Here is a 144,179-nt window from a genome sequence, read left to right as displayed (position 1 = left end):
CACCACCCCTGCCATCGCCACGTCGATCACAGCGGCAGACAAGACCTCCGGAGAGACTCCAATACACGAACTTTTAAATACACTTCACCCCGCCAGACTCATTTTTAAACAAGGGGTGAATGTGGTAAACCACTGTTATACCTGCCTGTATGTGTATGTGTATTCCACTAGGTACAGGTCTGGACATGCCTCAGCTGACTCCTCCCACTATTCCAGGTATATAAGTGACTACCTCCCAGTCCCTTAGTATTCTGGGCGGGTCGACCACTCGAGACAAGACCTTCATTCTTTAGTTAATAAAAGCCTGGTTGTTACTCGCTTAACCTCAGTCTTTTGAGTAATTGATGGTGCATCAGAGTGTTCATTTGTAGCAACTGGGGCAGAGCGGCAGACATTGGCAAAGTGATTTTGTTTTCCACAATTGCGACAGGCTTGGCCGCGCGCGGGGCAATTCTGCGCTCTGGTAGCATGTGAACGAGATCCGCAGTTTCCACACTGTTGCCACGGTAGCGCGCGTTGCTGCCGTCGCGCGAGCATTACCGTGTCAGAGCTGTCGGGGCCGAGGACGCTGTCACTGGGTGTGTGTGCTAGTTTCGCTGCACATTTGGCTGCAGACTCCACTTGAAAGGCCATGTTGACTGCCTGTGACAACGACAGATCGTCGGACTCGAGTAACAATAATTTTAATAAGATAAGACAGGATCTGGCAAAAGTGGACTGGGAGCAGCTACTTATAGGAAAATCCACATCAAAACAGTGGGAGGCTTTCAGAAGGGAAATAGAGAGAGTACAACACCAACATGTTCCTGTAAAGGTCAAGGGTGGGACCAACAAGCAAAGGGAACCTTGGATGACAAAGGATATACAAAAATGCATTAGGAAAAAAAGGGGGGCTTTTGGCAGTTACAAAAGACAAAAGACGGTGGAAGCCCCAGAGGAGTATAAGAGGTGCAGGGGCATGCTTAAAAAGGAAATTAGGAGGGCGAGGAGGGGCCATGAAATAACACTGGCGAGCAAAATAAAGGAAAATCCTAAGATGTTTTATAAGTATATTAAGGGCAAGAGGATAACCAGGGAAAGGGTAGGGCCCATTAGGGACCAAAGTGGCAAGCTGTGTGTAGAGCCAGATGAAGTAGGTGGGGTTTTAAATGAATTTTTTGCCTCAGTGTTCACTATGGAGAAAGACGATGCAGACATAGAAGTCGGGCAAGGGGACTGTGACATACTTGAACATATTAGCATCGAGAGGGAGGAGGTACTAGCGGTTTTAGCAGGCCAAAAAGTGGATAAATCCCCAGGCCCGGATGAGATGTATCCCAGGCTGTTGTGTGAGGCAAAGGAGGAGATTGCAGGGGCTCTGACACAAATTTTCAGAACCTCTCTGGCCACAGGGGATGTACCAGAGGACTGGAGAACAGCTAACGTAGTACCATTATTCAAGAAGGGTAGCAGGGATAAACCAGGGAATTACAGGCCAGTGAGCCTAACATCTGTGGTAGGGAAATTATTGGAAAAAATTCTGAGGGACAAAATTAGTCTCCACTTGGAGAGGCAAGGATTAATCGGGGATAGTCAGCATGGCTTTGTCAAGGGTAAATCATGTCTGACCAATCTGATTGAATTTTTCGAGGGGGTGACTAGGTGTGTGGATGAGGGAAATGCTGTGGATGTGGTTTACATGGACTTCAGTAAAGCTTTTGACAAGGTCCCGCATAGGAGACTGGTCAAGAAGGTAAGAGCCCATGGGATCCAGGGTGCCTTGGCGCGTTGGATCCTAAACTGGCTGAGTGGCAGGAGGCAGAGGGTGATGGTCGAAGGTTGCTTTTGTGACTGGAAGCCTGTGTCCAGTGGGGTACCTCAGGGATCGGTGCTGGGTCCCTTGCTGTTTGTGATCTACATTAATGATTTGGATGAGAATGTAAAGGGTATGATCAGTAAGTTTGCGGATGACACGAAAATTGGTGGGGTGGTAAATTGCGAGGAGGAAAGCCTCAGGCTACAGGACGATATTAACGGGTTGGTCAGATGGGCGGAAAAGTGGCAAACGGAATTTAACCCGGAAAAGTGCGAGGTGATGCATTTTGGACGGACAAATAAGGCAAGGGAATACACAATGAGTGGTAGGACCCTAGGAAGTACAGAGGGTCAGAGGGACCTTGGTGTACATGTACATAGATCCCTGAAGGCAGCAGAACAGGTAGATAAGGTGGTTAAAAAGGCTTATGGGATACTTGCCTTCATTAGCAGAGGCATAGAATATAAGAGCAGGGAGGTTATGATGGAGCTGTACAAAACGCCGGTGAGGCCACAGCTGGAGTACTGTGTGCAGTTCTGGTCGCCTCACTATAGGAAGGATGTGATTGCTTTGGAGAGGGTGCAGAGAAGATTCACCAGGATGTTACCTGGGATGGAGCGCCTCAGCTATGAAGAAAGACTCAACAGGCTGGGGTTGTTTTCCTTGGAGCAAAGGAGGCTGAGGGGGGACCTGATTGAGGTGTACAAAATGATGAGGGGCATAGATAGGGTAGATAAAGAGGAACTTTTCCCCTTAGTAGGGGGGTCAATAACAAGGGGGCACAGATTCAGGGTAAGGGGCAGGAGATTTAGGGGGGATTTGAGGAGGAACTTTTTCACCCAGAGGGTGGTTGGAAGCTGGAACTCACTGCCTGAAAGGGTGGCAGAGGCAGGAACCCTCACAACATTCAAGAAGCATTTGGATGAGCACTTGAAATGCCATTGCATACAAGGCTATGGACCAAATGCTGGAAAATGGGATTAGACTGGACAGGGAGGGATGGGCGGCGCAGACACGATGGGCCGAAGGGCCTCTTTCTGTGCTGTAAAACTCTATGACTCTATGACTATGACTCATGTTGTTTGTGTGCTCTATTAGTTGATCACGCACCATCTCATCTTGTAATGCACCGAACTTGCACGAGCTAGCTAACCCCCTTAAATTAGCCACGTATTGATGCACCGACTCGCCGAGGAGTTGGTGACGCTGTCTAAAAATGAATCGCCACAGGAGGGCACTTTGTGGGGCAGAGAAGTGTGTGCTTAACAGAGCCACAGCCTCATCATATGTTTGGATTGAGTCTGCTGTGCATAATGTCCCAAGAACACGCTGGCCCTCCGCTCCCAAGCAATGGGGTAACAGTGCCTTTTTCCGAGCCGTACTCACAGTTTCTAGTCCAAGAGCAATGAGATAGGTTTCAAAGGACTGTAACCAGCGAACCCATCACCAATGCCAGACATAACAGACGCACTTTTCAAGTGTAGTCACTGTTGTAATGTAGGAAGCACAGAAGCCACAAACCGCAATGTGATAATGACCTGATATCTGTTTTTAATGCTGTTGGTTGAGAGACAAATATTGTCCAAGGCACCACAAAGAACTCCCCTGCTCTTCCTCGAATAATGCCATGGGATCTTTTATGTCCACCTGAAAGGGCAGACGGGGCCTCGGTTTAACGTCTCATCTGAAAGACAGCATCTCAGGCTGTGCAGAACTCCCTCAGTACTGCACTGGAGTGTCAGCCTAGATCTTGTGCTCAAGTCTCTGGAGTGGGACTTTGAACCCACAACCTTCTGCTTCATGGGTGAGAGTGCTACCAACTGAGCCATGGCCGATACCTGTTCCTGGTCTATCCTGTTCCCTGTGCACTGGTTTCCCACTCTCATGTTGTTGGGTCTACACTTGTTCAAGTAGATCTGAGTTCAGTGACACCATGGGGCTGATTTTGGTTTAGAGCACAGATTGGGCAGGCAGTGCTTGAGGTCTTTGCTCTGCCTGCCCGATGATTTTGGTGGTTGGGCCTCACTTCAATAGAATAGGTGAACTACCGACGCTAATATTGCTGCTTATAAGAGACTCGCCGTTTGGGAGGGGGGAAATCCAACAGGACAGAAACAAATCATTGGCCTACAGCAATATCTTGAACAGGAGAGCTGGATGCATTGGGGGTGAAATGGAGCAGCAGATTTCAGTGGCAGGGACATTTGATGAGCACACAATCCTCAGCAAGGAGATGAATTTATGGGAGCCTTTAAGGCTCAAAACTCTCAAGAGACTGAAGAAAAGACCTGCTTCCAGCTTTCCCCGACTACACCTAAGGATCCCTTTAAATAGCGCTTTAAATGGCTCCCCCCCCCCGAACCTGTACCGCCCATGGTTTATGAGCGGGTTCAGGAAATAGCAATAAGAGTGCTAACGGACATGAAATGGTGCTGGCAGTCCTGACAGCGTCAATTATATAGGATCAGGCAAAGGCCAGTCAGCCCCCTCGAGTCTGTCCCACCATTCAATAGGGCTGTGGCTGACCTTTGCCCTAACTCCTATTTACCTGCTCCATATCCCTTGATACCCTTACCTAACAAACGTCTGTCGATCTCAGTCTTGAAATTTTCAATTGTCCCCCAGCATCCACAGCCTTTTGGGAAAGCGATTTCCACGATTCCTTCTTTAAAAAAGTGCATTCCTGATTTCACTCCTGAATGGCCCAGCACTAATTTTGAGATTATGGCCCCTGGTTCTGGTTTCCCCACCAGAGGAAATAGTTTCCCTGTATCTACCCCATTGAATCCTTTTATCATTTCAAACACTTTGATCAGATCACCCCTCAAGCTTCTAAACTCAAGGGAATACAAGCCAAGCTTATGCAACCTGTTGGTCCCAATTTGAATATTTTAATTAGGCCCCCAACTAATGCTGGCCGTCTAAACTAATGTCCGCCTAAAAATCGGATTGGGCGAACCTTCAGCTGTAAGTCAGCGGATTTGTTTTTTCCACATTTTCTTCCCGCTACTGCCCCGTTTACAGACATAAATAGGCTGGCAGTGAGACAAAAACCATCCCATATATATGACTGTAGTGAAGTTTATACTTGGCCCCGGGTTCTCCTTAATGGTTGTTCCTTTATATTAGTGCTGTGCTTCTGAGCAATGATGCATCCTTTGCTTTGATTTCTAATCCTTTTGATAGTTTTATCTGTTTTTTAGCTGCCAGTATTGACTGGTTTCTGGTACTAACACTTGCCCAGTTAAAAAACTACTTCTTAACTGTATCAAGCTTCTGTTCTGTTTTCCTACATTACAACAGTGACTACACTTCAAAAGTACTTCATTGATCGAGAGGGAGTGATTGGGAGAGGGAGAGATCAGGAGAGGGAGCGATCAGGAGAGGGTGTGTTCGGGAGAGGGAGTGATCGGGAGAGGGAGTGATCGGGAGAGGGAGTGATCAGGAGAGGGAAGGGCAGTGATTGGGAAAGAGAGTGATCGGGAGAGGGAGCGATCAGGAGAGGGAAGGGGTGTGATCGGGAGAGGGAGCGATCGGGAGAGGGAAAGAGGTGCGATCGAGAGATGGAGTGATCAGGAGAGGGAGCGATTGGGAGAGGGAGGGAGGTGACTGGGAGAGAGAGTGGTCGGGAGAGGGAGTGATCGGAAGAGGGAGAGGGAGTGATTGGGAGAGGGGAGGGAGTGATCGGGAGAGGGAGTGATCGGGAGAGGGAGGGGGGTGACTGGGAGAGGGAGTGATCAGGAGAGTGAGTGGTTGGGAGAGGGAGTGATCAGGAGAGGGAAGGGGGTGACCCGGGAGAGGGAGTGATCGGGAGAGGGAGAGGGAGTGATCGGGAGAGGGAGAGGGAGTGATTGGGAGAGGGATTGATCGGAAGAGGGAGGGGGATGACTGGGAGAGGGAGTGATCAGGATAGGGAGAAGGAGTGATCAGGAGAGAGTGATCGGGAGAGAGTGATCGGGAGAGAGCGTGATCGGGAGAGGGAGTGATTAGGATAGGGAGGGGGGGTGATTGGTGTAGTGTATGTACTTTGCAGAAGGAACTATATTCTGCAGCCCCTGTATACTGCAGTACCAGTAGTGACCACCCCTGTATATAAGCCTGTGTAGTAACTTTGCATAGTAGTTCCAGTTTTGTCTCCACTCAGTAAACACCTGTTATAACCTACTCCTGCAGTCCGTGTCTCAATTACACACGGACATAATAATCGGGAGAGAGAGTGATCGGGAGAGGGAGAAGGAGTGAGCGGGAGAGAGTGATCGGGAGAGAGTGATCGGGAGAGAGCGTGATCGGGAGAGGGAGTGATTAGGATTGGGATGGGGGGTGATCGGGAGAGAGAGTGATCGGGAGAGGGAGAGGGAGTGATCGGGAGAGAGAGTGATCGGGAGAGAGTGTGAGTGGGAGAGGAAAGGGGGTGACCCGGGAGAGTGAGTGATTGGGAGAGGGAAGGGGGTGACCCGGGAGAGGGAGTGATTGGGAGAGGGAAGCAGGTGATCAGGTGAGGGAGGGAGTGGCGACTGGGGGAGGGATCGAGGGAGTGACCGGGGGAACGGTGTGGGGAAAGGCGAATGGTGACTGGCAGCGTTCCATGGTGTTCACGTGGAGCTGGGTTGATCACTCCAGCTCCCCCGGCTCCACATTCAGATAAGTATTTTTTTTAAACTTACTTTTCTTGTGGCGGCTTGCAGCGGTCCCTTTAAGGAACCCTGTTATGCCGTATTTAGGCCTCGTATTCCTGAATGCGTAAAAATATGGGGGGTGGGGCATTGTTTACAGTGAAAGTACTCTGCTCTCCTCAGTAACATCCTCTCTTTAAGGGTACTCAATATTCTCTGCAATCAGTAGCAGTGTTTGCATAAGTGGCGATTACAGGAGCTCAAACCAAGTGCACAGGAAGCTGCATCAACTTGGGGGCAGTAGGGAGTGACTCACGTGTTGGTTACCATTTTGTTGATGCAGATCTAAATGATGGGAAGTGACACTTACAGCAATGCCTGGTAGCTGCACTCGAATGCCAGAGAGAGTTGGCAGAGAGCCAATAGCTGGGGGAAAGGGGCAACACATCAGCTGCTTTGTCTACAAAATTCAAGCTTCCAGCTACACCTTCGGCTCAAAGCGCAGTGAGATGAAGCCCTCTGCTCATAGTGAGGCTGGGAGGGCCACTATGGGTGCTCCCTGCCCCAGATGTGCAGCATTGCTTTCTCACGGTCCATATGTCTCGGATGGACAGTTTTCTGGCAAGCTAGGAGATCAGTACACTCCCACCTGTCAACCCATGCCTTGTGAAAGATAAACTCTTACTATAAGTCTGTATTTAACTTCATGTGTGGGAGGAGTGAACATCTCTCAAAATGCTCGCTTGTCAAAATGAAATACTGATTTGACATTAGCGCACAAGGTTTCGGTGGAGATTAGTGACGACCTTCCCTATCAGCTTTCCTAGGATCAGCCATGCTGATTTTGCGAAGTACATTGGTGCGACGGAGTTCCTAATAAGATGCATCTTCTCAATTAACGAGAGTTGCATTCGGACTTCACTTTACCATGTCCCGTCTAACCACATCCTTTAATTGTCTCAAACTCAAACTCGACAAACTCCATGAATTATACAGGGGTTCTGATGTATTCACCCATTCTGTTAGCCTGCGCCATGATTTTATCCCTTGCTAATCTTCTCAGCCGATTTTCTCCTCCCCTGCTGAAGGCATTGACCCATCGCAAGGTAATTCCAGATGAGTAAGCTCATTCGGCCCATCTTAATTCATCTATCCAGAAGCACCCTGCAGTTCCCCCATTACAGCATCCTAAATGCATCCAGGAATTCTCACCTCACCAATCTGCCCAGAAGTCCATTCCAAGTGTTAATCACTCGCCACATGAAGAAGAACCTCCTTTTATCAGGCCTTATACTAATTTCAACCTGTGTCCCTTTGTCCTACTCTCACAATTTAATTTAAATATTCCAGGTTTACCTTTTCCTTATCATTTGTTATCTTATACACCTCTGTAATATCAACCCTCAGTTGTCTCCTTTCCAGGCTGAAAAGCCCAAGTCTCTCCAGTCCTTCTTCATAACTCAGACCCCTGACACGAGGGAACCTTGTGGTTCTTCTCTGTACGGCCTCCAGCACTTGAATGTTTCTCTTGTGTCTTGGCGATCAAAGCTAGACACAATACTCAAGGTGCGGTCTGATCAGAGTACTGTACAGTTTGATCCAACTTTCTCTGACGTTCATTCAACGGTTTTAGCCGTACAGTTTAATATTCTATTGGTTTTATTGATTACTGCTCTGCATTGGTTGCACATGTTTACCATCAAGTCTACTAAGACTCCTAGGTGTCTTTCCACTTCATCATTAGCTATTTCAACACCATTCATAGAGTAGCTTGGATATAGTTTGACCTCTCACTCCAGTACCTCACCCAGATTGGCATTCTTCATGTTTAAGCCTAGAGGGTGAGGTTTGTCAGGTTTTTCGACCAACCAAGGGATCACAGACAAGCCAGAAGCCAGTCCTCACCTGACATTCACATGCACGTTGAGTCAAAATCCTGGACTTCCCTACCTAACCCCAGTGTGGGAGCACCATTAGCAAAAGCACTGCAGCTCTTGTTGTTTCATATGACGGGAAAAGCTTATAATGGGCTGTTTAGTTTGGCTATCCATTTCATGGCCTCCTGAGGTGCCAAGTGGAGAAATGAGGTGCCTCCTGCAACAGCTCTTAGTGGGCAAGTTGATGTGATGTGTTCCATGATCTGAAACTCATGGCCTCAGTCGCACCTCTGGTCGTCCCTCACCCTCCACTTGTGGAGCAGGTGGCCGCATCGTCCATACCCTGTGCAGATTGGGTTGAGCACTGCCCACTGTCTCCGAGGGAGGGCAAAGCCAGGAACCTCTGCTGTTGGGTCAGTGATGAGGTGTTGGTTCTTTTAGTTGCATGCGTCCCACGATTCCATCCATCTCGATAGTGGGTCAATACCAGCTGCATAAATATTGGCTGCAGTTTCCCAGGATGGCCGACGGAATTTTAAGCGCTTTCGTGGTGGTTTTTTCAAGTCTTCGTGAATGGGAAGGTCGATGTTGTTAATGATTTTTTTTCCATCTCATGGAGCACAGTGGCGCCACGGCAAATGAAAGGCGGGGCAATGTGGGACAGCACTGGGAGCCAGTCAGTTGGAGTGTTGGAGTGGACTTGAGCCTCCCTGACACCATCCTCATGGCAGTGTTTAGCTGCACGTCCATGATCTTTGTGTGGCGGCTGCAGGACCATGAGGCAGAGTAGACAAGGGCCATTGTTGTGGTGCGAAGTGTTCTGGCTCTGCTCCCCCATGACGTTCCAGCGAGTTTCTGGACTAGGTTCACCCTGGTTTTTACTTTTTGGCTGGTGTTGATGAGATGAGGCCGGTAGGTACGCGTCCTGTCCAGGTTGGCGCCCAGGTATTTTGGGTGCGGTTCATGGGTAAGTCGCCTTCCACAGATTGAAACATTGAGTTCTTTCCCGATGACATTGCTGTTCAGATGGAACAGCGACACAACTGTTTTCTCTGGATTGGGGTGGAGACGCCAGGTCCGAAAGTAGCATTCCAGTAGGTCCAAGTCACTTGTTAGCATCCTACTTGCTTCCTCTAGCGTTGATGCCTGCATTAGCAGTGCTATGTCATTGGCATATGCAAACTTCCGGGATTTGGTGCAGGGCATGTCCGCTATATAGATGTTGAAAAAGGCTGGTGTGAGTACCGACACCTATGGCAGACCATTGTTGAACATCCGTGTTCAGCTGGTCTTGTTACTAACGGAATTTATGGTTGCTCATTAGGGTGTTGCTAAGCCTGAGGGTCTTGCGGAATTGGATGATTATTGAAAGCTTCAGTAGCAGCACTGTAGTGGTTCATGGAGAAGGACCAGCACCACCGTCTCAAGGCAACTGGGGGTGAGGGAAGAGAGTGAGGGAGAGAGTGAGAGTGAGTGAGAGAGTGAGGGAGAGAGTGAGGGAGAGAGTGAGAGTGAGTAGGAGAAAGAGAGTAGACCAAGAACTGAGAAAGATCATGACGATGCTGAACAGCCTGATAGAAAGCCGGAGAAATTATTAATATTGTTATTTATCATTATCATTATTGTTATCTTATCAGTATTATTACTACTATTAGATAGATATATGTGCATGCCTCATGAAATTTATACTAAATCATCATTTAGCATTATAGAAAATAGTGTTTCCACACTCATCCCACAAAATAGGTCCATTTTATTTCGTTTTATTGAACTATATAAATGCGTTCTTTCCACATAAGCTGCTGGAATATCCAGGGCCTCCGCTCCTCAACTTTTGGGATGAAGAGTACAGACCCTGAATTCCTAAAAGCTATAAAAGACATTGATATAATTGTGTTAACAGAAACATGGTGCCAAAAGGACATGCCGACCCACTGTCCCCCAATGTACCATGAAATTATTGTGCCTTCAGTAAAGAACATTAAGACACGCAAGGGCAGAACCTCCGGGGGAATCCTGGTGTGGTATAAAGGAGAACTGAACAAACACATCTCACCGATAAAACAGGGAAAATCACACGTATGGCTAAAATTAGATAAAAATATAGGAATAGAAAAAAACGATGTTTACTTATGTGCGATCTACATACCTCCAATAGAATCGCCATATTTTGAAGAGGAGATATTTGACACTCTCCACATGGAAATCAGCCATTTCCAGGCCCAAGGAAAGGTGCTACTATGTGGGGACCTAAATGCAAGGACAGGATGTGAACCTGACTTCATAGACCCACAGGGCAACAACCATGTGTTTGGCCAGACCCCTCTATATGTCACACCAGCCATCGCAAACCGAAACAACCTCGATTGTGAAATAAATAAAAGCGGTAGGGAGGTAGTGCAACTCTGCCGAGCCTTAGGCCTGTACATAGTTAACGGTAGGTTCAGAGGGGACTCCTTAGGGAGACTCACATATTCCTCAACTCTTGGGTCTAGTGTGGTGGATTATACAATCACTGACCTGGACCCCTGCGATATCAACGCATTCACTGTCAGGCAGCAATCCCCCCTCTCAGACCATAACCAAATAAATGTGTACCTTAAACTTTCTGCCCAAACTACAGACACAAAAAAGGAACCCAGTAAGCTACATAAAATAAACCAGACATACAGATGGGCCCCAGACAGTGGAGATAAATTCATCACAGCACTAAATTCACCTGATCTCACAAGTAAAATTTCAAAATTTAAAGAAAATCTATATGAGATCACCAGAGATGGGGTAAACATGGCCATAGAGGATATAAATATGATCTTTCATGAGGCAGCTGTAAAAGCCGACCTCGTGAAACAGAAGAGGAAGAGTCACAAAAGACAAAATAAAAATAAGAAATGGTTTGACCACGAATGCAAAAATGCCAGAAAAGACCTGAGAAAAATATCAAACCAAAAGCATCGCCAACCAAACAATCCGGACCTACGTACTAGATACAATGAAACCCTCAAAAGATATAAACACACCATTAGGAACAAAACACAAAACTATACCCACAAAATACTAGAAGAAATTGAAAACTCCACCAACCCAAAACAATTCTGGGAAATGTGGAATAACCTGAGTACAACACAATTGCAAGCATTACCAATCCAAGATGGCGACATCTGGAGAACACATTTTGAAAACCTCTACAAAGACATCCCAATAAACGAAACAAACCCAAGTCAACATCAGGTCACAGAAAACCTCCACACATTAGAAGCAACAATCAAAGACAACCAAAACCCTCTAGACTCCCCAATCACATGGAAAGAAATGGCCACAAAAACAAAATCTCTCCACCTAAAGAAAGCCTGTGGCCCAGACAACATCAAAAATGAAATGCTCAAGTTCAGCAATATGGAGATGCAGGGTGCGGTACTCAAATTATTCAACATCATATTACGTTCAGGCTGTTTTCCCGATATCTGGTGCCAAGGACTAATCTCCCCCATATATAAAAGCGGAAACAAATCAGACCCAAATAACTACCGCGGCATCTGTGTCAACAGTTGTCTAGGGAAGTTATTCTGCAGTATTCTAAATAGTAGATTACTTGATTTTCTTAACAAACATAATATCCTCAGAAAAAACCAAATAGGCTTTCTTCCAAAACACCGCACCGCCGACCATATCTATACCCTTCACACCCTCATTGAAAAACATATACACCAAACAAAAAATGGGAAAATATTCGCCTGTTTCATCGACTTCAAGAAAGCCTTTGACTCTATATGGCACGAAGGGCTCTATTATAAACTTCTTCAATGTGGAATAGGGGGCAAAGTCTATGACCTTATTAAATCAATGTATCTGAAAAACAAATGCGGGGTCAAAATTGGAGACAAACGCACCGATTTCTTCACCCAGAGAAGAGGCGTCCGGCAGGGCTGCAATTTGAGCCCGACCCTGTTCAACATATACATAAATGAATTAGCAGACATGCTGGAGCAAAGCGAGTCACCAGGTCTCCGTCTCCTAGATGGAGAAGTGAAATCCCTGTTCTATGCGGACGACCTGGTTCTGCTGTCTCCCACAGAACAGGGATTACAGCAACAACTAGACCTACTCGACAAATACTGCCAAAATTGGGCTCTAACAGTAAATCTAAAGAAAACCAACATCATGATTTTTCAAAAAAGGCCCAGATGTCAGGAAAACAAATACCAGTTTACCCTCAGTGATACCACTATAGGACACACTATGAGCTACACCTACCTTGGTCTAACTATTACAGCATCAGGGAGCTTCAGCATAGCAGTGAATGCACTAAAAGAAAAAGCCCGAAGAGCCCTATATGCAATAAAAAGAAAATTCTACAACACCCAAATCCCAATCAAAATCTGGCTCAAAATATTTGACAGCATAATCCTGCCCATTGCACTGTACGGTAGTGAAGTATGGGGCCCGCTAAATCACCAAAGCTACACTAAATGGGAAAAACATACAATAGAAGCCCTACATGCAGAATTCTGCCGAAGCATCCTTCGCACCCAAAGGAAAACGCCAACAAATGCATGCAGAGCCGAACTAGGCAGATACCCACTGATAATAAACATCCAAAAACGAGCACTAAACTTCCTAAATCACCTCAAATCTAGCTCCCCAGACACCCTTCATTTCAAAGCCTTTCAGACCCAAGAGCTAAACCCAGAAAAGAGTCCCCTGAGTCAGCTGCTACGGAAACTAAGTACTCAGCCGGACCCTGACCAGCCCCAGACCAACACAGCCGCCCAAACACCAATCCGAGTGAACCAAATCATTAAAAAATGCAAAGAAACCTACCTGGAACATTGGAACAAAATAACCGAAAGCCAAAGCAGATTAGAATGTTACCGGGCCCTAAAAAGAGAATATAAACTGGCAGACTACCTCACGACCATCAGAGACACAAAACAGAGACAGACCCTCACCAGGTACAGACTAAGCGACCACCAACTGGAAATTGAAAAAGGCAGATACAAGAAATCCTGGCAGCCTAGAGAGAATAGAATATGCGATCAATGTCTGGCTGGCGAGGTTGAAACAGAAATGCATTTCCTCCTAAAATGCGAAAAATTCAACACATCAAGAAACATATTATTCAACAAGCTAAGCCAAACAACCCCAGATTTCAAGGAATTGGATGATCTGTCAAAATTGAGATTAGTCCTAGGAGAAGGAGACAGACCATACCTTGGGGCCAAATATGTAACAACATGTCACAACCTGAGGACTGTTTAAAATTAATATTGAACGTACCAAATGAAGTACAAAGACTGTTTAAAATTAATATTGTTTAAAAGTAATATTGTATGGACCCAACAAATGTCAAATCGATTGACACCTACAGAATGTTGGAAAACTGTACCTTTTTGCTATGTAAGCTTTGGCAATATGGTTCTCTGTAAACTTTCATGCCAATAAAGCATTTTAATTGGAATTGGAATTGGAATTGGAGTGAGAGAGTGAGGGAGAGAGTGAGAGAGAGAGAGATAAAGAGTGAGTGAGGAAGAGAGATAGAGATAGAGAGAGAGTGAGTGGGAGAAGGAGAGTGAGAGAGAGAGTGTGAGAAAGAGAGTGAGAGAGTGTGAGAGTGAGAGAGTGAGTGAGAGAGAGTGAGAAAGAGAGATAGAGATAGAGAGTGGGAGAAAGAGAGTGAGAGAGTGTGTGGGAGAGAGAGTGAGAGAGAGAGTGAGAGTGAGTGAGAGAGTGAGAGACTGAGTGAGAGAGTGTGAGAGTGAGAGAGAGAGAAAGAGAGAGAGAGTGAAAGAGAGTGAGAGAGATAGAGAGAGAGTGGGAGAAAGCAAGTGAGAGAGTGTGAGAGAGAGAGTGAGAGAGTGAGAGTGAGTGAGAGAGAGTGAGAGTGAGTGAGAGAGAGTGAGAGTGAGAGAGAAAAAGAATGAGTGAGAGAGTGAGTGAGTGAGAGAGAGAGAGTGTGAGAGTGAGCGATTGAGCGAGTGATAGATGATAGATAGAGATAATGAAAAAGGAGAGATAGAAAGATAAAGAGAAAGATAGTGAGATAGAAAGTAAGATAGATAGAAAGAGATAGCGAGAGTGGGAGAGATAGAGAGAGAGAGAGAAGAAAGCAGTTGGACCTGTTTGTACCAGCTACCAGTACATTTAATCCACTCATAATTACTTTTTGTAACCCATTAGCTGAGAGAACAGGAGCTGCTGCTGTAATCTGGGACTGCCACCACACAATGGTGAGAGCTGCGCTGCAATGCAGGATCAGAGAAAGACACAAGTTACGTTAAAGACTCGTTTTATTTTTATTTGTTACAGGCCTAGAAATTCATTATAGCCACTTTTGGGGCGGTAAAGTCGGGCGGCCGCTAAAGTTTGCGCCGGCGCAAATTCGAGGCCACTTCTCCGATATTCATTAGCTTCGCCCTAAAAGTTTGCTCGAGCGCTAAAACTGGCGATGCACGCCTCTCTTTAGGCGCTAAGCCAGAGGTGCTGAGCGAGAGCGCCGAGGCCGGGCGCAGCGCAAGTGCGGCCATTTCTTGATTGACAGCAGACACCCTGGCGCCGGCCAGCTCTTAAGGGGGAAGGGTCGACTTGGTCTGCTGCCACGCCCTGGATAGTGGAGCCCTGCAGCTAGGCCTGAACACTGCTGCTGGACCCAAATAGCGCCTGAAACCATGGAGAAGGCCCGTGAACGAGCGCAGCGCTTCTCAGAGCTTGATCTGAGGGTGCTGGTTGGTGCTGTGGAGAAGAGACGCCATATTTTGTTTCCGGACAATGGCAGGAAGCCGCTGGCCCGCGTCTACCGGAGAGCCTGGAGGCATGTCGCCACCAAGGTGTCATCCAACAGCGAGGTCCCCAGGAGCGGTGTCCAATGCCGCAAAAAGCTAAATGACCTCGCCAGGATTGTCAGGGTGAGTACCCTTTCCAGTGTCCTCCTCATCCTTGCATGTGCACCTCACATTATGGGCAAAGGGACCTGAAAGCCCTAATGGCCAGCCCTCATGCAGCAGCTATGGGACGCTCATGAACATCAATTGCACATTGTGCACTTAACACACTGGCCAGGCTATTCGACCATGGGAGGCAGTGCACACAAGATCAGGGCTACACACTGTACTTAGAGGCCGTCCTTTCTCTTGCATGCCAAGCTGGCCAATAATAAGAGGAGCCGGACTGCGACCGGGGGAGGCGGACCCCAGATCCAGCCGCTCACCGAGCTGCAACATCGCGTGGAGCGCATCATGGGTGGCCGGGTGATTGGCCCCGTTGCATCTGGAGATGCCGACCCTGTTCTGGGCACCAATGGTAGGGACATCACCTTTTGGACCTCTCTCGTCCCACTTGCGCATCAGATCTACATCCTTTGCCACTGTCCGACCAATGCGCTGAATGCCACCACTCATGCATCCCTCGCTGACGCCCTCTCCTCACTCTAAAGCTACTCTTGTGCCTTCCTGCTTTCAGATGGTGAGGAGGAGGTCCCTGAAGTTGCCAGTGACAGCCCCTCAGAAGAGGAGGAGGAGGAGGAGCAAGAGGAAGGCGGCCCATCAGGGGAACCCTCAGCCGCGGCAACCCATGCCAATGTAGGGGACACGTCTTCCCTGGAGGGGAGCGTGGGGGAAGTGTCAGAGGGGAGGGTAGCTCCTGGGACCAGCGGCCTGCAGAAACGCGGGAGGGGGGTGGAAGCTCAGCGGCCTTCTCCCCAGAGGGGGGAAGGGTCGGAGGGGAGTCCAATTGCTGGGCCCAGCGGCGTCCAGCAATGCAGGAAGGGTTGGCCAGCTCGGCGGCCTTCTCCCCAGAGGGAGAGTCCGGCCTCCAGTCCGGAGACGGCCAACGCCGAGGAGATGCGCTGCCTCGAGGACTTGTCCGCGGACTCGGAGCGCCGGCACACAGAGCTCATGGGGGTAGTGGCACGGTTGCCTGAGGCCATCGAGTCCCTGTCTCGGAGTGTGACCGAGTTCGGGGCCTCACAGGCCACCAGTCGGGCGGAATTCGGGGCAGCTCAGGCAGCGAGTGGCCAGGTGATCAGTGGTGCCATGCAGTCACTGGGTGCTCTGATGCGGTCACTGAACAGGTCAACACGGGCACTCACTGCTGCCACACTCGCTGTGTCAGCCAGGCATCGCCAGGGCACCCGGCGCGCTGCAGCAGCACAGCGGTCTGTCCCTCGGCAGATTGGTGCGCATGCTGCAGTGCTGGCCCGGGCGAGTGCCAGTGTCTCAGGCGACCAGCGAGCGCCTGCCATCCGCCAGCTTGCCCCCATTCCTCCAGCCGCCACTGCCACTCCCCCAGTGGAGCTGCCAGGAGCTGCTGCAGCGAATGATGCTGGCCAACCACAGCTGCAGCATTCACCAGCCGGCCCCTCGACGGCCAGACCTCGTCTAGCCCGACCCCCAAGGGCATCTGCCGTCACGACATGTGCCCCTCAGGAGCCTGCCCCCAGCCTTGCAGCATCCAATGGCCTCACTTTGAGGAGGAGCAGCAGGGCGTGCAGGGGCCGCCAAAGTTTGCAGAAGGCATCGCCCTCGCGGGCCACTAAGTAGAGGGTGTGTCCAAATGTTGTGTTTTCTGGAATGTGTGTTTTGTGAAGGCCGAGGATGAAGGCCATTTTTGTTTACATCTTTTGTTAATGCTCCCCAGGTTGTGGGAGTGAGTCATGTGTGTGAGTGTTTTTTGGGGGTTTCGTCTGTTTTTGGTTTTCATGTGGGAAGGGCCCTGAGTTTGTACAACAAACCATTTTATTTATTCACATTGTCCATGTTTGATCTTTGAAGTGTTTGTTGCCTTAACCGGCTGACGGCTTGCGGAACGGCTGCAATCATGTTCTTTCATTGGCACAAGCCATTCCCTGACAGGGGGCCTAGAAGTGACGGTCAATAAGCCGCCGACGGGCGGCCCTTGGACCTTCTGCCTCCCTCCTGGGCTGGTACTCCTCGTCCTCCTCCTCCTCCTGCTCCTCCTCCTGAGGTGGTGGTCCAACGTGAGGTGGCAGTGCCTGAGTCCTGCGGATAGCCAGGTTGTGCAGCATGCAGCAAACGACGACGAATTGGGAGACTCGCTCCTGCGAATACTGGAGGGCTCCCGCGGAGCGATCCAGACAGCGGAACCGTTGCTTGAGGACGCCGATTGTTTGTTCTATGATGTTTCTAGTCGCTTGATGGCTCTCGTTGTATGCCTCTTCAGCAGGGGTCATGGGTGCGCGGAGCGGGGTCATGAGCTCGGTACACAAAGGATAGCCTTTGTCCCCGATAAGCCATCCTCTTGGGTGAGGCTGTGCCTGGAACATGTCAGCCACAGTTGTCTGTCGCAGGATAAAGGCATCGTGGCTGCTGCCTGGAAAGCAGGCATTGACAGCTAGGATGCGCTGCCTGTGGTCACACATCAGCTGTACGTTGAGGGAATGGTAGCCCTTCCGGTTGCGGTAATCCTCGGCATGCTCCAGAGGTGCCCGCAAAGCCACATGCGTGCAGTCAATGGCGCCCTGCACCATGGGGAAGTCCACTATTCTTGCAAATCCCACTGCACGCTGCTGCTGCTTGTCCAGGGTCATGGAGAAGGAGATGAATTGACGTCTCCTTCTGAAAAGGGCATTGGTCACCTGGCGGATGCAGCAATGCACGGCGAACTGGGAGATGTTAGCGATGTCCCCAGCAGCGGATTGGAAGGAGCCGGTGGCATAGAAGTTGAGAGCCACCGTCACCTTCACTGCCACCGACAGAGACGTCCTGCGCATCAGCTGTGGACGCAGATCTCTGTGCAGCAGCTGGCAGATGTCTGCAACCACCTCCCTTCTGAATCGCAGCCTCCTAACACACTGCGCGGCAGACATGGTCAGATAGGAGGACTGCTGGCGGTATACCCTGGGTGGGTAAGGCCTCACTTGGCGACGCCTGTTGCCCCCTCTGCGTCTAGCCAGGGCTGCCACTCTCTCACGGCATCTGTAAGCCCTTCCGGCATAAGGCTGAAACTCAGCGTTGGCACCCAATGCAGCCCCCATTACATGCTGGCAAACACTGAGATCTCAATGAAGGCAAAGATAATTGCTAAGCTCTGGCCTGAGCCAAAAATACCTGTCCTAGTGTTGGGCCAAAGCAGTAAGCTCTCCTCCTTGGTCGCTCTCCAAAAAACCGTTGCACAAGAGTGAATGCTGCAAAATGGCTGGCCTTTATTGTGCAGGGAAAGTGCCCTTTAATTTGCGCTCCCCACGGCCCGCCTCGGCTGTGTACCGTTCCACTTCACAGTCGTTAGGGCCGCCCGGCGCACAATGGGGCGGCGCGAGTGAAGTTCCGGTTCCGGGCGCACAAAGGGCGTTGCACGACGAAATGACGTCATGATCTGCGCGCGCAGCGGGGCGCGCGCTAAGACTTTGCGCCGGCGCTAAATGTCTACTGAAGTTGGGGCGAGGCGCAGATCACGCTGCGCCCGGGCACTAAGCGCCTAGCGCTCGAGATCTACTCCTCCTAAGGCGCTAACGGCTGGAGCGCCCAACTGAATTTCTAGGCCACAATTTGCACCAACATTAAAAATGAATTAAACTCTGTGGAAATTATAACAATGCATTAAATGTAGTAGTAGCATGTAAGTAATAGACCAGAACATGTAATTGTTAGATCATTTGAATATTCATGTAGCTACACATAGTGTGGTAAAAGTGTCGCTGATTCTGGCCATTGGTTCCTGCGTTTTGAGGGGCTGTTCCCTGATTTTTCAAATTGCAGATTGAGAGGAGTGCTTGGAGGAAGTTGCACCCAAACGTCAAGGAATCCACAAAGGGAACCCAGAATAAGATCAGTACCTTGACTACAGAATAGACTGCAGAATATTTCACTTGCCTGGCTCTGTGATTTAGAGGAGTCCGCACCTACAACCTAGGGAGCTCACACCTTTACAAAGAAAAGCCTGTGCTCCGACATGGACAGGGTGGGTAATCTGGGCTGGAGGAGTTTTTACACTGACCTGAGGGAGATTTTACTCTGACCTGAGAGAAACTTTACTCTGACCTGAGGGAGACTTTACTCTGACCTGAGGGAGACTTTACTCTGACCTGAGGGAGACTTTACTCTGACTTGAGGGAGACATTACTCTGACCTGAGGGAGACTTTAATCTGACCTGAGGGAGACTTTACTCTGACCTGAGAGAGATTTTACTCTGACCTGAGGGAGACTTTAGTCTGACCTGAGAGAGGCATTACTCTGGCCTGAGAGACTTTACTCTGACCTGAGAGAGATTTTACTCTGACCTGAGGGAGACTTTACTCTGACCTGAGGGAGACTTTACTCTGAACTGAGAGAGACTTTACTCTGAACTGAGAGAGATTTTACTCTGACCTGAGGGAGACTTTACTCTGACCTGAGAGAGACTTTACTCTGACCTGAGAGAGATTTTACTCTGACCTGAGGGAGACTTTACTCTGACCTGAGAGAGACTTTACTCTGACCTGAGAGAGATTTTACTCAGACCTGAGGGAGACTTTACTCTGACCTGAGAGAGATTTTACTCTGACCTGAGAGAGATTTTACTCTGACCTGAGGGAGACTTTACTCTGACCTGAGAGACTTTACTCTGACCTGAGGGAGACTTCACTCTGACCTGAGAGAGACTTTACTCTGACCTGAGGGAGACTTTACTCTGACCTGAGAGAGACTTCACCCTGACCTGAGAGAGACTTTACTCTGACCTCAGGGAGACATTACTCTGACCTGAGGGAGACTTTACTCTCACCTGGAAACTTTACTCTGACCTGAGGGAGACTTTACTCTTACCTGAGAGAGACTTAACTCTGACCTGCAAGAGTCTTTACTCTGACCTGAGGGAGACTTTACTCTGACCTGCAAGAGTCTTTACTCTGACCTGAGGGAGACTTTATTCTGACCTGAGGGAGACTTTACTCTGACCGGAGAGAGACTTTATTCTGACCTGAGAGAGACTTTACTCTGACCTGAGAGGCTTTACTCTGACCTAAGGGAGACTTTACTCTGACCTGAGGGAAACTTTACTCTGACCGAAGGGAAACTTTACTCTGACCTGAGAGACTTTACTCTAGACTGAGGGAAGCTTTACTCTGTCCTGAGGGAGACTTATTCTGACCTAGGGGAGACTTTACTCTGACCCGAGTGACTTTACTCTGACCTGAGAGAGACTTTACTCTGAGCTGAGAGACTTTACACTGACGTGAGGGAGACTTTACTCAGACCTGAGAGTGACTTTACCCTGACCTGAGAGAAACTTTACTCTGACGCGAGTGACTTTACTCTGATCTGAGATACTTTACTCTGACCTGAGGGAAGCTTTACTCTGACCTGAGGGAGACTTTACTCTGACCTGAGGGAGACTTTACTCTGACCTGAGGGAGACTTTACTCTGTCCTGAGGGAGACTTTACTCTGACCTGACAGAGAATTTACTCTGACCTGAGGGAGACTTTACTCTGACCAGAGGGAAACTTTACTCTGACCTGAGGGAAGCTTTACTCTGACCTGAGAGACTTTACTCTGACCTGAGGGAGACTTTACTCTGACCTGAGGGAGACTTTACTCTGACCTGACAGAGAATTTACTCTGACCTGAGGGAGACTTTACTCTGACCAGAGGGAAACTTTACTCTGACCTGAGAGAGACTTTACTCTGAACTGAGAGAGATTTTACTCTGACCTGAGGGAGACTTTACTCTGACCTGAGAGAGACTTTACTCTGACCTGAGAGAGATTTTACTCTGACCTGAGGGAGACTTTACTCTGACCTGAGAGAGACTTTACTCTGACCTGAGAGAGATTTTACTCAGACCTGAGGGAGACTTTACTCTGACCTGAGAGAGATTTTACTCTGACCTGAGAGAGATTTTACTCTGACCTGAGGGAGACTTTACTCTGACCTGAGAGACTTTACTCTGACCTGAGGGAGACTTCACTCTGACCTGAGAGAGACTTTACTCTGACCTGAGGGAGACTTTACTCTGACCTGAGAGAGAGTTCACCCTGACCTGAGAGAGACTTTACTCTGACCTCAGGGAGACATTACTCTGACCTGAGGGAGACTTTACTCTCACCTGGAAACTTTACTCTGACCTGAGGGAGACTTTACTCTTACCTGAGAGAGACTTAACTCTGACCTGCAAGAGTCTTTACTCTGACCTGAGGGAGACTTTACTCTGACCTGCAAGAGTCTTTACTCTGACCTGAGGGAGACTTTATTCTGACCTGAGGGAGACTTTACTCTGACCGGAGAGAGACTTTATTCTGACCTGAGAGAGACTTTACTCTGACCTGAGAGGATTTACTCTGACCTAAGGGAGACTTTACTCTGACCTGAGGGAAACTTTACTCTGACCGAAGGGAAACTTTACTCTGACCTGAGAGACTTTACTCTAGACTGAGGGAAGCTTTACTCTGTCCTGAGGGAGACTTATTCTGACCTAGGGGAGACTTTACTCTGACCCGAGTGACTTTACTCTGACCTGAGAGAGACTTTACTCTGAGCTGAGAGACTTTACACTGACGTGAGGGAGACTTTACTCAGACCTGAGAGTGACTTTACCCTGACCTGAGAGAAACTTTACTCTGACGCGAGTGACTTTACTCTGATCTGAGAGACTTTACTCTGACCTGAGGGAAGCTTTACTCTGACCTGAGGGAGACTTTACTCTGACCTGAGGGAGACTTTACTCTGACCTGAGGGAGACTTTACTCTGACCTGAGGGAGACTTTACTCTGACCAGAGGGAAACTTTACTCTGACCTGAGGGAAGCTTTACTCTGACCTGAGAGACTTTACTCTGACCTGAGGGAGACTTTACTCTGACCTGAGGGAGACTTTACTCTGACCTGACAGAGAATTTACTCTGACCTGAGGGAGACTTTACTCTGACCAGAGGGAAGCTTTACTCTGACCTGAGGGAAGCTTTACTCTGACCTGAGAGACTTTACTCTGACCTGAGTGAGACTTTACTCTGACCTGAGGGAGACTTTACTCTGACCTGAGGGAGACTTTCCTCTGACCTGAGGGAGACTTTACTCTGACCTGAGGGAAACTTTACTGTGACCTGAGGGAGACTTTACTCTGACCTGACAGAGACTTTACTCTGACCTGCAAGAGACTTTACTCTGACCTGAGGGAGACTTTACTCTGACCTGAGAGAGACTTTACTCTGACCTGAGAGAGACTTTATCTGACCTGAGAGGCTTTACTCTGATCTGAGGGAGACTTTACTCTGACCTGAGGGAAACTTTACTCTGACCTGAGGGAGACATTACTCTGACCTGAGAGAGACTTTACTCTGACCTGAGAGACACTTTACTCTGACCTGAGGGGGACTTTACTCTGACCTGAGGGAGACTTTACTCTGACCTGAGGAAGACTTTACTCTGACCTGAGGGAGACTTTACTCTCACCTGAGGGAACTTTCACTCTGACCTGAGGGAGACTTTACTCTGACCTGAGAGAGAATTTACTCTGACCTGAGAGAGACTTTACTCTGACCTGAGAGGCTTTACTCTCACCTGAGAGAAACTTTACTCTGACCTGAGAGACACTTTACTCTGACCTGAGGGGGAAGTTACTCTGACCTGAGGGAGACTTTACACTGACCTAAGGAAGACTTTACTCTGACCTGAGAGACACTTTACTCTGACCTGAGGGGGACTTTAGTCTGACCTGAGGGAGACTTTACTCTGACCTGAGGGAGACTTTACTCTGACCTGAGAGAAACATTACTCTGACGCGAGTGACTTCACTCTGACCTGAGAGACTTTACTCTGACCTGAGGGAAACTTTACTCTGACCTGAGGGAAACTTTACTCTGACCTGAGGGAGACTTTACTCTGAACTGAGAGAGACTTTACTCTGACCTAAGAGATACTTTACTCTGACCTGAGGGAGACTTTAATCTGACCTGAGAGAGACTTTACTCTGACCTGCGGGACACTTTACTCCGACCAGAGGGAAACTTTACTCTGACCTGAGAGCCTTTACTCTGACCTGAGAGAGACTTTACTCTGACCTGAGGGAGGCTTTACTCTGACCAGAGGGAAACTTCACTCTCACATGAGGGAAGCTTTACTCTGACCTGAGAGACTTTACTCTGACCTGAGTGAGACTTTACTCTCACCTGAGGGAGACATTACTCTGACCTGAGCGAGACTTTACTCTGACCTGCGGGCGACCTTACTCTGACCTGAGAGAGACTTTACTGTGACCTGAGGGAGACTTTACCCTGACCTGAGGGAGACTTTACTCTGACCTGAGGGAGACTTTACTCTGACCTGAGAGAGACTTTACTCTGACCTGCAAGAGACTTTACTCTAGCCTGAGACAAACTTTACTCTGACGTGAGAGACTTTACTCTGACCTGCGAGAGACTTTACTCTGACCTGAGGGAGACTTTACTCTGACCTGAGAGAGACTTAACTCTGACCTGAGAGAGACGTTATCTGACCTGAGAGGCTTTAATCTGAAGTGAGGGAGACTTTACTCTGACCTGAGGGAGACTTTACTCTGACCTGAGAGAGACTTTACTCTGAGCTGAGAGAGACTTTACTCTGACCTGAGAGGCTTTACACTGACCTGAGAGAAACTTTACTCTGACCTGAGAGACACTTTACTCTGACCTGAGGGGGACTTTACTCTGACCTGAGGAAGACCTTACTCTGACCTGAGAGAGACATTACTTTGACCTGAGGGAGACTTTACTCTGATCTGAGGGAGACTTTACTCTGAGCTGAGAGAGACTTTAATCTGACGTGAGAGAGACTTTACTCTGACCTGAGGGGGACTTTACTCTGACCTGAGGGAAACTTTATTCTGAGCTGAGAGAAACTTTACTCTGACCTGAGAGAGACTTTACTCTGACCTGAGGGAGACTTTACTCTGAGCTGAGAGAAAATTTACTCTGACCTGAGAGAGACTTTACTCTGACCTGAGGGAGACTTTAATCTGATCAGAGGGAGACTTTGCTCTGAGCTGAGATAAACTTTACTCTGACCTGAGGGAGACTTTACTCTGACCTGAGAGGCTTTACTCTGACCTGAGAGAGACTTTACTCTGACCTGAAGGAGGCTTTACTCTGACCTGAGGGAGACTTTACGCTGATCTGAGGGAGACTTTACTCTGACCTGAGAGATACTTTACTCTGACCTGAGGGAGACTTTACTCTGAGCTGAGAGAAAATTTACTCTGACTGAGGGAAACATTACTCTGACCTGAGGGAAACTTTACTCTGACCTGAGGGAGACTTTACTCTGACCTGAGGGAGACTTTATTCTGACTTGGGGAGACTTTACTCTGACCCGAGTGACTTTACTCTGACCTAGGAGAGACTTTATTCTGACTTGGGGTGACTTTACTCTGACCCGAGTGACTTTAATCTGACCTGAGAGAGACTTTACTCTGACCTGAAAGAGACTTTACACTAACGTGAGGGAGACTTTACTCTGACTTGAGAGTGACTTTACTCTGACCTGAGAGAAACTTTACTCTGACCTGATAGAGACTTTACTCTGACCTGAGGGAAACTTTACTCTGACCTGAGAGAGACTTTACTCTGAAGCGGGTGACTTTACTCTGACCTGAGATACTTTACTCTGACCTGAGTGAAAATTTACTCTGACCTGAGGGAAACATTACTCTGACCTGAGGGAGACTTTACTCTGAACTGAGGGAGACTTTACTCTAACCTAAGAGAGACTTTACTCTGACCTGAGGGAGACTTTACTCTGACCTGTGGGAAACTTTACACTGACCTAAGGGAGACTTTACTCTGACCTGAGGGAGACTTCACTCTGACCTGAGAGAGAATTTACTCTGACCTGAGGGAGACTTTACTCTGACCAGAGGGAAACTTTACTCTGACCTGAGGGAATCTTTACTTTGACCTGAGAGACATTACTCTGACCTGAGAGAGACTTTACTCTGACCTGAGAGAGAATTTACTCTGACCTGAGGGAGACTTTACGCTGACCTGAGGGAAACTTTACTCTGACCTGAGGGAAACTTTACACTGACCTGAGAGACATTACTCTGACCTGAGAGAGACTTTACTCTCACCTGGAAACTTTACTCTGACCTGAGGGAGACTTTACTCTGACCTGAGAGAGACTTTACTCTGACCTGCAAGAGACTTTACTCTGACCTGCAAGAGACTTTACTCTAGCCTGAGACAAACTTTGCTCTGACGTGAGAGACTTTACTCTGACCTGAGAAAGACTTTACTCTGACCTGCGAGAGACTTTACTCTGACCTGAGGGAGACTTTACTCTGACCTGAGAGAGACTTAACTCTGACCTGAGAGAGACTTTATCTGACCTGAGAGGCTTTAATCTGAACTGAGGGAGACTTTACTCTGACCTGAGGGAGACTTTACTCTGACCTGAGAGAGACTTTACTCTGACCTGAGAGAAACTTTACTCTGACCTGAGAGACACTTTACTCTGAACTGAGAGTGACTTTACACTGACCTGAGGAAGACCTTAATCTGACCTGAGAGAGACTTTACTTTGACCTGAGGGAGACTTTACTCTGATCTGAGGGAGGCTTTACTCTGAGCTGAGAGAGACTTTACTCTGACCTGAGAGAGACTTCACTCTGACCTGAGGGAGACTTTACTCTAACCTGAGGGAAACTTTACTCTGAGCTGAGAGAAACTTTACTCTGACCTGAGAGAAACTTTACTCTGACCTGAGAGACACTTTACTCTGAACTGAGGGGGACTTTACACTGACCTGAGGAAGACCTTACTCTGACCTGAGAGAGACTTTACTTTCACCTGAGGGAGACTTTACTCTGATCTGAGGGAGGCTCTACTCTGAGCTGAGGAAGACTTTACTCTGACGTGAGAGAGACTTTACTCTGACCTGAGGGGGACTTTACTCTGACCTGAGGGAAACTTTACTCTGAGCTGAGAGAAACTTTACTCTGACCTGAGAGAGACTTCACTCTGACCTGAGGGAGACTTTACTCTTAGCTGAGAGAAACTTTACTCTGACCTGAGAGAGACTTTACTCTGACCTGAGGGTGACTTTACTCTGATCAGAGGGAGACTTTGCTCTGAGCTGAGAGAAACTTTACTCTGACCTGAGGGAGACTTTACTCTGACCTGAGAGGCTTTACTCTGACCTGAGAGAGACTTTACTCTGACCTGAGGGAGACTTTACTCTGACCTGAGGGAGACTTTACTCTGACCTGAGGGAGACTATACTCTGATCTGAGGGAGACTTTACTCTGACCTGAGAGAGACTTTACTCTGACCTGAGGGAGACTTTACTCTGAGCTGAGAGAAAATTTACTCTGACTGAGGGAAACATTCATCTGACCTGAGGGAAACTTTACTCTGAAATGAGGAAGACTTTACTCTGACCTGAGGGAGACTTTATTCTGACTTGGGGAGACTTTACTCTGACCCGATGACTTTACTCTGACCTGAGAGAGACTTTATTCTGACTTGGGGAGACTTTACTCTGACCCGAGTGACTTTAATCTGACTTGAGAGAGACTTTACTCTGAGCTGAGAGACTTTACTCTGACCTGAGGGAAAATTTACTCTGACCTGAGGGAGACTTTACTCTGACCTGAGGGAAACATTACTCTGACCTGTGGGAGACTTTACTCTGAACTGAGGGAGACTTTACTCTAACCGAAGAGAGACTTTACTCTGACCTGAGGGAGACTTCACTCTGACCTGCAGGAAACTTTACTCTGACCTAAGGGAGACTTTACTCTGACCTGAGGGAGACTTTACTCTGACCTGAGAGAGACTTTACTCTGACCTGAGGGAGACTTTACTCTGACCTAAGAGAGACTTTACTCTGACCTGAGGGAGACTTTACTCTGACCTGTGGGAAACTTTACTCTGACATAAGGGAGACTTTACTCTGACCTGAGGGAGTCTTTACTCTGACCTAAGGGAGACTTTACTCTGACCTAAGGGAAACTTTACTCTGAACTGAGGGAGACTTTACACTGACCTGAGAGAGAGTTTACTCTGACCTGAGGGAAACTTTACTCTGAACTGAGGGAGACTTTACTCTGACCTAAGGGAGACTTTACTCTGACCTAAGGGAAACTTTACTCTGAACTGAGGGAAACTTTACTCTGACCTGAGGGAGATTTTACTCTGTCCTGAGAGAGACTTTTATTCTGACCTGAGAGAAACTTTACTCTGACCTGAGGGAAACTTTACTCTGACCTGAGAGACTTTACACTGATGTGTGGGAGACTTTATTCTGACCTGAGAGAGACTTTACTCTGACCTGAGGGAGACTTTACTCTGACCTGAGGGAGACTATACTCTGACCTGAGGGAGACTTTATTCTGACTTGGGGAGACTTTACTCTGACCCGAGTGACTTTACTCTGACCTGAGAGAGACTTTATTCTGACTTGGGGAGACTTTACTCTGACCCGAGTGACTTTAATCTGACCTGAGAGAGACTTTACTCTGAGATGAGAGACTTTACTCTGACCTGAGGGAAACATTACTCTGACCTGAGGGAGACTTTACTCTGAACTGAGGGATACTTACTCTAACCTAAGAGAGACTTTACTCTGACCTGAGGGGACTTTACTCTGACCTGCGGGAAACTTTACTCTGACCTAAGGGAGACTTTAATCTGACCTGAGGGAGACCTTACTCTGACCTGAGAGAGACTTTACTCTGACCTGAGGGAGACTTTACTCTGACCTAAGAGAGACTTTACTCTGACCTGAGGGAGACTTTACTCTGACCTGTGGGAAACTTTACTCTGACTTAAGGGAGACTTTACTCTGACCTGAGGGCGTCTTTAATCTGACCTAAGGGAGACTTTACTCTGACCTGCAGGAAACTTTACTCTGAACTGAGGGAGACTTTACACTGACCTGAGAGACAGTTTACTCTGACCTGAGGGAAACTTTACTCTGAACTGAGGGAGACTTTACTCTGACCTAAGGGAGACTTACTCTGACCTAAGGGAAACTTTACTCTGAACTGAGGGAAACTTTACTCTGACCTGAGGGAGATTTTACTCTGACCTGAGAGAGACTTTATTCTGACCTGAGAGGGACTTTAGTCTGACCTGAGGGAAACTTTACTCTGACCTGAGAGACTTTACACTGAGGTGTGGGAGACTTTATTCTGACCTGAGAGTGAATTTACTCTGACCTGAGAGAGTCTTTACTCTGACGCGAGTGACTTTACTCTGACCTGAGAGAGACTTTACTCTGACCTGAGGGAGACTTTACTCTGACCTGAGAGACTTTACACTGAGGTGTGGGAGACTTTATTCTGACCTGAGAGTGAATTTACTCTGACCTGAGAGAGTCTTTACTCTGACGCGAGTGACTTTACTCTGATCTGAGGGAGACTATACTCTGACCTGAGAGAGACTTTACTCTGACCTGAGGGAGACTTTACTCTGAGCTGAGAGAAAATGTACTCTGACTGAGGGAAACCTTACTCTGACCTGAGGGAAACTTTACTCTGACCTGAGGGAGACTTTAATCTGACCTGAGGGAGACTTTATTCTGACATGGGGACACTTTACTCTGACCCGAGTGACTTTGCTCTGACCTGAGAGAGACTTTATTCTGACTTGGGGAGACTTTACTCTGACCCGAGTGACTTTAATCTGACCTGAGAGAGACTTTACTCTGAGCTGAGAGACTTTACTCTGACCTGAAAGAGACTTTACTCTGACCTGAGGGAAACTTTGCTCTGACCTGAGAGACTTTACACTGACGTGAGGGAGACTTTACTTTGACTTGAGAGTGACTTTACTCTGACCTGAGAGAAACTTTACTCTGACCTGACAGAGATTTACTCTGACCTGATAGACTTTTCTCTGACCTGAGGGAAACTTTACTCTGACCTGAGAGAGACTTTACTCTGAAGCGAGTGACTTTACTCTGACCTGAGATACTTTACTCTGACCTGAGGGAAAATTTACTCTGACCTGAGGGAGACTTTACTCTGACCTGAGGGAAACATTACTCTGACCTGAGGGACACTTTACTCTGACCTGAGAGAGACTTTACTCTGACCTGAGGTTGACTTTACTCTGACCTGAGAGACACTTTACTCTGACCTGAGGGGGACTTTACTCTGACCTGAGGGAGACATTACTCTGACCTGAGAGAGACTTTACTCTGACCTGAGAGACACTTTACTCTGACCTGAGGGGGACTTTACTCTGACCTGAGGGAGACTTTACTCTGACCTGAGGAAGACTTTACTCTGACCTGAGGGAGACTTTACTCTCACCTGAGGGAACTTTCACTCTGACCTGAGGGAGACTTTACTCTGACCTGAGAGAGAATTTACTCTGACCTGAGAGAGACTTTACTCTGACCTGAGAGGCTTTACTCTCACCTGAGAGAAACTTTACTCTGACCTGAGAGACACTTTACTCTGACCTGAGGGGGAAGTTACTCTGACCTGAGGGAGACTTTACACTGACCTAAGGAAGACTTTACTCTGACCTGAGAGACACTTTACTCTGACCTGAGGGGGACTTTAGTCTGACCTGAGGGAGACTTTACTCTGACCTGAGGGAGACTTTACTCTGACCTGAGAGAAACATTACTCTGACGCGAGTGACTTCACTCTGACCTGAGAGACTTTACTCTGACCTGAGGGAAACTTTACTCTGACCTGAGGGAAACTTTACTCTGACCTGAGGGAGACTTTACTCTGAACTGAGAGAGACTTTACTCTGACCTAAGAGATACTTTACTCTGACCTGAGGGAGACTTTAATCTGACCTGAGAGAGACTTTACTCTGACCTGCGGGACACTTTACTCCGACCAGAGGGAAAATTTACTCTGACCTGAGAGCCTTTACTCTGACCTGAGAGAGACTTTACTCTGACCTGAGGGAGGCTTTACTCTGACCAGAGGGAAACTTCACTCTCACATGAGGGAAGCTTTACTCTGACCTGAGAGACTTTACTCTGACCTGAGTGAGACTTTACTCTCACCTGAGGGAGACATTACTCTGACCTGAGCGAGACTTTACTCTGACCTGCGGGCGACCTTACTCTGACCTGAGAGAGACTTTACTGTGACCTGAGGGAGACTTTACCCTGACCTGAGGGAGACTTTACTCTGACCTGAGGGAGACTTTACTCTGACCTGAGAGAGACTTTACTCTGACCTGCAAGAGACTTTACTCTAGCCTGAGACAAACTTTACTCTGACGTGAGAGACTTTACTCTGACCTGCGAAAGACTTTACTCTGACCTGAGGGAGACTTTACTCTGACCTGAGAGAGACTTAACTCTGACCTGAGAGAGACGTTATCTGACCTGAGAGGCTTTAATCTGAAGTGAGGGAGACTTTACTCTGACCTGAGGGAGACTTTACTCTGACCTGAGAGAGACTTTACTCTGAGCTGAGAGAGACTTTACTCTGACCTGAGGGGGACTTTACTCTGACCTGAGAGAGACTTTACTCTGACCTGAGAGGCTTTACACTGACCTGAGAGAAACTTTACTCTGACCTGAGAGACACTTTACTCTGACCTGAGGGGGACTTTACTCTGACCTGAGGAAGACCTTACTCTGACCTGAGAGAGACATTACTTTGACCTGAGGGAGACTTTACTCTGATCTGAGGGAGACTTTACTCTGAGCTGAGAGAGACTTTAATCTGACGTGAGAGAGACTTTACTCTGACCTGAGGGGGACTTTACTCTGACCTGAGGGAAAATTTATTCTGAGCTGAGAGAAACTTTACTCTGACCTGAGAGAGACTTTACTCTGACCTGAGGGAGACTTTACTCTGAGCTGAGACAAAATTTACTCTGACCTGAGAGAGACTTTACTCTGACCTGAGGGAGACTTTAATCTGATCAGAGGGAGACTTTGCTCTGAGCTGAGATAAACTTTACTCTGACCTGAGGGAGACTTTACTCTGACCTGAGAGGCTTTACTCTGACCTGAGAGAGACATTACTCTGACCTGAAGGAGGCTTTACTCTGACCTGAGAGATACTTTACTCTGACCTGAGGGAGACTTTACTCTGAGCTGAGAGAAAATTTACTCTGACTGAGGGAAACATTACTCTGACCTGAGGGAAACTTTACTCTGACCTGAGGGAGACTTTACTCTGACCTGAGGGAGACTTTATTCTGACTTGGGGAGACTTTACTCTGACCCGAGTGACTTTACTCTGACCTAGGAGAGACTTTATTCTGACTTGGGGTGACTTTACTCTGACCCGAGTGACTTTAATCTGACCTGAGAGAGACTTTACTCTGACCTGAAAGAGACTTTACACTAACGTGAGGGAGACTTTACTCTGACTTGAGAGTGACTTTACTCTGACCTGAGAGAAACTTTACTCTGACCTGATAGAGACTTTACTCTGACCTGAGGGAAACTTTACTCTGACCTGAGAGAGACTTTACTCTGAAGCGGGTGACTTTACTCTGACCTGAGATACTTTACTCTGACCTGAGTGAAAATTTACTCTGACCTGAGGGAAACATTACTCTGACCTGAGGGAGACTTTACTCTGAACTGAGGGAGACTTTACTCTAACCTAAGAGAGACTTTACTCTGACCTGAGGGAGACTTTACTCTGACCTGTGGGAAACTTTACACTGACCTAAGGGAGACTTTACTCTGACCTGAGGGAGACTTCACTCTGACCTGAGAGAGAATTTACTCTGACCTGAGGGAGACTTTACTCTGACCAGAGGGAAACTTTACTCTGACCTGAGGGAATCTTTACTTTGACCTGAGAGACATTACTCTGACCTGAGAGAGAATTTACTCTGACCTGAGGGAGACTTTACGCTGACCTGAGGGAAACTTTACTCTGACCTGAGGGAAACTTTACACTGACCTGAGAGACATTACTCTGACCTGAGAGAGACTTTACTCTCACCTGGAAACTTTACTCTGACCTGAGGGAGACTTTACTCTGACCTGAGAGAGACTTTACTCTGACCTGCAAGAGACTTTACTCTAGCCTGAGACAAACTTTGCTCTGACGTGAGAGACTTTACTCTGACCTGAGAAAGACTTTACTCTGACCTGCGAGAGACTTTACTCTGACCTGAGGGAGACTTTACTCTGACCTGAGAGAGACTTAACTCTGACCTGAGAGAGACTTTATCTGACCTGAGAGGCTTTAATCTGAACTGAGGGAGACTTTACTCTGACCTGAGGGAGACTTTACTCTGACCTGAGAGAGACTTTACTCTGACCTGAGAGAAACTTTACTCTGACCTGAGAGACACTTTACTCTGAACTGAGAGGGACTTTACACTGACCTGAGGAAGACCTTAATCTGACCTGAGAGAGACTTTACTTTGACCTGAGGGAGACTTTACTCTGATCTGAGGGAGGCTTTACTCTGAGCTGAGAGAGACTTTACTCTGACCTGAGAGAGACTTCACTCTGACCTGAGGGAGACTTTACTCTAACCTGAGGGAAAATTTACTCTGAGCTGAGAGAAACTTTACTCTGACCTGAGAGAAACTTTACTCTGACCTGAGAGACACTTTACTCTGAACTGAGGGGGACTTTACACTGACCTGAGGAAGACCTTACTCTGACCTGAGAGAGACTTTACTTTCACCTGAGGGAGACTTTACTCTGATCTGAGGGAGGCTCTACTCTGAGCTGAGGAAGACTTTACTCTGACGTGAGAGAGACTTTACTCTGACCTGAGGGGGACTTTACTCTGACCTGAGGGAAACTTTACTCTGAGCTGAGAGAAACTTTACTCTGACCTGAGAGAGACTTCACTCTGACCTGAGGGAGACTTTACTCTGACCTGAGGGAGACTTTACTCTGACCTGAGAGGCTTTACTCTGACCTGAGAGAGACTTTACTCTGACCTGAGGGAGACTTTACTCTGACCTGAGGGAGACTTTACTCTGACCTGAGGGAGACTATACTCTGATCTGAGGGAGACTTTACTCTGACCTGAGAGAGACTTTACTCTGACCTGAGGGAGACTTTACTCTGAGCTGAGAGAAAATTTACTCTGACTGAGGGAAACATTCATCTGACCTGAGGGAAACTTTACTCTGAAATGAGGAAGACTTTACTCTGACCTGAGGGAGACTTTATTCTGACTTGGGGAGACTTTACTCTGACCCGATGACTTTACTCTGACCTGAGAGAGACTTTATTCTGACTTGGGGAGACTTTACTCTGACCCGAGTGACTTTAATCTGACTTGAGAGAGACTTTACTCTGAGCTGAGAGACTTTACTCTGACCTGAGGGAAAATTTACTCTGACCTGAGGGAGACTTTACTCTGACCTGAGGGAAACATTACTCTGACCTGTGGGATACTTTACTCTGAACTGAGGGAGACTTTACTCTAACCGAAGAGAGACTTTACTCTGACCTGAGGGAGACTTCACTCTGACCTGCAGGAAACTTTACTCTGACCTAAGGGAGACTTTACTCTGACCTGAGGGAGACTTTACTCTGACCTGAGAGAGACTTTACTCTGACCTGAGGGAGACTTTACTCTGACCTAAGAGAGACTTTACTCTGACCTGAGGGAGACTTTACTCTGACCTGTGGGAAACTTTACTCTGACATAAGGGAGACTTTACTCTGACCTGAGGGAGTCTTTACTCTGACCTAAGGGAGACTTTACTCTGACCTAAGGGAAACTTTACTCTGAACTGAGGGAGACTTTACACTGACCTGAGAGAGAGTTTACTCTGACCTGAGGGAAACTTTACTCTGAACTGAGGGAGACTTTACTCTGACCTAAGGGAGACTTTACTCTGACCTAAGGGAAACTTTACTCTGAACTGAGGGAAACTTTACTCTGACCTGAGGGAGATTTTACTCTGTCCTGAGAGAGACTTTTATTCTGACCTGAGAGAAACTTTACTCTGACCTGAGGGAAACTTTACTCTGACCTGAGAGACTTTACACTGATGTGTGGGAGACTTTATTCTGACCTGAGAGAGACTTTACTCTGACCTGAGGGAGACTTTACTCTGACCTGAGGGAGACTATACTCTGACCTGAGGGAGACTTTATTCTGACTTGGGGAGACTTTACTCTGACCCGAGTGACTTTACTCTGACCTGAGAGAGACTTTATTCTGACTTGGGGAGACTTTACTCTGACCCGAGTGACTTTAATCTGACCTGAGAGAGACTTTACTCTGAGATGAGAGACTTTACTCTGACCTGAGGGAAACATTACTCTGACCTGAGGGAGACTTTACTCTGAACTGAGGGATACTTACTCTAACCTAAGAGAGACTTTACTCTGACCTGAGGGGACTTTACTCTGACCTGCGGGAAACTTTACTCTGACCTAAGGGAGACTTTAATCTGACCTGAGGGAGACCTTACTCTGACCTGAGAGAGACTTTACTCTGACCTGAGGGAGACTTTACTCTGACCTAAGAGAGACTTTACTCTGACCTGAGGGAGACTTTACTCTGACCTGTGGGAAACTTTACTCTGACTTAAGGGAGACTTTACTCTGACCTGAGGGAGTCTTTAATCTGACCTAAGGGAGACTTTACTCTGACCTGCAGGAAACTTTACTCTGAACTGAGGGAGACTTTACACTGACCTGAGAGACAGTTTACTCTGACCTGAGGGAAACTTTACTCTGAACTGAGGGAGACTTTACTCTGACCTAAGGGAGACTTACTCTGACCTAAGGGAAACTTTACTCTGAACTGAGGGAAACTTTACTCTGACCTGAGGGAGATTTTACTCTGACCTGAGAGAGACTTTATTCTGACCTGAGAGGGACTTTAGTCTGACCTGAGGGAAACTTTACTCTGACCTGAGAGACTTTACACTGAGGTGTGGGAGACTTTATTCTGACCTGAGAGTGAATTTACTCTGACCTGAGAGAGTCTTTACTCTGACGCGAGTGACTTTACTCTGACCTGAGAGAGACTTTACTCTGACCTGAGGGAGACTTTACTCTGACCTGAGAGACTTTACACTGAGGTGTGGGAGACTTTATTCTGACCTGAGAGTGAATTTACTCTGACCTGAGAGAGTCTTTACTCTGACGCGAGTGACTTTACTCTGATCTGAGGGAGACTATACTCTGACCTGAGAGAGACTTTACTCTGACCTGAGGGAGACTTTACTCTGAGCTGAGAGAAAATTTACTCTGACTGAGGGAAACCTTACTCTGACCTGAGGGAAACTTTACTCTGACCTGAGGGAGACTTTAATCTGACCTGAGGGAGACTTTATTCTGACATGGGGACACTTTACTCTGACCCGAGTGACTTTGCTCTGACCTGAGAGAGACTTTATTCTGACTTGGGGAGACTTTACTCTGACCCGAGTGACTTTAATCTGACCTGAGAGAGACTTTACTCTGAGCTGAGAGACTTTACTCTGACCTGAAAGAGACTTTACTCTGACCTGAGGGAAACTTTGCTCTGACCTGAGAGACTTTACACTGACGTGAGGGAGACTTTACTTTGACTTGAGAGTGACTTTACTCTGACCTGAGAGAAACTTTACTCTGACCTGACAGAGATTTACTCTGACCTGATAGACTTTTCTCTGACCTGAGGGAAACTTTACTCTGACCTGAGAGAGACTTTACTCTGAAGCGAGTGACTTTACTCTGACCTGAGATACTTTACTCTGACCTGAGGGAAAATTTACTCTGACCTGAGGGAGACTTTACTCTGACCTGAGGGAAACATTACTCTGACCTGAGGGAGACTTTACTCTGAACTGAGGGAGACTTTACTCTAACCTAAGAGAGACTTTACTCTGACCTGAGGTTGACTTTACTCTGACCTGCGGGAAACTTTGCTCTGACCAAAGGGAGACTTTACTCTGACCTGAGGGAGACATTACTCTGACCTGAGAGCGACTTTACTCTGACCTGAGGGAGACTTTACTCTGACCTAAGAGAGACTTTACTCTGACCTGAGGGAGACTTTACTCTGACCTGTGGGAAACTTTACTCTGACTTAAGGGAGACTTTACTCTGACCTGAGGGAGTCTTTACTCTGACCTAAGGGAGACTTTACTCGGACCTAAGGGAAACTTTACTCTGAACTGAGGGAGAATTTACACTGACCTGAGAGATTTTACTCTGACCTGAGGGAAACTTTGCTCTGAACTGAGGGAGACTTTACTCTGACCTAAGGGAGACTTTACTCTGACCTAAGGGAAACTTTACTCTGAACTGAGGGAAACTTTACTCTGACCTGAGGGAGATTTTACTCTGACCTGAGAGAGACTTTACTCTGACCTGAGGGAAGCTTTACTCTGACCAGAGAGACTTTACACTGACGTGTGGGAGACTTTATTCTGACCTGAGAGTGAATTTACTCTGACCTGAGAGAGTCTTTACTCTGACGCAAGTGACTTTACACTGACCTGAGAGAGACTTTACTCTGACCTGAGGGAGACTTTACTCTGTCCTGAGGGAAACATTACTCTGACCTGAGGGAGACTTTACTCTGAACTGAGGGAGACTTTACTCTAACCTAAGAGAGACTTTACTCTGACCTGAGGGAAACTTTACTCTGACCTGTGGGAAACTTTACTCTGACCTAAGGGAGACTTTACTCTGACCTGAGGGAGACTTTACTCTGACCTGAGAGAGACTTTACTCTGACCTGAGGGAGACTTTACGCTGACCTGAGGGAAACTTTACTCTGACCTGAGAGTCTTTAATCTGACCTGAGAGAGACTTTACTCTGACCTGAGAGAGACTTTACTCTGACCTGAGGGAGACTTTACTCTGACCTGAGAGAGACTTTACTCTAACCTGAGGGAGACTTTACTCTGACCTGAGGGAGACTTTACTCAGACCTGACAGAGAATTTACTCTGACCTGTGGGTGACTTTTCTCTGACCAGAGGGAAACTTTACTCTGACCTGAGGGAAGCTTTACTCTGACCTGAGCGACTTTACTCTGACCTGAGTGAGACTTTACTCTGACCTGAGGGAGACTTTACTCTGACCTGAGGGAGACTTTCCTCTGACCTGAGGGAGTCTTTACTCTGACCTGAGGGAAACTTTATCTGACCTGAGGGAGACTTTACTCTGACCTGACAGAGACTTTACTCTGACCTGCAAGAGACTTTACTCTGACCTGAGGGAGACTTTACTCTGACCTGAGAGAGACTTTACTCTGACCTGAGAGAGACTTTATCTGACCTGAGAGGCTTTACTCTGATCTGAGGGAGACTTTACTCTGACCTGAGGGAGACTTTACTCTGACCTGAGGGAGACATTACTCTGACCTGAGGGATACTTTACTCTGACCTGAGAGACACTTTACTCTGACCTGAGGGGGAGTTTACTCTGACCTGAGGGAGACTTTACTCTGACCTGAGGAAGACTTTACTCTGACCTGAGAGAGACTTTATTCTGACCTGAGAGAGACTTTACTCTGACCTGAGGGAAACTTTACTCTGACCTGAGAGACTTTACACTGACGTGTGGGAGACTTTATTCTGACCTGAGAGTGAATTTACTCTGACCTGAGAGAGTCTTTACTCTGACGCGAGTGACTTTACTCTGACCTGAGAGAGACTTTACTCTGACCTGAGGGAGACTTTACTCTGACCTGAGGGACACTTTACTCTGACCTGAGGGAGACTTTACTCTGACCTGACAGAGAATTTACTCTGACCTGCAAGAGACTTTACTCTGACCTGAGGGAGACTTTACTCTGACCTGAGAGAGACTTTACTCTGACCTGAGAGAGACTTTATCTGACCTGAGAGGCTTTACTCTGATCTGAGGGAGACTTTACTCTGACCTGAGGGAGACTTTACTCTGACCTGAGGGAGACATTACTCTGACCTGAGAGAGACTTTACTCTGACCTGAGAGACACTTTACTCTGACCTGAGGGGGACTTTACTCTGACCTGAGGGAGACTTTACTCTGACCTGAGGAAGACTTTACTCTGACCTGAGGGAGACTTTACTCTCACCTGAGGGAACTTTCACTCTGACCTGAGAGACACTTTACTCTGACCTGAGAGAGAATTTACTCTGACCTGAGAGAGACTTTACTCTGACCTGAGAGCCGTTACTCTCACTTGAGAGAAACTTTACTCTGACCTGAGAGACACTATACTCTGACCTGAGGGGGAAGTTACTCTGACCTGAGGGAGACTTTACACTGACCTAAGGAAGACTTTACTCTGACCTGAGAGACACTTTACTCTGACCTGAGGGGGACTTTAGTCTGACCTGAGGGAGACTTTACTCTGACCTGAGGGAGACTTTACTCTGACCTGTGAGAAACATTACTCTGACCTGAGGGAAACTTTATTCTGACCTGAGAGAGACTTTACTCTGACCTGAGAGAGACTTTATCTGACCTGAGAGGCTTTACTCTGATCTGAGGGAGACTTCACTCTGACCAGAGGGAGACTTTACTCTGACCTGAGGGAGACATTACTCTGACCTGAGGGAGACATTACTCTGACCTGAGAGACACTTTACTCTGACCTGAGGGGGACTTTACTCTGACCTGAGGGAGACTTTACTCTGACCTGAGGAAGACTTTACTCTGACCTGAGGGAGACTTTACTCTCACCTGAGGGAACTTTCACTCTGACCTGAGAGACACTTTACTCCGACCTGAGAGAGAATTTACTCTGACCTGAGAGAGACTTTACTCTGACCTGAGTGGCGTCACTCTCACCTGAGAGAAACTTTACTCTGACCTGAGAGACACTTTACTCTGACCTGAGGGGGAAGTTACTCTGACCTGAGGGAGACTTTACACTGACCTAAGGAAGACTTTACTCTGACCTGAGAGACACTTTACTCTGACCTGAGGGGGACTTTACTCTGACCTGAGGGAGACTTTACTCTGACCTGAGGGAGACTTTACTCTGACCTAAGGGAAACTTTACTCTGAACTGAGGGAAACTTTACGCTGACCTGAGGGAGATTTTACTCTGACCTGAGAGAGACTTTATTCTGACCTGAGAGAGACTTTACTCTGACCTGAGGGAAACTTTACTCTGACCTGAGAGACTTTACACTGAGGTGTGGGAGACTTTATTCTGACCTGAGAGTGAATTTACTCTGACCTGAGAGAGTCTTTACTCAGACGCGAGTGACTTTACTCTGACCTGAGAGAGACTTTACTCTGACCTGAGGGAGTCTTTACTCTGACCTGAGGGAGACTATACTCTGATCTGAGGGAGACTTTACTCTGACCTGAGGGAGACTTTACTCTGAGCTGAGAGAAAATTTACTCTGACTGAGGGAAACCTTACTCTGACCTGAGGGAAACTTTACGCTGACCTGAGGGAGACTTTACTCTGACCTGAGGGAGACTTTATTCTGACTTGGGGACACTTTAATCTGACCCGAGTGACTTTACTCTGACCTGAGAGAGACTTTATTCTGACTTGGGGAGACTTTACTCTGACCCGAGTGACTTTAATCTGACCTTAGAGAGACTTTACTCTGAGCTGAGAGACTTTACTCTGACCTGAAAGAGACTTTACTCTGACCTGAGGGAAACTTTGCTCTGACCTGAGAGACTTTACACTGACGTGAGGGAGACTTTACTTTGACTTGAGAGTGACTTTACTCTGACCTGATAGAGACTTTACTCTGACCTGATAGACTTTACTCTGACCTGAGGGAAACTTTACTCTGACCTGAGAGAGACTTTACTCTGAAGCGAGTGACTTTACTCTGACCTGAGATACTTTACTCTGACCTGAGGGAAAATTTACTCTGACCTGAGGGAGACTTTACTCTGACCTGAGGGAAACATTACTCTGACCTGAGGGAGACTTTACTCTGAACTGAGGGAGACTTTACTCTAACCTAAGAGAGACTTTACTCTGACCTGAGGGTGACTTTACTCTGACCTGCGGGAAACTTTGCTCTGACCAAAGGGAGACTTTACTCTGACCTGAGGGAGACTTTACTCTGACCTGAGAGAGACTTTACTCTGACCTGAGGGAGACTTTACTCTGACCTAAGAGCGACTTTACTCTGACCTGAGGGAGACTTTACTCTGACCTGTGGGAAACTTTACTCTGACTTAAGGGAGACTTTACTCTGACCTGAGGGAGTCTTTACTCTGACCTAAGGGAGACTTTACTCAGACCTAAGGGAAACTTTACTCTGAACTGAGGGAGACTTTACACTGACCTGAGAGAGAGTTTACTCTGACCTGAGGGAAACTTTGCTCTGAACTGAGGGAGACTTTACTCTGACCTAAGGGAGACTTTACTCTGACCTAAGGGAAACTTTACTCTGAACTGAGGGACTTTACATTGACGTGTGGGAGACTTTATTCTGACCTGAGAGTGAATTTACTCTGACCTGAGAGAGTCTTTACTCTGACGCGAGTGACTTTACTCTGACCTGAGAGAGACTTTACTCTGACCTGAGGGAGACTTTACTCTGACCTGAGGGAGACTTTCCTCTGACCTGAGGGAGACTTTACTCTGACCTGAGGGAGACTTTACTCTGACCTGAGGGAGACTTTCCTCTGACCTGAGGGAGACTTTACTCTGACCTGAGGGAAACTTTACTCTGACCTGAGGGAGACTTTACTCTGACCTGACAGAGAATTTACTCTGACCTGAGGGAGACTTTACTCTGACCTGAGAGAGACTTTACTCTGACCTGAGAGAGACTTTATCTGACCTGAGAGGCATTACTCTGATCTGAGGGAGACTTTACTCTGACCTGAGGGAGACTTTACTCTGTCCTGAGGGAGACATTACTCTGACCTGAGAGAGACTTTACTCTGACCTGAGAGACACTTTACTCTGACCTGAGGGGGACTTTACTCTGACCTGAGGGAGACTTTACTCTGACCTGAGGAAGACTTTACTCTGACCTGAGGGAGACTTTACTCTCACCTGAGGGAACTTTCACTCTGACCTGAGAGACACTTTACTCTGACCTGAGAGAGAATTTACTCTGACCTGAGAGAGACTTTACTCTGACCTGAGAGGCATTACTCTCACCTGAGAGAAACTTTACTCTGACCTGAGAGACACTTTACTCTGACCTGAGGGGGAAGTTACTCTGACCTGAGGGAGACTTTACACTGACCTAAGGAAGACTTTACTCTGACCTGAGAGACACTTTACTCTGACCTGAGGGGGACTTTAGTCTGACCTGAGGGAGACTTTACTCTGACCTGAGGGAGACTTTACTCTGACTGAGAGAAACATTACTCTGACGCGAGTGACGTCACTCTGACCTGAGAGACTTTACTCTGACCTGAGGGAAACTTTACTCTGACCTGAGGGAAACTTTACTCTGACCTGAGGGAGACTTTACTCTGACCTGCTGGACACTTTACTCCGACCAGAGGGAATATTTACTCTGACCTGAGAGCCTTTACTCTGACCTGAGAGAGACTTTACTCTGACCTGAGGGAGACTTTACTCTGACCAGAGGGAAACTTCACTCTCACCTGAGGGAAGCTTTACTCTGACCTGAGCGACTTTACTCTGACCTGAGTGAGACTTTACTCTCACCTGAGGGAGACATTACTCTGACCTGAGTGAGACTTTACTCTGACCTGCGGGCGACCTTACTCTGACCAGAGAGAGACTTTATTGTGACCTGAGGGAGACTTTACTCTGACCTGAGGGAGACTTTACTCTGACCTGAGTGAGACTTTACTCTGACCTGAGGGAGACATTACTCTGACCTGAGGGAGACTTTCCTCAGACCTGAGGGAGACTTTACTCTGACCTGAGAGAGAATTTACTCTGACCTGCAAGAGACTTTACTCTGACCTGAGGGAGACTTTACTCTGACCTGAGAGAGACTTTACTCTGACCTGAGAGAGACTTTATCTGACCTGAGAGGCTTTACTCTGATCTGAGGGAGACTTTACTCTGACCTGAGGGAGACTTTACTCTGACCTGAGGGAGACATTACTCTGACCTGAGAGATACTTTACTCTGACCTGAGAGACACTTTACTCTGACCTGAGGGGGACTTTACTCTGACCTGAGGGAGACTTTACTCTGACCTGAGGAAGACTTTACTCTGACCTGAGGGAGACTTTACTCTCACCTGAGGGAACTTTCACTCTGACCTGAGAGACACTTTAATCTGATCTGAGAGAGAATTTACTCTGACCTGAGAGAGACTTTACTCTGACCTGAGAGGCGTTACTCTCACCTGAGAGAAACTTTACTCTGACCTGAGAGACACTTTACTCTGACCTGAGGGGGAAGTTACTCTGACCTGATGGAGACTTTACACTGACCTAAGGAAGACTTTACTCTGACCTGAGAGACACTTTACTCTGACCTGAGGGGGACTTTAGTCTGACCTGAGGGAGACTTTACTCTGACCTGAGGGAGACTTTGCTCTGACCTGAGAGAATCATTACTCTGACGCGAGTGACTTCACTCTGACCTGAGAGACTTTGCTCTGACCTGAGGGAAACTTTACTGTGACCTGAGGGAGACTTTACTCTGAACTGAGGGAGACTTTACTCTGACCTAAGAGATACTTTACTCTGTCCTGAGGGAGACTTTTATCTGACCTGAGAGAGACTTTACTCTGACCTGCGGGACACTTTACTCCGACCAGAGGGAAGCTTTACTCTGACCTGAGAGCCTTTACTCTGACCTGAGAGAGACTTTACTCTGACCTGAGGGAGACTTTACTCTGACCAGAGGTAAACTTCACTCTCACGTGAGGGAAGCTTTACTCTGACCTGAGAGACTTTACTCTGACCTGAGTGAGACTTTACTCTCACCTGAGGGAGACATTACTCTGACCTGAGCGAGACTTTACTCTGACCTGCGGGCGACCTTACTCTGACCTGAGAGAGACTTTACTGTGACCTGAGGGAGACTTTACTCTGACCTGAGGGAGACTTTACTCTGACCTGAGGGAGACTTTACTCTGACCTGAGAGAGACTTTACTCTGACCTGAGGGAGACTTTACGCTGACCTGAGGGAAACTTTACTCTGACCTGAGGGAAACTTTACTCTGACCTGAGAGACATTACTCTGACCTGAGAGAGACTTTACTCTGACCTGCAAGAGACTTTACTCTAGCCAGAGACAAACTTTACTCTGACCTGAGGGACATTACTCTGACCTGAGAGAGACTTTACTCTCACCTGGAAACTTTACTCTGACCTGGGGGGACTTTACTCTGACCTGAGAGAGACTTTACTCTGACCTGCAAGAGACTTTACTCTAGCCTGAGACAAACTTTGCTCTGACGTGAGAGACTTTACTCTGACCTGCGAGAGACTTTACTCTGACCTGAGGGAGACTTTACTCTGACCTGAGAGAGACTTAACTCTGACCTGAGAGAGGCTTTATCTGAGCTGAGAGGCTTTAATCTGAACTGAGGGAGACTTTACTCTGACCTGAGGGAGACTTTACTCTGACCTGAGAGAGACTTTACTCTGACCTGAGAGGCTTTACTCTGACCTGAGAGAAACTTTACTCTGAACTGAGGGGGACTTTACACTGACCTGAGGAAGACCTTACTCTGACCTGAGAGAGACTTTACTTTGACCTGAGGGTACCTTTACTCTGATCTGAGGGAGGCTTTACTCTGAGCTGAGAGAGACTTTACTCTGACCTGAGAGAGACTTCACTCTGACCTGAGGGAGACTTTACTCTGACCTGAGGGAAACTTTACTCTGAGCTGAGAGAAACTTTACTCTGACCTGAGAGAAACTTTACTCTGACCTGAGAGACACTTTACTCTGAACTGAGGGGGACTTTACACTGACCTGAGGGAGACTTTACTCTTAGCTGAGAGAAACTTTACTCTGACCTGAGAGAGACTTCACTCTGACCTGAGGGAGACTTTACTCTTAGCTGAGAGAAACTTTACTCTGAGCTGAGAGAAACTTTACTCTGACCTGAGAGAAACTTTACTCTGACCTGAGAGAGACTTCACTCTGACCTGAGGGAGACTTTACACTTAGCTGAGAGAAACTTTACTCTGACCTGAGAGAGACTTTACTCTGACCTGAGGGTGACTTTACTCTGCTCAGAGGGAGACTTTGCTCTGAGCTGAGAGAAACTTTACTCTGACCTGAGAGAAACTTTACTCTGACCTGAGAGAGACTTCACTCTGACCTGAGGGAGACTTTACTCTTAGCTGAGAGAAACTTTACTCTGACCTGAGAGAGACTTTACTCTGACCTGAGGGTGACTTTACTCTGATCAGAGGGAGACTTTGCTCTGAGCTGAGAGAAACTTTACTCTGACCTGAGGGAGACTTTACTCTGACCTGAGAGGCTTTACTCTGACCTGAGAGAGACTTTACTCTGACCTGAGGGAGACTTTACTCTGACCTGAGGGAGACTTTACTCTGACCTGAGGGAGACTATACTCTGATCTGAGGGAGACTTTACTCTGACCTGAGAGAGACTTTACTCTGACCTGAGGGAGACTTTACTCTGAGCTGAGAGAAAATTTACTCTGACTGAGGGAAACATTAATCTGACCTGAGGGAAACTTTACTCTGAAATGAGGAAGACTTTACTCTGACCTGAGGGAGTCTTTATTCTGACTTGGGGAGGCTTTACTCTGACCCGAGTGACTTTACTCTGACCTGAGAGAGACTTTATTCTGACTTGGGGAGACTTTACTCTGACCCGAGTGACTTTAATCTGACTTGAGAGAGAATTTACTCTGAGCTGAGACACTTTACTCTGACCTGAGGGAAAATTTACTCTGACCTGAGGGAGACTTTACTCTGACCTGAGGGAAACATTACTCTGACCTGAGGGAGACTTTACTCTGAACTGAGGGAGACTTTACTCGAACCTAAGAGTGACATTACTCTGACCTGAGGGAGACTTTACTCTGACCTGCAGGAAACTTTACTCTGACCTAAGGGAGACTTTACTCTGAACTGAGGGAGACTTTACTCTGACCTCAGAGAGACTTTACTCTGACCTGAGGGAGACTTTACTCTGACCTAAGAGAGACTTTACTCTGACCTGAGGGAGACTTTACTCTGACCTGTGGGAAACTTTACTCTGACTTAAGGGAGACTTTACTCTGACCTGAGGGAGTCTTTACTCTGACCTCAGGGAGACTTTACTCTGACCTAAGGGAAACTTTACTCTGAACTGAGGGAGACTTTACACTGACCTGAGAGAGAGTTTACTCTGACCTGAGGGAAACTTTACTCTGAACTGAGGGAGACTTTACTCTGACCTAAGGGAGACTTTACTCTGACCTACGGGAAACTTTACTCTGAACGGAGGGAAACTTTACTCTGACCTGAGGGAGATTTTACTCTGACCTGAGAGAGACTTTTATTCTGACCCGAGAGAGACTTTACTCTGACCTGAGGGAAATTTTACTCTGACCTGAGAGGCTTTACACTGACCTGAGAGAAACTTTACTCTGACCTGAGAGACACTTTAGTCTGACCTGAGGGGGACTTTACTCTGACCTGAGGAAGACCTTACTCTGACCTGAGAGAGACTTTACTTTGACCTGAGGGAGACTTTACTCTGATCTGAGGGAGACTTTACTCTGAGCTGAGAGAGACTTTACTCTGACGTGAGAGAGACTTTACTCTGACCTGAGGGGGACTTTACTCTGACCTGAGGGAAACTTTATTCTGAGCTGAGAGTAACTTTACTCTGACCTGAGAGAGACTTTACTCTGACCTGAGGGAGACTTTACTCTGAGCTGAGAGAAACCTTACTCTGACCTGAGAGAGACTTTACACTGACCTGAGGGAGACTTTACTCTGATCAGAGGGAGACTTTGCCCTGAGCTGAGAGAAACTTTACTCTGACCTGAGGGAAACTTTACTCTGACCTGAGAGGCTTTACTCTGACCTGAGAGAGACTTTACTCTGACCTGAGGGAGACTTTACTCTGACCTGAGGGAGAGTTTACGCTGATCTGAGGGAGACTTCACTCTGGCCTGAGAGATACTTTACTCTGACCTGAGGGAGACTTTACTCTGAGCTGAGAGAAAATTTACTCTGACTGAGGGAAACATTACTCTTACCTGAGGGAAACTTTACTCTGACCTGAGGGAGACTTTACTCTGACCTGAGGGAGACTTTATTCTGACTTGGGGAGACTTTACTCTGACCCGAGTGACTTTACTCTGACCTAGGAGAGACTTTATTCTGACTTGGGGTGACTTTACTCTGACCCGAGTGACTTTAATCTGACCTGAGAGAGACTTTACTCTGAGCTGAGAGACTTTACTCTGACCTGAAAGAGACTTTACTCTGACCTGAGGGAAACTTTACTCTGACCTGAGAGACTTTACACTGACGTGAGGGAGACTTTACTCTGACTTGAGAGTGACTTTACTCTGACCTGAGAGAAACTTTACTCTGACCTGATAGAGACTTTACTCTGACCTGAGGGAAACTTTAATCTGACTTGAGAGAGACTTTACTCTGACCTGAGGGAGACTTTACTCTGACCTGAGAGAGACTATACTCTGACCTGAGGGAGACTTTATTCTGACTTGGGGAGACTTTACTCTGACCCGAGTGACTTTACTCTGACCTGAGAGAGACTTTATTCTGACTTGGGGAGACTTTACTCTGACCCGAGTGACTTTAATCTGACCTGAGAGAGACTTTACTCTGAGCTGAGAGACTTTACTCTGACCTGAGGGAGACTTTACTCTGACCTGAGGGAAACATTACGCTGACCTGAGGGAGACTTTACTCTGAACTGAGGGAGACTTTACTCTAACCTAAGAGAGACTTTACTCTGACCTGAGGGAGACTTTACTCTGACCTGCGGGAAACTTTACTCTGACCTAAGGGAGACTTTACTCTGACCTGAGGGAAACATTACTCTGACCTGAGGGAGACTTTACTCTGAACTGAGGGAGACTTTACTCTAACCTAAGAGAGACTTTACTCTGACCTGAGGGAGACTTTACTCTGACCTGAGGGAAACATTACTCTGACCTGAGGGAGACTTTACTCTGAACTGAGGGAGGCTTTACTCTAACCTAAGAGAGACTTTACTCTGACCTGAGGGAGACTTTACTCTGACCTGCGGGAAACTTTACTCTGACCTAAGGGAGACTTTACTCTGACCTGAGGGAGACTTTACTCTGACCTGAGAGAGACTTTACTCTGACCTGAGGGAGACTTTACTCTGACCTGAGAGAGACTTTACTCTGACCTGAGGGAGACTTTACTCTGACCTAAGAGAGACTTTACTCTGACCTGAGGGAGACTTTACTCTGACCTGTGGGAAACTTTACTCTGACTTAAGGGAGACTTTACTCTGACCTGAGGGAGTCTTTACTCTGACCTAAGGGAGACTTTACTCGGACCTAAGGGAAACTTTACTCTGAACTGAGGGAGACTTTACACTGACCTGAGAGAGAGTTTACTCTGACCTGAGGGAGATTTTACTCTGACCTGAGAGAGACTTTATTCTGACCTGAGAGAGACTTTACTTTGACCTGAGGGAAACTTTACTCTGACCTGAGAGACTTTACACTGACGTGTGGGAGACTTTATTCTGACCTGAGAGTGAATTTACTCTGACCTGAGAGAGTCTTTACTCTGACGCGAGTGACTTTACTCTGACCTGAGAGAGACTTTACTCTGACCTGAGGGAGACTTTACTCTGTCCTGAGGGAAACATTACTCTGACCTGAGGGAGACTTTACTCTGAACTGAGGGAGACTTTACTCTAACCTAAGAGAGACTTTACTCTCACCTGAGGGAGACTTTACTCTGACCTGTGGGAAACTTTACTCTGACCTAAGGGAGACTTTACTCTGACCTGAGGGAGACTTTACTCTGACCTGAGAGAGACTTTACTCTGACCTGAGGGAGACTTTACGCTGACCTGAGGGAAACTTTACTCTGACCTGAGGGAAACTTTACTCTGACCTGAGAGACATTACTCTGACCTGAGAGAGACTTTACTCTCACCTGGAAACTTTACTCTGACCTGAGGGAGACTTTACTCTGACCTGAGAGAGAATTTACTCTGACCTGCAAGAGACTTTACTCCAGCCTGAGACAAACTTTGCTCTGACGTGAGAGACTTTACTCTGACCTGAGAGAGACTTAACTCTGACCTGAGAGAGACTTTATCTGACCTGAGAGGATTTAATCTGAACTGAGGGAGACTTTACTCTGACCTGAGGGAGACTTTACTCTGACCTGAGAGAGACTTTACTCTGACCTGAGAGAGACTTTACTCTGACCTGAGAGGCTTTACTCTGACCTGAGAGAAACTTTACTCTGACCTGAGAGGCACTTTACTCTGAACTGAGGGGAACTTTACACTTACCTGAGAGAGACTTTACTCTGACCTGAGGGAGACTTTCCTCTGATCAGAGGGAGACTTTGCTCTGAGCTGAGAGAAAGTTTACTCTGACCTGAGGGAGACTTTAATCTGACCTGAGAGGCTTTACTCTGACCTGAGAGAGACTTTACTCTGACCTGAGGGAGACTTTACTCTGACCTGAGGGAGACTTTACTCTGACCTGAGGGAGACTATACTCTGATCTGAGGGAGACTTTACTCTGACCTGAGAGAGACTTTACTCTGACCTGAGGGAGACTTTACTCTGAGCTGAGAGAAAATTTACTCTGACTGAGGGAAACATTAATCTGACCTGAGGGAACCTTTACTCTGAAATGAGGAAGACTTTACTCTGACCTGGGGGAGACTTTATTCTGACTTGGGGAGACTTTACTCTGACCCGAGTGACTTTACTCTGACCTGAGAGAGACTTTATTCTGAGCTGAGAGACTTTACTCTGACCTGAGAGAGACTTTACTCTGACCTGAGGGAGACTTTACTCTGACCTGAGAGAGACTATACTCTGACCTGAGGGAGACTTTATTCTGACTTGGGGAGACTTTACTCTGACCCGAGTGACTTTACTCTGACCTGAGAGAGACTTTATTCTGACTTGGGGAGACTTTACTCTGACCCGAGTGACTTTAATCTGACCTGAGAGAGACTTTACTCTGAGCTGAGAGTCTTTACTCTGACCTGAGGGAGACTTTACTCTGACCTGAGGGAAACATTACTCTGACCTGAGGGAGACTTTACTCTGAACTGAGGGAGACTTTACTCTAACCTAAGAGAGACTTTACTCTGACCTGAGGGAGACTTTACTCTGACCTGCGGGAAACTTTACTCTGACCTAAGGGAGACTTTACTTTGACCTGAGGGAAACATTACTCTGACCTGAGTGAGACTTTACTCTGAACTGAGGGAGACTTTACTCTAACCTAAGAGAGACTTTACTCTGACCTGAGGGAGACTTTACTCTGACCTGAGGGAAACATTACTCTGACCTGAGGGAGACTTTACTCTGAACTGAGGGAGGCTTTACTCTAACCTAAGAGAGACTTTACTCTGACCTGAGGGAGACTTTACTCTGACCTGCGGGATACTTTACTCTGACCTAAGGGAGACTTTACTCTGACCTGAGGGAGACTTTACTCTGACCTGAGAGAGACTTTACTCTGACCTGAGGGAGACTTTACTCTGACCTGAGAGAGATTTTACTCTGACCTGAGGGAGACTTTACTCTGACCTAAGAGAGACTTTACTCTGACCTGAGGGAGACTTTACTCTGACCTGTGGGAAACTTTACTCTGACTTAAGGGAGACTTTACTCTGACCTGAGGGAGTCTTTACTCTGACCTAAGGGAAACTTTACTCTGACCTAAGGGAAACTTTACTCTGAACTGAGGGAGACTTACACTGACCTGAGAGAGAGTTTACTCTGACCTGAGGGAAACTTTACTCTGAACTGAGGGAGACTTTACTCTGACCTAAGGGAGACTTTACTCTGACCTAAGGGAAACTTTACTCTGAACTGAGGGAAACTTTACTCTGACCTGAGGGAGATTTTACTCTGACCAGAGAGAGACTTTATTCTGACCTGAGAGAGACTTTACTCTGACCTGAGGGAAACTTTACTCTGCTCTGAGAGACTTTACACTGACGTGTGGGAGACTTTATTCTGACCTGAGAGTGAATTTACTCTGACCTGAGAGAGTCTTTACTCTGACGCGAGTGACTTTACTCTGACCTGAGAGAGACTTTACTCTGACCTGAGGGAGACTTTACTCTGACCTGAGGGAGACTATACTCTGACCTGAGGGAGACTTTATTCTGACTTGGGGAGACTTTACTCTGACTCGAGAGACTTTACTCTGAACTGAGAGAGACTTTATTCTGACTTGGGGAGACTTTACTCTGACCCGAGTGACTTTAATCTGACCTGAGAGAGACTTTACTCTGAGCTGAGAGACTTTACTCTGACCTGAAAGAGACTTTACTCTGAAGCGAGTGACTTTACTCTGAGCTGAGAGACTTTACTCTGACCTGAGGGAAAATTTACTCTGACCTGAGGGAGACTTTGCTCTGACCTGAGGGAAACATTACTCTGACCTGAGGGAAACTTTACTCTGACCTGAGAGAGACTTTACTCTGAAGCGAGTGACTTTACTCTGAGCTGAGTGACTTTATTCTGACCTGAGGGAAAATTTACTCTGACCTGAGGGAGACTTTACTCTGACCTGAGGGAAACATTACTCTGACCTGAGGGAGACTTTACTCTGAACTGAGGGAGACTTTACTCTAACCTAAGAGAGACTTTACTCTGACCTGAGGGAGACTTTACTCTGACCTGCGGGAAACTTTACTCTGACCTAAGGGAGACTTTACTCTGACCTGAGGGAAACATTACTCTGACCTGAGGGAGACTTTACTCTGATCTGAGGGAGACTTTACTCTGACCTGAGGGAAACTTTACTCTGGCCTGAGAGACTTTACACTGACGTGTGGGAGACTTTATTCTGACCTGAGAGTGAATTTACTCTGACCTGAGAGACTCTTTACTCTGATGCGAGTGACTTTACTCTAACCTGAGAGAGACTTTACTCTGACCTGAGGGAGACTTTACTCTGACCTGAGGGAGACTATACTCTGATCTGAGGGAGACTTTACTCTGACCTGGGAGAAACTTTACTCTGACCTGAGGGAGACTTTACTCTGAGCTGAGAGAAAATTTACTCTGACTGAGGGAAACATTACTCTGACCTGAGGGAAACTTTACTCTGATCTGAGGGAGACTTTACTCTGACCTGAGGGAGACTTTATTCTGACTTGGGGAGACTTTACTCTGACCCGAGTGACTTTACTCTGACCTGAGAGAGACTTTATTCTGACTTGGGGAGACTTTACACTGATCCGAGTGACTTAATCTGACCTGAGAGAGACTTTACTCTGAGCTGAGAGACTTTACTCTGACCTGAAAGAGACTTTACTCTGACGTGAGGGAAACTTTACTCTGACCTGAGAGACTTTACACTGACGTGAGGGAGACTTTACTCTGACTTGAGACTGACTTTACTCTGACCTGAGAGAAACTTTACTCTGACCTGATAGAGACTTTACTCTGACCTAATAGACTTTACTCTGACCTGAGGGAAACTTTACTCTGACCTGAGAGAGACTTTACTCTGAACCGAGTGACTTTACTCTGACCTGAGAAACTTTACTCTGACCTGAGGGAAAATTTACTCTGACCTGAGGGAGACTTTACTCTGAACTGAGGGAGACTTTACTCTCACCTAAGAGAGACTTTACTCTGACCTGAGGGAGACTTTACTCTGACCTGCGGGAAACTTTACTCTGACCTAAGGGAGACTTTACTCTGACCTGAGGGAGACTTTACTCTGACCTGAGAGAGACTTTACTCTGACCTGAGGGAGACTTTACTCTGACCTAAGAGAGTCTTTACTCTGACCTGAGGGAGACTTTACTCTGACCTGAGAGAGAATTTACTCTGACCTGAGAGAGACTTTACTCTGAACTGAGGGAGACTTTAAACTGACTTGAGGGAGACTTTACTCTGACGTGAGAGATTTTACTCTGACCTGAGGGAAACTTTACTCTGACCTGAGAGACTTTACTCTGACCTGAGAGGGACTTTACTCTGACCTGAGAGAGACTTTACTCTGACCTGAGAGATTTTACTCTGACCTGAGGGAGACTTTACTCTGACCTCAGACACTTTACTCTGACCTGAGGGAGACCTTACTCTGACTGGAGGGAGACTTTACTCTGACCTGCAGGAAGCATTACTCTGTCCTGAGGGAAAATTTACTCTGACCTGAGGGAGACTTTACTCTGACCTGAGAGAGACTTTACTCTGACCTGAGACACATTAATCTGACCTGAGGGAGACTGTACTCTGACTTGAGGGAGACTTTACTCTGGCCTGAGGGAGACTTTACTCTGACCTGAGAGATACTTTACTCTGACCCGAGTGACTTTACTCTGCACTGAGAGGCTTTACTCTGTCCTGAGAGAGACTTTACTCTGATCTGAGGGAGACTTTACTCTGACCTGAGAGAGGATTTACTCTGACCTGAGAGAGTCTTTACTCTGACCTGAGAGAGACTGTACTCTGACCTGAAAGATTTTACTCTGACCTGAGGTAAACTTTACTCTGACCTGAGGGAGACTTTAAACTGACTTGAGGGAGACTTTACTCTGACGTGAGAGATTTTACTCTGACCTGAGGGAAACTTTACTCTGACCTGAGAGACTTTACTCTGACCTGAGAGGGCCTTTACTCTGACTTGAGAGAGACTTTACTCTGACCTGAGAGATTTTACTCTGACCTGAGGGAGACTTTACTCTGACTTGAGGGAGACTTTACTCTGACCTGAGGGAATCTTTACTCTGACCTCAGACACTTTACTCTAACCTGAGGGAGACTTTACTCTGACCTGAGACACTTTACTCTGACCTGAGGGAGACCTTACTCTGACTGGAGGGAGACTTTACTCTGACCTGCAGGAAACATTACTCTGTCCTGAGGGAAAATTTACTCTGACCTGAGGGAGACTTTACTCTGTCCTGAGGGAAAATTTACTCTGACCTCAGGGAGACTTTACTCTGACCTGAGAGAGACTTTACTCTGACCTGAGACACTTTAATCTGACCTGAGGGAGACTGTACTCTGACTTGAAGGAGACTTTACTCTGGCCTGAGGGAGACTTTACTCTGACCTGAGAGAGAATTTACTCTGACCTGAGAGAGTCTTTACTCTGACCTGAGGGAGACGTTACTCTGGCCTGAGAGAGAATTTGCTCTGACCTGAGAGAGACTTTACTCTGACCTGAGAGAGAATTTACTCTGACCTGAGAGAGACTTTACTCTGACCTGAGAGAGAGTTTACTTTGATCTGAGGGAAACTTTACTCTGACCTGAGAGATTTTAATCTGACCTGAGGGAGAATTTACTCTGACCTGAGAGAGACTTTACTCTGACCTGAGGGAGACTTTACTCTGACCTGAGAGAGAATTTACTCTGACCTGAGAGAGACTTTACTCTGACCTGAGAGAGACTTTACTCTGACCTGAGAGAGAGTTTACTTTGATCTGAGGGAAACTTTACTCTGACCTGAAAGATTTTAATCTGACCTGAGGGAGAATTTACTCTGACCTAAAAGAAACTTTACTCTGACCTGAGAGAGACGTTACTCTGACCTGAGAGAGACTTTACTCTGACCTGAGAGAAACTTTACTCTGTCCTGAGGGGGACGTTACTCTGACCTAAGGGAGACTTTACTCTGACCTGAGGGATACTTTACTCCGACCTGGGAGAATTTACTCTGACCTGAGGGAGACTTTACTCTGACCTGAGAGAGTCGTGACTCTGAACTGAGGAAATCATTACTCTGACCTGAGAGGGGCTTTCCTCTGACCTGAGAGAGACTTTACTCTTACCTGAAGGATACCTTACTCTGACCTGAGAGAGACTTTACTCTGACCTGAGAGAGACTTTACACTCATCTGAGGGACACTTGACTCTGACCTGAGAGACTTTACTCTGACCTGAGGGAGACTTTACTCTGACCTGAGAAAGACTTTACTCGAACCTGAGAGAGACTTTACTCTGACCTGAGAGACTTTACACTGACCTGAGAGACTTTACACTGATCTGAGGGAAACTTTATTCTGACCTGAGAGACTTTACTCTGACCTGAATGAGACTTTACTCTGACCTGCGAGACACTTTACTCTGACCTGGGAGAGTCTTTACTCTGACCTGAGGGAAACTTTACTCTGACCAGAGGGACTTTACTCTGACCTGAGAGAGACTTTACTCTGACCTGAGAGATTTTACTCTGATTTAAGGGAAACTTTACTCTGACCTGAGAGACTTTACTCTGACCTGAGGGAATCTTTACTCTGACCTCAGACACTTTACTCTGACCTGAGGGAGACTTTACTCTGACCTGAGACACTTTAATCTGACCTGAGGGAGACTTTACTCTGACCTGAGAGAGGCTTTACTCTGACCTGAGAGAGAGTTTACTCTGACCTGAGAGAGACTTTACTCTGACCTGAGAGAGATTTTACTCTGACCTGAGAGAGACTTTACTCTGACCTGAGAGGCTTTATTCTGACCTGAGAGAGACTTTACTCTGACCTGAGAGAGACTTTACTCTGACCTGAGAGAGACTTTACTCTGACCTGAGGGAGACTTTACTCTGATCTGAGAGACTTTACTCTGACCTGAGAGAGAGTTTACTCTGACCTGAGAGAGTGTTTACTCTGACCTGAGAGAGACTTTACTCTGATCTGAGAGACTTTACTCTGACCTGAGAGAGAGTTTACTCTGACCTGAGAGAGTGTTTACTCTGACCTGAGAGAGACTTTACTCTGAACTGAGGGAGACTTTGCTCTGACCTGAGAGAGTCTTTACTCTAACCTGAGGGAAACATTACTCTGACTTGAGGGAGACTTTACTCTGACCTGAGAGATTTTACTCTGACCTGAGAGAGACTTTACTCTGAACTGAGGGAGACTTTGCTCTGACCTGAGAGACTTTATTCTGACCTGAGAATCTTTACTCTGACCTGAGGGAAACTTTACTCTGACCTGAGGGAGAATTTACTCTGACCTAAGACACTTTACTCTGACCTGAGTGGGACTTTACTCTGACCAGAGGGAGACTTTACTCTTACCTGAGAGTCTTTTCTCTGACCTGAGAGACTTTACTCTGACCTGAGAGAGACTTTACTCTGAACTGAGGGGGACTTTACTCTGACTTAAGGAGACTTTACTCTGTCCTGAGGGAAAATTTACTCTGACCTGAGCGAGACTTTACTCTGACGCGAGTGACTTTACTCTGACCTGAGGGAAACTTTACTCTGAACTGAGGGAGACTTTAATCTGACCTAAGAGAGACTTTACTCTGACCTGAGAGACTTTGCTCTGACCTGAGGGAAACTTTACGCTGACCTGAGGGAGACTTTAATCTGACGTAAGAGAGACTTTACTCTGACCTGAGAGAGACTTTACTCTGAACTGAGGGAAACTTTACTCTGACCTGAGGGAGACTTTATTCTGACCTAGGGGAGACTTTATTCTGACCTGCGAGAGACTTTACTCTGATCTGAGGGAAACTTTACTGTTACCTGAGAGTCTTTACTCTGACCTGAGAGACTTTACTCTGACCTGAGAGAGACTTTACTCTGAACTGAGGGGGAATTTACTCTGACATAAGGGAGACATTACTCTGTCCTGAGGGAAAATTTACTCTGACCTGAGCGAGACTTTACTCTGACCTGAGGGAGACATTACACTGACCTGAGGGAGACTTTACTCTGACCTGGGGGAGACTTTACTCTGACCTGAGAGTTACTTTACTCTGACATTAGAGAGAATTCACTCTGACCCGAGTGACTCTACTCTGAACTGAGAGACTTTACTCTGACCTGAGGGAAACTTTACTCTGACCTGAGAGACTTTACTCTGACCTGAGGGAGACTTTAAACTGACTTGAGGGAAACTTTACTCTGACCTGAGAGACTTTACTCTGACCTGAGGGAGACTTTAAACTGACTTGAGGGAGACTTTACTCTGACCTGAGAGATTTTACTCTGACCTAAGAGGGACTTTACTCTGACCTGAGAGAGACTTTAATCTGACCTGAGAGATTTTACTCTGACCTGAGGGAGACTTTACTCTGACTTGAGGGAGACTTTACTCTGACCTGAGGGAATCTGTACTCTGACCTCAGACACTTTACTCTGACCTGAGGGAGACTTTACTCTGACCTGCAGGAAACATGACTCTGTCCTGAGGGAAAATTTACTCTGACCTGAGGGAGACTTTACTCTGACCTGAGAGAGACTTTGCTCTGACCTGAGGGAGACCTTACTCTGACTGGAGGGAGACTTTACTCTGACCTGCAGGAAACATGACTCTGTCCTGAGGGAAAATTTACTCTGACCTGAGGGAGACTTTACTCTGACCTGAGAGAGACTTTGCTCTGACCTGAGGGAGACTGTTGTGTATGTAATATGTGTGCTACTTTGAACCTATGGACAGGACTGCACTACTTGTTGGGCGTAGTGATACGCAGTACCACTCCTGGCCATAGGGGTATAAATAGTACTGTGGGTACTGATCTCCCCTCAGTTCCCGCCTGTGGGCATGAAGTAAAGACCTACGTATAGTCCCTACCTCCAACCAGTAAAGACCTGTTTTATTGTTACTGATTAAGTCTGAGTATTAATTACTTGAACAACTCACAGATTTAACACTGGCGACGAGTCTGATTCGGACCCTGCGGCAGTCACTCCACGGCAGCTTCGTCCACAGCCAGGACGTTGCAGAGAGGTTTCCACCCTCTCCACCCCACTGGAAGACATCCTGACCTCGGAGCCTCCATCGGCGACCGTCAGCTTCTTCTCCAGCTTGGTGGTGGGTAAGCCGTTGTCTGAGCCGGGCAGCAACGCGACAGGCAGTCGACCGCGTTGGCCGCACGAACGGGGCTGGGGGAGCTGGAGGAATAGGGCGCGAGAGCCGCTTCGAGCGGGAGGCGTTTCAACAGAGCGATCGCATCTCCTGATAAGAGCCGAGAGCCGCTTCGCGATCCAGCGATCGCATCCGCTGATAAGGGCCGCACTCGGGCGATCGCGGCGAAGATAAGGGCCGCACTCGGGGGCTGAAGGGAGACGGCGTTGGGGGACGGGTGAAGACCGCCAAGCGCGGGAAAACCGCCATTTTGTGGGCGGAGGACGACGGCAAGAGCGGGAAGCCGCCATCTTGGATAGCAGTAAAAAAAAAAAATCTGAGAAATTGCAAATCTACAATGCCTAAACACGGGAATATTTGCACCTTTGATAGTGACCTCGAAGATTGGGCCATATATGTTGAAAGAGTAAAAAATTATTGTAAGGCCAATAAAATTCGTGACCAAGATAAAGCTCTAACATTATTAAATTTAATGGGTGCGAAGACATACGGGCAATTGAAACACCTGTTATCACCAGATGAACCGGCGGATAAGACGTTCGATGAGATTGTTACTGTCCTGAAAGATCATCTAAACCCCACGCCGCTGATGCTAGCGGAACGATTTAAATTTTACGACAGAAGGCAGCTACAGCATGAAAGCAATGCTGATTATTTGCTGGAATTGCGTAAATTCGCGAAATATTGCCAGTTTGGAACGGGACTGACAGAGGCACTTCGAGACAAATTTGTGTGTGGTTTATTTAAACAGGATACACAAAAGCGACTGCTCGAGGAGAATGAGCTGACGCTTGAGAAGGCGGTCACTATGGCAGCAGCATACGAAGCCGCAGCGAGAGGCACGGCAGTAATGCAGCTACGGTCACCGGAGCTCAGTGCACACAAATTGGGTGTGAGTTCTGGCAAATGTTATCGTTGTGGAAAGACAACGCATGATCAGAACCAGTGTTGGTTTAAAAACCAAGAATGTAGAACTTGTGATAGGCTTGGACATATAGCTAGAGTATGCAGGTCAGGGAAGAAGACCAGCAACAAGAAGTCACCGCAAGGAAAATACGCAAAGGTACACAAGGTGACCGAACAGGAGTCCGATTCAGACGCTAGCAGTAATGAACTGGCTAGCTTAAGCTGTAATGAACTGGCTAGCTTAAGAGTACTCAACGCTGGTAAGGGTGCAGACCTCCAGACAATTTGGGTCACTCTTCAGATAGAAGGAGTCCAAGTAAAACTGGAATTGGACACTGGATCGGCATTGACGGTCATAAATAAGAAAGATTACGGAAAGTTATTCCAACATATTCCCCCACAGGATACGGGGATTATATTGAAAACATACACGGGGCAAAGAGTGTACCCCATCGGGAAAATAGAGGTTGCAGTGGTCCACAAGGGCGAAGACAGTCAAATAATGGACTTATATGTGATATCTGAAGGAGGTTCTCCACTACTAGGACGGGAGTGGATTAGGAAAATGAATATGGACTGGCATTTCCTACAAACAATAACGAGTGAGAACTCGGTGAAGATAGTCGGCCCAGACTCTGGAACGGATGATGGTAAGCCCAACTCAGGTGCAAAAGACAAAGTTTCAGCACAGAATTCCACTGAGCAACAACAACATAGTTTAACTGTGGATTCTGAGTCTGGCAAGTCTACTGATGTGCCCATTTCTGAGGGACACCGGGCTCGAACTCAACTCCATTTCAAACGACAACAGCAATTAGAACAAATGCTTCGCCGTTGTGAGCAAGAGTTGAATGCAACGAAAGAGTTCTTTGATATGGAGTTGGAGAATCTTGAAAGACAACAGAAGCAGCTGATGGAGAAAATGGAGCAGGAGCACACAAAACGTCTGATGTCAGAGGAGTTAACGGTCAGCCAACTCCTGCATATGCTGAAGGACAGGACTCTGAAATGGGAAAAACTTGAACACGAACTTCAATATTCAAACGAAAGGGGTTCGGAGCTCTCAAAGGTTATTGGAAGAGCTGAGGTGGCAACACAGACTGAGATGACTGCAACAGAGCAGCCCTTGGATGCCAAAAGTACGCTGACTCACGTCAACATAGAACAACAGACCGCTGAAACAGCTGCTCCGGTAGAGGGATTGAATAGTCCGATCAATCAATCTCCAAAAGAAGTTGAAGTAGTAAAATCTCAAATGAGGTCATTAGTAAACGACTTGCTGAAAGCCCAGAAAAAGCTGGATGAAGAGGTACGCATGAAGAAGTCTCTTCAGGAAAGATGTCTGGACTTGGAACAAAAGCTGGCTAACGCCCAGCTGGGTATGGAGGAAATAGAAGACCCTCTCGCTGGCCTAGATCAGGACGACACCGAATATTACTATGTCCTGTCCTGCCCAACTTGTAACTTCGACTCCCACCATACAGAAATCATGGAGGAGCACCGAAAGTCTACGGAACATCGGGAGAAGGTGGCTCTACTACGGAAAAAGGAGGGAGAGAAGGAGGAACTGCGCATGCAGCTGGCAGCTGACAGTGGAGCCCAGAGAGTCTCCAAGAAGCAGAAAAGGAAAAGTCGAAACAGAAGATGACCCATCTGAACCATTATTACCTCTACCAGATCACACACGTGGTCCCTCCGAACGGAGCCAATTCAGTTCGGAAGTTCAAACTGTTAAATCCATGGAAGGACTATTGAATGAGTCACTCCAGCAACGTGAACCGACTCCACCACAGAGATTGAATCTGTGAACTGTTTTCCGCAGAGACTGAATCTGTGATCTGTTTTGACATGAAGTTATCTATGTATCTATGTTATTCTGTTATGTAAACCTGAAGTTATATATGTATATATGTTATTACGTTATGTTAAATGGGGAGATGACTGTAAAGCTAGGAAGGGAGCAATGTTGTGTATGTAATATGTGTGCTACTTTGAACCTATGGACAGGACTGCACTACTTGTTGGGCGTAGTGATACGCAGTACCACTCCTGGCCATAGGGGTATAAATAGTACTGTGGGTACTGATCTCCCCTCAGTTCCCGCCTGTGGGCATGAAGTAAAGACCTATGTATAGTCCCTACCTCCAACCAGTAAAGACCTGTTTTATTGTTACTGATTAAGTCTGAGTATTAATTACTTGAACAACTCACAGATTTAACAGAGACTTTACTCTGAACTGAGGGAGACTTTACTCTGACCTGAGAGAGACTTTACTCTGATCTGAGAGAGACTTTACTCTGACCTGAGGGTGACTTTACTCTGACCAGAGGGAAACTTTACTCTGACCTGAGAGACTTTACTCTGACCTGAGGGAGATTTTACTCTGACCAGAGGGATTCTTTACTCTGACCAGAGGGAAACATTACTCTGACCTGAGAGACTTTACTCTGACCTGAGGGAGACTTTACTCTGACCTGAGGGAGACTGTACTCTGACCTGAGGGCAACTTTACTCTGACCTAAGGGAGGCTTTACTCTGACCTGACGGAGACTTTACTCTGACCTGAGGGAGACTTTACTATGACCAGAGGGAGACTTTACTCTGACCTGAGGGAAACTTTACTCTGACCTGAGAGACATTACTCTGACCTGAGGGAGACTTTACTCTCACCTGGAAACTTTACTCTGACCTGAGGGAGACTTTACTCTGACCTGCAAGAGTCTTTACTGTGACCTGAGGGAGACTTTATTCTGACCTGAGGGAGACTTTACTCTGACCTGAGAGAGACTTTACTCTGACCTGAGAGAGACTTTACTCTGACCTGAGGGAGACTTTACTCTGACCTGAGGGAAACTTTACTCTGACCGAAGGGAAACTTTACTCTGACCTGAGAGACTTTACTCTAGACTGAGGGAAGCTTTACTCTGTCCTGAGGGAGACTTATTCTGACCTAGGGGAGACTTTACTCTGACCCGAGTGACTTTACTCTGACCTGAGAGAGACTTTACTCTGAGCTGAGAGAATTTACTCTGACCTGAAAGAGACTTTACTCTGACCTGAGGGAAACTTTACTCTGACCTGAGAGACTTTACACTGACGTGAGGGAGACTTTACTCAGACCTGAGAGTGACTTTACCCTGACCTGAGAGAAACTTTACTCTGACGCGAGTGACTTTACTCTGATCTGAGAGACTTTATTCTGACCTGAGGGAAACTTTACTCTGACCTGAGGGAAACTTTACTCTGACCTGAGGGAGACTTTACTCTGAACTGAGGGAGACTTTACTCTGACCTGAGAGAGACTTTACTCTGACCTGAGGGAGACTTTACTCTGACCTGAGAGAGACTTTACTCTGACCTGAGGGAGTCTTTACTCTGACCTGAGGGAGACTTTACTCTGACCTGACAGAGAATTTACTCTGAACTGAGGGAGACTTTACTCTGACCAGAGGGAAACTTTACTCTGACCTGAGGGAAGCTTTACTCTGACCTGAGAGACTTTACTCTGACCTGAGTGAGACTTTACTCTGACCTGAGGGAGACTTTACTCTGGCCTGAGGGAGACTTTCCTCTGACCTGAGGGAGACTTTACTCTGACCTGAGGGAAACTTTACTCTGACCTGAGGGAAACTTTACTTTGACGTGAGAGACATTACTCTGACCTGAGAGAGACTTTACTCTCACCTGGAAACTTTACTCTGACCTGAGGGAGACTTTACTCTGACCTGACAGAGACTTTACTCTGACCTGCAAGAGACTTTACTCTGACCTGAGGGAGACTTTACTCTGACCTGAGAGAGACTTTACTCTGACCTGAGAGAGACTTTATCTGACCTGAGAGGCTTTACTCTGACCTGAGGGAGACTTTGCTCTGACCTGAGGGAGACTTTACTCTGACCTGAGAGAGAATTTACTCTGACCTGAGGGAGACTTTACTCTGACCTGAGACACTTTACTCTGACCTGCGAGAGACTTTACTCTGACCTGAGAGAGAATTTACTCTGACCTGAGGGAGACTTTACTCTGACCTGAGGGAGACATTACTCTGACCTGAGAGACACTTTACTCTGACCTGAGAAGGAATTTACTCTGACCCGAGAGATACTTTACTCTGACCTGAGAGGCTTTACTCTGACCTGAGAGAAACTTTACTCTGACCTGAGAGACACTTTACTCTGACCTGAGGGGGACGTTACTCTGACCTGAGGGAGACTTTACACTGACCTGAGGAAGTCTTTACTCTGACCTGAGAGACACATTACTCTGACGCGAGTGACTTCACTCTGACCTGAGAGACTTTACTCTGACCTGAGGGAAACTTTACTCTGACCTGAGAGAGACTTTACTCTGAACTGAGGGAGACTTTACTCTGACCTAAGAGAGACTTTACTCTGACCTGAGGGAGACTTAAATCTGACCTGAGAGAGACTTTACTCTGACCTGCGGGAGACTTTACTCTGACCAGAAGGAAACTTTACTCTGACCTGAGAGTCTTTACTCTGACCTGAGAGAGACTTTACTCTGACCTGAGGGAGACTTTACTCTGACCAGAGGGAAACTTTACTCTGACCTGAGGGAAGCTTTACTCTGTCCTGAGAGACTTTACTCTGACCTGAGTGAGACTTTACTCTGACCTGAGGGAGACATTACTCTGACCTGAGCGAGACTTTACTCTGACCTGCGGGCGACCTTACTCTGACCTGAGAGAGACTTTACTCTGACCTGAGGGAGACTTTACTCTGACCTGAGGGAGACTTTACTCTGACCTGAGGGAGACATTACTCTGACCTGAGAGAGACTTTACTCTGACCTGAGGGAGACTTTACTCTGACCTGAGGGAAACTTTACTCTGACCTGAGAGACTTTACTTTGACCTGAGAGAGTCTTTACTCTGACCTGAGGGAAACTTTACTCTGACCTGAGAGAAACTTTACTCTGACCTGCGGGAGACTTTACTCTGACCTGAGAAACTTTAGTCTGACCTGAGAGAGACTTTACTCTGACCTGAGAGTCTTTACTCTCACCCGAGAGACATTACTCTGACCTGAGGGAGACTTTACTCTGACCTGAGAGAGACTTTACTCTGACCTGAGAGACTTTACACTGACCTGAGAGAGACTTTACTCTGACCTGAGAGACTTTACTCTGACCTGAGAGAGACTTTACTCTGACCCGAGTGACTTTACTCTGACCTGAGGGAAACTTTACTCTGACCTGAGAGAATCTTTACTCTGACCTGAGGGAGACTTTAGTCTGACCTGAGAGAGACTTTACTCTGTCCTGAGGGAGACTTTACTCTAACCTGAGAGAGACTTTACTCTGCCCTGAGAGAGACTTAACTCTGACCTGAGGGAGACTGTACTCTGACCTGAGGGAGACTTTAATCTGCCCTGAGAGAGACTTAACTCTGACCTGAGAGAGACTTTACTCTGACCTGAGAGACTTTACTCTGCCCTGAGAGAGACTTAACTCTGATCTGAGAGAGACTTTACTCTGACCTGAGGGAAACTTTACTCTGACCTGAGAGAGACTTTACTCTGACCTGAGAGACTTTACTCTGCCCTGAGGGAGACTTTACTCTGACCTGAGGGAGACTGTACTCTGACCTGAGGGCGACTTTACTCTGACCTAAGGGAGGCTATACTCTGACCTGACGGAGACTTTACTCTGACCTGAGGGAGACTTTACTATGACCAGAGGGAGACTTTACTCTGACCTGAGGGAAACTTTACTCTGACCTGAGAGACATTACTCTGACCTGAGGGAGACTTTACTCTCACCTGGAAACTTTACTCTGACCTGAGGGAGACTTTACTCTGAACTGCAAGAGTCTTTACTGTGACCTGAGGGAGACTTTATTCTGACCTGAGGGAGATATTACTCTGACCTGAGAGAGACTTTACTCTGACCTGAGGGAGACTTTATTCTGACCTGAGGGAGACTTTACTCTGACCTGAGAGAGACTTTACTCTGACCTGAGAGAGACTTTACTCTGACCTGAGGAAGACTTTACTCTGACCTGAGGGAAACTTTACTCTGACCGAAGGGAAACTTTACTCTGACCTGAGAGACTTTACTCTAGACTGAGGGAAGCTTTACTCTGTCCTGAGGGAGACTTATTATGACGTAGGGGAGACTTTACTCTGACCCGAGCGACTTTACTCTGACCTGAGAGAGACTTTACTCTGAGCTGAGAGAATTTACTCTGACCTGAAAGAGACTTTACTCTGACCTGAGGGAAACTTTACTCTGACCTGAGAGACTTTACACTGACGTGAGGGAGACTTTACTCAGACCTGAGAGTGACTTTACCCTGACCTGAGAGAAACTTTACTCTGACGCGAGTGACTTTACTCTGATCTGAGAGACTTTACTCTGACCTGAGGGAAACTTTACTCTGACCTGAGGGAAACTTTACTCTGACCTGAGGGAGACTTTACTCTGACCTGAGAGAGACTTTACTCTGACCTGAGGAAGACTTTACTCTGACCTGAGGGAAACTTTACTCTGACCGAAGGGAAACTTTACTCTGACCTGAGAGACTTTACTCTAGACTGAGGGAAGCTTTACTCTGTCCTGAGGGAGACTTATTCTGACCTAGGGGAGACTTTACTCTGACCCGAGTGACTTTACTCTGACCTGAGAGAGACTTTACTCTGAGCTGAGAGAATTTACTCTGACCTGAAAGAGACTTTACTCTGACCTGAGGGAAACTTTACTCTGACCTGAGAGACTTTACACTGACGTGAGGGAGACTTTACTCAGACCTGAGAGTGACTTTACCCTGACCTGAGAGAAACTTTACTCTGACGCGAGTGACTTTACTCTGATCTGAGAGACTTTACTCTGACCTGAGGGAAACTTTACTCTGACGTGAGGGAAACTTTACTCTGACCTGAGGGAGACTTTACTCTGAACTGAGGGAGACTTTACTCTGACCTGAGAGAGACTTTACTCTGACCTGAGGGAGACTTTAATCTGACCTGAGAGAAACTTTACTCTGACCTGAGGGAGTCTTTACTCTGACCTGAGGGAGACTTTACTCTGACCTGACAGAGAATTTACTCTGAACTGAGGGAGACTTTACTCTGACCAGAGGGAAACTTTACTCTGACCTGAGGGAAGCTTTACTCTGACCTGAGAGACTTTACTCTGACCTGAGTGAGACTTTAGTCTGACCTGAGGGAGACTTTACTCTGGCCTGAGGGAGACTTTCCTGTGACCTGAGGGAGACTTTACTCTGACCTGAGGGAAACTTTACTCTGACCTGAGGGAAACTTTACTTTGACGTGAGAGACATTACTCTGACCTGAGAGAGACTTTACTCTCACCTGGAAACTTTACTCTGACCTGAGGGAGACTTTACTCTGACCTGACAGAGACTTTACTCTGACCTGCAAGAGACTTTACTCTGACCTGAGGGAGACTTTACTCTGACCTGAGAGAGACTTTACTCTGACCTGAGAGAGACTTTATCTGACCTGAGAGGCTTTACTCTGACCTGAGGGAGACTTTGCTCTGACCTGAGGGAGACTTTCCTCTGACCTGAGAGAGAATTTACTCTGACCTGAGGGAGACTTTACTCTGACCTGAGACACTTTACTCTGACCTGCGAGAGACTTTACTCTGACCTGAGAGAGAATTTACTCTGACCTGAAGGAGACTTTACTCTGACCTGAGGGAGACATTACTCTGACCTGAGAGACACTTTACTCTGACCTGAGAAGGAATTTACTCTGACCCGAGAGATACTTTACTCTGACCTGAGAGGCTTTACTCTGACCTGAGAGAAACTTTACTCTGACCTGAGAGACACTTTACTCTGACCTGAGGGGGACGTTACTCTGACCTGAGGGAGACTTTACTCTGACCTGAGAGACACATTACTCTGGCGCGAGTGACTTCACTCTGACCTGAGAGACTTTACTCTGACCTGAGGGAAACTTTACTCTGACCTGAGGGACACTTTACTCTGACCTGAGGGAAACTTTACTCTGACCTGAGGGAGACTTTACTCTGAACTGAGGGAGACTTTACTCTGACCTAAGAGAGACTTTACTCTGACCTGAGGGAGACTTTAATCTGACCTGAGAGAGACTTTACTCTGACCTGCGGGAGACTTTACTCTGACCAGAGGGAAACTTTACTCTGACCTGAGAGTCTTTACTCTGACCTGAGAGAGACTTTACTCTGACCTGAGGGAGAATTTACTCTGACCAGAGGGAAACTTTACTCTGACCTGAGGGAAGCTTTACTCTGTCCTGAGAGACTTTACTCTGACCTGAGTGAGACTTTACTCTGACCTGAGGGAGACATTACTCTGACCTGAGCGAGACTTTACTCTGACCTGCGGGCGACCTTACTCTGACCTGAGGGAGACTTTACTCTGACCTGAGGGAGACATTACTCTGACCTGAGAGAGACTTTACTCTGACCTGAGGGAGACTTTACTCTGACCTGAGGGAAACTTTACTCTGACCTGAGAGACTTTACTTTGACCTGAGAGAGTCTTTACTCTGACCTGAGGGAAACTTTACTCTGACCTGAGAGAAACTTTACTCTGACCTGCGGGAGACTTTACTCTGACCTGAGAAACTTTAGTCTGACCTGAGAGAGACTTTACTCTGACCTGAGAGTCTTTACTCTGACCCGAGAGACATTACTCTGACCTGAGGGAGACTTTACTCTGACCTGAGAGAGACTTTACTCTGACCTGAGAGACTTTACACTGACCTGAGAGAGACATTACTCTGACCCGAGTGACTTTACTCTGACCTGAGGGAAACTTTACTCTGACCTGAGAGAATCTTTACTCTGACCTGAGGGAGACTTTAGTCTGACCTGAGAGAGTCTTTACTCTGTCCTGAGGGAGACTTTACTCTAACCTGAGAGAGACTTTACTCTGCCCTGAGAGAGACTTAACTCTGACCTGAGGGAGACTTTACTCTGACCTGAGGGAGACTTTAATCTGCCCTGAGAGAGACTTAACTCTGACCTGAGAGAGACTTTACTCTGATCTGAGAGACTTTACTCTGCCCTGAGAGAGACTTAACTCTGACCTGTGAGAGACTTTACTCTGACCTGAGGGAAACTTTACTCTGACCTGAGAGAGACTTTACTCTGACCTGAGAGACTTTAATCTGCCCTGAGAGAGACTTAACTCTGACCTGAGGGAGACTTTAATCTGCCCTGAGAGAGACTTAACTCTGACCTGAGAGAGACTTTACTCTGACCTGAGAGACTTTACTCTGCCCTGAGAGAGACTTAAATCTGACCTGAGAGAGACTTTACTCTGACCTGAGGGAAACTTTACTCTGACCTGAGAGAAACTTTACTGTGACCTGAGAGAGACTTTACTCTGACCTGAGAGACTTTACTCTGCCCTGAGAGAGACTTAACTCTGACCTGAGGGAGACTTTAATCTGCCCTGAGAGAGACTTAACTCTGACCTGAGAGAGACTTTACTCTGACCTGAGAGACTTTACTCTGCCCTGCGAGAGATTTAAATCTGACCTGAGAGAGACTTTACTCTGACCTGAGGGAAACTTTACTCTGACCTGAGAGAAACTTTACTCTGACCTGACAGAGACTTAACTCTGACCTGAGGGAGACTTTACTCTGACCTGAGAGAGACTTTACTCTGACCTGAGGGAGACTTTACTCTGACCTGAGGGAGACTTTACTCTGACCTAAGGGAAACTTTACTCTGACCTGAGGGAGACTTTACTCTGACCTGAGAGAGACTTTATTCTGACTTGAGAGAGACTTTACTCTGACCTGAGGGAGACTTTACTCTGACCTGAGAGAGACTTTACTCTGACCTGAGAGACTTTACTCTGACCTGAGGGAGACTTTACTCTGACCTGAGAGACTTTATTCTGACCTGAGGGAGACTTTACTTTGACCTGAGAGAGACTTTACTCTGACCTGAGAGAGACTCTACTCTGTCCTGAGGGAGACTTTACTCTGACCTAAGGGAAACGTTACTCTGACCTGACAGAGACTTTACTCTGACCTGAGGGAGACTTTACTCTGACCTGAGGGAGACTTTACTCTGACCTGAGGGAGACTTTACTCTGACCTGAGAGAGACTTTACTCTGACCTGTGGGAGACTTTAATCTGACCTAAGGGAAACTTTACTCTGACCTGAGGGAGAATTTACTCTGACCTGCGAGAGACTTTATTCTGACTTGAGAGAGACTTTACTCTGACCTGAGGGAGACTTTACTCTGACCTGAGAGAGACTTTACAGTGACCTGAGGGAAACTTTACTCTGACCTGAGGGAAACTTTACTCTGACCTGAGGGAGGCTTTACTCTGACGTGAGAGAGACTTTACTCTGACTTGAGGGAGAGTTTACTCTGACCTGTGAGAGACTTTACTCTGTCCTGAGGGAGGCTTTACTGTGACCTGAGGGAGACTTTACTCTGACCTGAGGTAGACTTTACTCTGACCTGAGGGAGACTTTACTCTGACATGAGGGAGACTTTACTCTGACCTGAGAGTCTTTCCTCTGACCTGAGAGACTTCACTCTGACCTGAGGGAGACTTTAAGCTGACCTGAGGGAGACTTTACTCTGACCTGAGGGAGACTTTACTCTGACCTGAGGGAAACTTTACTCTGACCTGAGAGACTTTACTCGGACCTGAGAGAGTCTTTACTCTGACCTGAGGGAAACTTTACTCTGACCTGAGAGAAACTTTACTCTGACCTGCGGGAGACTTTACTCTGACCTGAGAAACTTTAGTCTGACCTGAGAGAGTCTTTACTCTGACCCGAGAGACATTACTCTGACCTGAGGGAGACTTTACTCTGACCTGAGTGACTTTACTCTGACCTGAGGGAGACTTTACTCTGACCTGAGGGAGACTTTACTCTGACCTGAGCGAATCTTTACTCTGACCTGACGGAGGCTTGACTCTGACATGAGAGTCTTTACACTGACCTGAGAGAGACTTTACTCTGACCCGAGTGACTTTACTCTGACCTGAGGGAAACATTACTCTGACCTGAGAGAATCTTTACTCTGACCTGAGGGAGACTTTACTCTGACCTGAGAGAGACTTTACTCTGTCCTGAGGGAGACTTTACTCTGACCTGAGAGAGACTTTACTCTGCCCTGAGAGAGACTTAACTCTGACCTGAGGGAGACTTTACTCTGACCTGAGGGAGACTTTAATCTGCCCTGAGAGAGAATTAACTCTGACCTGAGAGAGACTTTACTCTGACCTGAGAGACTTTACTCTGCCCTGAGAGAGACTTAACTCTGACCTGAGGGAGACTTTACTCTGACCTGAGAGATAATTTACTCTGCCCTGAGAGAGACTTAACTCTGACCTGAGAGAGACTTTACTCTGACCTGAGGGAAACTTTACTCTGACCTGAGAGAGACTTTACTCTGACCTAAGGGAGACTTTACTCTGACCTGAGAGAGACTTTACTCTGACCTGAGAGAGACTTTACTCTGACCTGAGGGAGACTTTACTCTGACCTGAGAGAGACTTTACTCTGACCTGAGGGAGACTTTACTCTGACCTGAGGGAGATTTTACTCTGACCTAAGGGAAACTTTACTCTGACCTGAGGGAGACTTTACTCTGACCTGAGAGTCTTTACACTGACCTGAGAGAGACTTTACTCTGACCCGAGTGACCTTACTCTGACCTGAGGGAAACATTACTCTGACCTGAGAGAATCTTTACTCTGACCTGAGGGAGACTTTACTCTGACCTGAGAGAGACTTTACTCAGTCCTGAGGGAGACTTTACTCTGACCTGAGAGAGACTTTACTCTGCCCTGAGAGAGATTTAACTCTGACCTGAGGGAGACTTTACTCTGACCTGAGGGAGACTTTACTCTGACCTGAGAGAGACTTTACTCTGACCTGACGGAGGCTTGACTCTGACATGAGAGTCTTTACACTGACCTGAGAGAGACTTTACTCTGACCCGAGTGACTTTACTCTGACCTGAGGGAAACATTACTCTGACCTGATAGAATCTTTACTCTGACCTGAGGGAGACTTTACTCTGACCTGAGAGAGACTTTACTCTGTCCTGAGGGAGACTTTACTCTGACCTGAGAGAGACTTTACTCTGCCCTGAGAGAGACTTAACTCTGACCTGAGGGAGACTTTACTCTGACCTGAGGGAGACTTTAATCTGCCCTGAGAGAGACTTAACTCTGACCTGAGAGAGACTTTACTCTGACCTGAGAGACTTTACTCTGCCCTGAGAGAGACTTAACTCTGACCTGAGGGAGACTTTACTCTGACCTGAGAGATAATTTACTCTGCCCTGAGAGAGACTTAACTCTGACCTGAGAGAGACTTTACTCTGACCTGAGGGAAACTTTACTCTGACCTGAGAGAGACTTTACTCTGACCTAAGGGAGACTTTACTCTGACCTGAGAGAGACTTTACTCTGATCTGAGAGAGACTTTACTCTGACCTGAGGGAGACTTTACTCTGACCTGAGAGAGACTTTACTCTGACCTGAGGGAGACTTTACTCTGACCTGAGGGAGACTTTACTCTGACCTAAGGGAAACTTTACTCTGACCTGAGGGAGACTTTACTCTGACCTGAGGGAGACTTTACTCTGACCTGAGAGAGACTTTACTCTGCCCTGAGAGAGATTTAACTCTGACCTGAGCGAGACTTTACTCTGACCTGAGGGAGACTTTACTCTGACCTGAGAGAGACTTTACTCTGACCTGTGGGAAACTTTACTCTGACCTGAGAGAGACTTTACTCTGACCTAAGGGAGACTTTACCCTGACCTGAGAGAGACTTTACTCTGACCTGAGGGAGACTTTACTCTGACCTGAGAGAGACTTTACAGTGACCTGAGGGAAACTTTACTCTGACCTGAGGGAAACTTTACTCTGACCTGAGAGAGGCTTTACTCTGACGTGAGAGAGACTTTACTCTGACTTGAGGGAGAGTTTACTCTGACCTGTGAGAGACTTTACTCTGTCCTGAGGGAGGCTTTACTGTGACCTGAGGGAGACTTTACTCTGACCTGAGGTAGACTTTACTCTGACCTGAGGAAGACTTTACTCTGACATGAGGGAGACTTTACTCTGACCTGAGAGTCTTTCCTCTGACCTGAGAGACTTTACTCTGACCTGAGGGAGACTTTAATCTGACCTGAGGGAGACTTTACTCTGACCTGAGGGAGACTTTACTCTGACCTGAGGGAAACTTTACTCTGACCTGAGAGACTTTACTCGGACCTGAGAGAGTCTTTACTCTGACCTGAGGGAAACTTTACTCTGACCTGAGAGAAACTTTACTCTGACCTGCGGGAGACTTTACTCTGACCTGAGAAACATAAGTCTGACCTGAGAGAGTCTTTACTCTGACCCGAGAGACATTACTCTGACCTGAGGGAGACTTTACTCTGACCTGAGAGACTTTACTCTGACCTGAGGGAGACTTTACTCTGACCTGAGGGAGACTTTACTCTGACCTGAGCGAAACTTTACTCTGACCTGACGGAGGCTTGACTCTGACATGAGAGTCTTTACACTGACCTGAGAGAGATTTTACTCTGACCCGAGTGACTTTACTCTGACCTGAGGGAAACATTACTCTGACCTGAGAGAATCTTTACTCTGACCTGAGGGAGACTTTACTCTGACCTGAGAGAGACTTTACTCTGTCCTGAGGGAGACTTTACTCTGACCTGAGAGAGACTTTACTCTGCCCTGAGAGAGACTTAACTCTGACCTGAGGGAGACTTTACTCTGACCTGAGGGAGACTTTAATCTGCCCTGAGAGAGACTTAACTCTGACCTGAGAGAGACTTTGCTCTGACCTGAGAGACTTTACTCTGCCCTGAGAGAGACTTAACTCTGACCTGAGGGAGACTTTACTCTGACCTGAGAGATAATTTACTCTGCCCTGAGAGAGACTTAACTCTGACCTGGGAGAGACTTTACTCTGACCTGAGGGAAACTTTACTCTGACCTGAGAGAGACTTTACTCTGACCTAAGGGAGACTTTACTCTGACCTGAGAGAGACTTTACTCTGACCTGAGAGAGACTTTACTCTGACCTGAGGGAGACTTTACTCTGACCTGAGAGAGACTTTACTCTGACCTGAGGGAGACTTTACTCTGACCTGAGGGAGACTTTACTCTGACCTAAAGGAAACTTTACTCTGACCTGAGGGAGACTTTACTCTGACCTGAGAGTCTTTACACTGACCTGAGAGAGACTTTACTCTGACCCGAGTGACCTTACTCTGACCTGAGGCAAACATTACTCTGACCTGAGAGAATCTTTACTCTGACCTGAGGGAGAGTTTACTCTGACCTGAGAGAGACTTTACTCAGTCCTGAGGGAGACTTTACTTTGACCTGAGGGAGACTTTACTCTGACCTGAGAGAGACTTTACTCTGCCCTGAGAGAGATTTAACTCTGACCTGAGGGAGACTTTACTCTGACCTGAGGGAGACTTTACTCTGACCTGAGAGAGACTTTACTCTGACCTGTGGGAAACTTTACTCTGACCTGAGAGAGACTTTACTCTGACCTAAGGGAGACTTTACTCTGACCTGAGAGAGACTTTACTCTGACCTGAGAGAAACTTTACTCTGTCCTGAGGGGGACTTTACTCTGACCTGAGGGAAACTTTACTCTGACCTGGGAGACTTTACTCTGACCTGAGAGAGACTTTACTCTGACCTGACAGAGACTTTACTCTGACCTGAGGGGGACATTACTCTGACCTGAGGGAGACTTTACTCTGACCTAAGGGAAACTTTACTCTGACCTGAGGGAGACTTTACTCTGACCTGGGAGACTTTACTTTGACCTGAGGGAGACTTTACTTTGACCTGAGAGAGACTTTACTCTGACCTGAGGGAGACTTTACTCTGACCTGAGAGAGACTTTACTCTGACCTGAGAGACTTTATTCTGACCTGAGGGAGACTTTACTTTGACCTGAGAGCGACTTTACTCTGACCTGAGGGAGACTTTACTCTGACCTGAGAGAGACTTTACTCTGACCTGAGGAAGACTTTACTCTGACCTAAGGGAATCTTTACTCTGACCTGAGGGAGACTTTACTCTGACCTGAGAGAGACTTTAATCTGACCTGAGAGAGACTTTAATCTGACCTGAGAGAGACTTTACTCTGACCTGAGGGAAACTTTACTCTGCCCTGAGGGAAACTTTACTCTGACCTGAGGGATGCTTTACTCTGACCTGAGAGAGACTTTACTCTGACCTGAGGGAGACTTTACTCTGACCTGAGGGAGGCTTTACTCTGACCTGAGAGAGACTTTACTCTGACTTGCGGGAGAGTTTACTCTGACCTGTGAGAGACTTTACTCTGACCTGAGAGAGACTTTAATCTGACCTGAGAGAGACTTTAATCTGACCTGAGAGAGACTTTACTCTGACCTGAGGGAAACTTTACTCTGACCTGAGAGAGACTTTACTCTGACCTAAGGGAGACTTTACCCTGACCTGAGAGAGACTTTACTCTGACCTGAGGGAGACTTTACTCTGACCTGAGGGAGACTTTACTCTGACCTGAGAGAGACTTTACAGTGACCTGAGGGAAACTTTACTCTGACCTGAGGGAGGCTTTACTCTGATGTGAGAGAGACTTTACTCTGACTTGAGGGAGAGTTTACTCTGACCTGTGAGAGACTTTACTCTGTCCTGAGGGAGGCTTTACTGTGACCTGAGGGAGACTTTACTCTGACCTGAGGTAGACTTCACTCTGACCTGAGGGAGACTTTACTCTGACATGAGGGAGACTTTACTCTGACCTGAGAGTCTTTCCTCTGACCTGAGAGACTTTACTCTGACCTGAGGGAGACTTTAATCTGACCTGAGGGAGACTTTACTCTGACCTGAGGGAGACTTTACTCTGACCTGAGGGAAACTTTACTCTGACCTGAGAGACTTTACTCGGACCTGAGAGAGTCTTTACTCTGACCTGAGGGAAACTTTACTCTGACCTGAGAGAAACTTTACTCTGACCTGCGGGAGACTTTACTCTGACCTGAGAAACTTTAGTCTGACCTGAGAGAGTCTTTACTCTGACCCGAGAGACATTACTCTGACCTGAGGGAGACTTTACTCTGACCTGAGAGACTTTACTCTGACCTGAGGGAGACTTTACTCTGACCTGAGGGAGACTTTACTCTGACCTGAGCGAAACTTTACTCTGACCTGACGGAGGCTTGACTCTGACATGAGAGTCTTTACACTGACCTGAGAGAGACTTTACTCTGACCCGAGTGACTTTACTCTGACCTGAGGGAAACATTACTCTGACCTGATAGAATCTTTACTCTGACCTGAGGGAGACTTTACTCTGACCTGAGAGAGACTTTACTCTGTCCTGAGGGAGACTTTACTCTGACCTGAGAGAGACTTTACTCTGCCCTGAGAGAGACTTAACTCTGACCTGAGGGAGACTTTACTCTGACCTGAGGGAGACTTTAATCTGCCCTGAGAGAGACTTAACTCTGACCTGAGAGAGACTTTACTCTGACCTGAGAGACTTTACTCTGCCCTGAGAGAGACTTAACTCTGACCTGAGGGAGACTTTACTCTGACCTGAGAGATAATTTACTCTGCCCTGAGAGAGACTTAACTCTGACCTGGGAGAGACTTTACTCTGACCTGAGGGAAACTTTACTCTGACCTGAGAGAGAATTTACTCAGACCTAAGGGAGACTTTACTCTGACCTGAGAGAGACTTTACTCTGACCTGAGAGAGACTTTACTCTGACCTGAGGGAGACTTTACACTGACCTGAGAGAGACTTTACTCTGACCTGAGGGAGACTTTACTCTGACCTGAGGGAGACTTTACTCTGACCTAAGGGAAACTTTACTCTGACCTGAGGGAGACTTTACTCTGACCTGAGAGTCTTTACACTGACCTGAGAGAGACTTTACTCTGACCCGAGTGACCTTACTCTGACCTGAGGGAAACATTACTCTGACCTGAGAGAACCTTTACTCTGACCTGAGGGAGACTTTACTCTGACCTGAGAGAGACTTTACTCAGTCCTGAGGGAGACTTTACTTTGACCTGAGGGAGACTTTACTCTGACCTGAGAGAGACTTTACTCTGCCCTGAGAGAGATTTAACTCTGACCTGAGGGAGACTTTACTCTGACCTGAGGGAGACTTTACTCTGACCTGAGAGAGACTTTACTCTGACCTGTGGGAAACTTTACTCTGACCTGAGAGAGACTTTACTCTGACCTAAGGGAGACTTTACTCTGACCTGAGAGAGACTTTACTCTGACCTGAGAGAAACTTTACTCTGTCCTGAGGGGGACTTTACTCTGACCTGAGGGAAACTTTACTCTGACCTGGGAGACTTTACTCTGACCTGAGAGAGACTTTACTCTGACCTGACAGAGACTTTACTCTGACCTGAGGGAGACATTACTCTGACCTGAGGGAGACTTTACTCTGACCTAAGGGAAACTTTACTCTGACCTGAGGGAGACTTTACTCTGACCTGGGAGACTTTACTTTGACCTGAGGGAGACTTTACTTTGACCTGAGAGAGACTTTACTCTGACCTGAGGGAGACTTTACTCTGACCTGAGAGAGACTTTACTCTGACCTGAGAGACTTTATTCTGACCTGAGGGAGACTTTACTTTGACCTGAGAGAGACTTTACTCTGACCTGAGGGAGACTTTACTCTGACCTGAGAGAGACTTTACTCTGACCTGAGGAAGACTTTACTCTGACCTAAGGGAATCTTTACTCTGACCTGAGGGAGACTTTACTCTGACCTGAGAGAGACTTTAATCTGACCTGAGAGAGACTTTAATCTGACCTGAGAGAGACTTTACTCTGACCTGAGGGAAACTTTACTCTGCCCTGAGGGAAACTTTACTCTGACCTGAGGGATGCTTTACTCTGACCTGAGAGAGACTTTACTCTGACCTGAGGGAGACTTTACTCTGACCTGAGGGAGGCTTTACTCTGACCTGAGAGAGACTTTACTCTGACTTGAGGGAGAGTTTACTCTGACCTGTGAGAGACTTTACTCTGACCTGAGAGAGACTTTAATCTGACCTGAGAGAGACTTTAATCTGACCTGAGAGAGACTTTACTCTGACCTGAGGGAAACTTTACTCTGCCCTGAGGGAAACTTTACTCTGACCTGAGAGAGACTTTACTCTGACCTGAGAGACTTTATTCTGACCTGAGGGAGACTTTACTTTGACCTGAGAGAGACTTTACTCTGACCTGAGGGAGACTTTACTCTGACCTGAGGAAGACTTTACTCCGACCTAAGAGAATCTTTACTCTGACCTGAGGGAGACTTTACTCTGACCTGAGAGAGACTTTAATCTGACCTGAGAGAGACTTTAATCTGACCTGAGAGAGACTTTAATCTGACCTGAGAGAGACTTTACTCTGACCTGAGGGAAACTTTACTCTGCCCTGAGGGAAACTTTACTCTGACCTGAGAGAGACTTTACTCTGTCCTGAGGGAGACTTTACTCTGACCTGAGGGAGACTTTACTCTGACCTGAGGGAGACTTTACTCTGACCCGAGGGAGACTTTACTCTACATGAGGGAGACTTTACTCTGACCTGAGAGTCTTTACTCTGACCCGAGAGACATTACTCTGACCTGACGGAGACTTTACTCTGACCTGAGTGACTTTACTCTGACCTGAGTGAGACTTTACTCTGACCTGAGAGAGACTTTACTCTGACCTGAGGAAGACTTTACTCTGACCTAAGGGAATCTTTACTCTGACCTGAGGGAGACTTTACTCTGACCTGAGAGAGACTTTAATCTGACCTGAGAGAGACTTTAATCTGACCTGAGAGAGACTTTACTCTGACCTGAGGGAAACTTTACTCTGCCCTGAGGGAAACTTTACTCTGACCTGAGGGATGCTTTACTCTGACCTGAGAGAGACTTTACTCTGACCTGAGGGAGACTTTACTCTGACCTGAGGGAGGCTTTACTCTGACCTGAGAGAGACTTTACTCTGACTTGAGGGAGAGTTTACTCTGACCTGTGAGAGACTTTACTCTGACCTGAGAGAGACTTTAATCTGACCTGAGAGAGACTTTAATCTGACCTGAGAGAGACTTTACTCTGACCTGAGGGAAACTTTACTCTGCCCTGAGGGAAACTTTACTCTGACCTGAGAGAGACTTTACTCTGACCTGAGAGACTTTATTCTGACCTGAGGGAGACTTTACTTTGACCTGAGAGAGACTTTACTCTGACCTGAGGGAGACTTTACTCTGACCTGAGGAAGACTTTACTCCGACCTAAGAGAATCTTTACTCTGACCTGAGGGAGACTTTACTCTGACCTGAGAGAGACTTTAATCTGACCTGAGAGAGACTTTAATCTGACCTGAGAGAGACTTTAATCTGACCTGAGAGAGACTTTACTCTGACCTGAGGGAAACTTTACTCTGCCCTGAGGGAAACTTTACTCTGACCTGAGAGAGACTTTACTCTGTCCTGAGGGAGACTTTACTCTGACCTGAGGGAGACTTTACTCTGACCTGAGGGAGACTTTACTCTGACCCGAGGGAGACTTTACTCTACATGAGGGAGACTTTACTCTGACCTGAGAGTCTTTACTCTGACCCGAGAGACATTACTCTGACCTGACGGAGACTTTACTCTGACCTGAGTGACTTTACTCTGACCTGAGTGAGACTTTACTCTGACCTGAGAGTCTTTACACTGACCTGAGAGACTTTACTCTGACCTGAGGGAGACTTTACTCTGACCTGAGGGAGACTTTACTCTGACCTGAGGGAGACTATACTCTGACCTGAGGGAGACTTTACTCTGACCTGAGGGAGCTTTACTCTGACCTGAGAGACTTTACTCTGACCTGAGAGAGACTTTACTCTGACCTGAGAGAGTCTTTACTCTGACCTGAGGGAAACTTTACTCTGACCTGAGAGAAACTTTACTCTGACCCGCGGGAGACTTTACTCTGACCTGAGAGACTTTACTCTGACCTGAGAGAGACTTTACTCTGACCTGAGAGTCTTTACTCTGACCCGAGAGACATTACTCTGACCTGAGGGAGACTTTACTCTGACCTGAGAGAGACTTTACTCTGACCTGGGAGACTTTACTCTGACCTGAGGGAGACTATACTCTGACCTGAGGGAGACTTTACTCTCACCTAAGGGAGACTTTACTCTGACCTGAGAGAGACTTTACTCTGACCTGAGAGGATCTTTACTCTGTCCTGAGGGGGACTTTACTCTGACCTGAGGGAAACTGTACTCTGACCTGGGAGACTTTACTCTGACCTGAGAGAGACTTTACTCTGACCTGACAGAGACTTTACTCTGACCTGAGGGAGACATTACTCTGACCTGAGAGAGACTTTACTCTGACCTGAGGGAGACTTTACTCTGACCTGAGAGAGACTTTACTCTGACCTGAGAGACTTTATTCTGACCTGAGGGAGACTTTACTTTGACCTGAGAGAGACTTTACTCTGACCTGAGGGAGACTTTACTCTGACCTGAGGAAGACTTTACTCTGACCGAAGGGAAACTTTACTCTGACCTGAGGGAAACTTTACTCTGACCTGAGGGAAACTTTACTCTGACCTGAGGGATACTTTACTCTGACCTGAGAGAGACTTTACTCTGACCTGAGGGAGAATTTACTCTGACCTGAGGGAGGCTTTACTCTGACCTGAGAGAGACTTTACTCTGACTTGAGGGAGAGTTTACTCTGACCCGTGAGAGACTTTACTCTGTCCTGAGGGAGGCTTTACTCTGACCTGAGGGAGACTTTACTCTGACCTGAGGGAGACTTTACTCTGATCTGAGAGTCTTTACTCTGACCCGAGAGACTTTACTCTGACCTGAGGGAGACTTTACTCTGATCTGAGTGACTTTACTCTGACCTGAGAGAGACTTTACCCTGACCTGAGGAAGACTTTACTCCGACCTAAGAGAATCTTTACTCTGACCTGAGGGAGACTTTACTCTGACCTGAGAGAGACTTTAATCTGACCTGAGAGAGACTTTACTCTGACCTGAGAGAGACTTTAATCTGACCTGAGAGAGACTTTACTCTGACCTGAGGGAAACTTTACTCTGCCCTGAGGGAAACTTTACACTGACCTGAGAGAAACTTTACTCTGTCCTGAGGGAGACTTTACTCTGACCTGAGGGAGACTTTACTCTGACCTGAGGGAGACTTTACTCTGACCCGAGGGAGACTTTACTCTACATGAGGGAGACTTTACTCTGACCTGAGAGTCTTTACTCTGACCCGAGAGACATTACTCTGACCTGAGGGAGACTTTACTCTGACCTGAGTGACTTTATTCTGACCTGAGTGAGACTTTACTCTGACCTGAGAGTCTTTACTCTGACCTGAGAGACTTTACTCTGACCTGAGGGAGACTTTACTCTGACCTGAGGGAGACTTTACTCTGACCTGAGGGAGACTATACTCTGACCTGAGGGAGACTTTACTCTGACCTGAGGGAGCTTTACTCTGACCTGAGAGACTTTACTCTGACCTGAGAGAGACTTTACTATGACCTGAGAGAGTCTTTACTCTGACCTGAGGGAAACTTTACTCTGACCTGAGAGAAACTTTACTCTGACCTGCGGGAGACTTTACTCTGACCTGAGAGGCTTTACTCTGACCTGAGAGAGACTTTACTCTGACCTGAGAGTCTTTACTCTGACCTGAGAGACATTACTCTGACCTGAGGGAGACTTTACTCTGACCTGAGAGAGACTTTACTCTGACCTGGGAGACTTTACTCTGACCTGAGGGAGACTATACTCTGACCTGAGGGAGACTTTACTCTGACCTAAGGGAGACTTTACTCTGACCTGAGAGAGACTTTACTCTGACCTGAGAGAATCTTTACTCTGTCCTGAGGGGGACTTTACTCTGACCTGAGGGAAACTGTACTCTGACCTGGGAGACTTTACTCTGACCTGAGAGAGACTTTACTCTGACCTGACAGAGACTTTACTCTGACCTGAGGGAGACATTACTCTGACCTGAGAGAGACTTTACTCTGACCTGAGGGAGACTTTACTCTGACCTGAGAGAGACTTTACTCTGACCTGAGAGACTTTATTCTGACCTGAGGGAGACTTTACTTTGACCTGACAGAGACTTTACTCTGACCTGAGGGAGACTTTACTCTGACCTGAGAGAGACTTTACTCTGACCTGAGGAAGACTTTACTCTGACCTAAGGGAAACTTTACTCTGACCTGAGGGAAACTTTACTCTGACCTGAGGGAAACTTTACTCTGACCTGAGGGATACTTTACTCTGACCTGAGAGAGACTTTACTCTGACCTGAGGGAGAATTTACTCTGACCTGAGGGAGGCTTTACTCTGACCTGAGAGAGACTTTACTCTGACTTGAGGGAGAGTTTACTCTGACCCGTGAGAGACTTTACTCTGTCCTGAGGGAGGCTTTACTCTGACCTGAGGGAGACTTTACTCTGACCTGAGGGAGACTTTACTCTGATCTGAGAGTCTTTACTCTGACCCGAGAGACTTTACTCTGACCTGAGGGAGACTTTACTCTGATCTGAGTGACTTTACTCTGACCTGAGAGAGATTTTACCCTGACCTGAGGAAGACTTTACTCCGACCTAAGAGAATCTTTACTCTGACCTGAGGGAGACTTTACTCTGACCTGAGAGAGACTTTAATCTGACCTGAGAGAGACTTTACTCTGACCTGAGAGAGACTTTAATCTGACCTGAGAGAGACTTTACTCTGACCTGAGGGAAACTTTACTCTGCCCTGAGGGAAACTTTACACTGACCTGAGAGAGACTTTACTCTGTCCTGAGGGAGACTTTACTCTGACCTGAGGGAGACTTTACTCTGACCTGAGGGAGACTTTACTCTGACCCGAGGGAGACTTTACTCTACATGAGGGAGACTTTACTCTGACCTGAGAGTCTTTACTCTGACCCGAGAGACATTACTCTGACCTGAGGGAGACTTTACTCTGACCTGAGTGACTTTACTCTGACCTGAGTGAGACTTTACTCTGACCTGAGAGTCTTTACACTGACCTGAGAGACTTTACTCTGACCTGCGGGAGACTTTACTCTGACCTGAGAGACTTTACTCTGACCTGAGAGAGACTTTACTCTGACCTGAGAGTCTTTACTCTGACCTGAGAGACATTACTCTGACCTGAGGGAGACTTTACTCTGACCTGAGAGAGACTTTACTCTGACCTGGGAGACTTTACTCTGACCTGAGGGAGACTATACTCTGACCTGAGGGAGACTTTACTCTGACCTAAGGGAGACTTTACTCTGACCTGAGAGAGACTTTACTCTGACCTGAGAGAATCTTTACTCTGTCCTGAGGGGGACTTTACTCTGACCTGAGGGAAACTGTACTCTGACCTGGGAGACTTTACTCTGACCTGAGAGAGACTTTACTCTGACCTGACAGAGACTTTACTCTGACCTGAGGGAGACATTACTCTGACCTGAGAGAGACTTTACTCTGACCTGAGGGAGACTTTACTCTGACCTGAGAGAGACTTTACTCTGACCTGAGAGACTTTATTCTGACCTGAGGGAGACTTTACTTTGACCTGACAGAGACTTTACTCTGACCTGAGGGAGACTTTACTCTGACCTGAGAGAGACTTTACTCTGACCTGAGGAAGACTTTACTCTGACCTAAGGGAAACTTTACTCTGACCTGAGGGAAACTTTACTCTGACCTGAGGGAAACTTTACTCTGACCTGAGGGATACTTTACTCTGACCTGAGAGAGACTTTACTCTGACCTGAGGGAGAATTTACTCTGACCTGAGGGAGGCTTTACTCTGACCTGAGAGAGACTTTACTCTGACTTGAGGGAGAGTTTACTCTGACCCGTGAGAGACTTTACTCTGTCCTGAGGGAGGCTTTACTCTGACCTGAGGGAGACTTTACTCTGACCTGAGGGAGACTTTACTCTGATCTGAGAGTCTTTACTCTGACCCGAGAGACTTTACTCTGACCTGAGGGAGACTTTACTCTGATCTGAGTGACTTTACTCTGACCTGAGAGAGATTTTACCCTGACCTGAGGAAGACTTTACTCCGACCTAAGAGAATCTTTACTCTGACCTGAGGGAGACTTTACTCTGACCTGAGAGAGACTTTAATCTGACCTGAGAGAGACTTTACTCTGACCTGAGAGAGACTTTAATCTGACCTGAGAGAGACTTTACTCTGACCTGAGGGAAACTTTACTCTGCCCTGAGGGAAACTTTACACTGACCTGAGAGAGACTTTACTCTGTCCTGAGGGAGACTTTACTCTGACCTGAGGGAGACTTTACTCTGACCTGAGGGAGACTTTACTCTGACCCGAGGGAGACTTTACTCTACATGAGCGAGACTTTACTCTGACCTGAGAGTCTTTACTCTGACCCGAGAGACATTACTCTGACCTGAGGGAGACTTTACTCTGACCTGAGTGACTTTACTCTGACCTGAGTGAGACTTTACTCTGACCTGAGAGTCTTTACTCTGACCTGAGAGACTTTACTCTGACCTGAGGGAGACTTTACTCTGACCTGAGGGAGACTTTACTCTGACCTGAGGGAGACTATACTCTGACCTGAGGGAGACTTTACTCTGACCTGAGGGAGCTTTACTCTGACCTGAGAGACTTTACTCTGACCTGAGAGAGACTTTACTCTGACCTGAGAGAGTCTTTACTCTGACCTGAGGGAAACTTTACTCTGACCTGAGAGAAACTTTACTCTGACCTGCGGGAGACTTTACTCTGACCTGAGAGACATTACTCTGACCTGAGAGAGACTTTACTCTGACCTGAGAGTCTTTACTCTGACCCGAGAGACATTACTCTGACCTGAGGGAGACTTTACTCTGACCTGAGAGAGACTTTACTCTGACCTGGGAGACTTTACTCTGACCTGAGGGAGACTATACTCTGACCTGAAGGAGACTTTACTCTGACCTAAGGGAGACTTTACTCTGACCTGAGAGAGACTTTACTCTGACCTGAGAGAATCTTTACTCTGTCCTGAGGGGGACTTTACTCTGACCTGAGGGAAACTGTACTCTGACCTGGGAGACTTTACTCTGACCTGAGAGAGACTTTACTCTGACCTGACAGAGACTTTACTCTGACCTGAGGGAGACATTACTCTGACCTGAGAGAGACTTTACTCTGACCTGAGGGAGACTTTACTCTGACCTGAGAGAGACTTTACTCTGACCTGAGAGACTTTATTCTGACCTGAGGGAGACTTTACTTTGACCTGACAGAGACTTTACTCTGACCTGAGGGAGACTTTACTCTGACCTGAGAGAGACTTTACTCTGACCTGAGGAAGACTTTACTCTGACCTAAGGGAAACTTTACTCTGACCTGAGGGAAACTATACTCTGACCTGAGGGAAACTTTACTCTGACCTGAGAGTCTTTACACTGACCTGAGAGAGACTTTACTCTGACCTGAGGGAGACTTTAATCTGACCTGAGGGAGACTTTACTCTGACCTGAGGGAGACTTTACTCTGACCTGAGGGAAACTTTACTCTGACCTGAGAGACTTTACTCGGACCTGAGAGAGTCTTTACTCTGACCTGAGGGAAACTTTACTCTGACCTGAGAGAAACTTTACTCTGACCTGCGGGAGACTTTACTCTGACCTGAGAAACTTTAGTCTGACCTGAGAGAGTCTTTACTCTGACCCGAGAGACATTACTCTGACCTGAGGGAGACTTTACTCTGACCTGAGAGACTTTACTCTGACCTGAGGGAGACTTTACTCTGACCTGAGGGAGACTTTACTCTGACCTGAGCGAAACTTTACTCTGACCTGACGGAGGCTTGACTCTGACATGAGAGTCTTTACACTGACCTGAGAGAGACTTTACTCTGACCCGAGTGACTTTACTCTGACCTGAGGGAAACATTACTCTGACCTGAGAGAATCTTTACTCTGACCTGAGGGAGACTTTACTCTGACCTGAGAGAGACTTTACTCTGTCCTGAGGGAGACTTTACTCTGACCGGAGAGAGACTTTACTCTGCCCTGAGAGAGACTTAACTCTGACCTGAGGGAGACTTTACTCTGACCTGAGGGAGACTTTAATCTGCCCTGAGAGAGACTTAACTCTGACCTGAGAAAGACTTTACTCTGACCTGAGAGACTTTACTCTGCCCTGAGAGAGACTTAACTCTGACCTGAGGGAGACTTTACTCTGACCTGAGAGATAATTTACTCTGCCCTGAGAGAGACTTAACTCTGACCTGGGAGAGACTTTACTCTGACCTGAGGGAAACTTTACTCTGACCTGAGAGAGACTTTACTCTGACCTAAGGGAGACTTTACTCTGACCTGAGAGAGACTTTACTCTGACCTGAGAGAGACTTTACTCTGACCTGAGGGAGACTTTACTCTGACCTGAGAGAGACTTTACTCTGACCTGAGGGAGACTTTACTCTGACCTGAGGGAGACTTTACTCTGACCTAAGGGAAACTTTACTCTGACCTGAGGGAGACTTTACTCTGACCTGAGAGTCTTTACACTGACCTGAGAGAGACTTTACTCTGACCCGAGTGACCTTACTCTGACCTGAGGGAAACTTTACTCTGACCTGAGAGAACCTTTACTCTGACCTGAGGGAGACTTTACTCTGACCTGAGAGAGACTTTACTCAGTCCTGAGGGAGACTTTACTTTGACCTGAGGGAGACTTTACTCTGACCTGAGAGAGACTTTACTCTGCCCTGAGAGAGACTTTACTCTGACCTGTGGGAAACTTTACTCTGACCTGAGAGAGACTTTACTCTGACCTAAGGGAGACTTTACTCTGACCTGAGAGAGACTTTACTCTGACCTGAGAGAAACTTTACTCTGTCCTGAGGGGGACTTTACTCTGACCTGAGGGAAACTTTACTCTGACCTGGGAGACTTTACTCTGACCTGAGAGAGACTTTACTCTGACCTGGGAGACTTTACTTTGACCTGAGGGAGACTTTACTTTGACCTGAGAGAGACTTTACTCTGACCTGAGGGAGACTTTACTCTGACCTGAGAGAGACTTTACTCTGACCTGAGAGACTTTATTCTGACCTGAGGGAGACTTTACTTTGACCTGAGAGAGACTTTACTCTGACCTGAGGGAGACTTTACTCTGACCTGAGAGAGACTTTACTCTGACCTGAGGAAGACTTTACTCTGACCTAAGGGAATCTTTACTCTGACCTGAGGGAGACTTTACTCTGACCTGAGAGAGACTTTAATCTGACCTGAGAGAGACTTTAATCTGACCTGAGAGAGACTTTACTCTGACCTGAGGGAAACTTTACTCTGCCCTGAGGGAAACTTTACTCTGACCTGAGGGATGCTTTACTCTGACCTGAGAGAGACTTTACTCTGACCTGAGGGAGACTTTACTCTGACCTGAGGGAGGCTTTACTCTGACCTGAGAGAGACTTTACTCTGACCTGAGAGAGACTTTAATCTGACCTGAGAGAGACTTTAATCTGACCTGAGAGAGACTTTACTCTGACCTGAGGGAAACTTTACTCTGCCCTGAGGGAAACTTTACTCTGACCTGAGAGAGACTTTACTCTGACCTGAGAGACTTTATTCTGACCTGAGGGAGACTTTACTTTGACCTGAGAGAGACTTTACTCTGACCTGAGGGAGACTTTACTCTGACCTGAGGAAGACTTTACTCCGACCTAAGAGAATCTTTACTCTGACCTGAGGGAGACTTTACTCTGACCTGAGAGAGACTTTAATCTGACCTGAGAGAGACTTTAATCTGACCTGAGAGAGACTTTAATCTGACCTGAGAGAGACTTTACTCTGACCTGAGGGAAACTTTACTCTGCCCTGAGGGAAACTTTACTCTGACCTGAGAGAGACTTTACTCTGTCCTGAGGGAGACTTTACTCTGACCTGAGGGAGACTTTACTCTGACCTGAGGGAGACTTTACTCTGACCCGAGGGAGACTTTACTCTACATGAGGGAGACTTTACTCTGAGCTGAGAGTCTTTACTCTGACCCGAGAGACATTACTCTGACCTGACGGAGACTTTACTCTGACCTGAGTGACTTTACTCTGACCTGAGTGAGACTTTACTCTGACCTGAGAGTCTTTACACTGACCTGAGAGACTTTACTCTGACCTGAGGGAGACTTTACTCTGACCTGAGGGAGACTTTACTCTGACCTGAGGGAGACTATACTCTGACCTGAGGGAGACTTTACTCTGACCTGAGGGAGCTTTACTCTGACCTGAGAGACTTTACTCTGACCTGAGAGAGACTTTACTCTGACCTGAGAGAGTCTTTACTCTGACCTGAGGGAAACTTTACTCTGACCTGAGAGAAACTTTACTCTGACCTGCGGGAGACTTTACTCTGACCTGAGAGACTTTACTCTGACCTGAGAGAGACTTTACTCTGACCTGAGAGTCTTTACTCTGACCCGAGAGACATTACTCTGACCTGAGGGAGACTTTACTCTGACCTGAGAGAGACTTTACTCTGACCTGGGAGACTTTACTCTGACCTGAGGGAGACTATACTCTGACCTGAGGGAGACTTTACTCTCACCTAAGGGAGACTTTACTCTGACCTGAGAGAGACTTTACTCTGACCTGAGAGGATCTTTACTCTGTCCTGAGGGGGACTTTACTCTGACCTGAGGGAAACTGTACTCTGACCTGGGAGACTTTACTCTGACCTGAGAGAGACTTTACTCTGACCTGACAGAGACTTTACTCTGACCTGAGGGAGACATTACTCTGACCTGAGAGAGACTTTACTCTGACCTGAGGGAGACTTTAGTCTGACCTGAGAGAGACTTTACTCTGACCTGAGAGACTTTATTCTGACCTGAGGGAGACTTTACTTTGACCTGAGAGAGACTTTACTCTGACCTGAGGGAGACTTTACTCTGACCTGAGAGAGACTTTACTCTGACCTGAGGAAGACTTTACTCTGACCTAAGGGAAACTTTACTCTGACCTGAGGGAAACTTTACTCTGACCTGAGGGAAACTTTACTCTGACCTGAGGGATACTTTACTCTGACCTGAGAGAGACTTTACTCTGACCTGAGGGAGAATTTACTCTGACCTGAGGGAGGCTTTACTCTGACCTGAGAGAGACTTTACTCTGACTTGAGGGAGAGTTTACTCTGACCCGTGAGAGACTTTACTCTGTCCTGAGGGAGGCTTTACTCTGACCTGAGGGAGACTTTACTCTGACCTGAGGGAGGCTTTACTCTGACCTGAGGGAGACTTTACTCTGACCTGAGGGAGACTTTACTCTGATCTGAGAGTCTTTACTCTGACCCGAGAGACTTTACTCTGACCTGAGGGAGACTTTACTCTGATCTGAGTGACTTTACTCTGACCTGAGAGAGACTTTACCCTGACCTGAGAGAGACTTTAATCTGACCTGAGAGAGACTTTACTCTGACCTGAGGGAAACTTTACTCTGCCCTGAGGGAAACTTTACAGTGACCTGAGAGAGACTTTACTCTGTCCTGAGGGAGACTTTACTCTGACCTGAGGGAGACTTTACTCTGACCTGAGGGAGACTTTACTCTGACCCGAGGGAGACTTTACTCTACATGAGGGAGACTTTACTCTGACCTGAGAGTCTTTACTCTGACCCGAGAGACATTACTCTGACCTGAGGGAGACTTTACTCTGACCTGAGTGACTTTACTCTGACCTGAGTGAGACTTTACTCTGACCTGAGAGTCTTTACTCTGACCTGAGAGACTTTACTCTGACCTGAGGGAGACTTTACTCTGACCTGAGGGAGACTTTACTCTGACCTGAGGGAGACTATACTCTGACCTGAGGGAGACTTTACTCTGACCTGAGGGAGCTTTACTCTGACCTGAGAGACTTTACTCTGACCTGAGAGAGACTTTACTCTGACCTGAGAGAGTCTTTACTCTGACCTGAGGGAAACTTTACTCTGACCTGAGAGAAACTTTACTCTGACCTGCGGGAGACTTTACTCTGACCTGAGAGACTTTATTCTGACCTGAGAGAGACTTTACTCTGACCTGAGAGTCTTTACTCTGACCCGAGAGACATTACTCTGACCTGAGGGAGACTTTACTCTGACCTGAGAGAGACTTTACTCTGACCTGGGAGACTTTACTCTGACCTGAGGGAGACTATACTCTGACCTGAGGGAGACTTTACTCTGACCTGAGAGAGACTTTACTCTGACCTGAGGGAGACTTTACTCTGACCTGAGAGAGACTTTACTCTGACCTGAGGGAGACTTTACTCTGACCTGAGAGAGACTTTACTCTGACCTGAGAGACTTTATTCTGACCTGAGGGAGACTTTACTTTGACCTGACAGAGACTTTACTCTGACCTGAGGGAGACTTTACTCTGACCTGAGAGAGACTTTACTCTGACCTGAGGAAGACTTTACTCTGACCTAAGGGAAATTTTACTCTGACCTGAGGGAAACTTTACTCTGACCTGAGGGAAACTTTACTCTGACCTGAGGGATACTTTACTCTGACCTGAGAGAGACTTTACTCTGACCTGAGGGAGAATTTACTCTGACCTGAGGGAGGCTTTACTCTGACCTGAGAGAGACTTTACTCTGACTTGAGGGAGAGTTTACTCTGACCCGTGAGAGACTTTACTCTGTCCTGAGGGAGGCTTTACTCTGACCTGAGGGAGACTTTACTCTGACCTGAGGGAGACTTTACTCTGATCTGAGAGTCTTTACTCTGACCCGAGAGACTTTACTCTGACCTGAGGGAGACTTTACTCTGATCTGAGTGACTTTACTCTGACCTGAGAGAGACTTTACCCTGACCTGAGGAAGACTTTACTCCGACCTAAGAGAATCTTTACTCTGACCTGAGGGAGACTTTACTCTGACCTGAGAGAGACTTTAATCTGACCTGAGAGAGACTTTACTCTGACCTGAGAGAGACTTTAATCTGACCTGAGAGAGACTTTACTCTGACCTGAGGGAAACTTTACTCTGCCCTGAGGGAAACTTTACACTGACCTGAGAGAGACTTTACTCTGTCCTGAGGGAGACTTTACTCTGACCTGAGGGAGACTTTACTCTGACCTGAGGGAGACTTTACTCTGACCCGAGGGAGACTTTACGCTACATGAGGGAGACTTTACTCTGACCTGAGAGTCTTTACTCTGACCCGAGAGACATTACTCTGACCTGAGGGAGACTTTACTCTGACCTGAGTGACTTTACTCTGACCTGAGTGAGACTTTACTCTGTCCTGAGAGTCTTTACTCTGACCTGAGAGACTTTACTCTGACCTGAGGGAGACTTTACTCTGACCTGAGGGAGACTTTACTCTGACCTGAGGGAGACTATACTCTGACCTGAGGGAGACTTTACTCTGACCTGAGGGAGCTTTACTCTGACCTGAGAGACTTTACTCTGACCTGAGAGAGACTTTACTCTGACCTGAGAGAGTCTTTACTCTGACCTGAGGGAAACTTTACTCTGACCTGAGAGAAACTTTACTCTGACCTGCGGGAGACTTTACTCTGACCTGAGAGACATTACTCTGACCTGAGAGAGACTTTACTTTGACCTGAGAGTCTTTACTCTGACCCGAGAGACATTACTCTGACCTGAGGGAGACTTTACTCTGACCTGAGAGAGACTTTACTCTGACCTGGGAGACTTTACTCTGACCTGAGGGAGACTATACTCTGACCTGAGGGAGACTTTACTCTGACCTAAGGGAGACTTTACTCTGACCTGAGAGAGACTTTACTCTGACCTGAGAGAATCTTTACTCTGTCCTGAGGGGGACTTTACTCTGACCTGAGGGAAACTGTACTCTGACCTGGGAGACATTACTCTGACCTGAGAGAGACTTTACTCTGACCTGACAGAGACTTTACTCTGACCTGAGGGAGACATTACTCTGACCTGAGAGAGACTTTACTCTGACCTGAGGGAGACTTTACTCTGACCTGAGAGAGACTTTACTCTGACCTGAGAGACTTTATTCTGACCTGAGGGAGACTTTACTTTGACCTGACAGAGACTTTACTCTGACCTGAGGGAGACTTTACTCTGACCTGAGAGAGACTTTACTCTGACCTGAGGAAGACTTTACTCTGACCTAAGGGAAACTTTACTCTGACCTGAGGGAAACTTTACTCTGACCTGAGGGAAACTTTACTCTGACCTGAGGGATACTTTACTCTGACCTGAGAGAGACTTTACTCTGACCTGAGGGAGAATTTACTCTGACCTGAGGGAGGCTTTACTCTGACGTGAGAGAGACTTTACTCTGACTTGAGGGAGAGTTTACTCTGACCTGTGAGAGACTTTACTCTGTCCTGAGGGAGGCTTTACTCTGACCTGAGGGAGACTTTACTCTGACCTGAGGGAGACTTTACTCTGATCTGAGAGTCTTTACTCTGACCCGAGAGACTTTACTCTGACCTGAGGGAGACTTTACTCTGATCTGAGGACTTTACTCTGACCTGAGAGAGACTTTACCCTGACCTGAGAGTCTTTACTCTGACCTGAGAGACTTTACTCTGACCTGAGGGAGACTTTACTCTGACCTGAGGGAGACTTTACTCTGACCTGAGGGAGACTATACTCTGACCTGAGGGAGACTTTGCTCTGACCTGAGGGAAACTTTACTCTGACCTGAGAGACTTTACTCTGACCTGAGAGAGACTTTACTCTGACCTGAGAGAGTCTTTACTCTGACCTGAGGGAAACTTTACTCTGACATGAGAGAAACTATACTCTGACCTGCGGGAGACTTTACTCTGACCTGAGAGACTTTACTCTGACCTGAGAGAGACTTTACTCTGACCTGAGAGTCTTTACTCTGACCCGAGAGACATTACTCTGACCTGAGGGAGACTTTACTCTGACCTGAGAGAGACTTTACTCTGACCTGAGAGACTTTACTCTGACCTGAGGGAGACTTTACTCTGACCTGAGAGAGACTTTACTCTGACCTGAGAGTCTTTACTCTGACCCGAGAGACATTACTCTGACCTGAGGGAGACTTTACTCTGACCTGAGAGAGACTTTACTCTGACCTGAGAGACTTTACTCTGACCTGAGGGAGACTTTACTCTGACCTGAGAGAGACTTTACTCTGACCTGAGAGACTTTACTCTGACCTGAGGGAGACTTTACTTTGACCTGAGAGAGACTTTACTCTGACCTGAGAGAGACTCTACTCTGACCTGAGGGAGACTTTACTCTGACCTAAGGGAAAATTTAGTCTGACCTGAGGGAGACTTTACTCTGACCTGAGAGAGACTTTACTCTGACTTGACAGAGACTTTACTCTGACCTGAGGGAGACTTTACTCTGACCTGTGGAAGACTTTACTCTGACCTGAGGGAGACTTTACTCTGACCTGAGGGAGACTTTACTCTGACCTGAGGGAGACTTTACTCTGACCTGAGAGAGACTTTATTCTGACTTGAGAGAGACATTACTCTGACCTGAGGGGGACTTTACTCTGACCTGATGGAGACTTTACTCTGACCTGAGAGAGACTTTACACTGAACTGAGGGAAACTTTACTCTGACCTGAGGGAAACTTTACTCTGACCTGAGGGAGACTTTACTCTGACCTGAGAGAGACTTTACTCTGACCTGAGGGAAACTTTACTCTGACCTGAGGGAGGCTTTACTCTGACCTGAGAGAGACTTTATTCTGACTTGAGGGAGACTTTACTCTGACCTGAGGGAGGCTTTACTCTGACCTGAGAGAGACTTTACTCTGACCTGAGGGAGACTTTATCTGACCTGAGGGAGGCTTTACTCTGACCTGAGGGAGACTTTACACTGACCTGAGGGGGACTTTACTCTGACCTGAGGGAAACTTTACTCTGACCTGAGGGGGACTTTACTCTGACTTGTGGGAGACTTTACTCTGACCTGAGGGAAACTTTACTCTGACCTGAGGGAGACTTTACTCTGACCTGAGGGAGACTTTACTCTGACCTGAGGGAAACTTTACTCTGACCTGAGGGGGACTTTACTCTGACTTGTGGGAGACTTTACTCTGACCTGAGGGAGGCTTTACTCTGACCTGAGGGAGACTTTACTCTGACCTGATGGAGACTTTACTCTGACCTGAGAGAAACTTTACTCTGACCTGAGGGAGTCTTTACTCTGACCTGAGGGAGACTTTCCTCTGACCTGAGGGAAACTTTACTCTGAACTGAGGGAGACATTACTCTGACCTTTGGGAGACTTTACTCTGACCTGGGGGAGACTTTACTCTGACCTGAGGGAGACTTTACTCTGACCTGAGGGAAACTTTACTCTGACCTGAGGGAGACTTTACTCTGACCTGTGGAAGACTTTACTCTGACCTGAGGGAGACTTTACTCTGACCTGAGGGAGACTTTACTCTGACCTGAGGGAGACTTTACTCTGACCTGAGGGAAACGTTACTCTGACCTGAGGGAGACTTTCCTCTGACCTGTGGAAGACTTTACTCTGACCTGAGGGAGACTTTACTCTGACCTGTGGGAGACTTTACTCTGACCTGAGGGAAACCTTACTCTGACCTGAGAGAGACTTTACTCTGACTTGTGGGAGACTTTACTCTGACCTGAGGGAAAGTTTAACCTGACCTGAGGGAGACTTTACTCTGACCTGAGGGAGAGTTTAACCTGACCTGAGGGAGACTTTACTCTGACCTGAGGGAGACTTTACTCTGACCTGAGGGAGACTTTACTCTGACCTGAGGGAGACTTTACTCTGACCTGAGGGAGACTTTACTCTGACCTGTGGGAGACTTTACTCTGACCTGAGGGAAACCTTACTCTGACCTGAGAGAGACTTTACTCTGACTTGTGGGAGACTTTACTCTGACCTGAGGGAAAGTTTAACCTGACCTGAGGGAGACTTTACTCTGACCTGAGGGAGAGTTTATCCTGACCTGAGGGAGACTTTACTCTGACCTGAGGGAGACTTTACTCTGACCTGAGGGAGACTTTACTCTGACCTGAGGGAGACTTTACTCTGACCTGAGGGAGACTTTACTCTGACCTGTGGGAGACTTTACTCTGACCTGAGGGAAACCTTACTCTGACCTGAGAGAGACTTTACTCTGACTTGTGGGAGACTTTACTCTGACCTGAGGGAAAGTTTAACCTGACCTGAGGGAGACTTTACTCTGACCTGAGGGAGAGTTTAACCTGACCTGAGGGAGACTTTACTCTGACCTGAGGGAGACTTTACTCTGACCTGAGGGAGACTTTACTCTGACCTGAGGGAGACTTTACCCTAACCTGTAGGAGTTTCATAGAATCTTACAGCACAGATGGAGGCCACTCAGCTGTGCTGTGCTGTGCCGGCTCTTTGAACGAGCTCTCCAATTTAGTCCCACATTCCAGCTTTTTCTCATAACCCTGCAATTAGTCCTCTTCAAATACATCTCCAATTGCCTTTTAAAAGTTCCGATGGAATCTGATTCCACCACACTTTTCAGGTAATGCTTTCCAGATCATAACAACCCTCCTTGTGAAGACATTTCTCCTCATTTCCCCTCTAGTTCTTTTAAATCTATGACCTCTGGTTAACGACTCACTTGCCAGAGGAAACAGTTTCTCCCTACTTGCTCTATCAGAACCCCTCATAATTTTGAAAACCTCTATTTAGGCTCTCTTTAACCTTCTCCACTCTAAGGAGATCAATCCCAGCTTCTCCAATACGATAGCAAAATACTGCGGATTGCTGGAAATCTGAAATAACAATAGGAAACGCTGGAGAAATGCAGCTAATCGAAAGATGAGGTGCTGTTCCTCGAGCTTACGCTGAGCTTCCGTGGAACAATGCAAGAGGCCGAGGACGGTGAGGTCTGAGTGGGAATGGGGCAGTGAAGAAAAGTGAAAGGCCACCGGGAGCTTGGGGTCCCCCTTACGGACTGAACGGAGGTGTTCCGCAAAGTGGTCACCCAATCTGCATTTGGTCTCCCCAATGTAGAGGAGACCACATCGTGAGCAGCGAATACAATATACTAGATTGCAAGAAGTACAAGTAAATCGCTGTTTCACCTGGAAGGGGTGTTTGGGGCCCTGAACAGTGGGAAGGGGGGAAGTATAAGGGCATGTGTTGCATCTCCTGCGCTTGCAGGGGAAGGTGCCGGGCGAAGGGGAAGGGGTGCTGGGGTGGTAGGGGAGTGGACTAGGGTGCAAGCGCAGAAGATGCAACACCTGCCCTTATACCTCCCCCCTTCCCACTGTCCAGGGCCGCAAACACCCCTTCCAGGTGAAACAGTGATTTACTTGTACTTCTTGCAATTTAGTATACTGCATTCGCTGCTCACGATGTGGTCTCCTCTATATTGGGGAGACCAAACGCAGATTGGGTGACCGCTTTGCGGAACACCTCCGTTCAGTCCGTAAGGGGGACCCCAAGCTCCTGGTAGCCTGTCACTTTAATACACCGCCCCATTCCCACTCAGACCTCACCGTCCTCGGCCTCTTGCATTGTTCCACGGAAGTTCAGCGTAAGCTTGAGGAACAGCACTTCATCTTTTGATTAGGCACTCTACAGCCCTCTGGACTCAACATAGAGTTCAACAATTTCAGATCATAACCTCGGCCCCTAACACATATGTATATTTTCTTCTTTTTTTTATCCACACGTTTTGTTTTTTCTTCCCTCCCTTCAGCTGTCCTTCATTCTACCAGCGCAATTCACACCCCATCTAGAGCCATCCTTTGTTCCTCAACCTGTCCCATTTCCACCTCCCCTTGCCTTGAATATCTCTTGATGTCTCTTAATCTCTCCTGCCTTCTATCAGTAAGATTCTCAAAATTAACAGATCCCCCAAAACGAAGAAAAACCCTATTAAAATGACTTTTGGACCTTTGCTAAAAACTTCAGGAGGATAAAAGGGCATGTTGGGCCTAACAAGGAGATTCAAGGTCAGAAACAGACTTGGCATTTTAAAAGGGACATGTTCAGGCATGTTTGGGAAAAGGCTGCAACAAAGAATTGGGATCTACCACTGCAGTAGACAGTTAGTATTCGAGATAGCCAAACTGTCTGGGGGAACTGTAAACGTCACTCAGCCCCTATCAAGAAATTTACATGCTAACAATGGACCCAGGGAAGAACAGCCTCACAGAACCCATCCAAAAACATGCATAAAACAAATCATTTCACCAACCTACAAAGAATCTCAGGCCCCACAGGAAACTCAAATCTTGAGGACAATTCACTACAATTAGATAAGAGCTCAACAGCTCAGGAAAACCGCCCTGAAACTACTTCTCACATTTTCAAACTACTTCAACAACTCAGGAAGCCATCCCAAAACCACTTAAACAATTTGCACAACTTAATATTAATGAGCCCGCCAAAATCTAACAATAAACCTGAACAGATTTGGCGTGCAGATTAGCAGGCCTCGATTAGTATAATTGGGGGCCTGTTCAACAGTTAAACAGTTAAGTACAGTACAGTATCACCTCACAGGAAACAGCAACAGTTCCAAGTTCAAGAAGAGCCATTGTCGTTTCGCAGCGGTCCCACCTTATGTCATAAAGTGGGAGCACGCTATGACAGGTACAGACCTCTCCGGGTGCTGGAGCCGGGGTGCACACATAATACTGTGTCCCCAGCACTTGAATGCCTATTCTAGACCACAGTGTGTGTTTAAAGCTGCTGGCGCACAACCTGTGAACTGTACCATGGAGGTAATGGCACAAGACCATGTTCCCCCGCAGGTAGCATTCATAGGAGGTGGGACATATTGTGTCACCACAAGTGTGGCCCACTACCAGCATGGACAGCACATCTGGTGTCCGGTAAGTGACAGCAGTTTCTGCTTTAAACCCGAGGCAGAAGTTCAAGTGGCCCAGGAATGGATTGTCCCCATTCCTGAACCCTCCACTGTTCACCCCACTGTAACGGAAACATCACCAACCTGCAAAACTATGTCACACATTTTGGCTATGAAATTCCCCCTCTACCCAAACATCTTACCGCCCTACTAAAAGCAGTTGTCATATCACAAAAACATTTCTACATATTAGAGCAGAAGACAGTCGAGATAGGGGCCAAGAACTTGGATATCATAGTTCCACCCTGGTGGGATATTTTTGAAAATATAGAGGTCCCTTCTTGGATCAGAATGTCTTCCCATATTTTAGTAGTCTGCCAGCTCGGTATAGTCTTCTACTTACTATGCACAAAGTGCAAAGGGAGGGACAGAATGCTCCGATCTCAACATGAGAGAGCATGGGACAAGCATCAAAATAAAGTCTATGACCAAGTATGAGTCGAGCCTTAATCGTTATTAATCATTGTTAATAAAGATTGTGACCGTGTATTTTTTCTTTTCTATGTATGTACCATGTATTATTTATTTTTTTCCTTCTAAGTGATGCAGGGGTGTTGGACCCACTCCGTGCTTGGATATGAATGTAACTGAATTTTTTGTATCTGAACACTACACCTAAAGGGGAATATGTGTTTTGGGGTTTTAGATAGGTAAAATACAGGGGAAGGTTGGTTCTCAGGGATCAGAAATTTTGCTCACCCAGTATGATACTCTAACGAGTAAAGTATCACAGGGGGTACTGTAAGATTCTCAAAATTAACAGATCTCCCAAAATGAAAGAAAACCCTATTAAAATGACTTTGGACCCTTGCTAAAACTACAGAGCCTAGAAATTCAGTTGGGCGCGCCAGCCGTTAGCGCCTTAGGAGGAGTAGATCTCGAGCGCTAGGCGCTTAGCGCCCAGGCGCAGCGCGATCTGCGCCTCACCCCAACTTCAGTAGACATTTAGCGCCGGTGCAAAGTCTTAGCGCGCGCCCTGCTGCGCGCGCAGATCATGACGTCATTTCGTACTGCAACGCCCTTTGTGCGCCCGGAACCGGAACTTCACTCGCGCCGCCCCATTGTGCGCCGGGCGGCCCTAACGACTGTGAAGTGGAATGGTACACAGCCGAGGCGGGCCGCGGGGAACGCAAATTAAAGGGCACTTACCCTGCACTATAAAGGCCAGCCATTTTGCAGCATTCACTCTTGTGCAACGGTTTTTTGGAGAGAGACCAAGGAGGAGAGCTTACTGCTTTGGCCCAACACTAGGACAGGTATTTTTGGCTCAGGCCAGAGCTTAGCAATTATCTTTGCCTTCATTGAGATCTCAGTGTTTGCCAGCATGTAATGGGGGCTGCATTGGGTGCCAACGCTGAGTTTCAGCCTTATGCCGGAAGGGCTTACAGACGCCGTGAGAGAGTGGCAGCCCTGGCTAGACGCAGAGGGGGCAACAGGCGTCACCAAGTGAGGCCTTACCCACCCAGGGTATACTGCCAGCAGTCCTCCTATCTGACCATGTCTGCCGCGATGTGTGTTAGGAGGCTGCGATTCAGAAGGGAGGTGGTTGCAGACATCTGCCAGCTGCTGCACAGAGATCTGCGTCCACAGCTGATGCGCAGGGCGTCTCTGTCGGTGGCAGTGAAAGTGACGGTGGCTCTCAACTTCTATGCCACTGGCTCCTTCCAATCCGCTGCTGGGGACATCGCTAACATCTCCCAGTTCGCCGTGCATTGCTGCATCCACCAGGTGACCAATGCCCTTTTCAGAAGGAGACGTCAATTCATCTCCTTCTCCATGACCCTGGACAAGCAGCAGCAGCGTGCAGTGGGATTTGCAAGAATAGCGGGCTTCCCCATGGTGCAGGGCGCCATTGACTGCACGCATGTGGCTTTGCGGGCACCTCTGGAGCATGCCGAGGATTACCGCAACTGGAAGGGCTACCATTCCCTCAACGTACAGCTGGTGTGTGACCACAGGCAGCGCATCCTAGCTGTCAATGCCCGCTTTCCAGGCAGCAGCCACGATGCCTTTATCCTGCGACAGACAACTGTGGCTGACATGTTCCAGGCACAGCCTCACCCAAGAGGATGGCTTATCAGGGACAAAGGCTATCCTTTGTGTACCTGGCTCATGACCCCGCTCCGCGCGCCCACGACCCCTGCTGAAGAGGCATACAACGAGTGCCATCAAGCGACTAGGAACATCATAGAACAAACAATCGGCGTCCTCAAGCAATGGTTCCGCTGTCTGGATCGCTCCGGGGGAGCCCTCCAGTATTCGCAGGAGCGAGTCTCCCAATTCATCGTCGTTTGCTGCATGCTGCACAACCTGGCTATCCGCAGGACTCAGGCACTGCCACCTCACGTTGGACCACCACCTCAGGAGGAGGAGCAGGAGGAGGAGGAGGACGAGGAGTACCAGCCCAGGAGGGAGGCAGAAGGTCCAATGGCAGCCCGTCGGCGGCTTATTGACCGTCACTTCTAGGCCCCCTGTCAGGGAATGGCTTGTGCCAATGAAAGAACATGATTGCAGCCGCTCCGCAAGCTGTCAGCCGGTTAAGGCAACAAACACTTCAAAGATCAAACATGGACAATGTGAATAAATAAAATGGTTTATTGTACAAACTCAGGGCCCTTCCCACATGAAAACCAAAAACAGACGAAACCCCCAAAAAACACTCACACACATGACTCACTCCCACAACCTGGGGAGCATTAACAAAAGATGTAAACAAAAATGGCCTTCATCCTCGGCCTTCACAAAACACACATTCCAGAAAACACAACATTTGGACACACCCTCTACTTAGTGGCCCGCGAGGGCGATGCCTTCTGCAAACTTTGGCGGCCCCTGCACGCCCTGCTGCTCCTCCTCAAAGTGAGGCCATTGGCTGCTGCAAGGCTGGGGGCAGGCTCCTGAGGGGCACATGTCGTGACGGCAGATGCCCTTGGGGGTCGGCCTAGACGAGGTCTGGCCGTCGAGGGGCCGGCTAGTGAATGCTGCAGCTGTGGCTGGCCAGCATCATTCGCTGCAGCAGCTCCTGGCAGCTCCACTGGGGGAGTGGCAGTGGCGGCTGGAGGAATGGGGGCAAGCTGGCGGATGGCAGGCGCTCGCTGGTCGCCTGAGACACTGGCACTCGGCCGGGCCAGCACTGCAGCATGCGCACCAATCTGCCGAGGGACAGACCGCTGTGCTGCTGCAGCGCGCCGGGTGCCCTGGCGATGCCTGGCTGACACAGCGAGTGTGGCAGCAGTGAGTGCCCGTGTTGACCTGTTCAGTGACCGCATCAGAGCACCCAGTGACTGCACGGCACCACTGATCACCTGGCCACTCGCTGCCTGAGCTGCCCCGAATTCCGCCCGACTGGTGGCCTGTGAGGCCCCGAACTCGGTCACACTCCGAGACAGGGACTCGATGGCCTCAGGCAACCGTGCCACTACCCCCATGAGCTCCGTGTGCCGGCGCTCCGAGTCCGCGGACAAGTCCTCGAGGCGGCGCATCTCCTCGGCGTTGGCCGTTTCCGGACTGGAGGCCGGACTCTCCCTCTGGGGAGAAGGCCGCCGAGCTGGCCGACCCTTCCTGCATTGCTGGACGCCGCTGGGCCCAGCAATTGGACTCCCCTCCAACCCTTCCCCCCTCTGGGGAGAAGGCCGCTGAGCTTCCACCCCCCTCCCGCGTTTCTGCAGGCCGCTGGTCCCAGGAGCTACCCTCCCCTCCGACACTTCCCCCACGCTCCCCTCCAGGGAAGACGTGTCCCCTACATTGGCATGGGTTGCCGCGGCTGAGGGTTCCCCTGATGGGCCGCCTTCCTCTTGCTCCTCCTCCTCCTCCTCTTCTGAGGGGCTGTCACTGGCAACTTCAGGGACCTCCTCCTCACCATCTGAAAGCAGGAAGGCACAAGAGTAGCTTTAGAGTGAGGAGAGGGCGTCAGCGAGGGATGCATGAGTGGTGGCATTCAGCGCATTGGTCGGACAGTGGCAAAGGATGTAGATCTGATGCACAGGTGGGAGGAGAGAGGTCCAAAAGGTGATGTCCTTACCATTGGTGCCCAGAACACGGTCAGCATCTCCAGATGCAACGGGGCCAATCACCCGGCCACCCATGATGCGCTCCACGCGATGTTGCAGCTCGGTGAGCGGCTGGATCTGGGGTCCGCCTCCCCCGGTCGCAGTCCGGCTCCTCTTATTATTGGCCAGCTTGGCCTGCAAGAGAAAGGACGGCCTCTAAGTACAGTGTGTAGCCCTGATCTTGTGTGCACTGCCTCCCATGGTCGAATAGCCTGGCCAGTGTGTAGCCCTGAACTTGTGTGCACTGCCTCCCATGTTCGAATAGCCTGGCCAGTGTGTTAAGTGCACATGTGCAATTGATGTTCATGAGTGTCCCATAGCTGCTGCATGAGGGCTGGCCATTAGGGCTTTCAGGTCCCTTTGCCCATAATGTGAGGTGCACATGCAAGGATGAGGAGGACACTGGAAAGGGTACTCACCCTGACAATCCTGGCGAGGTCATTTAGCTTTTTGCGGCATTGGACACCGCTCCTGGGGACCTCGCTGTTGGATGACACCTTGGTGGCGACATGCCTCCAGGCTCTCCGGTAGACGCGGGCCGGCGGCTTCCTGCCATTGTCCGGAAACAAAATATGGCGTCTCTTCTCCACAGCACCAACCAGCACCCTCAGATCAAGCTCTGAGAAGCGCTGCGCTCGTTCACGGGCCTTCTCCATGGTTTCAGGCGCTATTTGGGTCCAGCAGCAGTGTTCAGGCCTAGCTGCAGGGCTCCACTATCCAGGGCGTGGCAGCAGACCAAGTCGACCCTTCCCCCTTAAGAGCTGGCCGGCGCCAGGGTGTCTGCTGTCAATCAAGAAATGGCCGCACTTGCGCTGCGCCCGGCCTCGGCGCTCTCGCTCAGCACCTCCGGCTTAGCGCCTAAAGAGAGGCGTGCATCGCCAGTTTTAGCGCTCGAGCAAACTCTTAGGGTGAAGCTAATGAATATCGGAGAAGTGGCCTCGAATTTGCCCCGGGCGCAAACTTTAGCGCCACCCGACTTTACCGCCCCAAAAGTGTCTATAATGAATTTCTAGGCCCAGGAGTGATAAAAGGGCATGTTGGGCCTAACAAGGAGATTCAAAGTCAGAAACAAAGGCATGTTCAGGCATGTTTGGGAAAAGGCTGTTACAGAATTTGGGATCTACCTCTGCAGTAGACAGTTGAGTATTTGAGATAGCCAAACTGTCTGGGGGAACTATAACTATAAACGTCACTCAGCCCCTATCAAGAAGTTTACATGCTAACAATGGACCCACAGAAGAACAGCCTCACAGAACCCATCTAAAAACATGCATAAAACAAATCGTTTCACCAACCTACAAAGAATCTCAGGCCCCACAGGAAACTCAAAGCTTGAGGACAATTCACTACAATTAGATAAGAGCTCAACAGCTCAGGAAAACCATCCTGAAACTACTTCTCACATTTTCAAACTACTTCAACAACTCAGGAAGCCATCCCGAAATCGTTTAAACAATTTGCACAACTTAATAGTAACGGGCCCGCCAAAATCTAACAATAAACCTGAACAGATATGGCGCGTAGATTAGCAGGCCTCGATTAGGAAACTCTCTTTTAACCGGCACCTATATATCCGGCAATCTCTCTTAACCGGCAAAATTCAGGAGTAGGTTCAGGTAAGATTTAAACGGCTGAAAATTCAGTAGCCTTAGCGCCTCATTTGAGGCGCTAGAGGGCCTTGCGCCGGAGTTATGGCCAGTTGTGAAATTCCCTGGGGCCCTAAATCGGCGTTGCTCCGGTAGCGCTGCGCCGGCACCGATGACGTCATTGGTGTGCGCAGCGTCCCGGTTGCCGTGGTAACCCGCCCGAACTCCGAAATTGAGTTGCGGCCGCCTCGCCCGTGGCAGCCGCAACCAGCGTTTTGTCAGAGGTGCCTTACTGCAGTTAGCGCCAGCGCATTAAAGGCCCCGCGGCGGCCGGCCGCTTTCCCGCCGGCCGCCTGCCCGCAGCTCCCTCCCCGGACTTCTCTCCCCGCCCCCCCCCAGAACAGATGCAAGCCCGGCACTTGTCCGAGGTGCCGGGCTCATTTTTAAGCAGATTTGCGCGGGCCGCGGCCGGGTGCAGGCAGCTCCTCCTTAACGGAAGGAGGAGGCCTGCACTTCCCCAGCCTGCTGCACCGCATCGGGTGCCGCAGCGCCGGAATTGCAGCGCGAAACGGCAGTTAGCGCCCTTTTCCAGGCGCTAAGACCCTTCAGTCGCGCCGGCAGCCGTTTGGGCGCAGCGCCACTGAATTTTTGGCGCGCGCAGGGGACTTAGCGCCGGCACTAACTTCCGGCGCTAAAGCCCTGGCTAAGCCAAAACCCAATTTCTAGGCCATTGTATATTAGTGGCTGTGTAACCGGGGTTCCTGCACCTGTGGCCGTGTAACAGGGACTCCTGGATCTGTGGCCATGTAACCGGGACTCCTGCACGTGCCGTGTAACCGGGGCTCCTGCACCTGTTGCTGTGTACAGGGCTCTCGTACCTTGGTAAGTATACCTCTCTGTAATCCGGACTTTTTGATCAACCGGCACCACGCCGGTCCCGTCGGTGCCAGATAAAAAAGAGTTTCCTGTAATTGGGGGCCTATTCAACAGTTAAACAGTTCAGTACAGTACAGTATCTCCTCACAGGAAACAGCAACAGTTCCAAATTCAAGAAGAGCTACCGTCGAGCAACATCAAGACCAAGGAGCAAGCATCTCGAAGCAGTTCTCTCTCTCAAAGAATTAACACACCATCGGACACCTCGTGGCACCAAGGGTCCCATGAAACAACCAACTGAATATTACCCACAGCCAACCGGGCAATATTGGGCCACCACGACCAACGGAAAACCAACTTGGAAGAAACCGAAGATCTGCAAGTTATTTTCCACTCTACAATCTATCCTGACTTACCCCTGGGTAAGATTTTTACTCAAAAGACTTTGGGCTAGATTTTCAGTATAGACAGTTTTGGGGCGCTAACCTTAGCGCCCGCCCGAAGTTAGCGCCCGCCCCAAAGTAGCGCCCCGTTGCCGGAAATTCAGTGGCTTCGCCCTAAGAGGTTGGTGGAGCGCTAAAAGAGGCGTTCCACTACTATCTTTAGGCGCTAAGCCGGCGGTGCAGAGCGCAACACCCGAGCTCGGGCGCAGCGCACGGCAGACACTCTGGTGCCAGTGAGCTCTTAAAGGGGAAGGGTGCATGTGTTTTTTTCAAAGGCAGAGTCTGGGGGGGAACACAGGAGGTGGTGGTGGTGGTGGTGGTGGTGGTGGTGGTGGTGGCCGGAAACATAAATACACCGTTCGCAACAACACACTGGATCCTTCCACACAACACATGCAGACGGCCTTTTATAGTGCAGGAGGAGTGCCTTTAATTTGCGCTCCCCGGGGTGTGTAGCGTTCCATTTTACAAACGCTCTGGACGCCAGCCGCACAATGGGGCGGTCAGACTGAAGTTTGGATTCGGGGCGGCCAAAGGGCGTTGCACGAGGATGTGACGTCATTTTCTGCGCGCGCATCCGGGCGGCCGCTAAACTTTGCGCCGGCGCTAACAGGCAACTTAATTTGGGGCGGGGCGCAAACTGCACTGCGCCCGGGCGCTACACGCATAGCGCCCGAAAATCACTTCTCTTAAGGCGCTAACTGCTGGCGCAAGCAACTGAAAATCTAGCCCTTTAGGCCCTATTTCTAACCAAAGAAAATTGGGTACTCACCTGATAGATCCAATATGCACCCTACCACATCAGCGGACTCACAAAGACTGACCAGATATGCAGGTGAAGTTCTCTACCAGGTCCGGGGTATGGCAGGCCCCAACCGACACATCTAACGAACCCCGAAATCGCAAACCAGCTCAACTGTCAAGGAGTCGTTTTGGTGAGCATTATCCCTGGTCCTTCAGAGCCTAACTTAGATAGTTAGGTCAGATTGGGAGGGGTGAGAGATTTGTCGACTGTAATTTTTCCCTCGTGTATGTCAAAGTGTTTCCCCATTTTATTAGTGTGTTACTATTGTGTTGTATTTTCTTTCTCAAATAAAAATCAAAGTTCTTGCACCAAAAATCAGTTGTCTGCTGCACTTTTATCACAACCCCCAAATAAGTCCAAGGTCTAGAACCAAGGGAGTGGGAGCAATTCAAACCGCTCATAAGTCAAAGGTGAAGCTGACCCCACACACCACCCCCTACATATCCTATCACTGACCTTCCCTTTTGTTCTTTCATCCCCTTGTAGGAATTGCCTCTAATTCCTATCTAAGAACTGAGTTCAACTCAGGCATTCAAACAAACGAGTTTTAATGCCAAACTAATGAGTTTAAACAGTTTGTACAGGAGAACCACGAAAACAGGTCTTTGCTGGTTGGAGGCTCCACGACGACTGCCAGGGCGGTCCCGTGGATGGCGTCATGACGTCATCACGTTTTTCCCGCGCTTGGGTGGTCATGTGATTAGCGGCATGACGTCATCGCGTTTACCCGCGCATTGCCGCAGTCTTAAAGGGACCGCGCCCTGTGCATGCAAACAGTATGTACAAACACAGAAATCACTAACAGACTGGTACAGGCTTAGGTTGGAGTCAAACCTCAATAAAGGGAATTATGTACAGTTGCTCAAAGTCCCTCAGTGGCTCTGCCACATGCGCCCCCCCAGAATTCTCTTTAATGGAAAAAGTCAAACGGTGAGGGGGTCTGACAAGCCTGTCAGAACGACTCCTGTACTCCCGAAGTGGAGGCTGCTGGACGGCTGGTGGTCGAGCGGGCGATTGCACTTGATCCGGTGTGACGATGATGGGTGACCGACCTCGTCTTGGCGGCTGTGCTGTCTTGACGGGGCGGTCGAGGTCCAAGTATGCCGGCTTTAAACGGTCGACTGAAATGTGGTCCGGTTTACCACCGACATCAACCTTGAAGGTTTTGTCTCCTGCCTCTAACACCTGGAAAGGACCAGTATACGGGGCCTTGAGCGGATTCCGATGCGCATCGTGGCGGATGAAAACGTATTCAGCCTTTGTAAGCTCTGTGGGCACGTGCGATCACTGAAGCCCGTGGCGCGATGTGGGGACCGGCGCGAAATATCTGGCCGCCTCCTGGTGACTGTTAAGCTGGCCTGACGCGGACCATGGCTCCGTCGGCATTGGCAGGAAATCCCCCGGGACTCGCAGCGGCTGACCATAAACCAACTCTGCAGAGGAAGAGTGAAGGTCTTCTTTGGGAGCCGTGCGAATGCCCAACAGAACCCACGGTAGCTTGTCCGCCCATCCAGCGTCCTGGAGACTGGCTCTCAGTGCGGCTTTCAGCGATCTGTGAAAACGTTCACAGAGGCCATTCGCTTGAGGGTGGTAGGCTGTAGTGTGGTGCAACTTGACGCCGAGTCCCTGGGCCAATGTGTTCCAGAGTTCGGAGGAAAACTGCGGTCCTTGATCTGAAGAAATGTCAGCGGGCACTCCAAAACGGGCGGCCCAGGAAGAAATGAACGCCCTGGCCACGTCCGCCGAAGTAGTGGATGACAGGGGCACCGCTTCTGGCCATCTGGTGGTGTGGTCTACCATGGTCAGAATGTGAGAAAAACCATGGGAAGGTGGAAGTGATCCTACCAGGTCCACATTGACGTGGTCAAAACGCCACTCTGGAACTGTGAAGGTGGCCAATGGGGCCTTGATGTGACGCTGTACCTTGGCCTTTTGGCAGATGACGCAGGTGTTGGCCCAGTCATGGACATCCTTATGCATGCCGTGCCAAACGAATTTAGCCAACATGAGCTTCTGCGAGGCCTTCATCCCTGGATGTGACAACCCATGTATGGCGTCGAAAACCTTGCGGCGCCAGGCGACCGGCACGACAGGGCGAGGGTCCCGTACGGAGACGTCGCACAGCAGCATGCTACCTGCCGAATGGAACTCGACGTCGGCTAACTGGAGACTAGTGATGTTGGCTCGGTAAGCCTGAACTTCCGGGTCCGAGACTTGGCCTGCCGCCATGAGGGCGTAGTCGATGCCCAGATGGACTGCATTGACAGTCGCGCGGGAAAGGCAGTCTGCCACCAGGTTGTCCTTACCGGCCACATGCTGGATATCCGTAGTAAATTCGAATATGTAAGTCAGCTGACGCTGCTGTCGGGATGACCACGGTTCGGTGGTCTTGGCCATGGCAAAGGTGAGTGGCTTGTGGTCCACAAAAGCGGTGAAAGGACGTCCTTCCAGCAGGAAACGAAAATGGCGAATGGCCAGAAAAAGGGCTAGCAACTCCCGGTCAAAAGTGCTATAGGATCTTTCGTTCCATCTAAGTTGTCGGCTGAAGAACGCCAACGGCTGCCATGTCCCGTTCACCCATTGCTCCTGTACGGCGCCAATTGCGTAGTCTGACGCGTCGGTGGTGAGGGTGATGGTGGCTCCTGGTAATGGGTGTGCCAGCATGGTCGCACTGGCCAAGGCGCTTTTGGTGTCGGCAAACGCTCGGTCCATGTCAACTGACATGGTCCTTGTCAGTCCTGCCCTTGAGGGCCTCGTACAGGGGCTGCATGAGCAGTGCTGCCTTAGGCACGAAACGGTGATAAAAGTTTACCATGCCTCGGAATTCCTACAGGGCCTTTATGTTCTGCGGGCGTCTAAAGGATGTCACCGCCTCCACCTTTGCTTGCAAAGGAACCGCCCCCTCTGCGGTGATGCGATGCCCCAGGAAATCGATTTGTTGCAGGCCAAACTGGCACTTAGCCAGGTTGATAATCAGGCCGTGTTGGCGGAGGCGTCGAAACAGGGTGCGAAGGTGACAGAGATGTTCCTCTTTGGTGGAGCTGGCAATCAGAATGTCATCCAGATAGATGAAGATGAAGTTGAGGTCCCGCAGCACGGAATCCATCAGGCGCTGGAAAGCCTGGACGGCGTTCTTTAAGCCAAACGGCATGCACAGAAATTCGAAGAGGCCGAATGGGGTCATGACTGCGGTCTTCTGGACATCCTGTGGGTGCACTGGAACCTGGTGGTAGCCCCGGACGAGGTCGACTTTGGAGAAGAAGTTGCTTCCTGCCAAATGGGCAGAGAAATCTTGGATGTGGGGGATCCGGTACCGATCCAGAGTGGTGGTGTCGTTCAGGCGTCGATAGTCACAGCAAGGTCGCCATCCGCCACCAGGCTTCGGAACGATATGAAGGGGTGAAGACCAGGGACTATTCGACCGGCGAATAATCCCTAAATGTTCCATGGTGGCAAACTCCACCTTTGCAACCGCCAGCTTGCCAGGATCCAGGAGCCGAGCTCGCGCGTAGACCGGGGGACCGTTGGTGGTGATGTGGTGTTCCACACCGTGCTTCGTGGCTGTGGAGGAGAACGTGGGTCTCGTCAGGTCGGGAAATTCTGCGAGCAGACGGGCGAACTCGTCGGGAGTCGGGGAAGCACAGGCGACCGTGCGTGACGTAGTGTTACTGCAGTAACAGGGGATGGAATCGAAGGTTGCCAGGTTGATCAATCGCCGGTTTTTCACGTCGACCAGGCGGCTGTTGGTGCACAGGAAATCCGCGCCGAGAATGGGTTGAGAAACCTTGGCCGTAACAAACTCCCAATGAAACCGCTGCCCCCCGAAGCAAACCGCCACACGCCGTCTGCCGAAAGTCCGAATCGCCCCACCATTGGCCGCTTCAAGGGCGAGGCCGTGCTTCCCTGCCTGTACATCAAGGGCGGACGCTGGCAAAATGCTGCACTGTGCTCCGGTGTCACACAGAAAACGACGTCCGGAGAGCGTATCGGTAATGAAAAGCAACTTGTCGGCGTTGCAGATGGCCATGGCGGTCGCGGGGCGCCCATTAGACCTGTTCCTCATTATTCGCAGTTGGTTTTTTTGGGGAAAGCTGCAGGGAGGACGGCAATGTCTTGCCTTCGCGCCGAACTGCGCGTGGTAGAAACACAACCCTGTTGATTGACGAGCTATGGCAGCGTCTGTGGGGGAGGGGCGCCTCGTGGTGGCTTCCACGGGGGATGGGCGCCTCGTGGAGGTGCAGTAATGCTGTGTGACCGCAAATATTTTGTCCGCCTCTTCCGCGAGTGCCGCGCAGTCTCCTACCTCGGATCTGGCCAGGGCAGCTTGCACCTGTTCAGGCAGCTGGCTGAGGAAGAGTTCCCGGAAAAGGAAGCATTCTGGTTCGGAGCCCAGGAGTGTGAGCATTTGGCTCATCAATTCTGAAGGCTTGGAGTCCCCCAGGCCGGGCATGGCGAGCAATCGGCGTGCGCGCTCTGATTTAGTGAGCCCGAATACTTGCAGCAACCGCGCCTTGATGGTATCATACTTGCCCTCCGTCGGAGGGTTCCCAAGGAAGCTGATGATCCGCGAGGCGGTGGAGCTTTCGAGTGCCGAGACCACATAGAGGTATTCAGTTTGATCTACAACGATGCCTCTCAGAGCGAACTGAGCTTCGACCTGGATGAACCACGAGGTCGCCTGCTGCTCCCAGAACTGCGGTAGCTTCAACGAAACGGCGTTGGCCTCCATGTAGTGTTCTTTTCGCGAAAAACGTTCGCAAAAGACGGGGTCACCAATGTAGGAATTGCCTCTAATTCCTATCTAAGAACTGAGTTCGACTCAGGCATTCAAACAAACGAGTTTTAATGCCAAACTAACAAGTTTTACAGTTTGTACAGGAGAACCACGAAAACAGGTCTTTGCTGGTCGGAGGCTCCACGAGGACTGCCAGGGCGGTCCCGTGGATGGCGTCATGACTTCATCATGTTTTTCCCACGCTTGGGTGGGCACGTGATTAGCGGCATGCTGTCATCGCGTTTACCCGCGCTTTGCCGCTGTCTTAAAGGGACCACGGCCCCGTGCATGCAAACAGTATGTACAAACACAGAAATCACTAACAGACTGGTACAGGCTTAGGTTGGAGTCAAACCTCATTAAAAGGAATTATGTACAGTTGCTCAAAGTCCCTCAGTGGCTCTGCCACACCCTCCCCCTTTTCCCAGCCTCCAAACTTGCTTTCCATTTCCTGCTTTTTTTCCAGTTCTGACAAAAGGTCATCGACCTGAAATGTAAACTCTGTTTCTCTCCATCGATGCTGCCTGGCCTGCTGAGTTTCTCCAGCGTTTCCTATTGTTATCACAGCTTCTCCAATCTCTCCACATAACTAAACTCCCTCATCACTGGTATCATCCTGATAAACCTCCTCTGTACCCTCTCCAAGACTTGACATCCTTCATCAGCTGTGGTGCCCAGAATTGTACACAATACTCCAGCTGCGGCCTAATCAGTGATTTATAAAGGTTTAGTATCACTTCCTTGTTTTTTATTCAATGCTCCTATTTACAAAGCCAGTGGATGTGGCGTATTTGGACTTTCAGAAGGTTTTCGATAAGGTCCTGCATAAGAGGTTAGCGTGCAAAATTAAGGCACATGGGGCAAGGTATTGAGTTGGATAGAGAACTGGTTGGCGGACAGAAAACAAAGAGTTGGAATAAACGGGTCGTTTTCCGAGTGGCAGGCAGTGACTAGTGGGGTACCGCAAGGATCGGTCCTTGGACCCCAGCTGTTCACAATATATATTAATGATCTAGACGAGGGAATTGGATGTAATATCTCCAAATTTGCAGATGACACAAAGCTGGGTGGGAGGGTATGCTGTGAGGAGGATGTCATGAAACTCCAGTACGATGTGGACAGGTTGGGTGATTGGGCAGAAACATGGCAAATGCACTATAATGTGGATAAATGTGAGGTTATCCACTTTGGTGGCAAAAACAGGAAGGCAGATTATTATTTGAATGGCAATAGATTGGGAGAAGGGGAAGTGCAAAGAGACCTGGGTGTTCTTGTGCACCAGTCGCTGAAGGTAAGCATGCAGGTGCAGCAGGCGGTTAAGAAGGCAAATGGTATGTTGGCCTTCGTAGCAAGAGGGTTCGAGTACAAGAACAAGGATGTCTTGCTGCAGTTGTTCAGGGCCTTGGTGAGACCGCACCTTGAGTATTGTGTGCAGTTTTGGTCATCTTACCTGAGGAAGGACGTTCTTGCCATGGAGGGAGTGCAGCGAAGATTCACCAGGCTGATACCTGGGATGGCAGGAATGACGTACGAGGAGAGATTGTGTCAATTGGGCTTATACTCACTGGAGTTTAGAAGATTGAGAGGGGATCTCATCGAAACCTATAAAATTCTGTCAGGTCTGGACAGACTAGATGCAGAAAGGATGTTTCTGGTGGCCGGGAAGTCCAGAACCAGGGGTCATAGTCTAAGGATAAGGGGTAAGCCATTTAGGACTGAAATGAGGAGGAATTTCTTCACCCAGAGAGTGGTGAACCTGTGGAATTCTCTGCCACAGAGGGCGGTGGAGGCCAGTTCATTAAATATATTCAAGAAAGAGCTGGATATATTTCTTGAGGCTAAAGGGATCAAGGGATATGGGGAGAAGGCAGGGACAGGGTACTGAATTTGGATGATCAGCCATGATCTCATTGAATGGCGGAGCAGGCTCGAAGGGCAGAATGGCCTACTCCTGCTCCTATCTTCTATGTTTCTATGTTTCTATGTATAACATACACTTTCTTAACCACCTTATCAACTTGCCCTGCCTCCTTCAAGGATTTGTGAATATGCTCCTCCAATTCCCTCTGCTCTTGCACCCCCCTCAAAATAGCACCATTTCGATTATACTGTCTCTCCATGTTGTTCCTCCCAAAGTGCATCACTTTGCAACTATCTGCATTAAATTGTATCTGCCATGTGTCTGCCCATTTCACCAGTCTGCCTATGTCCTCCTGAAGTCTACTACTATCCTGCTCACTATTTACTGCATTGCCAAGTTTTGTATCATCTGCAAACTTCAAAATTGTACTCCATATGCCCATGCCCAAGTCATTTATAACTAATAAAAAAAGCAATGGACCTAATATCAACACCCGGGGGACCCCACTGCATACTTCTCTCCAGTCAGAAAAACATCTGTTCCAGCTCTGGCTTTGGATGCCCCATCTTTCCTCCTAGATTGGATCCTGACGTAATGAAGCTTATACTGTGACCCTGGGCAGGCAGCATCCTGTCCTGGAGAAAATGCTGGAGAATCTGTCACCATTAAGGGAACATTGAGGGAATGCAGAACAACAAGTGCTAACTGTTGAAATGGGATTCATGAGCAAAGAGGTTTCTGCCAAAAGCTGGTCAGAGGAGGATACTTGGGAATACAAGCTGTCAGAACATGCACAGAGATAACTTTATAATTTTACCACTGTCTGTATGATTCATTCCTTGCTTTTAGTTATTGTATCCAACTTTATCTCTGGAAATTTATCACCTTAAGGCAAAGGGAGTCTTTTTTGTGGGAAAAAGTGGCCAGCTGATCTCCTGTGGCATTGATCCTGGTGGCCTGGAGCCTGGAGCATGGTTGAGATGTTTAGCTGCTAACCTGGCCTGTGTCTCTAATACAAGGCAATATAAACTGCAGCCCTTTGCCCCATGCGGTCTCCCTAGCACCTCAGCGCCATTTGCTCTGATTTATTTAATTTTCTGGTTTGTCCTGTTTGATGTCTGGAAGTTTGAAGTCCTGGGTCTGGAAGTTTGGAAAGGACTGATTTTAGACCTGTTGCCTCATTGGAGGATATATCAGCACCTTGGCATATAGACACATTGAATGGGACATGGCTGTAAACTTTATGGGAATGAAATCAATCTTAGGCGAAAGCGCGAAATGGATGATAATGAATCCACAGGCCGTTTTACACCGCGCCCAATTATCCTTTCCATGGAAGTCAATTTCACCTCACATGTGTCCTACATGATAATCTATATAGCCCACGAATGCAAAAAACTTGGACATCCCTGCTTTAATGTCACTGCTGATTTAGTCTCTGTGGAGAGGGGGAGGGGCATTCTGAGGACAACTATAAGGTTCTTGGGAATCAGGGGGAAAACTCTCCACTGGCTGGAGTCATACCTAGCACAAAGGAAGATGGTTGTGGTTGTTGGAGGCAAGTCATCTCAGCCCCAGGACATCGCTGCAGGAGTTCCTCAGGGCAGTGTCCTTGGCCCAACCATCTTCAACTGATTCATCAATATCTTTCCCTCCTTCATAAGGTGAGAAGTGGGGATATTCGCTGATGATTGCATAGTGTTAAGTTCCATTCGCAACTCCTCAGATAATGAAGCAGTCTGTGCCCGCATGCAGCAAGGCCTGGACTATGTTCAAGCTTGGGCTGATAAATGACAAGTAACATTCATGCTGCACAAGTAGCAGACAATGACCATCTCCAACAAGCGAGAATCTAGCCACCTCCCCTTGACATTCAACAGCATTACCATTGTCGAAGCCCCCACCATCAATATCCTGGGGGTCACCATTGACCAGAAACTTAACTGGACCAGCCACATAAATACTGTGGTTAAAAGAGTAGGTCAGAGACTGGGTATTCTGCGATGAGTGACTCACCTTCTGACTCCCCAAAGCCTTTCCACCATCTATAAGCACAAGTCAGGAATTTCATGAAATACTCTCCACTTGCCTGGATGAGTGCAGCTCCAACAACACTCAAGAAGCTCGACACCATTCAGGACAAAACAGCCCGCTTGACCGGCACCCCATCCACCACCTTAAACATTCACTCCCTCCATCACCGGCGCAATGTGTCTGCAGTGTGTACCATCTACAAGATGCATTGCAGCAACTCATCAAGGCTTCTTCGGCAGCACTCCCAAACCCGTGGATTCTACCACCTAGAAGGGCAGTAGGCGCATGGGAACACCAGCACCTCCAAGTTCCCCTCTTAATCACACACCATCCTGACTTGGAAATATATCACCATTCCTTCAACATTGCTGGGTCAAAATCCTGGAACTCCCTCCCTAACAGCACTGTGGGAGTACCTTCACCACACGGACTGCAGCGGTTCAAGAAGGCGGCTCACCACCACCTTCTCAAGGACAATTAGCAATGGGCAATAAATGCTGGCCTTGCCAGCGATGCCCACATCCCGCGAATGAATAAATTAAAAAAAAAACTAGACCACCAACATTTCCCACTACCCAGAATCTAGAGAACATGGACACTGTGGCGACACGCCACCACTGGACATAATCCGCTCACGGCGGCACAGACAGTCTAAGCAGGAGCCCCCAGCCGGGGGCCCTTTCCTCCAGCAACTTGTTTCCCGCAGGGACAGGCTGCCGGGAGCACTTCCTGTCTGGGAAGTATTTAAGTGGATGCGCGGGCTTTTCTAGTTCCTGTTTGTCATGTGGTTGGAATAAAGCAGTTGTGTCTTCAATAGCTCTGGTCTCGACTCCCACGTTTGCCGCGGTATCTCAACACTGGTGACCCCGACGCTCAGGACGAATCCTAAGCTAGCATGGCGGATACAAACGCAGTCACGGTTAAATTACCAGACTTTTGGGAGAACCTCGCCGAAGCCTGGTTCATTCAAGCTGAGTCCAGATTCCGGCTGAAAGGCATTACAGTCGACGCCACGAAGTACGACTACCTCGTCGCCTCGCTCACCTACGCTACAGTCCCCAAGGTTTGGGCAGCGCTGCAGAATCCACCAACAGAGGGCAAGTACGAACACCTGAAGGCTGCGCTACTTAAAAAATTTCAAACGTCCTCTTACCAGCGCCACTGCCAACTCCTGGACCTCCCCGGCCTTGGTGACGCTTCACCATCAGACCTGCTTTCCCACATGCTGTCCCTCTCAGACGACAAAAACCCCGGCGGCCTTTTTCGCACGCTTTTCATTCGGCAGCTCCCCGCCAGCATCCGCCCGCTCATTGTGGAGTCTGACTCCACGGACCTGAATGATATAGCCGAAAAGGCCGACCGGCTGCTCTCTGCACAGGCCGCTCGCGACGTCGCGCCCGACCTCACGGCAACGACCATGCGGTCTTCCCGGGCCGCTAGGCCCGACCGCCCTACCACTCCGGGTCACTGCTACTACCACACCCGTTTTGGCGCTAGGGCTCAACGCTGCACGCCACCGTGTTCCTTCAAACCCCCCCCCGCACTGGCCCCCGCGATGGCCGCGGGGCAGAAGGAGCCCCTACTGTACGTCACTGACGACAGAACCAACCGCCGATTTCTGTGCGACACAGGGGCCCAGCACAGCATCACCCCCACCTCCGCCCTCGAGATCCAACGCGGTACACGGGGTATCACACTGGCTGCAGCCAACGGCTCTGAAATCCGCACATATGGCACCCGCATGGTCACGCTCGACCTCGCGGGCCGCCGCTACCGCTGGGAGTTCCTCACAGCCAAGGTCCTCTGCCCACTCATCGGCGCCGACTTCCTACGCGCCCACGGCCTCCTTGTCGACATTCCGAGGCACCGCCTCGTCGACATCAACACTATGGCCCCCATCCCCGGCGCCTTTACCCCGGCCCGTTCGGCCGGCCGGACGACCTACTGCCTCGCCAGAGCCACGGACGACTACTCGGCACTCCTAGCTGAGTTTCCCGCCCTCACTAACCCGACCTTTTCGGCCAAAGCCGCCAAGCACGGTGTGGAACACTATATCCCCACCACCGGCCCCCCAGTTTCTGCCCACGCCCGCAGACTCAACCCGGCCAAGCTGGAAATCGCGCGGGCCGAGTTCACCACCATGGAACAACTCGGCATCATCCGCCGCTCCAGCAGCCCTTGGGCCTCACCCCTCCACATCGCCCCCAAGCCCGGCGGAGGCTGGCGCCCTTGCGGGGACTACCGCCGCCTCAACGACGCCACCACCCCCGATCGATACCCGGTGCCACACACCCAGGACTTCTCGGCCCGACTGGCCGGACGAACCGTCTTTTCCAAAGTCGACCTGGTGCGCGGTTACCACCAAGTCCCCGTACACCCCGCGGACATCCCCAAAACGGCCGTCATCACCCCATTCGGCCTGTTCGAGTTCCTGAGGATGCCCTTCGGCCTCAAGAATGCAGCACAGGCTTTCCAGCGCCTTATGGACTCAGTCCTCCGGGACCTGAACTTCCTATTCGTCTATCTAGACGACATTCTCGTGACCAGCTCCTCCAAACAGGAACACCTCGAACACCTTCGCATCCTGTTCGGGCGCCTAGCCCAACACGGGCTCATCCTCAGCCCGGTGAAGTGCCAATTCGGCCTAACCGAGATCGATTTTCTTGGTCACCACATCACCCCTGCTGGGGCCATCCCCCTGCCCAACAAGGTGCAGGCCGTCCAGCAATTCCCCCACCCCACAACCATCAAGGGCCTCCAGGAGTTCCTCGGGATGGTGAACTTCTACAACAGGTTCATCCCCAGAGCCGCAGCCCTCATGAAGCCCCTATACGACTCCCTCCGAGGAAAATCCGGCAAGATGGACGTAGCCTGGACCACTGACACGGCAGCCGCCTTCGACGCCACCAAAAATGCGCTCGCCGACGCCACTCTGCTCGCGCACCCGAGGGCCGATGCCCGGGTCGCGCTCACCACCGACGCCTCCAACCACGCGGTCGGGGCCGTGTTCGAGCAGTGGGTCAATGGCGCGTGGCAGCCACTTGCCTTCTACAGCTGGCAACTGCGCCCCCCGGAGGTCAAATACTCCACTTTCGACCGCGAGCTTCTCGCACTCCACCTGTCGGTCCGCCATTTCAGGTTCCTCCTGGAAGGCCGCCCCTTCACCGCGTATGTGGACCACAAGCCACTCACATACGCGATGGCCAAGCACACCGAACCCTGGTCCGCTAGGCAGCAACGCCAGCTCGCGGCCGTCTCCGAGTTTACTACGGACATTCAGCACGTCTCCGGTAGAGACAACGTGGTCGCCGACTGCCTTTCCCGCCCCGCCGTCTGTGCGAATCACCTCGCGGTCGACTACGCACAACCAGCAGCGGCCCAGCTCACGGACCCAGACCTCCTCTCGGCGGCTACCAGCCTGCCAGGGCTACGCCTAGCCAAGGTCACGCACGGGCCCGAAGCCACGGCAGTCACGTGCGACATCTCACTCGGCCAACCCAGGCCGGTCGTCCCTGAGACCTGGCGCCACCGCGTTTTCGACGCGCTCCACGGGCTCTCTCACCCGGGTTCCCGCGCATCCGTCAAACTCCTCTCCAAGCGCTTCATCTGGCGCGGCCTCAGCAGAGATGTTCGGACTTGGGCCACCTCCTGCCTCGCCTGCCAACGGGCTAAGGTACAGCTGCACACCAAAGCACCCCTGGGAGACTTCGAGGTACCCAGCCACCGCTTCGACCACGTACACGTCGACATCGTCGGTCCCCTGCCGCCATCGCAAGGCCAAACTTATCTCCTCACGATGGTCAACCGCTACACACGCTGGCCTGAGGCAGTGCCGCTGACCTCCACCACCACAGCTGACATCGCCAGGGCGTTCGTTAACACCTGGGTTGCGAGGTTCGGCGCACCGGCCGACATAACCTCCGACAGAGGCGCCCAGTTCACCTCCGAACTCTGGACGGCCACAGCACGCAACCTCGGGGTGACGCTCCACCGCACCACGGCGTACCACCCGCAGGCCAACGGACTTTGTGAACGCTTCCACAGGTCACTCAAGGCCTCACTCCGCGCCGGCCTGCAGGACAGTACCTGGACTGACCGCCTACCGTGGGTGCTACTCGGCCTACGCACCGCGGTCAAGGAAGACCTCCAGTCCTCGGCAGCGGAGTTAGTCTACGGACAACCGCTGCGCGTCCCAGGCGAATTCCTTCCGGAGCCTACCAAGCCTTGGTCGGCTGAACAGCAGCGGCTCGACTCTTTCTCTTCCGCTCAGCAGTTCGCCCCACTTCCGGTCAACCGACACGGCGAACTCGCACCTCACGTCCAGCCAAATTTACAGCAGGCGCGCTTCGTCTTCATGCGACACGACGCGCACCGCGGGCCCCTGCGACCCCCGTACGATGGTCCATACGAGGTACTACAAACCGGGGACAAGGTCTTCAAGCTGCGACTCGGCGACAGGGTCGAGACAGTCTCCATCGACCGGCTCAAACCAGCACACACAGAACCAGGGGAACAGGTCCCCGTGGCTCAGCCTCCAACTAGAGGCCGTCCCCCCGGCAAGCCAGCACAGCCGGCGGCGAACTGCCCGACCCAACCAACCAGACTGGCGACCACTCAGAGCTGCTGCGGCAGAACCATTAGACCACCGTCACGACTCGTCCACTCCTCCTAAGCGGATTCTGGGGGGAGCTCTGTGGCGACACGCCACCACTGGACATTAACCGCTCACGGCGGCACAGACAGTCTAAGCAGAAGCCCCCAGCCGGGGCCCTTTCCTCCAGCAACTTGTTTCCCGCAGGGACAGGCTGCCGGGAGCATTTCCTGTCTGGGAAGTATTTAAGTGGATGCGCGGGCTTTTCTAGTTCCTGTTTGTCATGTGGTTGGAATAAAGCAGTTGTGTCTTCAATAGCTCTGGTCTCGACTCCCACGTTTGCCGCGGTATCTCAACAACACTTATCTTCAAGGAAACTGGGGAGGGTCCACAGACTAAGGAATTTGAATGGCTTCTGCAACCCACTATTAGCAGGAAACTTAAAGTTAGACCAAAATTATTGATAGAGGCCTCAAATATATTAATGTCACTGTCGCATTCCCCCTCCAATTGGTGGACATACAAATAAACCACTGGCAGAATCAAAAGACTTCAAAAAGAAATGTTATGCTCAGATATTAAAGTAAAAATTATAGTTACTTTAATGCTTCCACCCACAGGCTGCCAGTGAGTCATTCCCTCATTCCCAGGCCACCCACCACTACCGACTCCAGCCCACCAAACAAGGAGGTGTGATGACAAGATGCAGATTGGTAACTTGTTCCTCTCACTGTGCATGCTGTCATTTATCTAAATTTGCATTGATTCAGTGTTCCCATTTTATCTGAGATTGGCTGCAGATACGTAGCTTTTGGCATGATATTGGAAGCACCAGCATTTATATTTAGCATCTATACTCTGCATTCCTAGTGAATTGAAGCATATGTGAGTCAATTGTCTTTCAACACAATCAGCTATTTGGACTTCTGGTTGATGTCCGTGACGGAAATCGTGTGTTTATAGAGACAGATTAAAAGATAAATTATACAGATGCTATGAGTTGTCGAGCTTGGATTTCTTGCTCTCTGCTGTACTGTAGTCACTGTGGACCAGCTTTAATGCATTCTCTCAGGTTATGCATTTTAGTAAAGGATTGCCCGGGTAGTAGCAATATAGGCTGTAACACTCCCAGAATATTCTTAAGACAACAATAATACCAAACTAGATTCTAAGAAGCAATATTTTTTTGACATTTCAGATCTTGTGAAACCTTTGATCTTTAAAGGGATCCTAGAAACTGTTGAAGATAAGGATTAATTCATCGAAGTGGAAGATCAATCATTCCAGGTATTCCTGCACATCTCCGAGAGGTTGGCTATAAATTGGACTGTCCATTCTCCTAACTGGGTGAATAATGTATGACACACAGATAGGGCTAGTGAATTGTCATGTCTTGGCAACTTTTCTCGTCAAGCTCATCGTAGTAAGTTAAAAGCCTAGTTTCCAAATCTTCTCCCTTTACTTACTTTAACTTATTTTTCTTGCAGTTATTACCTATGCTGGAGCTTCACCAGCCAGCTCTTGGTACCAGATGGCCTATATTTTCATTCTGCATGATCACATTATCTAAGTGACTCATGTCTACAAGACTGGTTTGGATATTGATGATTGAAACAGGACAAGTGTCACCAGAACACCTTCAATTAGCAATGAAAGATTAGCGCTCTGATTCTACAGTAAAATAAGTGGAGTGAATCCTGGGCTTCTGGGGACTTGAAACCTGTTTTCTAGTTTGCAGATGACAGTATAGCTCCAATCATAATCCAATGGAAACTGAAGAGGCAAATTACATGTTTACTCAATCAGTGGCTCCTTCTTGTAAAGAGCCTCCTGGAAAGAAGGCGGTGAGATCATTGCATATGTCCATTGGATGGAAAATCATGGGTTATGCGTGTGCCAAATTTATGATATACGTTCTTGGTCGATGAAACTCCATGTGTAAGGGTGTCCTTTTGTACCCCGTGACTTTTATATGATTCTAAGCCCAGAAATTCTGGGACCTTCCCCACCCGCTCATTGCAGGACTTCCACCCACCCATCTGCCCTGGTCCTGAATCCTGACAATAAATCCCAGGGATGGAGTAATTTCAACAATATGAGAGGGTGCTCATGCCCTTCACAGCACTACTGTGGTGCCTACCCCATGGTGGCACCTTGCTGCTCCATAAACAGGGGGCGGGGGGAGGAGGCTAGTCTGGCCTTACTCTTCAAAGCTAAGATTTCTACTTGCTGGCTGCTCCTTTGTTCATCTGCCACTCAGTTGTGTCAGCCATGGCTCAGTTGGTAGCGCTCTCACCTCTGAGTCAGGAGGTTGTGGGTTCACAGTCCTACTCCAGAGACTTGAGCACAAAATCTAGGCTGACACTCCAATGTAGTACTGAGGGAGTGCAGCACTTTCGGAGGTGCGGACTTTTGGATGAAACATTAAACCAAGGCCCCGTCTGCCCTCACAAGTGGATGTAAAAGATCCCATGGCACTATTCGAAGAAGAGCAGGGGCGTTATCACCAATATTTATTCCTCAACCAGCACCACTAAAACAGATTATCTGGTCATTATCACATTGCTGCTTGTGGGACCTTCCTGTGTGCAAATTATTTTCTTTTTAATTAACAGCAATCGATCTCACTCTGAGGCTGAGTGAAGTTGGAATACGGAATCGTTTGGCCCACTCACAGCTATAAGTATGCCTGCTTCCTGGTGGTGTACTTACTGTTGACCGTACGCTGGGTGGAGCTGGCGTGATTTCCAGGGAATCTGGAATTTCACCAGTCCCACTCCAAAAGTGATGTCATGAGGGAAGAGGTGGCCTCCTCACCCGCCGTCAGAATTTGTCAGTGTGGTTGAGAAGGGGGAACCCCCCTGTCCAGATTGTGCTAATTCCAGGGCCAAACAGGCCAGAGGTCCTAAACTTTAATTTTCAAAGTGGTGCCTTTGCTCTTATCGAGATCCCAGTAGCAGCATCAACTACTCGCAGGCATACAATACCTCATTGAGCATTTCCCAGTCAAGCATAGTATGAGTTATATGCAAAGCAAAGCTCTATCTACCCCACAGAACAATAAGGGTGGAGTGGGGTAGGGGAAGAGTCACCCCTGTTCAGTTATCATATCAAATCATAAACAGGAAGATAGTGATTTTGCCTCAAATCCCGTCCCCTTCCTGTTCAGCTATTCCTACAACCCCTCTGAGTGAATGTGCCCTTTTGGCATCAATTGTGTTGAATTAAGGGAAATGTTTACTTGTGGGAGTAGATTTTCATTCCATGGATTTCAATAGAATGAAGAATGGGCAGGTCCCACAATGGGCCAGCAATCCGCTCTACCAGATTATCACCCAGGTGGTGAAGATTAAACTCTACCCCATGGTCTCCAAGGATTGGGTTGAGACTGTGCCATTTCCAGTCCAGTCATAACCCTTACAGTCACTAGAGAGAGGAAGCTTTCATCCAAGCAATTTAGGCTGAATTTGAACCCAGTTATAAAATATATAAGGGTAGTGTGCGAGCATACCTGGCCCTTTCCTTATTCTCTGCTTTGGTTCTTTTCCAGTGGCTGACTGTCAGAGCCACTTATGTATATGACAACATGCAAAGCAATTCACGAATTTTTTATAGTTCACCCTGAAAGCTCCTTATTCATCACATAGGACTGAAAGTTATAAGTCACAATGTTAGAACATTCTGAATGAAACATCATTGATCACCAATGGTAGACTTTGAATAAAGTTGAAATTGTAACTACGTTATCTGTTTACAATTAGCGTGTACAATGCTACCACAAGAATCAAAGTTCAGGACGGTTCACCTCATTACAACAGAGGCCATTGTAATGTTATGGTGTGGAGATGCCGGAGTTGGACTGGGGTGGACAAATGTAAGAAGTCACACAACACCAGGTTATAGTCCAACAGAAATAACAACAGAAAATTTCGGATTTCCAACATCTGCAGTATTTTGCTATCGTTATAGTCCAACAGCTTTATTTGAAATCACAAGCTTTCGGAGCGCTGCTCCTTCGTCAGGTGAAGTGGAGAAATGCATAAAGACACAGCTTATATAGTCAAAGAATAATGTCAGATGTTTACAGGTAATCTTTCCAACTGCCATTTATCACACCTCGGCAGAGAGATAATCACAGCAATCAAAGGTGTGAATGGTGTCCAAACAGGTCAGTCAGAAAAACATTACATCAAAGAACAATGAGGTGGGGTCACAAGGGGTCAAATATTGCAGATGCTGGGGTCTGTATGAAAAACAAAAAAACAGACAAAAAACATTTTTTTTTGCTGGAAATCACAGCAGGTCCGGACGCATCTGTGTAGAGAGAACAAGCCAATGTCGACTCGAGTCTGGATGACCCTGCGTCAGGTGGGGTTACATGTAGCGTGACAGGAACCCAAGATCTCGGTTGAGGCCGTCCTCATGGGTGCGGAACTTGGCTATCAGTTTCTGCTCGACGATTTTGCGTTGTTGTGTGTCTCGAAGGCCGCCTTGGAGAATGCTTACCCGAAGATCGGAGGCTGAATGTCCTTGACTGCTGAAGTGTTCCCTGACTGGGAGGGAACACTCCTGCCTGGTGATTGTTGCGTGGTGTCCGTTCATCCGTTGTCACAGTGTCTGCATGGTCTCGCCGATGTACCATGCTCCGGGGCATCCTTTCCTGCAACGTATGAGGTAGACAACGTTGGCCGAGTCACATGAGTATGTACCATGTACCTGGTGGGTGGTGTCCTCACGTGTGATGATGGTATCTGTGTTGATGATCTGGCATGTCTTGCAGAGGTTGCTGTGGCAGGGTTGTGTGGTGTCGTGGTCGCTGTTCTCCAGCAAAAAAAATGTTTTTTGTCTGTTTTTTTGTTTTTCATACAAGACCCCAGCATCTGCAATATTTGACCCCTTGTGACCCCACCTCATTGTTCTTTGATGTAATGTTTTCCTGACTGACAGTTTCCTAGTAGAAAAGGGAATTAAGGGTTACGGGGTAACGGGGAGCGGGCAGGAATTTGGACATGAGTCTAGGTTTGGATAGGTCATGGCCCTGTGGGTAGCGGAGTGGGCCCAGGGGCCGTGTAGCCTGATCCTGCTCCTGTTTTCATGTGTCTAATGCTGTTAGATTCAGGAGATAGTCCTGTCATAGTGGATTGGCGGTTAGGATCAGATCAGCCATGATCTTATTGAATGGCGGAGCAGGCTCGAGGGGCTAATTGGCCTACTCCTGCTCCTATTTCTTATGTTCTTATGTTCTTATGTTTGGACACCATTCACACTTTTGATTGCTGTGATTATCTCTCTGCCGAGGTGTGATAAATGGCAGTTGGAAAGATTACCTGTAAACATCTGACATTATTCTCTGACTATATAAGCTGTGTCTTTATGCATTTCTCCACTTCACCTGATGAAGGAGCAGCGCTCCGAAAGCTTGTGATTTCAAATAAAGCTGTTGGACTATAACCTGGTGTTGTGTGACTTCTTACAATTGTAATGTTATATAATGGACTTCTTCTTCTTAGGCAGTCCCTCGGGCCCAAGGATGACTTGCTTCCACATTAAAAATGAGTTCTCAGGTGACTGATGAGTCCAATGCGGGACCTACAGCCTCTGTCACGTGGGCAGATGATGGTTGAAGGGGCTTGTGGGTGGGGTGCTTGGGTTGACGTGCGCTCCTTGCGCTGCTTGCGCTTGGCTTCTGCTTGCTCCCGGCGAAGAGACTCGAGGTGTTCGGTGCCTTCTCAGATGCTTCTTCTCCACTTTGTGTGGTCTTGGGCCAGGGATTCTCAGGTGTCAGTGGGGATGTTGCAGTTTTTCAAGGAGGCTTTGAGGGTGTCCTTGAAGCATTTCCCCTGCCCACCTAAGGCTCTCTTGTCGTGCTAGAGCTCCGAGTAGAGCGCTTGTTTTGGGAGTCTCGTATTGGGCATGCGGACGATGTGACTAGTAATGGACTAGTGCTCAATCAGCTGTAGGTTCAGATGAAAAATAGAAAGATATAGAAACATAGAAGATAGGAGCAGGAGTAGGCCATTCGGCCCTTCGAGCCTGCTCTGCCATTCAATGAGATCATAAGAACATAAGAACATAAGAAATAGGAGCAGGAGTAGGCCAATCGGCCCCTCGAGCCTGCTCCGCCATTCAATAAGATCATAGCTAATCTAATCCTAACTGCCAAGCCACTATCACAGAACCATCTCCTGCATCTAACAGAATTAGACACACGAAATAGGAGCAGGATCAGGCTACACGGCCCCTGGGCCCGCTCCGCTAACCACAGGGCCATGACCGATCCGAACCTAGACTCATGTCCAAATTCCTGCCCACTCCCCGTAACCCTTAATTCCCTTTACTTCTAGGAAACTGTCTATTTCTGTTTTAAATTTATGTAATGATGTAGCTTCTACAGTTTTTTGGGGCAGCATATTCCATGGACCTACCACCCTCTGAGTGAAGTAGTTCCTCCTCATCTCAGTTTTGAAAGAGCAGCCCCTTATTCTAAGACTATGCCCCCGAGTTCTAGTTTCACCCATCATCGGGAACATCTTCCCTGCATCCACCCGATCCAACCCCTTCACAATCTTATATGTTTCAATAAGATCGCCTCTCATTCTTCTGAACTCCAATGAGTAGAGTCCCAATCTACTCAACCTCTCCTCAGATGTCCATCCCCTCATCCCTGGGATTAACCGAGTGAACCTTCTTTGTACTGACTCGAGAGCAAGTATGTCCTTTCTTAAGTATGGACACCAAAACTGTATGCAGTATTCCAGGTGCGGTCTCACCAATACCTTGTACAACTGAAGCAATACCTCCCTATTTTTATATTCTATCCCCCTAGCAATGAAAGCCAACATTCCATTGGCCTTCTTAATCACTTGCTGCACCTGCATACTAACCTTTTGAGTTTCGTGCACCAGGACCCCCAGATCCCTTTGTACTTCAGTACTTTCCAGTTTCTTGCCATTAAGATAATAACTTGCTCTACGATTTTTCCTGCCAAAGTGCATAACCTCACACTTTCCAGTATTGTATTCCATCTGCCAAATCTCTGCCCACTTACTTAGGCTGTCTATGTCCCCTTGAAGGTTTTTTATGTCCTCCTCACTCACTACTTTCCCCCCCATCTTAGTATCATCTGCAAACTTTGATATGTTACACTCGGTCCCCTCCTCCAAATCGTTAATATAGATTGTAAAGAGTTGGGGACCCAGCACTGACCCCTGCGGAACACCACTAGTTACTGATTGCCAGTCTGAGAATGAACCATTTACCCCAACTCTCTGCCTTCTGTTAGATAGCCAATCCTCTATCCATGCCAAAATCCCGTGATTTTTTATCTTAAGCAATAATCTTTTGTGTGGCACCTTGTCAAATGCCTTTTGGAAGTCTAAGTACACTACGTCCACTGGTTCCCCTTTATCCACCCTATATGTTACTTCCTCAAAGAACTCCAGCAAATTTGTCAAACATGACTTCCCCTTCATAAAACCATGCTGACTTTGTCCTATTAAATTATGATTATCCAAATGTCCTGTTACTGTCTCCTTAATAATGGACTCCAAAATTTTACCTACCACAGATGTTAGGCTAACTGGTCTATACTTTCCAGCCTTCTGTCTACTGCCCTTTTTAAATAAGGGTGTTACATTAGCAGTTTTCCAGTCTGCCGGGACCATTGCCGAGTCCAGGGAGTTTTGGAAAATTATTACCAATGCATCCACAATCCCTACCGCCACTTCCCTCAAGACCCTAGGATGTAAGCCATCAGGTCCAGGTGATTTATCCGCCTTGAGTCCCATTATTTTACCAAGTACCACTTCCTTAGGGATCATGGCTGATCATCCAAATTCAGTACCCTGTCCCTGCCTTCTCCCCATATCCCTTGATCCCTTTAGCCTTAAGAAATATATCCAACTCTTTTTTGAATATATTTAATGAACTGGCCTCCACCGCCCTCTGTGGCAGAGAATTTCACAGGTTCGCCACTCTCTGGGTGAAGAAATTCCTCCTCATTTCAGTCCTAAATGGCTTACCCCTTATCCTTAGACTATGACCCCTGGTTCTGGACTCCCCGGCCATCATAAACATCCTTCCTGCATCTAGTCTGTCCAGGCCTGACAGAATTTTATAGGTTTCGATGAGATCCCCTCTCAATCTTCTAAACTCCAGTGAGTATAAGCCCAATCGACACAATCTCTCCTCATACGTCATTCCTGCCATCCCAGGTATCAGCCTGGTGAATCTTCGCTGCACTCCTTCCATGGCAAGAACATCCTTCCTCAGGCAAGGCGGCCAAAACTGCACACAGTACTCAAGGTGCGGTCTCACCAAGGCCCTGTACAACTGTAGCAAGACATCCTTGTTCCTGTACTCGAACCCTCTTGCTACGAAGGCCAACATACCATTTGCCTTCTTAACCGCCTGCTGCACCTGCATGCTTACCTTCAGCGACTGGTGCACAAGAACACCCAGGTCTCTTTGCACTTCCCCTTCTCCCAATCTATTGCCATTCAAATAATAATCTGCCTTCCTGTTTTTGCCACCAAAGTGGATAACCTCACATTTATCCACATTATAGCGCATTTGCCATGTTTCTGCCCAATCACCCAATCTGTCCAGATCGTACTGGAGTTTCACGACATCCTCCTCACAGCTTACCCTCCCACCCAGCTTTGTGTCATCTGCAAATTTGGAGATATTACATCCAATTCCCTCGTCCAGATCATTAATATATATTGTGAACAGCTGGGGTCCCAGGACCGATCCTTGCGGTACCCCACTAGTCACTGCCTGCCACTCGGAAAATGACCCATTTATTCCAACTCTTTGCTTTCTGTCCGCCAACCAGTTCTCTATCCAAGTCAATACCTTGCCCCCAATCCCATGTGCCTTAATTTTGCACGCTAATCTCTTATATAGAATCATAGAAGTTTACAGCCCAGAAGGAGGCCATTTGGTCCATCGTGTCTGTGCTGGCTGATAAAAAGCTATTGAGCCTAATTCCACTTTCCAGCTCTTAGTCCATAGCCTTGTAGGTTAATGCATTTCAAATGCATATTCAAGTACTTTTTAAATGCAATGAGGGTTTCTGCCTCTACCACGCTTTCAGGCAGTGAGTTCTAGACCTCCACCACCCTCTGGGTGAAAACATTTCTCCCCAACTCTGCTCTAATCCTTCTACCAATTCCTTTAAATCTATGCCCCTTGGTTATTGAACTTTCTGCTAAGGGAAATAGGTCCTTCTTATCCACTCTATCTAGGCCCCTCATAATTTTATACACCTCAATTAAATCTCCCCTCAGCCTCCTCTGTTCCAAAGAAAACAACCCCAGCCTATCCAATCTTTCCTCATAGCTAAAATTCTCCAGTCCTGGCAACAGCCTCGTAAATCTCCTCGGTACCTTGATGTAGCCCATTGATGTAATAATGACATTTAAGAACTGTAATAGGTACTGGCTATTGGAGTGTGAAACTTTGATAAAAAATATTTTGTTTATTTTTTTAAATTATTATTGAGTAACCCAAGTAAAGCTCCAAGGCTCACAGTGTGGGACACCTCAAAGGGATAAAAGAACAGGAAAGAAGATAAGTTCAAATAAGGCGGAGTAAGGCGGAGTATTATTTAAATGGTGATAGACTGGGAAATGTTGATGTACAAAGGGATCTGGGTGTCCTTGTACACCAGTCACTGAAAGCAAACATGCAGGTGCAGCAAGCAGTTAGGAAGGCAAATGGTATGTTGGCCTTCATTGCAAGAGGATTTGAGTACAGGAGCAAGGATGTCTTACTACAGTTGTACAGGGCCTTGGTGAGACCACACCTGGAGTACTGTGTGCAGTTTTGGTCTCCTTACCTAAGAAAGGATATACTTGCCATAGAGGGAGTGCAGCAAAGGTTCACCAGACTGATTCCTGGGATGGCAGGACTGTCGTATGAGGAGAGATTGGTTCGACTAGGCCTGTATTCACTAGAGTTTAGAAGAATGAGAGGGGATCTCATTGAAACGTATAAAATTCTGACAGGGCTAGACAGACTGGATGCAGGGAGGATGTTTCCCCTGGCTGAGGGGTCTAGAACAAGGGGTCACAGTCTCAGGATACGGGGTAGGACATTTAGGACGGAGATGAGGAGACATCTCTTCACTCAGAGGGTGGTGAACCTGTGGAATTCTCTACCACAGAAGGCTGTGGAGGCCAAGTCACTGAATATATTTAAGAAGGAGATAGATAGATTTCTAGACAGAAAAGGCATCAAGGGGTATGGGGAGAGAGCAGGAATATGGTATTGAGATAAAGGATCAGCCATGATCATATTGAATGGTGGAGCAGGCTCGAAGGGCCGAATGGCCTACTCCTGCTCCTATTTGTCTATGTTTCTATGTTCTATGTTTCTATGTTTCTAAATCAGGAAGTAGGAACAGGTAACCCTAAGCTCGAGTTTTAAAAGCTTGTAGGTTGTAGGAAGAAGAGTAGGTCTGTTTTGAGATTCTAGGAAAGAATGAGTTGGAGTAAAAAACAGTGTAAGGAGTTCAACACAGTGAATCTGGAGGGAGGAGGCAGAGCATCTAGGGTTTGATATTTGGAGGTTAGGAGAATCAGTGTTAGGGAGAAAAGTTCAGAGGTGCCATAGTCGAATAAATAAAAGAGAGACAAGAAAGGTTGTGTTAGAGAGAGAGGCTGGTGCTTGCAATCCTGAACAAAACTTGTAGCTGGTGATATCCTACGCCATAAAACGCTGGCCCAGTAATTCCGGTCCCAACGCGTGAGTACGGACGGGGTACTCACGCGTGGGCCCGTTGGAAGTGCCGGATTTCAGCATGCACAGCGCATGCACGGAAAACTGGCATTTCCTCTCCTCTGAACCAAGGGGTTAAGAGGCGGTTCGCGTGCGATGTTTCAGGCAGCGCGTACGCGTTGAACTTCGGTTTTTTTGACAGGTTTGTCCGTGCGTGAAGGCCTCCACTTTTTACGAATGAAAAAAGCAGACGTAAGGACTTAGTTTTAAAAGGTAAGTGGTCTAATAATTAAAGTTAGAATTTTTTTTCCACAGGTTTATCATTTTTAAAGAATTCTTGAAAAAAATTTTTTTGCAGAAATTTGAATAATTGTTTAAAATAGTTTTTTTTACAGTTATTAATAGTTCATTTAATTAGTAGGATTTTTAAAAACTTTTATTTGAAGTTCAAGTACTGTTTTGGGTGCCCGGAGTTTTCATGAGTTTGACAGGTCTTATGTCTAACTCATGAATGGACTTTTGCAAACTCCCATTGGTTGCCCAGTGCTCACGTGATCCCAGCCGGCTCATCGCACTAAGTACGCTGCTGGATCACGCACGCACAGCGCGCCGGGAGCTGAACCGGGCCACAGACCGGAAATCCATGCAGGCCCAGTCTTCAAATGTCAGCGCGATATGTAAGTGTAGGTCGGGGGCTTGCACCCGCAGGAAGCCCCCGACCCGAATTTCTGGGCCGCTATACCTAGCAATCACATCTAGTGCTGCAGTGGTGTTCCCTGACACTGGTGGGATCCGTCTTGACAGTGGGAATCTTGCCGAGACATCACCCTGCATCAATAATGACCCTCAATCCAGGAGGGATGGGTGGAAGACCCTCCCTGCCACTGCACCCCCCCAAAGAGGAAAATCTCACCCCGTAATTCCTAAATTCAGTCTCCATCATCTAACTTATACCACTATAAAACAGATTGCGATCAGGAGATGGGAACCTGGTAGAATCTTCCATTCCCTCGCCCAGAGGTGCTGAGGCCAACTGTAGGAACCATATCACTGCCCAGCTGAGATCAGCTAACTAGCATCTGGGTGTGAACAAGTCGAATTTTTTTTTCAAATCCCCAAATTCTTCCCTTCTCTCCTGAAGATGTTGACTGGGATATGATTCCATGGGCGCCAACAGACTTATGGGTCTTGCCCAGCTGCCCACTCACCAGGCATGCACCTCGAACGTGAGTGTGTTTTAATTTCTGGCCACTCAGATTGTCACATCGGGGAAGCGTGCTGTGAGATTGACTGTAATGGTCAGACACTTGAGTTCCCTGAGCAGACTCCCTGTGCTGCTAAAGGTTCATTCACTACTGCTGTCTATTACAGGGGAATGAAGCGGCGTGAATACCAGTCACATCCTGCAGTCACGTTCCACAGTCTGGTGCCTTTGCCTACTTCACAGAGTGGAGCCCTCTGTTGACCAGGACGAGAACTTGTTGCTCACCTTTGAATAGTGCCATGGAATCTTTAACATCCACCTGTACAGGCAAACAGGATTCCGTCTTAACATTTCAGCTATCTTTTACCATCCATTCTTGGATTGTTGGCCTGGCCAACATTTATTGCCCATCCCCAGTTGCCCTCAGAGGGTGTTGGTGGGCCGCCTTCTTGAACCACTGGGTGGCGGTATTGATATAACTGAATGGCTTGTTAGGGGAGTTAAGAGTCAGCCACGTTGGTGTTTGAACTTGCAGTTGGGGATAAAATGGCAGGATAGGCGCACCAACATCAGTGTTCTCACTCAGGCCAACATCCCCAGCATCGAAGCTTTGACCATGCTCAATCAGCTCCGATGGATGGGTCACATCGTCCGCAAGCCCAATACGAGACTTCCAAAACGAGCGCTCTACTTGGAGCTCCGACATGGCAAGAGAGCCCCAGGTAGGCAGAGGAAATGCTTCAAGGACACCCTCAAACCCTCCTTGAAAAAGTGCAACATCCCCACCGACACCTGGGAATCCCTGGCCCAAGACCGCACAAAGTGGAGGAGAAGCATCCGGGAAGGCGCTGGACACCTCGAGTCTTTTCGCCGGGAGCAAGCGGAAGCCAAGCGCAAGCAGCGCAAGGAGCGCACATCAACCCAAGCACCCACCCACCCACCCCTTCAACCATCGTCTGCCCCACCTGTGACAGAGAATGTAGGTCCCACATTGGACTCATCAGTCACCTGAGAACTCATTTTTAATGTGGAAGCAAGTCATCCTCAGTTCCGAGGGACTGCCTAAGAAGAAGAGAGAGGCGTTGGTGTGGGGCTGGAGGCCAAACCAGGTAAAGACAGCAGGTTTCCCTCACATTAATGAACCGCTTGGATTTTTAACAACAATCTAACAGCTTCAAGGTCACTTTTCCAGATATTACAGTTCTTTTTAACTGAATTCAAATTCTCAAACCTGCCATGCTGGGAATTTGAACTCGTGTACTCTGGATTATTAGTCCAGGCTCTGAATTGCTAGTCCAATAACATGACCAGTACACAACCGTACCCAGCCAATGCTGCACTCCCTCAGGGGATTGAAGCCGGAAGCTTTTTACTCAAGGGTCAATAGTGCTACCAAATTAGACAATCTGACAACTCAAGAGGGACTCAAAAAATTAAGTTCACCTTGGTTTTATGAAAAACAAATTCTGTGTTAAATTTCAAGTCTATTGCGAGTGCTCTGGCCCGGACATAAAGCAGCCTGGAATATATAGATATGAATGAATAGGAAATGATTTGTTGTATGGAGCTTGAAGATAACAAATATATAATGACACAATGAGGCACGGCAGTGAACAGCTTCCATTGAATCCAGTAAGAGCAGACACTTAATTAAAAATGGAACAATTTGAATTGGCTGACCAGCGGGGACAAATCCCCTCTTGAGTCTGACCTGCTTAGAACTTAATTTAAACATCAAACGCACTCCCACGAGAATTCTTAAAGGGACCGTGCATCAAAAACATTACCACGGGAATTCTTAAAGAGACCATGTATCAAAAACCCTACTGTGATATCTTGGGACACGGCACACAACAGCACAACAGCACAACATGGCTTCTGGTAAGAACTATACCGCACATGGCTTTATTATTATATACATCAGTAGTCCAATAGGTGGCTATATTACACTTCTCCCTCTTTATTGAAGAAGTTAATCATAGCAAATAATCATTGTACATGACTTTTATGGTATACACAACTCTTGGTATACATTTCTCAAATGGAACCCATTTTACGTTTCCAAATTCTACTATAGAATTCTGTAACACAAACAAAAGATATGAACCTATTTTCCATATTTACAGATTAAACTTAACCACTGGTTTTCTGTTTCAAAGAGGATACCTTCGTTCTTAAACAGAACTTTCAGATCATGTTGTAGGACTTCGACTCATTCTAGGCTGAGCCTGTGGAGAATTTTTCTCCAAGGGCTGACCTTGATCTACATTTGGACTCTCTGCACTTTCAGACTGTTTGTCTGCCTGACTCAGGCTCAGAGTTAAATTCTGACTTTGTCTTGGACTTGATTCTGGTACGTCTGATGTAAGATTTGCTACTGGTACTCTACTTGTAACAAGACTACCTGACCCATCAGAATAAATGGAATCATCCCGGCTTTCAACTCCTTCCACATCTGTAGGTAAGATATGATCAATGTGAACAAACCTAACCTTTCCATGATCAAACATTTGACCAAATATGTGCGAGGGCCACATATCTTCACTACTCTTCCTGGTAACCACTTTAACCATTTATGGTGATGGTTCTTCACTCTAACCTTCTGGTTAAGCTTCACACTTCTCTCTCTAACTCTACCTTTATCTTGACTCTCTTTCTGCCTTGATTGTTTCTCTTCTACGGACTGTGCCAAGTTTGGCTTTAACAACGAGAACCTGGTTCATGGCTGTCGTTTGAGAAACAACTCTGCTGGTTTTCTATCAGCAGTAGTAGGAGGAGTATTCCGATAGGTAATCAGAAAATTTGCCAGTTTGTGGTCCAATGACAACTGATGTTTCTTTGGATTTGGATCCAACATTTGCTTGATAAGGGCACGTTTGACAATTTGTACTGTGCACTCTGCTGCACCGTTTGAAGCAGGGTGGTAGGGTGGAACTTTGGTATGTTTCACACCGTTTCTGCTCATGAACTGTGTGAACTCTTCTGAACAAAATTGCGGCCCATTATCAGACACAATTTCTTCTGGAAGGTCATATGAAGAAAACAATACTTGCAAATTGTCTAGTGTTTTGCTTGTTGTTATTATCCGCATCAGAAACACCTCTGCCCACTTGTAGTGACTATCTATCACTATGAACAATTGCTGTCCTTCTAGCTCAGCAAAATATACATGTAACCTTTGCCACACCCTGGAAGGCCATTTCCATGGCTGTAATGGTACTGATGGTGGTTTCTTGCTCACCGATTGACATATTGTACACTGACTAACTATGTACTCTATCTCTTTATCTAAACCTGGCCACCATAAATAACAGCGTGCAAAGCTCTTGGTCAAGCACATTCCCAGGTGCTGGTCATGAAGATCTCCTAACCATTTAGACCTGAACCTAGTTGGGATAACCACTCTTGCTCCCAACTGACAATTCATTCCTACGAATGAAGTATGGATGGATATCTTCCTCTGATACCTGTTTTGGCCATCCATTTGCTATGTAATCATACACCTTTGACATAATTGGGTCACGTTTGGTTGCCCTACCAATCTCTTCAGCTGTGACTGGCAGCTCATCAATGTATGAGAAATAGAACACTTCTTCCTTATTGGGTGTAACTTGTGATGGGGATGGCAACCTGGACATAGCATCAGCATTACTGTGATCAGCTGATTTTCTGTACTCAATGTCATATGCATACGCTGACAAAATTAAAGCCCATCTCTGCATTCGGGCTGCAGCTAAGGTTGGAACTGGGGACTTTGGATGGAGGATTGCTGTCAGGGGCTTATGGTCAGTAACTATGGTAAACTTACGACCAAACAAGTATTTGTGAAACTTCTTGACCCCAAAAATCAATGACAAAACTTCCCTTTCAATCTGCGCATAATTCCGCTCACTGGCACGGAGAGTGCGTGAAGCAAAAGCAATTGGTCTCTCCTCCCCACTATCTAGTACATGAGAGATCACTGCCCCAACTCCTTAGGTACATCATAGTGAACTAACATGGTACTCTCTACTAACTGGCTTTTACACTCTTTGAATGCTGTTTCACATTCATTTGACCACTTCAAAGGGACCTGTTTTCTCAACAGCTCATTCAGTGGATGTAACAATGAAGCCAAGTTTGGGAGGAACTTTCCGTAATAATTCAAAAGACCCAAAAATGATCAAAGTTCAGAGACATTCTTGGGAGTGGGTGCATTTCTGATTGCATCCAGCTTTCCCTTGCTTGGATGAAAAACATCTTTGTGTACTCTGTGCCCTAAGTACTCCACTGAGATTTGAAACAACTCACGCTTGTGAGCTGTCACTCGTATTCTGTGATTCTCTAGCTGTTTGAGCACTTCATTCAACACCTCATCATGGATTTGCCTGTTTGATGCTGAAATGAGTATGTTATTTAAATAACACATTACCCCTTCAATCCCTTGCAAAATTTGGTTCATCGCCCCCTGGAATATGCCAGGGGCAGAAGACACTCCAAATGGTAGTCTATTGAACTGATATAGGCCTCGGTGAGTATTTATAGTCAAGCATGACTTGGACCCTTCATCTAACTCAAGTTGTAGGTAGGCGTTTGTTAGATCTAACTTCAAAAAGATCTGACCACCTGTCAGTGTTGTGAACAAATCTTCCACATTTGGCAACGTATTGGGTAGATTGCACTCTAGATCCTAGTTTACGGTTACCTTATAATCACCACACAGCCTTACCTTACCATCTGACTTAGGTACAACAACAATGGGTGTAGCCCAATTACTCAGATCTACCCTAAAGATAATGTTCTCAGTTTCTAGTTTTTTGAGTTCTTGCTCAACTTTCTCCTTGAGTGCATATGGTACGGGACGTGGCTTGCAGTAAACTGGTCTTGTGTCCTTCTGCACTCTGACACTCGCCTTGAAGTCTTGGACGGACTGCCCGTTTTGCTGAACATCTTCAGATACCGCTTGATGACATCCTCTCTCGATGCAAATTTCGCTTCCACATGAAAAATCTCATTCCAATCCAGCTTCAGTGATCCCAACCAATTTCTACCTATCAAGGCAGGCTTGTCTTCTGCCACTACTATGAGAGGCAAGCTCTGACACTTATCGTTGTATTTCACTGATATGGTGACACTTCCCACTGCAGGGATTTGCTCTCCTGAGTAGCCTCGCAGCTCTACCTTCGATTTCTCTAGTCGATAATCACGCAACTTGTCGCGATATAGTGATTCCGGTACAACGCTCACGGATGCACCAGTGTCGATTTCCGTGGGTATCCTGGTTCCTGCGACATCTACTTGGATGACGATACCTCGCGAATCGCTGTTAGATACCTTCGTGCTCCTGATAATGTGAATCTCCAGAAACTCCTCGTCCTGCTGCTTCTCTTCAATGGTATGTAGTGACTGGCGATTTCTACTTCTAGCATTGCCAGTTGGTTTACTCTTCTGTCGGCATGCCTTCACAAGATGCCCAGTTTTCTTGCAGTAGAAACACTCTGCCTTGACACATGGACAGCTTTGAGCGATGTGTTGTCCCAGGCACTGATAGCACGACTTCAATACACTTTTACTTTTAGCCTGCAGCCGATTCACCTCGGTTGTCTGATGACTGGAAATGGCGCTCAACTCTCGGGAGTATCGGTCGGCCATATCCATCGACATCGCTGTCTGACAAGCTAAGTCAAAAGTCAAGTTAGGGGTTGTCAACAATTTACTTCTGATACGTCCTGAAATTTTCCGAAATGACGGTGAATGGATAGCTTTTTTAAAGCTACAATGTATTCACTGATACCCTCATCATTTAATTGATCACGTGTTCCAAAACATTAAATTTCAGCTATTTCCAGGGGCTCAGGACTGTAGTGCTGTTCTAACTTGTTTAGGATCTCCTTCAGTGGCTTGTCCTTTGGCTTGGCGGGAACAAGCACATTTTTCAGGGTTTCGTACATTTCGGGGCCTGCTTCTGTCAAAAAAATAGCCCGTTTCATTTCTAAAACCACCCGGTTATGGTTTACATCATCGGGGACTTCGACAATCCTATTCGCGGTGATAAACATTTCTAGCCACTCCACATACGCTTCAAAAGTCTCTCAGTCACAATGGAACTCACCCAAGCACCCTATTATTCCTGTAGGCGCGGCCATCTGGACTCTGGCAACATCGACAGTTCAGCCACATATGCTTGAAATTTACCTCGCATTTTTAAGTTTTTCTGCAAAACGAAGAACCTCTAACAGTCCCTCCATTGGTTGGCAGGATTATCCTCCAACAAAAATTTCAGCTAGGGAATCCGCAATCGCATCCTCATCACCAATTCAGTGATATCTTGAGACACAGCATATATATACACAATAGCAGAACACGGCTTCTGGTAAGAACTGTACTGCACAGGGCTTTATCTTATATATTATACATATATAAAAGGATAGTGGTGTCTGTCTGTCTGTCCAGGCATCACTCAAAAGCTATAGAGCGTACCTACACATATGTTATATCAAAAGAAAGGTTATGATTAGGAGGGTGTCCTATGCGTATTTACTTTTTGGTCAGACAAAAATTGTTCAGACAGTGGACAAAAAATGTTCAAAATTCCGCTCATTAGCGGTTGGCCAATCATACGGGGGAAATCCGCTCATTAGCTTTGAGTGACGTAAAGGTTGACCAATCCGTGTGCTGCGTCACGGGGGGCGTTTCATGGCGTTTGTGGGTGGGGCCTTATCCTTCAAACTGCCGTTATTCAGGTGAGTGGTGGCCATTACAGGCTGGCCGGGCCTGAAGCTCAAAAAATTTCTCTCTCTGTCTCTGTCCTCTTCCCTCTCTACTTCTCTCTCTCTCTCTCCTTCACTCTCTCTCTCTCTCTCCTTCCCCCTCTCTCTCCTGCCGTGAGTGCGGGACCGGCTAAACTGGGGCTTTACAATGAGCCGTCCCCGACCGCAATCGGACATGGGAGTCCGCAGCGAAAGGCATTCGTCTGCCGCCCGGCCAACCGGGCCCAAAGGCCCGCCGTGTTAACCGTCAGGAACCCCGGGCTCGCTTTGGAGCGCTGGGCACCCGGCCTCCCGTTGTCGGACTGACTCCGTTCTGGTACCGAGGTGAGTCCGGCCGGGCCTGAGGCGCTAGGGAGGGAGGGAGAGGGGAGGGAGGGAGAGAAAGGAAAGGAGGGAGAGAGAGGGGGAGGGAGGGAGAGGGGAGAGGGAGGGAGAGGAGAGGGAAGGAGAGGAGATGGGGAGGGAGGGAGAGGGGAGGGAGGGAGAGGAGAGGGGGAGGGAGAGGGGGAGGGATGGAGAGGAGGGGGAGGGAGGGAGAGGAGAGGGGGGAGAGAGGGGGAGGGAGGGAGAGGAGAGGGGGAGGGAGGGAGAGGAGAGGGGAGGGAGGGAGAGGAGGAGGAGGGAGAGGAGAGGGGGACGGAGGGAGGGAGAGGAGGGGGAGGGAGAGGAGAGGGGGAGGGAGAGGAGAGGGGGAGGGAGAGGAGTGGGGGAGGGAGAGAGAGAGGAGAGGGGGAGGGAGAGGAGAGGGGCAGGGAGGGAGAGGAGAGGAGAGGGGGAGGGAGAGGAGAGGGGGAGGGAGGGGAGAGGAGAGTGACCAGCCCACCAGTCTCATAACCAGTTTTACAAAAAAGCCTGGCATTTGTGGGCGGGGCCTAATCCTTCAAACTGCCGTTACTGAGGTGAGTGGCGGCCATTACAGACCGGCCAGGCCTGAAGCTTAAAAAATTTCTCTCTCTCTCTCTCTCCTTCCCCCCTCTCTCTCTCTCTCTCTCCTCTTCCCTCTCTTCTTCCCTCTATCTCTCTCTCCTTCCCTCTCTATCTCTCTCTCCTTCCTCCTCTTTCTCTTGCCATGAGTGCGGGACCGGGGAAAACCGGGGCTTTCACACGAGCCATCCCCGACGGATATCGGACACGGGAGTCCGCAGCGAAAGACGTTCCACTGCCGCCCGGCCAATTGGGTCCAAAGGCCCGCCGCGTTAACCATGAGGAACCCCGGGCTCGCTTCGGAGCGATGGGCACCCGGACTCCCGGTGTCGGATATGCTCCATTCTGGTACTGTGGTGAGTCGGAGGGAGAGGAGAGGGAGAGAGAGGGAGAGGGGAGGGAGGGAGAGAGAGGGAGGGAGAGAGAGCGGGGAGGGAGGGGGAGAGAGAGAGGGGCAGGGAGAGAGAGGGGCAGGGAGAGAGAGGGGCGGAGAGAGAGAGAGGGGAGAGACAGGGGCAGGGAAAGAGAGGGGTGGGAGAGAGAGGGGGAGGGAGAGAGAGAGGGTGAGGGAACTTCCCGCCGACCTCACAAAATGGCGGCCGCCCTTCTTCACCCGCAGTCTCTCTCTCTCTCCCCCCTAGTCTCTCTCTCTCTCCCCCCCAGTCTCTCTCTCTCTCTCCCCCCCAGTCTCTCTCTTCTCCCCCCAGTCTCTCTCCCTCTCTCTCTTCCCCCCAGTCTCTCTCTCCCCCCCAGTCTCTCTCTCTCTCTCTCCCCCCCAGTCGTTCTCTCCCCCCCAGTCGCTCTCTCCCCCCCAGTCTCTCTCTCCTCCCCGTCTCTCTCTTCTCCCCCCAGTCTCTCTCTCGATCCCCGGGCCTCTCTGCCCCCCCCCAGTCTCTCTCTCTCTCTTTCCCTCTCTCTCTCTCTCTCCTTCCCACACAGACAGACAGACAAACTCATTTATATATATATAAAAATTATTTCTACTTTTTACATAACAACATGCCCTCAAAAAACCCACGGCACCGCCGGGCACTCCAGCTAATTATTATATACATCAGTAGTCCACCAGGTGGCTCTATTACACCTACCACGGGAATTCTTAAAGGGACCTTGCATCAAAAGCCCTATCGCGGGAATTCTTCAGGGGACTGTGCTTCAAAAGCACTCCAACTGCCTCGGCTGTTTCCATGGAACCAATTTGAAACAAGTTTTTAAAAAGGCAAAATGTAAAAGACGTAAAGGAACATTCAACAAAGCAGAAATAATCATAATAATGGGAGAATAAATGGAAAGACTTATATATGACTTCAAGCCTTCCACTTAGTTGGCAGATAATCTACCTAAACTGAACTTCAGGAGTCTAGTGCAAGAATATAAAGCTAATATGCTAGTTGGTGTGGAACTGAACTAGGTTCGATCCGATTTAGCTGACTTAGGCCACATGCATGTCCACCATCCAAGGGCAGCCCAGATTTTGGATCCAGTGTCTGCGTTTGTTGGTGAAAACTTCCCTAGCACCTCTGAGGTTGTCCCATGAACTACTGTAGTCCAATTTTTCTGCGCATCCACTACTAAAAGCAAAGGGGAGTGTAGGGACTGAAGGATGAAAAAAAGAAAGACTTGCATTTATATAGCACCTTTCACGACCTCAGGATGTCCCAAAGTGCTTTTCAAACAATGAAGCACTTAAGAACATAAGAACATAAGAAATAGGAGCAAGAGTAGGCCATTTGGCTCTTCGAGCCTGCTCCGCCATTCAATAAGATCATGGCTGATTTTCTACCTCAACTCCGCTTTCCTGCACTATCCCCATATCCCTTGATTCCCTTAATATTCAAAAAATTATCGATCTCAGACTTGAATATACTCAACGACTGAGCCTCCACAACCCTATGGAGTAGAGAATTCCAAAGATTCACCACCCTCTGAGTGAAGAAATTTCTCCTCATCTCAGTCCTAAATGGCCGACCCCTTATTTTGAGACTGTGACCCCTGGTCCTAGACTCCCCAGCCAGGGGAAACATCCTCCCTGCATCTACCCTGTCAAGCCCTGTAAGAATTTTGTATGTTGCAATGAGATCACCTCTCATTCTTCTAAACTCTAGAGAATAAAGGCCTAGTCTACTCAATACTCCTCATAGGACAATCCCCCCATCCCAGGAACCAGTCTGGTGAACCTTCGTTGCATTTCTTCTCTGGCAAGTATATCCTTCCTTAGGTAAGGAGATCAAAGCTGTACACAGTACTCAAGGTGTGGTCTCTTCCAGGCCCTATATAATTGCAGTAAAATGTCTTTACTCTTGTACTCAAATCCTCTTGTAATAAAGGCCAACATACCATTTGCTTTCCTAATTGCTTGCTGTACCTGCATGTTAACTTTCAGTGATTTGTGTACAACGACACCCAGGTCCCTCTGAACACCAACATTTCCCAATCTCACCATTTAAAAAATACTCTGCTTTTCTATTTTTCCTACCAAAGTGGATAACTTCACATTTTTCCACATTATATTCCATTTGCTATGTTCTTGCCCATTCACTTAGCCTGTCTATATCCTGTTGAAGCCTCTTTGCATCCTCCTCACAACTTACATTCCCACCCGGCTTTGTATCATCAGCAAACTTGGATATATTACATGTGGTCCCCTCATCCAAATCATTGATATAGATTGTGAATAGCTGAGGCCCAAGCACTGATCCTTGTGGTACCCCACTAGTTACAGCCTGCCAACCTGAAAATGACCAGTTTATTCCTAATCTCTGTTTTTCTGTCCATTAACCAATCCTCAATCCATGCTAGTATATTACCCCTAATCCCATGAGCCCTAATTTTGTTTAATAACCTCTTGTGTGGCACCTTATTGAATGCCTTCTGAAAATCCAAATACACCATATCCACTGGTTCCCCCTTATCTATCCTGCTAGTTACAACCTCAAAAAACTCTAACAGATTTGTCAAACACGATTTCCCTTTCATAAATCCGTGTTGACTCTGCCCAATCCTATTATTATTTTCTAAGTGTCCTTAATAATAGATTCTAGCATTTTCCCTCCTTTCTTAAATAGTGGGGTTACATTTGCTACCTTCCAATCCACAGGAACCATTCTAGAATCTATGGAATTTTGGAAAATGACAACCAATGCATCCACTATCTCTATAGCCAACTTTTTCAAAACCCGAGGATGTTGGCAATCAGGTCATGGGGATTTATTGGCTTTCAGTTCCATTAATTTCTCCAGTACTATTTTTTTACTAATACCAATTTCTTTCAGTTCCTCATTCTCACTGGAGCCTTGGTTCTCCATATTTCCAGGAAATTTTTTCTATCTTCTTCCATGAAGACAGACAATTTGGCTGCCATTTTTTCAATGGAGGCGGGTTGGGTGCAGGTCAGGTGGTTTCCGGCTTCCAGTCCCGCCCCCAACTGCATCCGGCCCACAGATGTGATTTTACGTTGATTGACCTAGTTAAGCCTGCTCTGCGGGCTTGCCAGCCAATTAAGAGGAAGCCGGTCAGATGACATCATTTGATGACGCGTCATCTGCCGGTTTTCTTAAAGGGACCACGCACAATTTTTTTTGACAGCTGATTTCTCAGTGTTTGACACCATTGAGGTGCTGCAAACACTGACAATCACTGTACAAAGGTGAGCTCTTGCATCCAGGCTCTCCAATGACTCCCTCCATAGGCTGGAATAGATGGCAGCTGCAGGTGAGGTGACAGGACGATCTGTCACTGGTGAGAGAGGTTCTCCCAATGAGGGGGCACTGAACATGGATTTAAAAACTTGTTACCTAAATGAATTTCCCAACATTTTCTTACCTCTGAGACTCACCAGTGCACCATTGGATCCTTCACACCGCTTCTGCAGCTGTCATCAATCCAGAAACATAACAGCAGACTCACACCATGCCACAGAAGCGGCAAACTTAAAAAATAGCCTGCCAACTACTATCAACTACCTGTTAATAGACAGGTAATTAGCTTTAATCCTCTTCCCGCTGCTAGGTGTCGGGTCCATGAGCAAATCGAGGACCCGACACTTGGGAAAAATGTTTGGAGGCGGTATTAACGGTGGGATCGGAACCCGCCATCAATCAAAACAATTTTACCCTTTGACCCGCCTCCAAACATGCCCTCTGAGCACTGGCAAAATCCAGCCCAAAGTATTTGTTTAATTTCTCTGCTATTTCTTTATTCTCCATTATAATTTTTCCTGTCTCAGCCTGTAAGGGACCCACATTTATTTTCACTAATCTTTTCCTTTTTACATACCTAAAGAAGCTTTTACAGTCTGTTTTTATGTCTCTCGCTAGTTTACTCTCATATTCTATTTTCCCTTTCTTTATCAATTTCTTGATCCTCCTTTGCTAAATTCTAAAATCCTCCCAATCCTCAAGCTTACTACTCTTTTTGGCAACATTATAAGCCTCCTCCTTTGATCTAATACCATCTTTAACTTCTCTTGGTAGCCACCATTGGAACACTTTTCCTGTGGGGTTTTTGTGCCTTAAAGGAATGTATATTTGTTGTAAATTATGTATTAATTCTTTAAATGCCAGCCTTTGCTTGTCTACCATCATACCTTTTAATGTAGTTTCCCAATCTATGTTAGCCAACTTGCCCCTCATACCTATGTAGTTTGCTTTGTTTAGAATTATGACCATGGTTTCATATTTAACTAAATCACTTTCAAACTCAATATAAAATTCTATCATATTATGGTCACTCTTCCCTACTGTTTGAAGTGTAGTCACTGTTGTAATGTAGGAAATGCAGCCGCCAATTTTGCACACAGCAATTTCCCACAAACTGCAATGTGAAAATGACCAGTGAATCTGTTTCTGTGTTGTTGATTGAGGGATAAATATTGGCCAGGACACCAGGGATAACTTCCTTGCTCTTCTTCGAAATAGTGCCATGGGATCTTTTACATCCAAGTTAGAGAGCAGGCAGGGCCTCAGTTTAACATCTCATCTGAAAGACAGCACCTCCAACAGTGCAGCACTCCCTCAGCACTGCACTGGAGTGTCAGCTTAGATTTTTGTGCTCATGTCCCTGGAATGGGACTTGAACCCAGTGGCCTAGAAATTCGGTTGTTAGCGCCAGTGGTTAGCGCCTAAAGAGACCGAGAATTGGGGCATTACCCAATGTTGGGGCGGGCGCAATGAAGATAGCGACAACTCCCATATTGACTATACATTTAACGCCTGCGCTAAGTGTTTGCGCGCGCCCGCGTGCGCAAGCAGATCATGACGTCATTTCAGTGTGCAACGCCTTTTAGGCGCCCCTGCCCGGATATTGGGTGGCGCCCGGAGCCTTTATGCCTAGCGCTATTAGTGACAGTTCGAAGGAACGTTAGCAGGCCCTTCTCGTAGTCGGGGGGCGCTATTTAAAGGGGACAGCTCTAGTATAAAAGCTGCAGCCACTTGGCCTGTTCATTGCGATCGTTGGTGGAGAGAGTTGGTGAGCTACTGTGGAGCAGAGTTTTTGGAATTTAGCATTAGAGTACTTGGGACCTTCAAACCTGTCCGGAGCAGTTGGAGCACTAGACCTAACAGCCTTTTGACCAACTGGCATCGGAATGGGAGCTGCTTTGGAGGGCGACGGCCTCATGGCCGAACACTATGAAGGGGCAGAGAGGTGGCGGGAGAGAGGGCTGGGATTGGCCAGAAGGAGGAGGGGCAATGGAGGTCGGCCAATCCGAGGGTATGCTGCGAGGGTCTTTAGGCAGCAGGTGTCATACCTTGACATGTTGGAGGAGCACTGTGTGCGAAGGCTCTGATTCGGGAGGGACGTTGTTACTGAGCTGTGCCACCTGCTTGCTGAGGATCTGCAGCCGTGTCTACGGTGCAGGACCTCTCTGTCGGTGGCCGTTAAACTGACTGTTGCCCTCAATTTTTATGCCACCGGATCCTTTCAGTCAGCCACTGGGGACATTGCGAATATCTCTCAGTTTGCAGTCCACTGTTGCATCCGGCAATTTACAGCTGCCCTTTATAGGTGAAGGCGTCAATTCATCACCTTCCCTCTGACCCTGGAGAAGCAGGCGCAGGGCTTCGCTGCTATTGCGGACTTCCCCATGGTGCAGGGGGCGATTGACTATACACACGTGGCTTTGAGGGTGCCATTCCAGAATCCTGAGGACTTCCACAACCGCAAGGGGTCCCACTCCCTCAACGTGCAGCTGGTCTGTGACCACCGCCAAATCATCATGGCAGTCAACGCCCAATTCCCAGGGAGCAGCCACGATGCCTTTATCCTGCGGCAGACCTCAGTTTGTAACCTTTTTGAGGGGCCGGCTCGACCACGAGGCTGGCTTATTGGGGACAAGGGCTATCCTCTCTGCCCATGGCTGATGACACCACTCCGTGTGGCCGCCACCCCAGCAGAAGAGCTGTACAACAGCAGCCATCAGGCGACCAGGAACATTGTAGAGCACTCTATTGGTGTGCTCAAACAGCGTTTCCGATGTCTGGACCATTCGGGGGGAGCCCTGCAGTACTCGCCGGAGCAAGTGGGTCACATCGTCGTCGTCTGCTGCATGCTCCACAACTTGGCGATTCGACGCACCCAGCCAATTCCAGCTGTCCCTCAACGACCAGCAGAGCAGGCGGACGAGGAGGAGGAGGAGGAGGAAGAGCAGGTGGAGGAGGAGGAGGAGGAGGCGCATGCGGACGAGGAGGAGGAGGAGGAGGAAGATGGAAGGGCTCCTGAAAGTGGAAGGGCCATCCGTCAGAGGCTCATCAGGACTCGTTTCGAGGCCCCTCTGGCGGAATGATGGGTGTCTTTACTCCTGCGCACTTTGGATGTTTGAAAGCCTCTGAAGGCCAGCATCACTGTAATTAGTCGCATGTACCATAGCACATTAAAACTTTTCTTTATTGTCACAAAAGTCTTTCATTACAGCAAAACAACGTCATGTCAACAGAAACCATAACTAACAAAATAACAGTTAACTCTTCGGCAAAGCCGCAAAACTCAACAAACCATTTCCAACAATTACAACAGGTGAGGGTGTCCTTGAATTTGGCCAAAGAAACGTCTCAGCACCTCCCTCTACTGCTGGCCCCTTGATGGAGAACGACTTCTCTTTCGCGGTCGGCCCCTTCCCTCCCTGCTGCTCCTACGTAATTGAACCCCAGTGAAGGGGTCAAGGCTGGGGGATGCCTGCTGACTGTGTGGAAGCGCAGAAGCCCCTGAGGGACGGCCTGGCCGACCTCTGGGCTTGGAGGGTGCGGACGCAGGATGCTTGATCTGAGCATGGCTGGAAGCAGTGTGCACTGCAGGTGGTGGCAGCTGCACTGCAGACGTACCAGCGCTGGCATGTGCAATGGTCACCTGCCGAGAGCGGACACCTGCACCATGGTCGGACGACACACTGGCTCTCTGAGGGGACCGGCTCGGCTCATCCGCCACAATCGCATGCTCCACTGATTCCTGGCCTTGTATGGGACTGGAAGGGCCCGGGGTGATCCTAGCTGATGCAGATAGGGTAGCTGCAGTGAGAGTTCGCATTGCCTCAATCTGGGTGTGGATGAGGCTGGCAAGTGACTGCATGGCAGCAGTGAGGACCTGTGTGGCAGGTGCCAGTGCTTCGGAGAAGCCCTGGACAGTTCTTTCCATTGCTTCGGACAAGGCCGGTGCCGACCGTTCCATTGCCTCGGACAAGCCCTGGACAGACCATTACAGGGATTGTCCGAAGCCCTGAACAGTCCTTTCCAAAGCGGCCTCGAAGCCCTGGACAGTCCTCTCCATTGTTGCCCCGAAGCCCTGGAGAGTCCTCTCCATTGTTGCCCCGA

The sequence above is a fragment of the Somniosus microcephalus genome, chromosome 13, assembly GCF_052327205.1.
Source record: "Somniosus microcephalus isolate GS21.2 chromosome 13, FLI_Smic_1.0, whole genome shotgun sequence".
Taxonomy (NCBI): domain Eukaryota; kingdom Metazoa; phylum Chordata; class Chondrichthyes; order Squaliformes; family Somniosidae; genus Somniosus; species Somniosus microcephalus.
Note: the sequence above shows the minus strand (reverse complement) of the source record.